This window comes from Castanea sativa, chromosome 2 (assembly GCF_040712315.1).
Source record: "Castanea sativa cultivar Marrone di Chiusa Pesio chromosome 2, ASM4071231v1".
Classification (NCBI taxonomy): Eukaryota; Viridiplantae; Streptophyta; class Magnoliopsida; order Fagales; family Fagaceae; genus Castanea; species Castanea sativa.
This window is the reverse complement of record NC_134014.1, coordinates 47,249,297-47,393,475: the sequence shown is the minus strand read 5'-3', so window position 1 is coordinate 47,393,475 and position 144,179 is coordinate 47,249,297. Positions and strand designations below refer to the sequence as shown.

Here is a 144,179-nt window from a genome sequence, read left to right as displayed (position 1 = left end):
TAGTTAAATATTTGATGAGACTGATGTGAATGCTCTTGTATTTGTTTATTTAGCTTAATTACAATTTTTTAAAATTTTACTTTTTATAGATACTTCATGTGAACTTTTACCTAATATTTTTTTTAAAGCCCAAACAATCACTTAATGACATTTCCTAGTCACTCAAAAATGCTGGTATAAGTATAACAAAACTCATTAAGCTTGATCTAGGTTTTTTTTTGGGTAATTTTTTGGCATGTTTAAGGTATTAAATTTTATTATTATCTTTTTTTCTTCATTATTTTACCCCCTTAATCATCTTTTTTCACTTAGGCATAATAGGTCCCATATTTCGTTACATCAAATTGCCTTTGCTTTATTATAAGATTAAAGAAAGGTCACCAAAGGTAGCAGCATTGGATCCCTTATAAAAGAGCCTTTCTGTTTTGGCTGAATCAGTGTGAACCATAATGCAAAGACTACAAAAAACAAAACATTGGTAAAATGAAACTCTTGTATATGCTTTGATTTAGACGTGAGTGCCACTTGTAAATAAGAGGACCTAAAACAGCTTTTTGTAGTTGGCCCAACTTTCTCATTAAAGTTCAAATCATAAACCCAACAATAAAAGGTTCACCTCTAAACTAGACACGTGTACCTATTAAAATGTATGGAAACTAAAAAATTAAAGTTGTTAATATGGTACTCTAAGCAGTTTCGGATTGATTGTGTGAATGAACTCTTTCGACATCAAAGTTTATGATTAATATATTCAATTATTAACTTTTTTTTTTTTAATCGACAAATAGGCCAAATCATTGGCTTACAATTGATGGGACATTGGCTTTCATAAAGAGATTAGAAATTTTTTTTTTTTTTCATTTTAAAGAGATTAGAATTTTAGACTTTGATATGTACTTAATATATTTATAATTATATATATAATATACAATGACGGAATCATGTAGAGACAAGGGGGTCAAGGTCCTTTTTTTTGTTTTTACCAGTATACAGTAATTTATTATTTTGGAAGTTTTTATTAAAAAATTCATACATGCCCCACCTTACCCCTCTATTTGAAAGTAGTCCTCCCAAATTTAATGTGACCACATTGCTCATATATGAGGTTGATAGCCCCTTCCAATACAAAATGAAAACGAAAATAACTTTTTACTATCAGAACAAAAACAAATCACATAAAAAATCTTTGCTCGGGAAAAAAAATGCAAAAGAAAAATACATTACAATTATATGTTTTGTATGATATCTTTGTGGTTGGCTTATTTGGAACCCAAATTAAAAGTTTGAAGCTTTGAAATTTGGGTTTTATTACTACAATATGGTCTAACTCCATCTAAAGGTTTTTTTTATTTTTTTGGCCTTTTGGCATCAGCCAGATGGCTTTATTACTACTGAGCTTTATTTATGATTAAATATCTTTTACAATACAATAAATTCTTAATTACAATAATTAAATCATCGGTTTAGTGAATATATATATAGATACAAAAGTGGTGTATTCAAGCCTTCAGAACTCCATTATCATTTCACTTTCAAAGAAATTTTGGCAGTCAAACATGACATTGAAAAGTTCCAGTTTCACCTCCTTGGTCACAATTTTCTTGTAGAAATGGATATGTCCTCTTTCCCAAAAATGCTCCAGTTCAAAAGAAAAATGCTCCCCCATCCCCAGTTACTAAGATGGTCAAATTGGTTTTCACAATGGTCCTTCCAAGTCAAATACATCAAAGATACAAATAACATTATCACTGATTACCTTTCTAGAAAGCCTCCAGTCCTCCATACCACAATAATTCCTCCACCCTTATGTGTATACCCAATAACAGAACCATCCTCATCCTTAGGTCCTTCTTCATCCTCTGATCCTTCTACTTCATCCTACAATATGGTCTAACTCCATCTAAAGGATTTTTTTATTTATTTTTTATTTTTTTGGCTTTTTGGCATCAGCCAGATGGCTTTGTTACTACCGAGCATCATTTATGATTAAATATCTTTTACAATACAATAAATTCTTAATTACAATAATTAAATCATCGGTTTAGTGAATATATAATATGATGTTGCTTAAATCTTTTTAAAATTGATGTTGCTTCTTTGTTAGTAAACCAATTTTATTCGTAGGAATTTACAAATCAATGAGGTGTTTTCGTTGTCAATGAGGATATAGACGGATAGTGGTGTTTCTTGGGTTAGATTTTGGTTAAAGCGATTGTTTGATAACATAAAATGTTGAATTTGCATTTATTTAGGTCCGTTTGGTTGGAGGGGTAGAAAAGTAAGAGAATAAAAGATGATGGGAGGGTGGAAAAATAGAATGATGAAAAATATTTTAATTTCTCTCTTTTTTGTTTGGTTGGAAGTGGAAAAGTGGAGGGATGAAAAAAAGTATATTTGTATAAATTCACTCATACACTCTTATTAAAAAATGATGCCCAATTAAAAAAAGAAGTGACAAAAAAAAAACAATCACCCAAATTTATTAGAAAATAAAAATCATGTCTAGAAAAAAAATCACATCTAAAAAAAACTAAAAAATAAAAACAAAAGAAAGTAAAAGAAAAAAAAAGTTTTTGCCATTTACCAAAGGTCATGTACCAACCAAACCAAAGGCAAAGTTTTCGTTATTTACCAAAGGCAACGTATAGAACTAAAAAAAAAGGGGGAAAAAAAAAGAAAAAAAAATTAACTTGCGGGATAAGCCTATATGCAAGTGCACATGGACATTTTTCTTAATTTACTTATCAAACTTTCCCCACTCAGTTTTCTCCTCATTTGGGAGAGAAAACTTTTTGGTGGGCCTGGGAAGAAAACATCTGGACCCCATCATCAATTTTCTCTCTCCCCCTCCCTACCAAACATTCTCTAAAATATTTTCTCTCCTCATTTTTTCTCCTTTTTTTTTTTTTTTTCCTAAAATCCACTCTACTAAACGTAGGTAAAACAAAGAAAGAGGAGAAAAGTTTTTCTTTCAGCATCTTCCTTCTTCTTATTGAGAAAAACATAGTTCTTTATCTTTTTTTATTTTTTTTTATGAAAAAGGAAAAACATATATGGGATTTTCTTATATATCAAAACAATGAATTTTGTCATGATAAAAAATCTCAAATCAATATATCTATCTTTTTGAAAAACTTTTTTTTTGGGGTTTTCCCTTTTAGATTAGGTTTCTTAAAAAAATTTGTTAGTTCAATTATTAAAATTGTTTTTATTATTATTTTTTTAATAAAGTTTTAATTTATGATGTTCATTTTTTATAATTGTGCTTGTAAGAACACGAATTTGGGACGGCCCAGGCCCACAAAAATAGTGGGGTTGGAGTTCCTAAATCTGGCTCAAAACAATAGGGATTTGTATAGAAAGTGAGATGAACAAGTGTGGGTTTTGCCCAAAGACACAAATAGGGTAAAAAAGACTAAAAGCTTCAAGTTTTAATAGATGAAGGGTTCTTTACAATATTGCCTGAGGACAATGTTCTTGGTGGTTATAGATATTGTTCAGTCTTTCTCTCAGTTACAATTCTCTCAGTGATTTCTTCTCTCTAATTCTTGATGGCCCCCTTTGTCTAAGAGCTTCTTTCCTTTATATATTCCATGGTCTCTTGCATCCCAACCCTCCACCTGTAATCTCCTTAAGGCACTTGTCCCTTTAGACTCCTAGTGAAGATGGTGGAAGGAGTTACTGAGCTGTGGATTCACTATTCAGGTCACTCCTCATTAATGCAGCTGAAAAAGCTGTTGCCCACCATTTAATGCAGAGGATCTGATAAGACTTTTGCTAAAAACTTCCTACAAAGTTTCCACTCAACCCCCGAGACATCTTTCAACGCCCCTTATATCTCCCAAGAATGTTCCGTCAATCCCCATCCCATCCTTGGACCACCTCACTCCTCGGACCATGGATGCTCCTTCTAGAGGAACAACTGAAGGTTACAACGATGCTTCCCATCTTCGGTCTTCAGATCCCTACAATAGCCCCCTAAAACCTTGTTATTTCTGCTGAGGTAAAAAGTAAGGTTTTAGTGATACTCTCATACTCCATTCGTGCCAAGCGCGTTCCCACATGGTAACGTCTTTTCGCCTGCCATCAGCATGCTCCTAACGCTTCGGTATCCACGATCTCACATTTATGGCGTCAGGTGGTTGCTTGTCCCCCCACATTCTACGGTACAATGACAATCCTATGGCCCTGATTTACTTCCATTTATGAGCGGGAATTTTACCGCTCATTTTTCACCTCTATATAAGGAGAGGCTGGAGGGAACTTCCCCCCATTTACTCACTTTGTAATATTTTGTTAAAACAGTAGTCTGAGGAAAGATTCTTCCATTGCAAGTAGGTGTGTCCAAATGTCTTTACACACATACACACACACACACACACACACACACACACACACACATATATATATATATATATATATATATATATATATATATATTTTTTTTTTTTCTGCTTAGGTTTACTCATTACCTTCACCATAAATTGCCATGGGTAGATTCGCTAAGCTAGTTGATACTCCCGAAGGCATGGCTGCCTTTAGGGCCTAATATAGGATCCCTGATGGTGTTGAACTCCAACACTGCGAATTAGGAGAATGGTTAGTAAAAAATAGAGACCTAGAGTCAGTGGTAATTCCGATGATCGCCTTCATTGAAGGTGAGATGGAAATCCCCATGGGTAGGGTCACAAGAGATTTTTCTTATGAACTATAGGTTGACCCCTACCCAAGGTACCCCAACTGTCTTTAGAGTCCTCGAGAGCGTAGACATAATAAACCGAAAAATGGGGACCAACCTCACATGGCATGACGTAAACTGGGTATACAGCTGTCTAAAAGGGGAAATGGGGAAAGGGACCAACTATTACATCAAATGTAGGGTTCTTTAAGTTAGGTTAATTTTATGCATGCCAGAATCAAATATAGGTACGGATGAGGATTTCCTCATCGTCTCAGGAGACTGGCATGATGGATTGCACTGTCCCACCAAGGAGGGGGAACCAGGTAGGGTTCCCATAGACATTAGATGCACCTAGGTTTTTTATTTCTTTACACAAGGAGGAATTTTTATTATAATCTTTCCATAACTAATGTCGTATGTTTTCTGGCAGACCCACATCACACAGCCCCCAGCAAGCACCTCATGAACTTTCCCGACCTAAATAGTATCCTCAGATCTGAGATCTTCCTCCACTTGACTGTCAACTCCGAGCAATTCATGTGATCCTTGGATTCAACCCTATTTCCAAGCGCTTCCAAAGTCCCAAGAACGTAATCAAAGCCAAGGACCCCAGACTAGCTCTGATCGACGTTGCAGTTCCCGACTTCTTAACATCAGGACCTCCCCTAGCTGGAATTCAAGACGCTCAACTTCTAGCCCTGCTCGTAACTAGAATACTCTACTCTAAAGAGCAACCTATACCCTCGAACGAAGAAGTTAAAGAACCAACTCCTGATCCCGTCCAAGAAATAACAGACAAGGACTTCGAGGTCTTTTATAGATAAGATGCTCCTAGTTCCTCATAACTCCCTTTTTGTTCTGCCCAAGTTTGCTCCCATAAAGAAGAAGCAAATATTCTTGAAGGAATGGGTTTCAAGGAGAAAACACCAAGCCTCCTAGCCTTACTCAACACCCATGCTAGGAGTTCTTCCCCAACAGTCCCAGTGACGCCTGTGGTGCCCCAACCACGTACTCTTGCTTCTGGGCGCGCATCCTCTAGGGAGGTGGCAAAGAAGAAAATGAAGAAGGGCTAAGGAGGCAAAGGCCCTGAAGATACTGAGGAAGGAGAAATCACCCACTCCTCCCAGCAACCCCTAGCTGAAGAGGCCTGAACAACTAAGACCCAACAGAAGAAGGGTACCTCCATTGGTACCTCTAAAGGCTCTGAAGGGGAGTAGCCTCCCAAACCTTCCACCTGGAGACCCTCCTTCACAATGAGCTCGGGGAGCCCAGTCATGGACAATGCCAACTTAAGAGACCACTAGAAGGGCAGGTCAAGCCTCGTGGCAAAATGTCTAGAGAAAGCTCTCTGCCTGCCCGAGGACATGCTGGAGCTCAGGTTCTTCCGAAAGCACGAGGTTTTTATTGTCTCTGAAGAGAGACCTTGCTAAGGTATATTACCACTTCCCTCTTTACCTAAGAATAGATAACACATATATAAACACTAATATGCATTAACCTTACAGTTTATACAAGCAGCCTTCGTGGCTGAAGAATGGGTGGACCAGGCTCATAAGGCCGAAGGCCGGGTGAACGTAATTGAGAAGGCCCACACCGAGACTAGCCAGAAGCTTAAAAAGACTCTCGCCCAGTTGACTGAGACAGAGAAGTCTTGGAAAAACGCTAAAGCTGCCCTGTCCAGTTTTGAAAAACAAGCTATAGAATCTCTAGAGGCTTAGAAGAAAGCCGAGAACAAGCTAGTCTTGACCGTGGTGGAACTTAAACAAACCAAAAAACAGCTGGCGTTCAAGGATGTTAAGATGGCTAAGGCCGAGTAGGAGGCCTACAACGCGGGTATGACTAAGACTACCTAGAGTCTAACTGCCCAACTCAGAGACGTTGCTTGGGACTTCTGCCTCGAGGTATGGGGTCAGGCCCTTAATGCAGCTAGGGTAGACATTGAATCAAAACTTAGGGCTCCTGATAAAGTATACTACCTTCCGACCATACGCCTAACCCCTAACTTCCTTTAGCCCCTAGTGGACCCTAGCTCTACCCCTACCTCCTCCTTAGCCCAGCCTGCCTTTACTCCATCTAACACACCAACCACAGAGAAAGTGCCAGAACAGCCAACCCCAGTGACTGTGGTGGATGTAGAATCGGAGGAGGTGGCTGAAGTGGCCCAACTGAAGAGGTAGAAAAAGGATAAGGAACAAGAAAAGAAGGGAGGAAAATAGAAGGAAGCCTCATCATAACTTAGCTCTAGGCTTAGGGATAATCAACCACATGTGTAAATAGGCTTAGGTATAATTGATACCCTTCTCCCCCCCCCCCCCTTTTTTACATGTAATTCAACTCTCTAATTTTAATGAAAACAATTAATCTTTAGTTTATTATCTCTCAATTTTCTATGCTTTCTTTGTTTGATTGTATCTTTTGTCATTTTCGCTTCCTTACAACACTTACAATATTCTAACATTTGATTATCTAAATCAACTTCCCTTGCCTTACTATTTACTTTGGCACAAGGATAAACAAAGTTATTAGACTCACCCTTAAGGCAATGTTTTGGCACTTAACAGAAACTATAAACAACCCTTACCTTAAATTGGACTTGGAATCCCAAAAAGGTTCATCCACATTATGGCTATAACCCGAGGAAGCAAGCAAGCTCCATAACTTCACCCTATACTTGTACAACCTTACTCACAAATTAACTTACCCAAGGTTTATAACCCGAGGGGTCGTACAAGATCGAGGTTCCGCAGTGTAACCCTTAGAAACTTTCCATACAAAGGTTAACTTGCCCAAAGACATCCCATGGATATACTTGCAAATGTTTTAAGTGATGTTCATAGGCATCTCTGCAATTAGGTTATTATGACAAGGGTTTTAGTCATCTTTTGCAAACAGACCAAGCACTAATTTATCCAAGCTACATGGTCTGAGAAACCAGGCGTGACCAAGGTTCTGTTTAGTGCTGAGAGAAAAAAGAAAAACATTAATTTACCTAAGGTACGTGGTCCAAGGAGCCAGGCGTAACCAATGTTCTTTTTAACACTTAGAAAAGTATGAAAACATTAATTTACCGAATGTACATGGTCTGAGGAGCCAAGCGTATCCAAGATTCTGTTTAATACTTTGAAAAGTATGAAAGCGTTAATTTACCCAAGGTATGTGGTCCGAGGAGCCAGGCGTAACCAAGGTTCTGTTTAACACTTAGAAGAGTATGAAAGCATTAATTTACCTAAGGTACGTGGTCCGAGGAGCCAAGTGTAACCAGGGTTCTGTTTAACACTTAGAAAAGTATGAAAGCATTAATTTACCTAAGGTGCATGGTCCGAGGAGCCAGGCATAACCAATATTATATTTAACACTTAGAAAAGTATGAAAGCATTAAATGATTAGCAATTGAGCCACATATACACTAATGCAAAAATAAACCACTATTGAGTGAAAAGAACACCATATCATTAATAATAATAACAATGTAAGTTATTTACATTCCAAGGACGTGGAACCACATTCTCGTCCAAATCTTCCAAATAATAAGCCAAAATCCTTGCTGCTGACGTTATTCGGCACGAGCCTTCCCAATTGGGGCCCAACTTTCCCCAGGAAGGGTTCTTTGTCGTCTCTACCACCTTTCTTAAAACTAAATCTCCTGGTGTTAGTGGCCTCAACTTCACTCCCTTGTCATATCCTTGCTTAAGCCTCTGTTGATAATGTGACATCTTTATAGCAGCCACTTCCCTTCTTTCGTTAACCACGTCCAAGCTGTTCGAGAGTAAGTGGTTATTTTCATCAATTTTGAACTGATAAGTTTTCAGGGTTGCGAAACCCTGTCTCCAGGGGGATTATTGCTTTTGCCCCATAGGTTATTGAAAAAGGTGTCTCTCTAGTTGATCTTCGAGGTGTGGTACGATAAGTCCACAGCACGTGGGGTAATTCATCCACCCACTTTCCCTTTGCATCATCCAATCTTTTCTTCAGTCTAGACAAGATAACCTTATTAGTGGCCTCAGCTTGACTCTGAAGATAAGCAAAAGTAGAATACATGTTTTCGACCCCCAACTCCCCACAATATCTTTGGAAAGCTTTGCTATCAAACTGAAGACCATTGTCCGAAATCAAGGCGTGTGGGACTCCTCATCCCCGATATTAGCTAATGGCTCAGCCTCTACCCACTTAGTAAAGTAGTCTTTCCCAACGAGGAGCCATCTTTAGTTTCCTATAGCTTGGGGAAATGGTCCTACTATGTCTAAGCCCCATTGAGCAAATGGCCAAGAGCTAGAAAGTGGATTCAGGACTCCCCTAGGCTAATGAATATTTGGGGCAAATCTCTAACATTGCTCACATTTCCTCACATAATCCTGAAAAGCCTTCTGCATGCTTGGCCATCAATACCCTTGAGTGAGGGCCATATGAGCCAAAGGCCTCTCTCCTGTATGGCTCCCACATGTCCCCTCATGCAACTCTTCCAAAAAGGGCTCCATTGCTTTAGGATGTACACACAGTAAGTATGGTCATGTATAAGAACATTTGTACAACTTCTGTTCTTCAGATAACCAATAATGGGGAGCCTTCCCCCGTACCTTTTCCGCCTCACCCTTGTCCTTGAGTAACACACCTTATTTTAGAAAAGTCACCAAGGAGTCCATCCAACTCGGCCCAACTTGGATGCTATGTATCTTGGTCAAGGGTTTGTTTGTAAGACTTGAACTAGCCATATCCTCAACCATAACGACCATAGGAAAGTTTGACCCTAAAGAAGTCGCCAGCATAGCCAAAGAATTTGCATGAGAGTTCTGCCCTCTCGGGATCGACCTTAGGATAAAGCTCTTGAAATGGACCTGAGCTAATCTAATTTTAGAGAGATACCCTTGCATTCACTCATCCCGAGTTTCAAACTGCCCATTGACTTGGCCTACCACCAGATGAAAGTCTGAATAAAGTTCTACGACCTCACCTCTAAGGTGTGTAACCATTACCGTCCCAACTAGCAAAGTCTCGTACTCAGCCTTGTTATTAGTAGCCGGGAAACTCAACCGCAATGATTTCTCCATGACCATCTTCTCAGGGGTTATCAACACAATTCCTACCCCTGCTCATTTTCGGTTAGCTGCTCCATCAGTGTACACTTCCTTGGGGGAAATAATAGAGATCGAGGTGGTCATAACACCCACTGTTCCTTCCCCCTTACCTTCCACCCCGTCGATGAACTCTACCACAAAATTTGCTAGTATTTTTCCTTTCGTAGCAGTACGAGACATATACTTGACATCATAAGCACCTAACATGGTTCCCCACTTGGCAATTCTGCCCGTGTAGCCCAACTTTCGTAAGAGGGTTTGCAATGGGAGCTGAGTAAGTACCACCACATTATGTGCCTAGAAATAATGAGGAAGTTTCCTGGTGGTGTGCACAATGGCCAATATCGCCTCTCCAGAGGTAAATAGCGTGTCTCTGATTCTTGCAAGGACTTACTAACACAATACACAGGTTTTTGTACTCCATTCTTGTTCCTGACCAAAACCAGACTAACGGCGTAATCCGTGACTTCCAAGTACGCATAAAACACTTCTTCTTTCTCAGGCCTAGAAAGGATTGGGAGGTGCAATAAATACTGCTTGAGTTCCTCAAAAGCCAACATATACTCCTTGGTCCACTGAAAATCCTTCCACCTATGGAGAAGTTGGAAAAAAGGACGACACCTATTTGCTGACCGAGAAATGAACCTATTGAAAGTTGCTGCCATTCCCATTAACCTTTGTACCTCCTTAGGATTTCAAGGAGGATGCAAGTTATTAATGGCTTTAATCTGATTGGGATTGACCTCAATTCCTCAATGTGTTATCATGTAACCTAGAAACTTTCCCAAACTAACCCTAAAAGAACACTTAGACTTATTTAAGCGTAACCTATGCTCCTTCAACACCGAGAACACCTCCCCTAAATCCGATAAATGCTCTGAAACCTGCTTGCTCTTAATCACCATATCATCAATGTATGTCTTCATGTTTCTTCCCATTTGTGACTCAAATATCCGTGTCACCATTCTTTGATATGTGGATCCAGCATTTTTAAGACCAAAAGGCCTCACAAGATAGTGGTAATTTTTAGTAGGGGCACGAAAAGCAATTTTCTCCTGATTGGACAATGCCAAAGGTATTTGATGATACCCTTGGAACGCATCCAAGAAGCTCATCCGAGGATGTCCAACAGTGGCATCCTCTAGTTGATCAATCCGAGGAACGGGGAAGGGGTCCTTCAGACAAACCTTATTCAGATCCGTGAAGTCCACGCACACACACCACTTTCCATTCTTCTTTTTTACCACCACGGTATTAGCTAACCACTCAGGGTAGAAAATTTCTTTGATTGCCCCTGCTTGTTTAAGTTTGTTCACCTCTACCCTCACTGCTTCAGGGTGCTTCTTTGACGACCGCCGAGGAGGTTGCTTTTACGGGGTTGCCTCTAGATTCATTAGTGACATATAAACTTAGGATCTATCCTGAGTACGTCATAAGTACTCCAGGCAAATACATCAACATTATCTTCTAAAAACTTAACCAGCGTTGCCTTTTCTAATGACGACGATTGGGACCCCGCCTGAAAATATTTTTCAGCGTCCCATCCAATCACCACCCTTTCTAGCTCTTTGGACACTAGCTCAGGTGCCCCGTTCCCAAGTCCCACCTTGGGGCCCTTTAATTACTATGGGATTCGCTCTTTTCCCACCACGATTGGGTCCACAGGATGCTGTGTGATGGCTGAGACCAAACATTGCCTTGCCATTGCCTAGCTACCCACCAGCTCCCCTACTCTTCCTTGTGTAGGATACTTGACTTTCAAGTGCAAAGTTGATGACATTGCATCCATAGCATGAAGCCATGATCTGGCCAAAATAGCAGTGTAAAGGGAATAGGCTTCAACTACAATGATACTGACCTACAACTCCTCGTGCCCTGCTTGCTTGGGTAACCTTATCATCTCACGAGGGACTACCGTTCTCCCATCAAAGCTCACCAAGGGCGAGTCGTTTTTTTCCTGATCCTCGGGCTTTAGATTTAACCCTTCAAACAAGTCAGGGTACATGATTTTTGCCCCGCTCCCCTGGTCAACTAGCATCTGCCTTACATCATACCCACCAATCCTTATAGGGACCACCAATGCATCATCATGTGGCTGGAGCGTTCCCATTTTATCCTCTTCAGAAAAACCTAAGGTAGGGATAGCCACCATCTTCTCTTTCTTAGGAGCCTGATTCTAGTCCTCTGCATCAGGGCCCCCAACCACTGACATAACTTCTGAACAGGCCCCAAGATCATTTCTTGGCCTGGGAAAAATTACATTAATAGTGCCCAATGCTGGTCGAGGAGCTCTATCCTTCTAAAACCCAGCTCCCGAGTGCCCATATTGACTCGTAGGCTGATACAAGAATTGACTGAGTTTCCCAGCCTTCACCAATTGATTCAAGTGATCCCGCAGAGTTCTACAGTCCTCAGTTATATGCCCTTTTATCCTGATGATAGTCGCAATAAAGACTCTGGTTCCTCCTAGATGGATCCCCACCCATCTTATTGGGCCACCTAAAATAGGGCTCACTCTTTATCTTATCCAATATTTGATAAACTGGTTCCTTAAACAGTGAGTTAACCACTTGGGCCTCTATAGATGGCGTCTGATTGGGGAAGTCTCTCCTGGGACTATTATTATTGTATCCTTCTCCCTGAGGATCCCTCTTCTCTGAGAACATCTTAGCTTTCCTCTTTTCCTATATCTGATCCTCCTCCACTTGTTTATACTTATCTATGCGCCCCATAAGCTAGCGCATATTCAGGGTAGACTTCATCATTAATGACTTCCTCAGCTCATGCTCCGTCGAGAGCCCTACCTTGAAGGTTCTCACTGCCACATCCTCAAGTCCCCATCTATCTCGTTGTACGTCTCCTAGTACCTGTCCGAGTAAGTCTTGAGGGTCTCTCCCTCCCTCATCGTCATGGACAGAAAGGAATCTACCGGCTTAAGGGCTCTACTACATGTTATAAGCCTAGGGCCAAACGCTTTTGTCAACTCCTCAAAGGACCTTATTGACCCCTTTTCCAAAGCGTCAAACCAACGCATGGCCACAGGCCCGAGGCTGGAAGGAAAAACCTTGCACATAAGGGTCTCATTTCCAGAATAGATTGCCATCTTCTGAGTGAAATGGCTCACATGCTCCACTGGGTCGGTCCTCCCATTGTACACAGTGAAAATTGGCTATGAGAACCGATGAGGAAGCTTGGCTTTGTTAATTCTTCTAACAAAGGGTGACTTAGAGATCTGCTAAAGTGCCTTGCTCATCACATAACTTCCCATGCCCTGGTGAGATGGCCCCTGCTGGCGCTTATGCCTACTCTTCTCCCTCCTATCCTGACGGGAGGAGGCCAAGAAAGATTCACTGGACGGAGTTCTTGACCTATGGTGATACGAGCAGTCCCTACTCTCCCCTGACCCATCACTTAATAGGGGTGATGAGCTCCTTCTGCCACGTTCCCTACGCCTCAGCTTTTCATGCAGGTGGTCTATCTCACGTTACAACTTTCGCATCTTATGATTATGGGACGGCTGACTCCCTAACCTTGAATGACTACGCCTAGTGCGTTCTGTACGATATGACTCTACCACAACACTAGGACTATGATGCCTATCCCTTCTCTGCTCCAAACAAACAGGTTTCCCCTCTATGAAGCCACATATTCTTCCCTATTATGCTCCGGGTTGGCCATGACTCACCAGAGCAAAGCCCCAACAAAACCTTGTTCCCACAGACGGCGCCAATTGTAAGAACATGAATTTGGGACGGCCCAGACCCACAAAAATAGTGGGGTTGGAGTTCCTAAATCCGATCCAAAACAATAGAGATTTGTGTAGAGAGTGAGATGAATAATGTGGGCTTCGCTCGAGGACACAAATAGGGTAAAAAAGACTAAAAGTCTCAGGTTTTAATAGATGAAGGGTTCTTTACAATATTGCCCGAGGACAATGTTCTTAGTGGTTATAGATATTGTTCACTCTTTCTCCTAGTTACAATTCTCTCTGTGATTTCTTCTCTCTAATTCTTGCTGGCCCCCCTTTGTCTGAGAGCTTCTTTCCTTTATATATTTCATGGCCTCTTACATCCCAACCCTCTATCTGCAATCTTCCCAAATCTCCTTAAGACATCTGTCCCTTTAGACTCCTGGTGAAGATGGTGGAAGGAGTTGCTGAGCTGTAAATCTACTGTTTAGGTCACTTCCTCATTGATGCAGTTGAAAAAGCTATTGCCTACCATTTAATGCAGAGGATCAGGTGAGACTTTTGCTAGAAACTTCCTACAAAGTTTCCATTCAATCCCTGAGACATCTTTCAACACCCCTTATATCTCCCAAGGATGTTTCATCAATCCCCATCCCATCCTCGGGCTACCTCACTCCTCGAACCATGGATGCTCCTTCCAAAGGAACAATTGAAGGTTATAGCGATGCTTCTCATCTTCGGTCATCGGATCCCCACAGTGCTCACTCAACAATTAGAGATTTTATTTGTTAAGCTAACTGGAACTCACTTATTATTATTAATTTTGAAATGCATGAATTATATTTTATTAATATTTTTAAAAATAATAATTATCATTATTTTAATATTTATTTATAATTTTAATAATAATAAAATATCGAATTAATGGATTTTAAAATGAGTGGGGACACAATTTCATAATGGATGGATCTGATATAGTGAAAGCTGTGATATTACACGAAGTAATGAGACAACATGCAAAGTTAGTAGCTGTGGCAAAGGAAAGGGGCCGGACCGCTGTTTTTTTTTTTTTTTTTTTTTAAATCCTCTCCCCCTATATATATTTTAATTTTAATGACCCACTCATATATAAATGATTGTACAACCACTCATTAATTTAAAGGATTAATGTCTAATTTTTCCTTCTAATATTGAACTTATTTTGTCATGTGCAACTCAATTTGTTTTTGCTAAAAAATATTTTTCATTTTGCATTTGGGTTATATATATATATATATTTTTTTTTTTTATAACAAATAACATGTCATTATTTTTTATGGGTTAAAATTGTTTGAAACTGTTCTATTTTCATCATCCATAAAAAGATAGTATTTTATTTAGCTTTTGTCATTTTATTATATTTATCTTATATTGCATTGGAGTATTTGTTAAGCCGTTTAGGCATGTCAAAGTGGCATTTAATATTTAATTAATTTAAAATAATACAAGAAAACAGCATATTTAATTAAAAAATAATATTGAAGACATGTATTAAATATATAAATTATAAATATGTGTTATTTTGTAGATTTAAAATTTATTGATAGACCTAGACCTAGTTGCTTCTTCTCCCATGAAAAATATATTCTAACTCGGTTTCTGCATTATGGAGATTCCTATTTCCTAAAACCCTCAGCCAACAAACCTTGACTGCTTACGATAAAACTATATACGTGTCTTCCTGCTATAAGCCGCAAACCAAAGCAGAATTCAGTACTGCAGGAGCTAGCGTCGGCCGGTACTACTCTTTGTTTGTTTCTTTTTGGTACGTAACAAATGGAGGGAGGGATTTAGATTTAGTGGGCAAATGAGTGAACGGTGCTCCACCACCGAAAATGGAACATATTCTTCTTCTTTAAACGTCGCCGCCATTGCGGCAAAGCTATATCCTACGTGGGCGTGCTTTGAACGCGCTGACTATATATATCATATATATGTATATGTCATTTCACAGTAAAAAGTTAAACTCTAAATACTAAGGAATGAAAGAGAGAAGAAGAATGATGGCCATGCATGTCCGACAAAATTAAAGCCGCCAAGTGGGTCCTACATTAAGTCATTGCCTATGCCTATTTATTGCCAATCAGGCCGCACTACCATGACAATGTTGTAGGACCTACTTAATTTACTTTGAGAGAGAAGTCACTTTCCTTGTCAACAAGTCTCCTCTCCTCTCTTTTTCTTTCTTTTTCCACTTCCAGTGTGAACATTCGTGGATCCTTGAGGAGCACGTATATGGCTCCGTCTGTACCTTTAGATTGTTGGTGATTTAAATGTTTTTAGTTCACAGTTCGGGAATTAAGACGTTTATTGAATTTTTTTTTTTTTTAAATATAAGGGTATCTACGTATTTAGTCTATATCTTTGACACTATATATTAATTTGGTACTTAACTTATTAATTGCGTCAAATTGATCTTTAACATTTTAATGTTATGTCAATTTAGTCCTTACTATTATATCTTAGATAAAAATTAATGATATGCAAAATTCAAACAGTTAAAATAAAAAATTAGTTTATTATCATATCAATGGAAACTAAATTTTTTTATTTTGATTGTTAACTACGTCAACAATTTCCAATAACGAAATAACGGAACAGACCAAATTGACATAACACTGAAAGGTTAATGACCAAATTGACATAATTAAAAAGTGAAGGATCAAATTGAAATATTGTGTATAGAATAGGAATAAAATTCATAATTTACCCTAAATATAATTATGGAGGATGATATTATTTGTTAATAACGTTATGTTTTCATTATTTAATAATTGGAAATGTTAATGAATGCTCTATGGGTATTGGCGTAAATGTACTTTTAGTCCCTACATTTTGGCGTTTTTTCATTTTAGTCCCTACATTTTATTTTTACTACTTTTAGTCCCTAAATCAATTAGCGCGTCTCATTTTAGTCATTTCCATCAGCCAACTAGCGGAAAAGATTGACGTGGCTGACAGAGCGAATAAAAAAATAATATAAAATGCCACATCAGCATCTAATTTTCTTTTTTAAATAATTTATCAATTTTAACTAAATAAAAAAAGAAAAAACAGAATTAAAAACGATAAATTCATAAATTTAGATCTAATTCATCTAAACAAGAACACATTAAACATCAACAAAAGAACTGAAGAACACAATCCCAGAACAAAAAAAAAAATCATACAAACCCATAAATCAAACACAAAAAAAATCAAATCCACATCATATTAAACATGAACAATTAAACATTTGAACAAGAAGACAAACTCAGAAAATTTAAAATCCAAAAAATTAGCATTGGATCCACATCAACACAAAATTAAACAAGAACAAATCCGAAAAATCAAACCTCCACACCACCAAAACATCAAACACAAAACTCAAACCCAGAATTGTTGACCCCCAAACACAAAAACACTAAACTCTAAACCCAAAATTTCTGGCACCAAAGAAAATAGAAGAAAAGAAAGAGTATGATTCACTTATCTTTCCGAGAAACCAACACAAAATCAATTTAAACCAACACAAAACTCAACGATCTGAAACCCACCGATCTGAAACTCAACTCAAACCACCGATCTGAAACCTCCAAACCCACTGATTCGAAACCTCAAAACCCACTGATCTGAAACCTCCAAACCCTCCAAACCCACCGATTAGATAAGCTTGCACCGATCCAGCCATTGGTGAAGTGAAGCATGTGCCACAGGCCAGAACCCATGACCAAAACATCAGGGTAAGTCCGATTATGCTGGAAACCGTGAAGCAAATGGGTCAAATTGGAAACGTAAGGAGCCCAAATGAAATCCAATTTGAAGCCAATCGGGTCAAGAACGATTTGATAATCGGAGTGGCGTTTGAACAAATTAGATTTGACAGACGGGATGCGGTCAAAGTCTTGGCCCAAGACCAACTGAAGCAAAGCAAGAGCGACAAATCGAGCTTAGGAGTCACCGGCGATGACGACCCACGAGCCGTTGAGCAAATCGGAGGTGTCCGGCGGAGAGAGTCGCTGGAAGTCGCAAGACACAACATTTCTAGACGAGGACCACCACCAAGGCCCATCTGAAGAAGAAGAAGAGTTGATGGGGTCGGGAGGTGGTTTGAGGAAGGAGTGTTTTGAGGAAGAGTTTGGACTGGAAGCAAGAAAGGAAGTTCAAGAGTAGGTCAAAAAGTAATTATGTTGTTGGCTTTGTAAGTGTTTTGAGAGTAAATAGTTAATATTTGCTGATGTGTTATTTGTGTTTTTAAATTTGAGTTTGTGTTTGGTTCTGGGATTGTGTTCTTCGGTTCTTGTGTTGATGTTTAATGTGTTCTTGTTCAGATGAATTATATCTAAATTTATGAATTTATTGTTTTTAATTCTGTTTTTTCTTTTTTTATTTAGTTAAAATTAATAAATTATTTAAAAAATAAAATTAGATACTGATGTGGCATCTTATATTTTTTTTTTATTCGCTCCGTCAGCCACGTCAGCCTTTTCCACTAGTTGGCTGACAGAAAGGACTAAAATAGGACACGTTAATTGGTTTAGGGACTAAAAGTGGTAAAAATAAAATGTAGGGACTAAAATGGAAAAACGCCAAAATGTAGAGACTAAAAGTGCATTTACGCCATGAATGCTCTATGGGTATTGATTTCAGAACTATTTTAGAAACATTTTAGGGGTTAATGATAAAACAATTAATTTTTGTTTTTATATTTCCTGTGAAAATTGTGTTAAAAGCTTTCCTAATATGGTTTATTAACAATAGTCCTAATGACACCTGTTAACATGATCCTTTAATAATTGAGACTCAACTCTTACCACCGCACACCTTTGGTGCAATGGTCACTCCATAAGTATAAATGCTTGTGGGGTGTGGGGGCAAGGGCCGGGGTTCAAGTCTCCAGGAGGGAGCTTCACACACATATACACTTAGATTAGGCTAGAGTAGAAATTCTATCTTGTATAAAAAAAAAAAGACTCAACTCTTCTTAGGAAGACTCATTTTTTAGATCGTTTATAATTTCTAAATATTTACCTATCTAATTTACAATGAATATGGTAGGTGGATGAAATGAAAAAGAGAGTCATTATAAGGATTTCAAAATCAATATTTAGCTTGAGTTGATTTTGTAAAATGTGAATAGGTCATTGTACTTGCAAGTTAGATTTGAGCTTATATAAGGGAGTAAAATAAGTTATCTAACAGTACATCAACATGACAAAGCTTGAAAAGATGCTAGTTTTCACATGACACTCGAAAAAGAAGAAGAAAGTGATAGTAAGAACATAAAAGGATACAAGATGTACGTGATAAATCCTAAAAGGGATGAAAAACCACGGCTTGAGCAAGAATGGAATGTTCTTGCTCTGCTCAAATTCTATTATGTTTGAAAAAATGTCAATCTTGTACAATAAGAGTGTTCTTCCTTCCTATCAACTTTCTACTTTCTTTTACAAATATCTACTTAGGTTTTTATCCTAAAAATACAGCTGCATGTTCCTCTTATAATCTGAGGAATATGGCTGAGTACAAAAACAGGTGTCAAGTCATCATTTCTCTATTTTGGACCCTTTCATAGCTGTGATATTATTTGCTGAGTAGAGGATAGAACTTGCGCCAACGTGGCACTGGGACCCGTGGGTAGGTGACTTTGCCACTGCTTGGGAAACCAACTCTGGACATTGAGAAGGACATCAGGAGTGTTGTGAATGGTGCACGTGTCTTTGAAGTGGTACACCATGCATTCAACCAATAAGGGATGTCCTCATAGCTTCTAACCTTAGAAAGTCACTATCTCCCTTTTTGTAAGTGCTTGAGTACCATGTCAGGTGCAAATCTTACTTCCCAAGGCAGTCACGCCTTTGGCACAGACCAAGAATAGGATCTTTTAGCCAACACTTCCTCCTTCTTTACTCAACCATTTCACATGTAAGGTCCGGATCCAACCACATATGCATTCTCTCATGCCTTAGTGGTGTTATGTACAATCATTTTTGTTTAGAAGCTTTCGAACCCAAATCTTATGACTCACCCCCTCTATTCTACTTTTATGCTCACAAATTATCAAAACTTGTCATGTGTCCACCTTATTGATTAACTCTTAATTTTAAGCATTTCTCTAATTTTGCTTACCAAAAAAGAAAAGGGTGGAGCTTGTGTTTGGTGGCCAATGCCACTAGACACGTTGTGATGCGGACACGTGTCCAAGACTAGACACATGTCCGTATCCTAATGTGTCCAATGGCCACTAGCCACTGGACACAAGCCGGATCCACAAAAAAAAAAAAAAAACCATCTCTGCCAGTCAATGCCACTTGGAAGAGGTCGCCGACACTGTCATGGTCATGCCACTATTGCCACTACCCTCACCAACACATTTTGATCGGGCTCTTTGGTTTCATCTAGAAGTGTGATGGAGTCAGTGACGCATCATATAAAAACTTAAATATGGATTTGATATTGGTTTAAGTTGTTTGATAATATGGCAAAGTCGGCGGAGATGGCAGTTTAATTAGCTTGAATTTGAAGAAGACAAGGTGGTGATGGTGCTCGTTGTTGGTGTATCTTGGGAAAGAGGTGGAGTTTTCAATGATGGGATTTAGATCCATGTGGATCTAGTAGTGGTGGCATGGCTATGATTACCGTGGATAGCCTCTTGCTAGTAGTACTAATGGAGGTTGATAGGGGTGGTGAGATGTGTTAATTTTATTGATGATGCACAAAAAATCAGTAGGTTGAATGCTTCGGGCTTCAATGAGCTAGTAATTGCTTGGAATGCCTGAAAAGAAAAAGAGACAAGATCAAAGGAGACTGGGGTGCCAAGAACCCTCTAATGCTTAAGTTAGTTTTTTCTCTAGGACTCAAGAATTTCAACTTTTTAGTAGTAGTGAAAACTTACTATCATTTGATGTGGATGAGTCCTTATATAGTGAGCTTTAGAGTGGTTACTTGTTTAGTAACTTCCCGAATATTTGTGAAAGTTAGAAGGTTCAGACTTAACTTCCACAACTGCTATAGAAGTTAGAATGTTCAATTTTATCTCCTACAATTGCCATTGGAAGTTAAGTACTTAGTAGTGGTGAACAAGGATTCGGTTCATGTTTCAAAATAGTAACACGTGGTCCAAATTACAAGCTTTTGTAGATAAATCCATTTATGGGAATTTCCTAAGTATTAGGGGCTCGTCTAGGCACTTATGTCCATGGATGACCTTCTTATGTCCTTGGGCGACCTTCTTATTTTGGGTTGACCTTTGGCTCTGGATGACTCTTGTGGACGAAATGGAGATGGTTTGATTTTTTAGTTTCCCATTAGTTGCCCCCTTGTCCAAGGGTCGTCCAGAGTACTATTGAATTTACTGTTGACTTTTGATGCGTGCCATTATTTTGTTGGTTAAATATTGTGCCACGTGTCATCGTTGTCTTGGTCAAATTTAACTGTTCTAGATTGTGCCATGTGTCACAATCTCGTTGGTTGACTTGTCGTGTTGATTTAATTTCTCTAGGAAAAGGCCAAGTGGTATCTTCTGGTTGGTTGCACTGTTCCAGATGCTAAATCTCGCTGCCTATAAATAGTAGAATTCCTCTCCTACCCCTTTCACATTTCCTAAATTTTTTCCTTTGACATTTGTCGTCCAGCGCCTTCATCTAGGAGTCTTCCTGCGTCTTTAGGCCTCCTTCGTCTAGATCCAGGTATTCTCTTCAGCCTCGTCTTTAGGTTTTCCTTCACTAGTTTCTTCGAGATGTCCTCGTCTAGCAATAGTGTTGATGAGGAGATAGAGGAATACCATGACAATACTAGTGATAGTGGTTCTAATAGTGATGATAGTAGTAGGAGTAGCAACACTAGTAGTGGAGGGAACACCAAGGACAAGCAATACACGTCTGGTGTTCTTGGGGTTCCTTTAGAGGTTTTTTAGGAACAGCTTAGGACGAGGGTAGCTTCTGGGTTACAAGCTGGCACCTCGACTAGTGTTCCTCTGTCCATTGCTTTAGACGAAGTAGAGACCGTGTATAGTTGTGTTGTAGGTGTCCATTCCAAGATGGATGAAAAAAGACTTGCTTCCCTTATGAGTTGGTATCAAATTCCACACGACCTTAACCCTAGGTTAGCCATCCAAAAGGAATGGTATTAAGACCCTCATCTTGGAATAAGTGTTTATGAAGCTTACCTTCTAGGGGGACTTAGGTTACCTCTCAATGTCTTCGCTAGGGAGTTACTTACTAGGTTAGGTTTAGCAGTATGTCAATTTAATCCCAATGCATGGAGGCTGGTCGTCTCTATGCAAGTCTTGTGGAGGGAAGTGTTTGAAGGGGATCGTCCTCTCACTATGGATGAGTTCCTCTATTGCTACAAGCCCTCAGAGATTAGTCAATCCCTTGGTTTTTACTAGTTCACAGTCAGGGGCAAAGATTGTAGATTAATAAAGTCCCTTTTAACATCTGATAGAAACTAGAAGGCAAAGTTTTTCTTCGTCTCTAGTTTTTGGGCTAGAAATCTTGTTGAGGTTGGTAGAGATCCATTCGCCCCTTATATTGGAGAGATAGGGAACTTTCATCCAGAAGGTATGTGTTTTTTTTTTTTTCTATTCAATATTTTTTCTTTCTTTATAATCGTCTAACTCCTCCCTCTTTTTTATAGACCATCTTTGAACAGATTCCATCTTAAACATGTCCAGAGAGCTCGTCTATAAGCTGACAGGAGTTTCCATTCACTAGTCACCCTTCATCATCTTTCGACTTAGGGACTTGGTCCTGAACCATCTCTTGAAGCTTTGGCCCACAAACTTACTATTCATAGACGTAAGTTTTTTTTTTTTTAAGAAATCATTTGAATATTATCTTTTAATTAATTCTAACATTTTTCTTTTCAGGGATGGCAACCATGAAAGAAAATAAAGGCAAATGGGTGGTGGTGAATGAGGAAACCTTACTAGAAACGGAGTCTCAACCTTATCAATCTGTTGGGGATAAAAGAAAGAATTTATCTAAGACGATTGACTTGGAAAATCTTCCAAGTCGTCGAAAGGACAAAAAGGCGAAGTATAGGTCGTCCAAACTTGGGGTCGTCAAGCCAAGTCTTACTGTCCTTCCTACCTCTCAACCGCTATCCATCCAAATTCATAATGTGAACTCGTCTGAACCTGTTGGAGTTACTCCGTCTATGACTACTGCACCTGCCCCGTCTCAGCCTCCTCAAAGAGTTCCCATGAACCTTGTTGAAAATGAGGATTTGGCTTGGGAAAGATTTAAGATGGCTGTGACTGAGGAGGACGTGGCTGCGTGCTATGAAATGTCCTTGAAAGAGTTTGAGCATTCTGTTGTTCATGATCTTTTCAAGGTATGTAATTTCACTTTTACCTCGTCTTGTCATTTTACATTCTTTTCTCATCTAACAGAATTTTTAACCACTTGTGTAGGCAATGTCAAAGTTAATTGCAACGTCCAGGTAGGCCATAGAGATGGACAAGGAGAGGATCAAGATTGAGACTAGGATCTAGAAGGTTAAAGACGACTGTAGGGGTTGGGTTGAGGTGGCAGGCAAGGCAAAAGACGAGGTCAAAGAATTGAAAAACCTCGTCGAGGAGCTTAAGGCTGATATCATCGAAAAGGATACCCGTCTTGACCATTTTCAAAAAAGGAATGACGAGCTGAGCATCCTTCTTGAGAATGCCAAAAAGGACGATGTTGAGGAGTTCAGAGCTTCCATCCAATTTACTAACCTTCTGGCCATGAACTATGCTACTGGCTTTGAAGATTTTCGTATGGACGCTATAGAACGCTTCCCTAAAGTTGACTTCAGCTCTATCATACTTTAGATTGGTGCTGCAAGCTCTCTCCTCCAGATGAGTTCTAAAGATGTTAACATTGAGGACGATGCTATCACCCAGCCTACCCAAGATGAGCCTAAAGCTGGAGATAACCCCCCACAATAAAAATGTGAAACTTTATCATCTTAGTTTCTTTCTCTCTTTTTTGGTTTTTTTTAGGTATGAGGTCCATTGTTTTGGACCATTTGAATTTATCAAAGTACATTTTACTCGTCTATAACCTTTAGGACGAGCTTCCAAACATTTGCCTTTTTAGGTTTTACTTTATTAAGGGTTTTTGGACGGTGATCGTCTACTCTTTTCTACGCTTTTTCTGAATGAATGTTTATTTCCATCACTTTTTATTTACTATTGAACATGTTATCATATGGACGAATTTTCTTTATCTACAACACCCATATTACACTGGTTTTAAGTGTGGTTCGTCCACTCATGAAGGCATTTAGCTCGTCCATGCTAAAATAACTTCCTCATGTTCAACATTTTCATAATTCTTTAATTTGTACAAGTATAACTCGTCTTACGAATGGACTTGCCTTTACCAGCTTTATTCATCCAGAGATTTGATAGCTGGTTCTATTTTTCGTCCATAGGCTGGACGATTTACACTCATTTTTAGGCAAGACGTTTCCAGCTTTTACTCGTCCAACGATTTGGATTGTTTTGGCTGGTTATATTTATCCATAGATTTTTTAACATTCTTATGTGCAAGCATTTTCTCGTCCATTGGTTGGACGGATATGCTTTAGGTTTTTCCTCATCCATTGGTCAAACGAGTATACCTTAGCTTATTTCTCTGCTTTATCCTTATTTTAAGTATATAGACGTTACATCCCTACGTCCAGAGATTTTACTCGTCTAGGGCTTTTAGCCTTCTTATGAATTAGTTTTAAAGAGAACTTCAACAACATAAGAATTGGAAATTCACACAAACTTATAAATTGGAAACCCAAACAATACTTACAAAACGTCGTCCACAAGTTTTGGCACATGCTTAGAAACTGGTGCCTTTAGGAAATTAAAGATACGTACAAAACAAACCAAGTCCATGACTTCGTCCATAGTCCATAGACAGTGCATAGTTTAGAAACATACACCTTTAGGGAATTGAAACACAACATATAATGCTAATAACAAACATAAGTAATGAAAAGCAACACATAACTTCGACTTGTCCAGGATAACTATAAAGTCTAGGATGATCTCGTCTAGAGTGATGCTCGTCCAAGCTAATATCCTACTGGTAATATCTTCTTAAATGCTCAACATTCTAGGGGTGTTTTAGCTTTCTCCTGTCCAGGGCTTTTAAGTAATAAGATCCTTGTCTCTTGCAATTAATAACCCTGTAGAGTCCTTCCCAATTAGGTCCAATTTCCTATGGGCTGGGTTTTTGGTTGTTAAAGAGACCATTTTTAGGATGAGGTCCCCAATGTTGAAGCGCTTGGGTTTCACCATTGCATCATATTATCTGGCTATGAGGTTTTTATACCTTGCTGTCCTTTGCTTCGCATCCTTACCTTGTCTACTAGATCAAGGTTGAGACGAAGTTGCTCTTTGTTATCCCATTCTGATACTTTATCACTTGTGGTTAGCCATGTGCACTTCTGCAAGTATCACTACTTCACTCCCATAGGCTAGTTTGAAAGGCGTCTCCATTGTAGGGGTTCTCACAGTCATCCTGTAAGCCCATAGAACACCTGGTAGCTTGTCTAGCCATACTCCCTTTGCCCCCTGAAGCTGAGTCTTGATAATTTTCAACAAGGATTGGTTTGTAACTTCTGCTTGTCCATTTGCTTGTGGGTGGGAGGGTGAGGAATAATGATTCTTGATTCCAAATTGCTCGCAATAGTCTCTGAAATGTGTGTTATCAAACTGTCGTCCATTGTCAGACACTAATACCATAGGTACCTTGACCATGCATACAATGCTTTTCCAAACGAAGTTTTTGACATTCTACTGTGTGATCTTAGCTAAGGGTTCAGCTTCCACCCATTTAGTAAAGTAATCGATCTCTACTACCAAAAACTTCATCTGCCTAGTTCCAAGTGGGAAGGGACCTAGGATATCCAGTCCTCATTGCGCAAAGGGTCATAGGGCCCTCATCGGGGTGAGATACTCTAATGGCTATCTAGGGACGTTGCTGAAGTGTTGACATTGATCACATACCTTGACATAAGCCTTAGCATTTGCTTGAATAGTTGGCCAGTAGTAACCTGCATAGACGACTTTATGGACTAGCGCTCTCGCTCCTGAGTGGTTTCCACATGCTCTTTCATGAACCTCCCTCAACACATAGTTTGACTCGTCCGGAGCTAAGCACCTTAGGTAGGGCTAACAGAAGCCTCTTTTATATAATATCTCGTCTATGAGGATATACTTAGTAGCTTTGACCCTTAACTTTCTAGTCTCGTCTTTGTCCTTTGGAAGTCTTCCATCTTTGAGGTAAACTACTATTGGAGTCATCCAATTTTTTTCTCCTTCAATTTGTTGTACCTCTGGAAGGTCTATGCTTGGCATGTATTGGACTTTGTCATACTCGTCCATAACCCCCTTTGCCAAAGATGCTTTTGCCAAAACATCTGCTTCCATATTTTCCTCCCTTGGGACTTAAACAAAACTGGCTTCCTTAAATTTTTTGACAAGCCGCTTCACCTTGCTAAGATACTTCTTCACCTGGTCTTCCTTAGCTTCACACATTCCATTCACTTGATTTATGATCAATCAGGGGATTTTAGTACAACTCCAATTCCTCCTGCATGTAATATGACAAACCATCACATAGAAGGCCCATTTATGAGCTTTATTGATCTCATCTAACTCACCTTGGTTGGGAGTGAACTCTGTAATGAAATCTACCAATACTTGAGCTTTTATAGCGCTTCTTGGTTGGTGTCTGACATCAAACTCATTAAGTTCTATGGCCCATTGGATTAGTCGTCTTGCGGCTTCCAACTTGTTCATCGCCTTCTTAAGTGGATGATCTGTCAAGACATTGATGACATGAACCTGAAAATAATGTCGTAGCTTCCTAGAAGCTATGACCAAAGGAAAAGCTAGTTTTTCCATTATGGGATATTGTCCTTCCGCTCCTCTCAGCGCTCGGCTTGTATAATAAACTGGCTTCTGTATCTTCCCTTCTTCTCTAATTAATGCTAAGCTCATTGTATGTGGAGATATTGCCAAACAAAAATATAATTCTTCACCTGGTATAGTCGGGCTCAACAGAAGAGCTGTTGTGAGTAGGGCTGTCCAACCCACCTAGCCACCTGCCCAACCCGCCTAAGCCCGACTCGCCGCCACCCGATTCGACGTCTCTGGTGGTCAAACGTGGGTCCAAACTTTCTAACCCGACCCCACGCGGATCGGTTGCCGGCTTTACGTTTCAAAACCCGTAACACCCGACCTGAATCGAAACAATCATCCTCTTCGGCAAATATTACGAATTTTGGACCAAATTCGGTGAGATCCTTCGAGAACCGGTGACGTTCTGGTGTTCCTCAACTTCGATCTGACCATCCTTGGTCTTCCTTTGCTCAGATCCAGTGTTCCTCAACTCTGATCCGGCCACCTTTGGTCTTCCTTCGCTTAGATTTGCTTAAATCTAGCGGTATTGGGTTTGATCTGACTTAGATCTACACAAATCTGGCTATTCTTAGTTAAATTGGGCTCTGATCTGCTCAAATCCGGCGATAATTCGTTAGATCTGGTGGCCTTCAACTCAAATTGATGAAGATATATCTTCTCTTTCGCTCGTCGTCGCTCATTATCGGACTCAACCGACCCGACCGTTCGCTCCCCTGAGCCCAGCCGACTCAACCCGTGGTGGTCGGCGGTCAGTTGCAGGTCCGTTTTTGTTCCACCCGACGTCAGCAGGTCGGGTCTAGGTTGGGTCCAAAATTGACCCGACTCGACTCGTGGACAACCTTAGTTGTGAGGTAGGCCTTGAGGTCTTGGAAGGCCTTTTGACACTCATCCGTCCATTCGAACGCCTTCTTGATGACCTTAAAAAAATGGTAAACATTTGTCAGTCGCTTTTGATACGAATTTGTTAAGGGCGACAACTCGTCCAATGAGAGATTGGACTTCTTTGATATTCCTTGATGGTTCCATATTCAGTATCGCTTGAACTTTATCAGGATTTGCTTCAATTCTCCTATGTGAAACCATGAACCCAAGAAATTTTCCTTACGAAACTCCACAAGCACATATGGTTAACCAGCCTTTGATAAGTTGCCCCCACATTCTTCAAACCGAAGGGCATCACCTTGTAGCAAAACAAACCTTGACTGATAATGAAGGATGTCTTTTTTTGGTCCACTTCATCCATCCTTATTTGATTATAGCTTGAGAAAGCGTCCATGAAACTTAGCAATTTATGACCCATAGTTGATTCCACTAGCTGATCAATTCATGGCAATGGATAGCTATCTTTGGGGCAAGTTTTGTTCAAATCGGTGAAGTTCACGCACATCCTCCATTTGCCATTAGCCTTCTTGACCATCACCACATTAGCCAACTAGTCCGGGTAATAAACTTCCTTGATAAATTTTGTCGTGGTCAACTCCTGAACTTCTTCTTAATGGCATTATCTCATTTAGGAGCAAAAACTCTTTTCTTTTGATGTACGGGCTTGGAAGAAGGATATACGTTTAGACAATGGGTAATGACACTTGGGTCAATACCTAGCATGTCCTCATGACTCCATGAGAACACATCAATGCTCTTCTTTAAGAATTGGACAAGTTCTTGTTTCGTCTTCTTCTTCATGCTTGCTCCAACCCTTGTATACTTATCAGGGTTATTCTTGTCTAGAGGAATGTCTTCCAACACTTTAGTGGGCTCTGCAGTAACTCTTCTCTCCTCTATATTCATCGTTTGCGCATGCTCGTCAATAGCCAACATGGCTAGGTAGCAATCTCTAGCGGTTAATTGATCTCCTTGCACTTGCCCTACTCCATAATCCATTGGGAATTTGACAGATAGGTGGTAGGTGGATATCACTACCTTCCAGCTATTTAAAGTTGGTCTTCCAATGATAGCGTTGTATGAAGACGAATAGTCTACAACAAGGAAATTTACTTCCTTGGTTATCTGTTGTGGATATGCTCCTACCACCACAGGTAATGTAATAGTGCCCACGGGTTGCACTTTCATCCATCCAAATCCTACCAATGGCGAATTTACCGAACGGAGTTGATCTCGTCCAAGCCTCATTTGTTGGAAGGCAAGGCAATACAAAATGTCCACCGAACTCTCATTGTCTACCAACACCCCTCTAGTTGTATAATGAACAATGAGCAAAGTGATGACGATCACATTATCATGTGGGTGGTGAACTCTTTCAGCATCCTCGTCCGTGAATGTAATGGCTTGCTCATCTGCCCCCTCGTCCTTGGGGGTTGTCCAGAGAGTTGGACATTTTTTAACACCTTTAGGTCTGTCTTCCTTGACTTGGAAGATTGCCCTGTTGATGTTCCTCCTATAATAACTATTATTTCTCCAAGTGGGGGCCGCGACGACTCTTCTACTTTTCCCTTCAACTTCTCGTCCTTGTGATCTCGTCCAAGAAAGTTTCTCAATTTTCCTTACTTGATGAGATTCTCTATCTGCTGCTTCAAGTCAAAACACTTGTCTGTGTCATGCTTGTGATCTTTGTGGAAGTGGCAATACTTATTCCTATTACGCTTGTCGGGATCTCCCTTCAGTTTTTTCGGCCACTTCAAGGATGGGTCGTCCTTGATTTGCATAAGTACTTGATCGAGCAGAACATTCAAAGGCGTATAATGCTACTTTCGTCCTGAGGACGAACTTGCCTTCTTGTTATCTCTGTTCTTTTTTGCTCTTGTTTGAGCCTTCTTTGGGCAAGGGCCTTGTTCCGGATGACGTTGGAACTCTGCTTCCATTTGTTCTGCCTTCTTCCTTTTTTTGGCAATGATCACGTCTTCTGCAGTCATAAAGCTTTAGGCTAAATGGACAAGTTTAGCCATGGTCTGTGGTTCTTGTTCATAAAGTTTGTGTATGAATAAATCTGCACTAACTCCATTGTAGAAGGCTGCTAACAACAACTTGTTGTCCATCTTGTCCATCGTCAAGGCTTCCTTGTTGAAACGAGTAATGAAGGACCACAAACTTTCATTATCTCCTTGCTTTATGGTCAACAGGTTGGACAAGGAGCATTTATGCCTTTGTCCTCCGATAAAGTTGTTGACGAACAACTTACTCAACTCCTCAAAAGAACCAACAATATTCGAAAGTATTTTGCTAAACTACACTCGTGCTGGCTCCTTAAGGGTGGTTGGGAAGGCCCTACACATTATCTCATCAGGAACTCCTTGAAGGTGCATTGTGATCTTCAAAGTTGCAATATGGTCACACGGATCATGCGTTCCATCATAAGAGTCCAAAGAGGGCATCTTGAACTTGGAAGGCAAGGGATGACTGTTGATGGAAGCTATGAAGGGGGAATCAGTTCGATGAACCAAGTCTTCTACATGATTCGCTCTTCTCATACTCTCCTTCATCTCGTCTATGGCCTTCCTCTTTTGATCCATCACCCTTTCCAAGTGTGGCACCCTTCGTGAAGTGGTACCCCTTGAGTGGCTCTCATACTCAGCATTTTCTCCTTCCCTAACTCCTTGACTTTGGGCTTGTCCTTCCACGCATGTTTCATGACGTTGTCTTAAATTAATCTCCCTAGTCAACTCCTGATTCTGACGGGTTAACTCCGCCATAGCGGCTACCATGGACTGCATTTGTTGGATGGAAGGCGGTTGCATGATAGGTGTCGATTGACGATCACGGTTAGGATGACTAAAAGCGTTTCCACTCTCCTGATGACCTGGACTAGTGGCTATTGACCTTGTACGGACCATACAGCCTTTTGTCCAAGAAAGATAATTTGTAACGTACAAATTGAACTCCTTCCCACAAATGGTGCCAACTGATGATGCATGGAAAATCAGTAGGCTGAATGCTCCGAGCTTTAATAGGCTAGTAATTGCTTGGAATGCTTGAAAAGAAAAAGACACAAGATCAAAGGAGACCAGGATGAACTGGCCAAGAACCCTCCGATGCTTAATTTAGTTTTTTTCTCTGGAACTCAAGAATTCCAACTTTTTAGGAGTAGTGAAAACTTACTTTCATTTGATGTTGATGAGTCCTTATATAATGAGTTTTGGAGTGGTTACTTGTTTAGTAACTTTCCCTATATTTGTGGAAGTTAAGAGGTTCAAACTTAACTTCCACAACTGTTATAAAAGTTAGAATGTTTAATCTTATCTCCTAAAACTGCCATTGGAAGTTAAGTAATTAGTAGCGGTGAACAAGGATTCGATTCATGTTTCAAAATAGTTATACGTGGTCCAAATTACAAGCTTTTGTAGATAAATCCATTTCTGGGAATTTCCTAAGTATTAGGGGGTCGTCCGGGTGCTTATGTCCATAGACGACCTTCTTATGTCCATAGATGACCTTCTTATTTTGTGCTGACCTTTGGCTCTGGACGACTCTTGTGGACGAATTGGAGATGGTTTAATTTTTTAGTTCCCATCATTTATTATTATTATTATTATTATTTTGCCTTTTATTTTGTGGGAGTGAGATAAAAAAGAAACTATAAGTAGGAATTAATTAAATAGATGGACAGATGACAAATTTGGTTTGTGGAGTATAAAGTGGCAAGAGAATGAGATAAAGGATTTGATCTCGCAAGATTTCTACTAGTGATCCTAATTCAACTCAACCATCAATCGAATGATTCAAATTTGATTTCCTTTTAAATTCTTATTTACTTTTTTATTAGTCACCGAAATAAACATGAAAAACAACTAGCATAGACCAAAAGATAAATTATTCAAGAAGTTTATATATAAATTTAACCAAAAAAGAGAATAAATTTTTATCTAAACTTGTTGATTTTTCGTAGTTAAAGAATTTGAAATACCATGGAATCCTTGACGACCTCTTTTAGTTCCTTTTTATGTTAAAGTTATATGGTGAGGATGATTAGTGAAGGAAGAAGACTTACCAAATGGCTTTTACTCTGCCAAGTGGAATTTCGAGGGGGATACTAGTGTTAATCTCTGATTTAAAGTTTAAAGTTTTAAAGTTGTAGACTATCCTCTCAAAGTACTTAATTATAGCACTTTCGCTTAGCCTTTATCGACGAATAAGTAAAGTTGAGGTGGTGGAGTTTTTCTTTCGCCTTTGGGCCTGTTTTGAACTTTTGTGGGCCCTAAACCTATTACTCCTAATTACAGTGGGGCCGACAAAACAAAAAGAACTTTAACGCAAACTATTTGACTTGTTTGTCGTTTTTTAGTTGATATTAACTTTGATATGAAGTGGTTGGTACTTAGAACTTGCTAATTAAAACGTAGTTCATGCTTTCATAGGATTATGAGTGTGTATTTGACTATTTTCCTTTTCACCCTTTCTTGTTTTGCAATTGCACTAGCGTCCAAGAGCACCTATCATTCAGGAAAAGAAAGATACTCTCCCTCTCTCTCAGATGAAAAGGCTTTGATAGAGTTGACTGACATGATTTTACGATGTAATGATATTAATGAAATGCCACGATACTTATCTGGATTTTCACAAACAAAATTTGAAGTACTCAATATATATAATTTCAGATTTGAGTATGCAATCAATCTTTTTTAGATGTCACTTATTTCTTGGAAAAGTTTTTTCCAATCAATTTTAAATAGAAGAACAAAAAACTTGGTTATAATTTTAGCTTTATTTTTTACAAACTTTTGTGTACTGTCATCAGATATTTGTGGGCCACGCATACCATCCTTTGCACATAAAGGGGTGTTCAGGAATTTTGCAAAGGATACCTTGGTTGTTAAAATTGAAAAACTAAGATTGGTTAGAGCTAGTAGAGTACTAGTATTAGAGGCTGTAAAAATCTCCGGTTACTATTTTAAAAACCAAGACATTAAATTAGAGCTTCAACCAACCCATATATGGGTTTGTAAAAATTGTTAGCATCAATGAACTATAAGGTTGTGAATATACAACTCTATAAATTGTAAACAAAAATATTGATATTTCTTTCATATTTTAAAGAGAAACATCATTTTTTATATCATTTGATTGTGTAATTTATATTATTTTAATAAGTTGTATATAAAAATAAAAATATTAGGTAAGTTATAATATAAACTAGTAAAATAGATAAAATATGTTTTGAGGTTGTAAAATAAGAATTTCTTAACAAACCCGAATCTTAATGCCCAAAGCGAATACTACCAAATGAATCTCTCAATTAGCAAACGTTAGCTCTATTATGGTTCTAGTGCTTAGTGCTTGCTGCTTGCATAAAGCAAGTCCACAGTATACAACAGGATCTATCAGAGGAGCAACTCTGGAATTGCATGGGCTATAGCTCTCTCTAGCTGGTCGTGAGAGTTGAGAGAGCGAAAAAGCGAGAATCACAAAAAGCAAAGACAAAAGCATGATTAGTAACTTGAATTAGAAGCTTCAAAGAGATAAAGGCAATCTTCTGACTTGTGTCGAGCATGTCATGCATGTATCTTTTATTATACATTCCCATTATACCAAATACCCCATACATGACACATCCACCCCATGCACACACGCAAAGATAAAAAGCCAACAATGATGACCACTAAAAGCTCCTCACCCATTCCACACTTTGAAGAGAAACAAAGCACTCTGAGCTCCGTTTCTCAACTTTCTAAACACTTTAGCGATGAGAGTTCCAGCCAATTCCCCACAAACCAATAACCAATCTCCGAACCCAAAACCGGTTCTTTCCAACAACACCAGCAGAAATATCGGTTTCCACAGCCCTACGAACACTCCAAATAGCCTGTGCTACGAACCCACCTCGGTTCTTGACCTTCGCCGGAGCCCGAGCCCCGTCAAGGAAAAGCCGGCCTCCACGACCGAAATTCCGGGTCGTCTCGACGTTCTGTCTCGGCCAGAAGACCCGCTCGACTGGGACGAACAAGTGCTGCATAATCTGGACTGGGATTCAATCATAAGGGACATTGATTTACTACATCATGAAGACCCAGTTCCTTCTTTGAGGACTATTCTCCAATCCAATCCTTGTGATCCTCATCAGGTTGTTCAATTGCCAGAGCTTCCTCACCCTCAGCCCTTCGATCCCACTCAGTTTGTGCACACTGATTTCATCTGTGACGTCAATTACTCCACTCAAAACCTGGCTGATCTCCACAACTCCAACCCCTTTGATTTGACCCACGAGTTTCATCATACAAGCCTCAACGGTTTCGAGTCAGTAGAGGAGCTTCTTCGAGCTGTGGACTGCTTTGACTCGAACCAGTTACAACTCGCCCAGGGAATATTGGAGCGGCTCAATCAACGCCATCGAGCTCCAGTGGGAAAACCGCTCCAACGAGCTGCCTTTTACTTCAGAGAAGCTTTCCAGAGCCTACTCACCAACGGTACAAACCGAACAACTCGACTCTCTTCCTGGTCAGAAATTGTCCAGACAATCAAAACCTACAAGGCCTTCTCTGGAATCTCACCGATCCCTTTGTTCTCTCACTTCACTACCAACCAAGCCCTCCTTGAAGCTTTTCAAGGCTCCACTTTCCTCCACGTTGTCGACTTCGACATCGGACTTGGTGGCCAATACGCTTCCTTCATGAAAGAGATCTCCGAAAGGGCTGAGTCTTGCAAAGCCACTAACAATAATATTCCATCAGTGTTTCTTCGAATCACTGCTATCGTGCCCGAAGAATACGCCCTCGAGAGCAGACTGATCAAAGAAAACCTCTCACAGTTCGCCCAAGAACTCAAAATCAGACTCCAGGTTGATCTTATTCACTTACGTACCTTCGAATCGCTATCTTTCAAAGCTATAAAATTCATGAATGGAGAGAAGACCGCTTTTCTTTTGTCACCAACTATCTTTCGCCGTCTTGGTTCCACCAACAACATAGCCGCTTTTCTCAGCGATCTCAGGACTGTCTCTCCAAACGTCGTGGTTCTCGTGGACAACGAAGGCTGGACAGAGAGCGGGTCAGCGTCGTTTCGGCGCAACTTTGTGAACAGCCTTGAGTTCTACGCCTTGATGCTTGAGTCTCTTGATGCTTCCGTTGGAGGCGGTGGCGTTGGCGGCGACTGGGTGAGGAAAATTGAGATGGTGTTGCTGAGGCCGAGGATTTTGGCGGCGGTGGAGGCGGCGGGGAGGAGAGTCGCTCCGTGGAAGGACGTGTTCTATGGGGCGGGAATGAAGCCTGTACAGTTGAGTCAGTTTGCAGACTTTCAAGCTGAGTGTTTGTTGGGGAAAGTACAGGTTAGGGGCTTCCAAGTCGGAAAGCGGCATGCCGAGTTGGTGCTTTGCTGGCGTGATAGGCCGATGGTCGCCACATCAGCTTGGAAGTGTTAATAGCGTAATAAATAATTTTATTATTATCTCATGAATCGGTTATATGCATTTTATTTTATATAATGTGAAATGCATATACTGATCCATGAAATAAAATACCTTATCGATAGTGATGATCATGGTGGTTTCTCAAGTTATTTACCGGTGTATGTATATGTAATGTCTTTCTTGTGCAAGAGGAACATTATATGCCCGGTTGTAATTTTTTTTTTCCTTTGTTAGTAAAAGGGCTTTTTTAAGGGGGTTAGGATGGAGAATTATAAGTTTAGATATAGGGGGATTGGAATGTAACCTGTATTTAGCCCTGACCATTTTGTTTCTTTCTATGGTAGTTTCCTTTAAAGTGTTGTTAGAGAGGAAGAAGAGCTAAATGCTGGCTACTGTCTGCCTCTTTGTTTTATATATTGTCCTTACAGATAAGGCCTTCGTTTGTTGCCAGATTAACATGTTTGGGAAATTATATGTATCAATTTGCCCATCCATACTTGGAACTTTTTTTTGTCCATTTCTTTCTTCTTTCTTCTTTTTTTCTTTATTCCTTTTCGTTTTCTTTTTTCCTTCTGTGTTTCTTTTTTTTTTTTTAGGGATCTTTTTCTTTCTCCCCCTTTTCTTTTAGTATTATAAGACCCTCTTCTCTTGAAATGGGTCATTTTCATGATTCAAATTCAATATCACAATCTAAAAATATATATCTAGTATTATGTCAGTTATAATTTTAAATGATTAACAAGTTGGAAATAAAATCTTAATCGTGAAATTAAGAGAATTTGCTCCCCTTTTTTAAGCACGGAAATAATTTTGATTACTTAGACTTGAAATGAATCGTTAATGTTTCACATGTTACTATTTTTAGGTATGCACATGTATCATATGTTTTGAATTACTACCTTTTTTATGCTTTAAATGAATCCTTGTGAGTGAATTTCCCCCAAAAATGAGCATGAATTCCTGTAGTGAATTATTCCTTAAGAATGGAGGTTCTCGCAGAATTTAGGTTGAACTCAACCAATATGCCTAGATACTCTTGTTTTTTAATGTATGCTATTTGTGCAATCAGAAGTATTGGAACGAAAATTCAACTACTTTATTTATTTATTTATTTTTATCTAATGTTAAAGCTTAAATTTGTTGCATCGGTTATTAGTTGACACACAATCATAGCTAGCTGTCAAAGTAAACAAAAGACTGTTCTATCAAAAACGAATTCGATGGCAGTTTTACATGCATACTACCATGGAAATATTGATCCAAGTTCAAAGTATAATAGAAGTGTGATCTCAGTTAAACAGGTTTGGGCTTAGAATTCTTTGATCATGGTAAGGAATCAGCAATGGTATTAACAAAAAAGTAGTAGAGATGGGATTCATGATTGATTGGATCGGATTAGGTTCATTCCAATCAAACAAGAGCCAAAATGCGTCATTTCTTTCTCTGGCATCCGCAATAACAAGTTCACAACTACTGCCTGCCATGTCTTAGACGGGCATGACAGGCACAGCATATACTCTTTTTGCCTTTTGGGTTAGTGCAGGCAGCATATTGATATATTTCCTCCACATACTATACAGTCTATACTTTATTCTTTCAGTTCAAGAGGCCTGGTTTTTATTATAAAAATAAGGCTCTCTTTTTGAATGGCTTTTCCAGGGGTTCCTTACACCCAAATGGGCCAATGATGGACCTAAGAGAGAAAAGCCCAAAACATCTTTTTTTCTTGGGCTTAAGAACTTGACCCGACGCCCTGACGCTCACATACATTTTTTACGAAAGTATACGTGCCTCACAAAATGATACTAACATTTTCACACCATATTCCTTCCTTATTTTTTTTGAGTTGCGATGAGTTACAGTATAAATTAAAAAGTTTTATGTACACTAAAATTTTATAATATTTTTATAACACCAACTGATTAGTTTTTTATGTAGGCCAAGATCAAACTATAGATTTCTAATTCGAAGATAATAGAGTTTACTAATTGAGTTAATTAAAAATTATCATTTGTTTTTAATTATGATGAGTATGCTATAATTTTATTTCATTTTGACACATAGCAGTATGACACCTTCGCTTTTGCAAAAACATTGTGAGATTTATTGTGTTCGAATAAAAAAAAGTTAATTTTTCTATCTTATTGGCAATTTATAAAGCTATTGAGAAGTATTATTTTTAAAAGTCACGTGACTTATTATTTGAAGATAATTTGGGGTGGTTCTCCTATTCTTTACACCTACCCCTCTCTCACTTTGGGGTTGGTTTTTTTTTTTTTTTTTTTTTCCCACCCCTTTGTTCTAGCTTATATATCCATGGATACCCATCTTGCGGAATTAATGTGTTTTTTTTAAATATAATTTATTAAAAATTTATTTTGAATATGGTTAAATTAAAACTATAAAACATTAAAAAAATTATAAATTACAAAACTCTCTCAAAACATAACAATACAACAATTCAATTATTAAGAAATACAGAAACAATTCAAATATAACAATACAACAATTAAAAAATAGAAAAAATTTCAATCTTAAAACATAAAAAAATAAATTTAATAATGCAATATCAAATAATATCATAAATTTATACTTTGATGGCTAAAAATACCAATATATGTCTTATAAAAAAACCTATAAAAATATATTTTTAATTTTTCAAATATATACGAGACTGATATGGGGGAAAATGTTAATCCTCATTTAAGCCCCATTTGTTATACAGGTCAAGTAAAAACCGTCCATTAAGTGCGGGTATCCGCAGGCGTGTTTAAATTGCCGGAGCTAAACTATTTTGTCTTTATTTCTTACTAACTTGTAACATCATGCATATGCATGGATATACTTAAAGATATACAATAAGAGCATCCGTAGAAAATGTTGAAAAAAAAATGTCATTTTGCCACACCAAAAGCATACTTTATTATTTTACCACATCATTTTATAACATCTCATTTATCAGATGTTTTATTCTTCAATTCTATACATTAAAATAATGTTTACATGACATTAAAATAATATATTAAATTCCTCCCCCATCATCATCATCAACAACACCAACAACGACAACTACAACAACAACCAGAAAAATTGTTGCGGCCACAATCACCAGAGGAAAAAAAAAAAAAAAACACAACCACCAAAATCAACCCACAACCGCCGCCGAATCCACCGATTTGCCCATCACCAGCCGATTTGCCATCACCACCACTGATTCGCCCATCACCAGCTGACCCACCCACCACCACTGATCCGCCCATCACCATCTCAACCCACCCACCGCCATAACCCACAACCCGAACCCACCTACCACCGATTTGCCCATCTGAACCCACCCATTACCCAACCACCCATCAAACTATAGCCAAAAAAAGTGAACGGAAAAAAGAAAAAAGGAAAAAAAAAGAACCTGAAGCAAAATAGAGAAGACAGATGGTCAGTGGCGTCAAGTGGTGGTCTTTGGTGAGATCAGCAGCGTCGAGTGGTGGCCTTTGGTGATCGGTGTGCTGTGGAAGACGAATAGAGAAGACAAAGATGAAAAGACGAAGAGAGATATCTATGATGAGGAGAGAGAAAACGGAATAAAATAACAATATATATTTTGTCATGGCTTGTCCGTGGCAAATTGGAAGGATACTATAGCATGTTGCAAAAATTTGTCACATTTAGCACATTTGATAAAAGGGGTTTTTTGGTGTTTGGTGTACCAAATATTTGGCATTTGGCACATTTGCTGTGGATGCTCTAAGATGTATAATATAATTCATATATATAATTTAAATACTATTGATAGTCATTTTTATATTTTATTAATTCTTTTAAAAAATTTATAAGGATATTATTAGGTATAAAATGTAAATTGTCCATACTTTTAAAAAAAAAATTATTGTGAAACACTTTTTTTTTTAGGATTCATTTATTTTAGATTTTTTGATTTTTGTACTTAATAATTCACTTGAATAAATATTTATAATGTGATCATACATTTGATTCTAAAATTAAAAAATAAAATATTTTAATAACAAATAATTTAGGACACATTAATTCTATAGCTTGAAATTTTAATTTTAATTTCTCTGTATTTCAGCTATTATTATATAATAATATATATAGAATATATAGATGGGCGCCTGACAACACCGTTTCTTTTTTAGATTCTCACGTCTGTTTTTATTTTTGTTTTTTTCTATCAGACGAACAGAGTAATAATAATATACCTCATTGAAAATTTAGAGAGTATATGGAAATGGCTCTTCTCGGATCCCACATTCCAAGCGAGGTAAGAATCATCTTCTCCCTCTCTTTCAATGCCTGTTCGTTTTTCACTCTCTCTTTAGCTAGGGTTTCGTACTGTACCTCTCTCTATTTTATAGTCGTAGTGGAATAATGCGATTGTGTTGGCGATTGATAACCATATAATTCTTCATAGATCAAATATCATCATGAAATTATGAATCAGAGTGTGGATTTATTTGTAATAACTGGAACTAGAGGCATGATTTCATTGGAGGCAATGATTACCATAATTCGAAACTTGGCAAATTTTTCAATGTTGTGGTGGACAAATCTTAAAAAAATAGGAATGAAAATGTTTAGGGACTAGAATAAATTTTTTTTTTTTTTGGGAATTTTAGTGTCTTTGTAAGAGTTAGTGAGTTTTTGATGCATGAAGAATTAATTCCTAGCAGATCAATATTGTTGAAAGTGGCTAACTGAAATTTTATTCAAAAGACGGAATAATGATAAATGTCTGTAGAATTAATGAAACAATAGCTATGAGATGCGAAGGCGGATGAAATTGCTGTTAAAAAATGACAGGAGAGTGGAAGTAAATTAGGTTTGCAGAAAGTACGAGCTGATTGAGAGTTTTAGATATTTGATTTAGGAAGGAGCATCTGATCTAAAAACAAGCAAGATAACTATTATGAGATGATTGTTCAGACTTTTGCATAATATCATCTCGATGTCAATCCAAAGCCGAAGTGTGAGATGTTTTTATTTACTTTCAATTGTATTGATTGTGAGTTAGATAAATGAGGACTGATTTAGGGTCTTTGTGGGTGACGTGGTGTGTTTGAGGGAGAATAGAAGAACTTTTTAGGGTCTGAATTGAAAATTTTTTTTATGGGAGTTCAAGAATGTGTTGTTGAAGTTTTTTTCATTTGGGTTTGCATACCAGATGGGGTAGTTCTGAATTTTTAGATATTTCTAGATTTCATTTAAGTTTTGCAAGGGCTTTGCTCTACATAGCTTTCTTTGTACTCTAGTTCCATTTTTGTTTATTATTTTTATAAGTAAATTAATAATTTTTAAGTGAACTAATTACTTAGTTGCTATCATTATTGTATCATGCAGTTTTGGAACTCCTTTGATTTCCCTAACAGGTACATGCTTAAACTGATTTTCAAAATATCTGATGCAGGTGGGGCTGCAGTTGCTTCTTTGTCCTCTTGGTTCTAACATTGTACTTCGAACAGCATGGTGCGCATTAATTAATGTTTGTTTTGACCATATATTTTTAACGCCTTTTTCAAAGCTGTTTGCTCAATTATTTTCATTTTTAGAAGTGTATAATATTGGCAAACAATAACAATTAACGATTCTTGTCAAGGTAAGCCATGACTTCAAATATGTACTTGCAGATTTTTAATTCCTATAGACCATTTTTCATCATATAGGCTCCGATCTTGATCTTTGATGTTTAGTTACTCATATGTGCTTCATCCATTACAAACTAAAATAAAAATACTTATATTTGGTGTGTAATATAATATTTAGCTTTCTGCTTGTGCAGCTGTTCTATTGGGATTGGTTTACCTGTGTACTCTACATTCAAGGCAATTGAGACGAAAGATCAAAATGAGCAACAAAGGATGCTTTTGTATTGGGCAGGTCGCAACTTTTTCCTCCCTTTTTTTTCTTCTTTTCTCAAAATTTTGATAATTTTTCATCCTTATTTGTAAAATTTTAAAATTGTGTTTGTTTTGCACTTCGTTGCAAAAAACTTGGTTATTTTTGTGTCGTATTTTATCATCCTGGCTCTCTAGTAGGCCATCTTATTAATTTTTAGTGAACCTTAAAGCCCAAGAATGTTTCTACTTTATTTGCTGTGTCAGTAGAACCAAAGGCATTCAAAGGTCTGGGAAAGCCTAAGTTGCATTATAGTCTGGTTGACTCTAATTTGTGATGATGTGGACGGTGCCCTGTTTTCATTTTAAACCCTATAGAACACCCTCTTTTTACCTTTTTCTGTTTTGCAAGGCAAGAGTAGTAGAATGAATTTGTGGGGGAGTGACAAATTACGTTGGTTTAATGCTTTGTTTGGTTGGAGGAGTGGAAAATTAATGGGAGAATGGAAAATTGGGAGGATAGAAAAGTTTTGGTCTACCCTCATGTGTGTTTGGTTGGAGGGGTGGAAAAGTGGGAGGGTGGAAAACTCTTTTGTTTGGTTGGAGAGAAAAGTGGGAGGATGAAAAATGTAGTTTATATGAATTGATTATTATGTGAAGAGATGGGAAAGTGAAGAGTAAGTGAGAGCAATAAAGGTGAGGATATTTGTGTAATTTATTACCTACATCATCTTTTCTCCTTAGTTTTCCTCCCAAATTGAAAGGACAAAATTATGTGGGTCCGGAGGGATTATTTTTCACACCATTTTCTCTCTCTTGTTTTCTCTTCTGAACCAAACAAGAGAAAATTTTATTTTCCACCTTATTTTCCTCTCATTCTTTTCCATCCTCCTTGTTTTCACCCCAACCAAACGGGGCCTAATGGAAGTGGTACGTTTGATACTTAGTCTTTTACCAAGAGGTTCAGGGTGCTCCTATTTCCATTTTTCCATGGAAGGGTATTTGGAAAGTGAAGGTTCCTAAAATGGTTGCCTTCTTTATGTGGACAGTAGCTTCACGTTGGATACTTACATTGGATAATCTCATGATAAGGTGTTTGCCTTTAGTGAATTGGTGTTGTATGTGCCGTTGTAATGGGGAATCCATGGACCACCTCCTTCTTCATTGTGTGTTGGCACATGCTTTGTGGGTGTGTATGTTTGAGATTTTTGGGATTCAATGGGTCATGCCAGGCTCTGTTGCGAGTTTATTATCTTGTTGGAGAAATTGGCTTGGGAAATATAGATTAGATATTTGGAATTTGGTTACCAGTTGTTTGATGTGGATTGTTTGGAATCTTTGGATGGAGCAGAATCATTGCTTATTCGAGGATACTGAAAAACCATTGGATTTAAAATATTTTTGCCAGTGAACTCTTTTTGATTGGTCGCATTGTTGGGTTCCTTGGATTGTTCTTCCAGCATAGAGTTCCTTGTTTCTCTTAGAATAGCCTCTTGATCTCTTTGTCTTTTTGCTCTCTTTGTTCCTATGTGTTCATCATCATGAACTCATTGTTTTTTATTATTTTTATCAATAAACTACTCTTATTACCTATAAAAAAAGGAGAGTAGTAGAATCAATTTGGTAAAGGGCTGGTGTAAAACTGTGTCACACTTCATGAAGATGAGTCTGAAAATCTACATACGTGACCTCTAATAGGATTGAAAGGACGGAAGAAAGTGTTTGGTAGCGATCTCCATGCTGTGTATCTCAAAGTTGTAGAATGCGTATGGAGGTTGATCCAAAATTTTGGTGACAAGAATAGAAATGGAAGAGTGAACCATGGAGTCATTTTGGCGTAGCTAGTTCTTGTGGTCTATTCTTTAACTGATGGTGATGATGGGGCACAAAACAATAGCCTTCCCTTATCAATAACCACCTTTTATCAATAGCCTTCCCTTTTTATGCTGTTGATTAGGTCACTAATCTTGGGTGACTTAACCATAGGTTTTATCTTTGCTGATATGAGACAAGCTTTAAGTTACCTGGATGACATTATTTTTTCATGGCTTTTGAAATTCTGAAGGTACATGTCCTTTAATCTTTAGAGAATGCAACTAGTCTGATCCTGTTCATTACTCTTGGGTGACAATTATATGTTTTAAATTTGCCGATAGGGGACAAGTTTAAGTTACCTGGATGATATTATCTTTCGTGCTTGCTGAAAATTTTGAAGTAAATGACTTCTAGCCTCTAGCATGTAACTGATCGATCCCATTCATGTCTGGTTTGATTGCTTGCAGCTTATGGATCTTTCAGCATTGTGGAAGTCTTTTCTGACAAGCTGCTTTCCTGGTATATTCTAAACCCATTTATGTGATTCTAAACCATAATTTCTGGTCACATGAGACTGTTTTTATTTATAAGTTTATATTGGACCTTTTTTGCCCTTGAGAGAGATGTCATATGAAATTTCTAGGCATTGCTTGGTATGGTTGATGATGGTAGACACTTCACGTATTATGTTTACATTCCTCTTAGGTTTAACAGTTTTTTTTAAATTAAGTCTTATGTTCAAGCAGATTCTTTCTTTCTCTTTTGATTTTATAATGTATTTTGATGATTCAATTGGTTATATTATGAGCAACATCAGTGACCTATGTCAATCAAAAACTTTTTGATGAGTTAAAATATATTTGACTCTTGTAAGCATAGTCAAAACAAGCTATTACTTTGGGGACAATTTTATCTTCAGAATGCCATGTGCTGTGCTTCGATTATGTGTTTATACAAGTTGTGTGTATTTTGAAATCTGTATAGCAAACAGCAAGCGCTCAAACATATGTCAAACTCTGATTCCTTGAATTGTACCTCTTTACTTGCATGAAGAGAGCACAATTGATTGGGGTTCACACCTCATGAAATGGAGGTCACTAGCCTGAATCTCCCTTTCTCTCTCTCCTTGCTGCCAAAACTTATTTAACATATTCAAGCAGTTGAGCTGACCCTCACTTTGGATAATCTTATGCTCCATGGTCGCCCCCTGGAAAATCATTGTTGTATGTGCTGTTGTAATGAGGAATCTGTGGATCACCTTCTTATTTTTTGTCCGTTAGCTCATTCTAGGTGGATGCATATGCTTTAGCTGTTTGGGATTGATTTATTGGGTCATGCCAGGTTCGGTTGCAGACTTACTTTGTTGTTGGCACCATTGGCTTGGGAAATATAATTCTGATATTTGGAATTTGGTACTAGGCTGTTTGAGGTGGACTATTTGGACTAAATGTAATTGGCGTTCTTTTGAAGATATTGAGAAATTAATGGCTCAATTGTTAGATTTGTGCCAGCGGACTCTCTTTGATTGGTCTCGGTGTTGGGGTCTTTTGGATTGTTCTACTATTATTTTTTTTCTTGTCTCTTAGAATAGGATTTTGAATCCTTTCTTTCTTTTTGTTGCTATGTTGTTCTTTGTTCACTACCGTGAATTTTGTGTATCTTTTATTCTTTTCTATTAATAATATTACTTTCTTACCTATCAAAAAAGAAAAGAGAAAACTTGTCAGAAAAAGTAATAGCAGAAAATGTGGTTTCAAACACTATCAGCTTTAGTAATTCACGTGATTCATTTGCACAAGGCGGTGAATAACAGATATGACTACTAGTATGAATTTCTTGAGAGACCAATGAGCTATAGCTCAAGTGGCACTTCCTCGGTTCCTCCTTCCATAATAATGGGATGGAGGCTGAGGTTGTACGTTCAAGATTCATTGGGTGCATGTATAACTTACCAATAATAATTAAAAAAAAGAATCCTGAAAGATACACACATTGTCATGAAGTATGAACCAATCCACGTGAACTTGATTGATTTACTCATTCTGTTTTAATTATATGCAGGTGTCCTTTGTACTACCACATGAAGTTTGCATTTCTTGTTTGGCTTCAACTTCCTTCTGCTGATGTGAGTTTAAGCTTATGCTTCTCTTTTGAATATATGGCAACAAGCCAACAAGTACTGGGACAAAAATTGTTATATTCTGCTTCCAACAACTTTTGGTTCCTCTAGACTGCAACATAATTTAGACGTAGGGTGAACTCATTGTTTCATGACTGTTTGCTTTTCACCAGGGGGCCAAGCAAATATACGTGAATTACCTGCGTCCATTCTTTCAGAGACATCAAGCTAGAGTTGATCACATCATGGGTTTTGCATATGGTGAAATGGTAAATTATCTAATTGCTGGTATGTTTTTCCTTAGATAAGCTGTGTGAATGCATCAATCAAGGTATTTGTGTCCTTTCTGTGAATTGTAACATGGGGTAAAGATCAGGTACCATAAATATGCTTTTCTACTTTTTTGGGACAAATTTGAGAAGAAATTGTGATCCCCGATTCCCAACACCTTTAATGGGTTGAACACAAGCCCTCTATCATTGAAAGGCTAGGAAGACCAGTAGCTACTAAGGCTGGTAATACTTATTTTTTTTGGCCGAAGGAAAATAAGGCTGGTAATACTTGATTATGCTGAAACCCTAATATTTTGAGATAACTGATGTGCTTTTACTCGTTCTATATTTCCCCTAGTTAAAAGGGCCTTAAAAGTAATTGGCTTTAGGTTGAATCTGAGAGAACAGTGTGCATGCCTTCTTCTATGTATGAAATGCAGATTTTAAGCCTGTTATTAAATTTGCAGGTTAAACTAATAAGTGCACATCAAGCAGAGATTCAGTTTGTCAGGAACACGCTTGCAAAGATTATGGGATCAGGTGAGGATTGTAGTGGCTTGTAGTGCTTTTGGTCTTTTGCTTAGTCCACCAAATTATTCTCTTTCAGACATTAACTGTTTTACTTGTTCTGGACCAGTAGATCAAATGTTCAGGGGTTCTGTGACACCGGGTCAGCCACAACAGCACAGTGCAATTGAGGGCCCATTAAGGACAGCCTCCGATACTGGCTCAGATCGTGATGATTGATTGATACGTCCCTGTAAATATGCATAATTCTGAATTCTTTTTTCCCCATTTTCAAGGTAGTTTTGTACTTAACAGGAAGAAGAAGAAGAAGAAGAAGAAGAAGATAAGGCCTATAGTAAGTCAAGCTTATAGCTGGTATCACACATTCACAGATTTAGACATCACGATTGTGCTAAAGTTTCTTGCAAGATTTCAGACAATTCGGTTGTTTCTTTTACAGGAAATAGCTGGGGAAAATGATAGGCTTGTATTGCACCTTTAGTGTACATGTGGCTCTTGAAAATTTGTATCAATGCGTGTTTGCCTGAAGTATCACATTTTGTTTTTTGTGATCTGTAGTGAGAGTATTTTGATGATTCCTTCCAATTGATAGTCTATGAACGTGGCTTCCAGTGGGTCATACTCATATACTATACTCCCCCTACCCCCAACCCCAACCCAAAAATAAATTAGGGCAAAAAGGATGGACATTTTTCAAGCAATGGATTTCTCATCATCTTAGTAATTCGTACATCTAACGTCAATTGTCTTAGCTATTAGCCCACTGGTATAGCGTTTGCTCTGTGAGGAAATTTGAGGGTTTTCCTCAGAGCACGAGTACCAAACTCGTGCTTTTGCTATCTTAAAGCGTCAACTCACAGCGTAAGTACCTCAACCACCAGAAATCAAGGATGCTAGTTTTTAAGTCTACATGCCATGTTTAACACAAGTACTTAAACTTTTAAAGAGCTGAATTGCTAAGAAATGAGGTATTGATAATTATGAACTATGCAAATAGAGCAAAGGTTTGCAAGCGTCAATTAAACTGAAAACCTAATATCCATTGCGATTTCATTCAATACATAAACGGTTAAGTATTCTCCTATATGATTTTTTTTTCTTCAGTTGATCAATACAGCAATACCGATGGACTCAGGAATGTCCCAACTCAGTAAAGATATCATAAAAAGTTACAGTTACAAAGGGTTAAGGCTATAAAATTAGTAAGGAAAATAAATGTTTCATGATCCATTAGGGCCAATACCATTACTTCCTGGAGTTGAATTAATTTCTGACTGCAATGTTATCTGTCGTATCGTAGGAGTGTTTCAATTTAAATTGTTGCCGTCACCACGAGATTGAATAACTGATGTGGCAACGTTCTGTTCCAGGTTAGCAACTACTTCTGGTCCGCATATTCGTGTCAACTCTTCCTGTTATAGCAGCCAAAAATGAGCAAAACTTTTCAATCAGACTGATCAGAACTTCAGTAGAGAATTGATTGCAATGCTTTTGACATATCTGGCTTATCAAATGACAATTGGGAATAAAATATTTTCTATTTCTTTAAAATTTTGGAAAATATGGAATGAAATTAAGCAAAAAAGTGTTCGGAATATAATGATCACTAAATTGAAAGGGCAACATGGAGTAGATGCAAGGGTTTAAATTAACCTTAATGGAACTATTTTCAGATGTAAGCTTTTCACATTCCTCGGAAAGCCTCCGGACCTCATCCTTGAGATTGAGATTCTCGTTGTTCAAAGTTTCCACTCTTGCTTGTAGGTCTTCACACTCTGCCTGGTTGGGACATGGAACACAAAATTAAATTTATTGAAAAAACTAAACAAGAAGTTCAGCATTCTGACAAAATGGATAATAAATGCTCACCATCCAGACCCCAAGAACATGTTAAAACTTCTCAGCAAGCAATGTAAGTTCAAGATATTCTCTCTTAAGTACGAATTTTAATACTTTAAAGGGCCATACAGTCCCAATCATGCAAATGTTCCCTCTTCCTCATTATCAATCTTTAACTTCAAAAAGAGATGGTAACAACATGCAGTTAATTGCTTGGAAGTTATAAAACCTTTTCGTCACAACTTAAGATGGTTAAAAAGTTGAAATAAGGCAAGAATTGGCGATTAGAGAGCATGACTGAGCTAGTGGGGCATAATGATTAAACAGGCAAACAGTTGGTCCTGACAGGTAGCACAAAGTATATTTGTACCTGTTTGCGTAATCTTGACCTCCTAGCAGACTCCCTATTAGATTGCTTTCTCTTCTGCCTCTTCAGCTCACGTTCATCCTGTCAAAATCAAGAGTTAGAATTCAAAAAAAGGAATTTACAAAAAGCTTAATGGGTAACATAAAAGTAAAAACTATGGAATTAGCGGATACACAAGTCCATAATGGCTTAAAAATTTACAGCCTCTCCATGCAAGCATATTAAGTGATAAATTAAGGCCAACATAAAATGGGATACTAAAAGTCTGAAACTAATGGAGAGTCACATATGTGCACAAGTGCACCTGTTTTGTGGGCAATGACACAAAAGCGGAAATATGATAAAGAATTTCATTGTTAGATAATTTGCTAAGAATTGCATTGGGAAACAGGCACAAACTCCTAATATTTGTTTTTGAGTAAGGTTTTTGTTTTTTGAGAGAGAGAGAGAGAGAGAGAGAGAGAGAGAGAACTACAAGGCTTATACCTGTACCCACTGATCAGGCATTACACCTTCACGACCCATCATTGCTGGAGAAACATGTGCCGATGCAGATGGATTTCCTCTCACTTTTGCAGCTCCAGCACCAGCAGGTGATGCATTCCATAAGTCCATTCCAATATTCAGATTAGTTGCAGGCACTGAGACTACAGGATTCCCAGGCACAGAAGCTTGAATAATGGCCCCAGGAGTGTTAGTATGTGCATTAGCTCCTGAGGAAGTTTTAGTGAGTACAAAATTATTACAGAAAAAGTGACATAGGCAGGAAACATTTAGGTTGAAGATTTAAAAAAAAAAAAAAACCATATATATATATATATACCATCTGCAAGCATCTGGTCAAAGCTTCCCTTCTTGCTTGCTGTAAAATCCTACAGAATTGGGCATGTGTGTAAAAAAAAAAGTCATATCAACAGGCCAGATTGAAACAGATATGGGAAACTCCAACACATAGGCATGCAAAAACCAGCTAAATGATAAGTAAGAAAGTGCATGTATTAATATTAAGATAATGTACCTGTTGGTTATTATTCTCATCGCTTGCATCTGAAGAACCATCTGTACCGCTGTCAGCACTAATAATCACGGAGAGAGAGAGAAGAAAGGGAGGGGGGGTGGGAGAAGATCTCTAATCAGCATAAAGCAGTGATAGCACACATTTATGTAAATCCAATGTTAAGGAAACCAAGACAAAAGAAGATCAAACTACACTTTAGGTTGCTGCACCTCTGTGAAGCGCCATCATTTCCTGAACCTGAAGTTGCCTTCGCAGACTCTCCACCCTTGCCGGAATTTCCAGACATTCCCTTGGGTTTTTTAGCTGAAGCCCGGTCCTTTCCATCAGGCCCTTTACCTTCCAACTCTGCATTTGTCTGCACTGGGTTTGGGGTCTACAGAAGAAATGGTAAAAAGAAATTTAGATGATCAAATTTAAAACCTTCTCAGTATTTAACAGCAGCAGGGAGTATCACATGTGTGGGAGCATGCATTTGTATTGTATAAAAAATTAGTATAAGGAAACCTAGCCTAGAAAGAAAGTATGAACACTATAATTACCGTGGTCATATTAGGATGAGCATAGACACCCCCTGCAGGATATAAAGCTGGGTATGGAACTGGGGTCCCATATGGTGGCATCAAAGGGTGCTGATAAATAGCCAACAGAAAAGCAAATAAGAACCTTCTATTATATAGAGAATGTATGCTTCTAGTCTTCTACATATCCAAAAAAGGGGAGATATTCACCTGGCTTCCCCACAAATAAGGGTGGGGGGTTGGAGAAGCAACAGTTGAGGCAAAAAATGGAGGTGCAGTAGCTCCAGCACCATAATAAGCCTAAACAATAAGCTCATCTATAAGCCACTAACACTAATTATCTGTATAATCTAAACAAAACAATAAAAAATCTATAACAGCACAAAGCAATCAAAAACATTAAATATATTTTCATCAAGAACCTGCATAGAGGTCGACCAATCAGCATAAGGTGTTGTCGGTATCTCCTGTAAATCAATTGAGAATGCTTTAAAACCAATAAAGAAAAAAAACCAAACAAAGAGAAAGAAAACAAAAGAAAGGAGGAGGGAGAGGAGGATGAAGGGGATACCTGAGTTGAAGAAGTAGGTTTGGAAGGCTTAGGAGGTGTGCCCTCTTCCCCTGTCCCCATCAAGATTTTTTCAGAAAATCCCCTTTAGTTCCACAGTTTATGACCAGATCACTTGCACCCTTAGCAATATATTGAAAGCTCCTGAAATCAACATATTGAATAACCATGTCACATTCTAAGATCTTAAGATGATAAATTTACTTACTATTGATACTGTTTCAATTAGATAAAAGCAAATTTTTTTATTCTCAATCAAATGCAAAGTTGTTAAGCCAATGCATCCTCCATACTCCAAAAATGAATTAGACTAGCCTCCACAATGAACAAGGTCATTGAGCTCATATAAATGGAAAGGTAGCACAGGTCACAGGGAAGACTAAAACTCAGTATCTCAAATAACTTTGTGACAGAGCATGCATTCAACAAGCACCCAACACCTATCAAAAAAAAAAAACACACACACACACAACAAAATTCTAGTTGACTTAAATGGCTGTAATTCTTTTTTCTTCTTCTCTTAAGTTCGCATTTCTTCTCTTCCCCCTTTGTCCTTCTAATAAGTAATTAAAATAATGACCTATATCTTTAATAATTGAACTTGATGCCTCCTAGGCATGAGGATTATCCGGTAACTGGTTCTGGCGGGTAGGGCCAGTTGCCCATAGGAGTTTGATTAACAGTGAGAATTGTTGTACAGTATGCTCTGCGACGTGCAACTAATCTTAAGTAAAGTTCTCCTATGTTATCAAAAAAAAAAAATTTGAACCTGATCATAATTTTTTTCACACGACTTTTGATATAAGCACAAATCTTATGGCATTTTACTTGTACGAAAAGTTATATGAGGGAACTTTTTTTTTTTTTTTTTTGTGTTTGTAAGAAAATTTTATTGAAAAGAAAAGGGATGAAGCACATGAGGGAACATTTGATTCAAGGAAGATAGCTACCATAAGAACCTTAAGAACTTAATAATGGCTTGCCTTAAAATAATTGAAACAAAGCTAACAAAGCCTTAAATGGAAGCTACTCATGGTTGGTCCTATTTTGTCATTCAGCTCTATAAAGCCACAGCCTCTTCCGAGTCATAGACCATCGTTCATCTGCTTGCCACCAGGACTCACATTGTTTATAGCCATCAACATTTTCTTCAAACATCTCATAATTTATACCTTATCTATAATCACACAGAGCATAATGTACCGTCAAGTAAGTGTTTCATATGGACTGTAATCTTCCTGTCCTTGGGGCAGTTTTCATTACCATATTATGCTCTTAGTAGCCCATAAAACTAGTTGATAATGTCCAACCAATCCTTATAAGCTTGGATTCAACTTATGCCAGGATTGGAATAAACCAAAAACAGTTTTCAGTTGAATGGTGAACTAATCCTTCCACTGAGTTCTGACTCTTACTCATTGCATCAGTAATTTGCTTCAGTTGATGATCTACATATCCGAGCATCATTTAATTTTTAGCCTCACATCAATATTGTCAAGTCAACAATATACGCTTCTCTTATGGGTAATTCTTGGCCTTCAATTCAACTAAAATAGCAATCCCATATATACTCACTCCTCTATTAGTCTAAGACAAGCAACCTTGAGCACTTTCATAGATTAAGCTAAACATGTCCATAAATTTTCTTAATCATCCAAAAATAAAAACTTTAATTCACAAGGGCAACCTATAAGTACCGTCAAATTTATTCATAATTACACACATCTCCAAGAGAAGATAAGAAAATCTATCTAACTATTTTGTTAAACAAATAAATTCAGGTTGAAAAGGTACAACCACCCATAACTCTAAACTTAATCTAATCTTACTAGAGAAACGAAGATTACCATAACTAGGAACAACAACAAACTGAAATCAGTGGTTTGAAACCATTAATAAGAAATTAGAGATCCCGACCGAGCTTAATTCCGAGACACATATATAATAATAGTAAGTATATGTATGGAATTAAGAAGATTAGACACAAATAATAATAATAATACGTACCAACAACACGTGTAATTAGACGGAGAGAGAAGGAGACAGAGAAAGAGAGAGAGACTAACCTGCTTTGATGGCGTTTTGGAGAGAGTGAGGTGGATGTCCAAGTGGAATACAGACCCTTCTTTTATTTACAGTATATGTTTTTTTTTTTTTTTTTTTTAAACAAAAAACAAAAACAACAAAAAAGGCTGAGAATTTTAGGTTTAAGAATCTGAGGAACCAATCTATGCTACCCAGAATATACGTACACGGGCTTCCACTTCCAGAGTCCCAGAAAACCTCTTTTTTTTTTTCTTTTTTTTTTTGGTTGTGTTTCAGTGCTTCCTTTGTCTCTCCCTCTCTCTAGTTTGAGTTTCCACTACCTCTGAAGCTGTTTTTGTTGTTGTAGTACGACGTGGTTGTTGTTGTTGTTGTTGTTGTTGTTATTGTGTTTGTGGGTGTTGTCTAAAACCGTACAATTAGGAGTGGATCCAGTGTGGCGGTGTCCTATAGGAAGAGAAAGAGTTGGTTTAGGGTTTGGGAGAGAGAGAAAGAGAGAGAACCTGAGAGAGAGAGTGCAAAGAGGGGTGGTTCCAGCTGTCCAAGTCTTAGTGGATTGGATTTGTGACGAAGCGGCAACCAACGATGACTCACTCACTTACTAAGGGATAATCTTAAATAATAGTAATTTTTCACTCAGCATTGTCGGAAATGGAAATTGCAAAATGTGTGGACCCACTCTGTCTCTTTCTCAATTTTCTCTCCCTACGGTTCTGCTCCTCTGCGGTTCCTTCCAATTTTTCATTAAAACCCTGTTAGATTGCGCCACGTAACGTTTTTAATGTTAAATGGATAAAGATACTCTCTGTCTTGTCCGATGGGACCTATTCTCTCCATCAGATGGCTGGATTCAAGAAAAAAAGTGAGATATACATGGACCATTATACATATACCCCCTTATCTCTTCTTTTATTTTGGGTGATAAGTTTTGCTTTCCAGCCAATAAATAAAGTCCAGAAGTTTTGACCTTTGACTTTTCAGTATTTGAAATAAATTGAAATTTTGTTTTTTACCCCTCTTTTTTAACTTTTTTTTTTTTGGCTTTGTATAGTTGATTTTAAATTAGACTTAATAAATATTATATTTGGTGCAACAATAACAATGCAAAAAAAAAGAAGAAGATAAGGCATAAGCTTAAGAATATACTATTCTCAATTTTTTATTAGTTACAATATGGTGTAAATTACGTCCAAATCTGATTATATGCAAAAATGAGGTCAATCAAGGTATATCAATCAAATATAATTGAAATATAGTAAGGATTAAACTTTGACAAAGACTTTATAACTAAGGCTGCGTTTGGTTGGGTGTAAAATATTTTCCGGGTGTAAAACAATTTCAGCTGAAAATATTTTCGGGAAAGGAAAATATTTTTAGGTGTTTGGTGGCATTTTAAAAAATACTTTGGAAAATATTTTCAGGTGTTTGGTTGTGATCTTGAAAATATTATAGAAAATACATTTTTTATTTGATGCTCACATTTTCTCAGCTTCCAAACAAATATGTAACATCATTTCTCAGTAGAATCACAAAAGAAACAAAACCCAAAAAAAAAAATCATAAAATCCGAGAGAGAAGCGGCGCGATCGCAAAGGCTGGGGTGCGACGGCGCGATCGCGAAGGCTGGGGTGCGTCGGCGCGATCGCGAAGGCTGGGGTGCGCTATCGCGATCAGTGCTGGGGTGCGCAATCGGTGCTGGGGTGCGACTGTGCAAGATTGCAGTGCCAAGGTGCAACGGCGCGATCTGGGTTATGACGTGATCTCGCGGTGGGTCATGGCGCGATCTCGCGCCGTTGGTGGGCTGGTCTTTGGTGCGACGATCGGGGGCGACCAGTGCTGGGGTGCGACCGGTGCTGGTGTGTGAAGGAGAATGCGAGAAACGGTGGAGGAAACTCACCATGGGAGAGTGGCGGCGCTCGTCGGACGGTGGGTGAAGCTCGGACTGGCTTGAGGCAGGGAGTGGAGCTTGACTGGAGTGACTCAATGCGAGAAGCCGAGAGGGAAAATGAGGACTGAAATCAATTGAAGGTAAAATACAAATGGAAAATCATTTCCGGGTGGGAGGCAGTATTTTACAGTCAACTGTTGCACATTTTTCGTTTGACCAAAATTTCAGCACCTGCCAAACACCCGCAAACGTGTAAAACAATTTCCTGAAAGCGTTTACCGTCGAAACAAATGCAGCCTAAGGGAAGAGAAAAGAGTGAGGCAAAAGAAATGGAAAAGAAAATGCCTCCCTCTTGCATGTTTGGAAGGAGTGAGAGAAAGAGAAAGAAAATAAAAATATATATTTGCGCTCCGTTTGTTTCTTTGTAAAATGTTTTCAAATGTAATTGAAAATATTTATAGTCAAAAATACTTTCAAGTGTGTTTACTGTGACCTAAAATTTCCAAGCTCAAACCACCATATCGACACTAAATCCAACCAAATTCACACCCTTAACGACCATATTGATGCAACCCTGACCGATCAATGTCCTTAGCCATCGAATCCAAGCCTTAAATTCTAGATCAATGCCCAGTCATCGGATCAACACTGCCAATCACTAGATCGCAACCCCTAACCACCAAATTGCCGCCTTCAACCACCAAATCGCTCATCTCAGTCACGAATCACCAACGTGATTCTAAGCCTCCTTACCACCATTAAATGCAAACCATCGTTGATAATCATCTCAGTGAGTTTTAGATGGATACAAGCTTGTGTAGCAAGTTTTAGATGGGTTAGGGAGTGATGTTGTGCAACCCACAAACTTGTAAAATATGTTACAAAGGGTTTTCAATGGAAATCATTTTTAGAGTTGACCAAATATTATAGAGAAACAAACACCTAAATATGTTGAAAATATTTTTCGAAAAACATTTTACAACAAAACAAACATATTGTTAATATTATTTTTTTAGTTTGGTTTGCAATGGGAAGAAAAATGAAAGGAATATGTTTTTTTTACTGAAATTCCCCCAATAAAGTAAAGAATTTTTGTAAAAAGCTATGGACAAAATTGTAATTTTATGTCATTAGTGGTGGGCCAGGAAACTTGCACTTTTTTATGCTTGACTTTCTCTCCATTTCCCCCATTTGGGCAGATGAGAAATGCGGGTCTAGATGGATTGGTCTTCCCTCAATTTTATCTTCTATTCTCTCTTCTAATAGTTTAATACCGACCAAACTAGAAAAAATGTCAAGTCACCAATATTTCCTTTTTGTTCTCTTCTCTTTCCTCCTTTCCAAACAAAGCCATCTCTCTCTCTCTCTCTCTTTGAATTCTTTTTTTTGAGAAACAAATACACACACAAGGGAGAGGGATGAGATTCTATCTTCTAACACAAAAAACACCACAAACTCTGCTCAAAATTGTCTAATTAAATTCTTATATTAAGTTTTTGTCATCAAATTATACAATTATTTATGTAAAAATGAGTCCAAATCTTCAACTACTTGCTCTACTAGAAGGCATAAATTTAGCATTTAATAAATTAGATGGACATGTGACATGTTCTAATTTGTGGAGTATACAGTGGAGTAGGAAGAGTAAGACTAAAGATTTGATCTCTGTAAAAATTGGGTCTTGATATCTATACTCCTTTTTTGGAAAGTGTGTTGATATATATACAAGTCTAATGAACAATAAGAGATAAAGAAAAATCTATAATAATATATTAATTTCAAGAATGACTTTTTTAAAATAACAATCAAGAATTGGACATAAATTATGATTTTGAATGGAATAAAATGGTAAAAAAGATGCACCTGATCAATTCTAATTAATCTTTTAATAAGAATTCATAAATGATTCCTGTGTGTACCCAAAATGTGGTTATTGGGCTTAAACTCTATTTGGACTTACAATTTATTTATTTTGTGGGTTTTTGGATTTTCTACCGCAGGTGGTCCTATGTTCGGCAACCCAAATACCCTTGTTCCTTGTTCTCAGAATTATTTTCCCTATTTTCTCCAGAATGATCACCCTCTTTCCTCAGTATTTTCTCTTAAATTGCCAACCCCATTCTCAAATTCCCATCTCTTATTTATAGCCTAAGGTTAGTGGAAGGGTTATGATTGTTTTCATGGTGAGTGAAAGGAAAGGTCCAATGCTATTACCCTCAAGTGGGTGTTTAGCTGGGAGTGGGAGGTGGTGAGAGTGGCATTGGAATTGGTTCCACCGCTGGATGGACTGCATGACAGCGATACTCCCTAGGCTTTACTGAGCTTACGGGGACTCATCTCCTCGAGAAATTGCATTCCTCGAACAAGCAGGATCTTACCTTCGCGGTTTATATCATAACTAGCTTCATAGCGTTTTTTGGATTTGAGTTGGGTGCCAAGGACCACCAGGACCATGTTCTTGGACCCGATAGAGTATGTGTTCGCACATGATATTTTAGGACTAAGGCCCAACGAGTTTTGGGCCTTGTACACGTGGCATTATTATGATGGGTTTCGTGGGTATTGGGCCTACAGAGGAATAACGTCCCGTACCAATATTTTGATAATAAGATTTTGTCCTGGAAATTATATTGATATCCATGCTTAATGGACTAAAAATTGAGCAAATCTAAGTCGTGCATCTTACAACTCATTGATTATTTGATTTATAAGTTAACTGATTTTTGTTTTAATTAAAATAAAAAATGTTGAATAATTTCTTTTTACTACTGCATACTTTTGGTGTGATAGTCACTCCACAAGGGCCGGAACGGGGTTTAAGTCTCTAAGAGGGAGTTTCACATATAAAATTTCTATTTTATATAATTTTTTTTTCTTTCTTTATTTCTTCTTCTTCATTTTTTTTTTAAAGTACAAAAATTAAAATATCGATCAAATCAATCCAGATTTTTTTTCTTGCATAGAAAAATGATAAGGGTAAAACTAACATGACGGTATGGCCGGTATGATTACAATAAGGTGACGGTTAATATGACTCAAAGAGGACGGATGGGTGGTAGACGAACAAGAAGAATTCATGCGTCGCTCTCCAGGCTACCTCAAACCACGCTATGTTCTTAGGGCTGACGTGGCCCTGAGTGTAATTCACGCAAACATAAATACGAAGAATTCTTGCGCTACACGTTAGCCTTAATCAGAGGAATTTCATAAGGAAAGGAATTCTTGAAGGTATGAGAATGGAAAGAGTTTCAATCATAAAAGGAAAGAGCTTGATAATCAAGGGATGGAAGTTGACTCTACACCCCTATAAATACATCCAAAACCCCCATGACTCGAGGTACGCACATTTGACTCAACTCTAGCACTTTAGGGTTGAAAAGAAATTCTAACTTGACCTTCGGAGGGTTTTTGGTCGGCACCACACCGGTGCTCTCTTTTAGGTCTCTTTGTTTTCTTTTTGCAGGTTTGATTCGAGTTGAAGAGTGCTTGCAATTTATTGGTGATATTTTCGACATCATCAAAAAATATTAATCGAAATAAGTACAAAACTTAGCTGAGGATCTATATCAAATTAATAAGTCATTTTCAGAAGCCCATTTAGCTGATAAATGTGGAGTCACCATGTTTCTATCTCTATTGACCCAATTCCAGATGTAATTCTTTGTAGCCGAGGTATATAATTTGTTGTGCGACAGTGCTACGCCCACGGTTTTAACCTTTCCGCTTACTCCTCCTTTTTATGTGACGATGGCGCCGGAAAAGTATAGAGTATAAATTAAGCTATAAACATAAAAGTGAATGACGGTGGAAAAGTAAGAAAGAAAAAAGAGGAAAGTGGCTAAAACCCATTCCTCCAAACTCGAATTACGCCCACGGTATCATACTCTTTCTTAACAAAATTCTTATCAGTAACATGCCAAATTACCCTTTAATTTACTAGGTGGACCTGAGATTTTGCTTTGTAAAGATTGACACAACCATAAATATATAATAATAATGCACCCGTGGGCCATGACAAGAATTCAACCAATTAAAGCAGATCGAAATCCAACCCTGTCAATCCGTCTGAAGTTGACAAAAAGGAAACCAAGCCCATCAAATTCTGCAAAAAATTAATTGAATATAGTTTTAGCTAAAGAAATTAGATGTGGAATCAATGTCAAGTTGAAGATCTAGAAGGATGCCTTGTTATAATATAAAAACTTTGGGTTTGGTAATTTTTAAAATAAAATATATGGAGTGTAAAATTAGTAACATGAGAAGTGTCAAATTGAAAATCTTTGGAGATGCTGATTCAAAAACAGAATGAAAATCTAGAGAGAGATACCTTATAATATAAAAACTTTGGGTTTGGTAATTTCGAAACAGAATACATGGAAGGTAAATTTAGTAACATGAGAAATAAAGATGGAGTTGCAAAACTTGATGGTAAAGAAATACCAAAGATTGGGTACTTATGATATCTTGGATCGATAATTCATAATAAGGATAATGAGATCAAATAGAATATAAATTATAGAATAAGAGTAAGATGGATAAAGTGGATAAGCCTATTTGGCGCATTGTGTGATCCTATAGTTCCTACTAAGTTAAAAGAAAAAAATTTACAAAACTGTTATAAGACAAATCACTCTGTATGGTATTGAATACCAAGCTAATAAGAAACATATTCATAAAATGAACATAATTGAAATGAATAATATTAAGATGGATAAGTAGAAACACAAGAAATATATGGCATAAAATGAAAAAATTTAATTAAAGATATGCATAATTGACATTGATAAAAAGATGAAAGAAAGATCATTTGAAATTGTTTAGTCATGTGCAAATGAGCAATAAATGCACAGTGAGTAAGATTGATTTGATTATAGTAAAGGGAGTGAAAAAAAGAAAAATAAAACCTAAAATAACATTAGCTGAAGTAATAAAAATGAGCATATTTATTTAAAAAGTGATAGAAAGTATAATTTATATGTCTGTGTGAACAATTTCAAATAGTCTTATGAGTATCTATAGACTACAATCAAATACTATAGTTTTCGGTCTAATGTTTTATGGGAAAAAAATAGGTCAACCAAAACTCGACTCGCCGTTGTAACATGTCAAGTCAACTCAAAGAGTCAAACAAATCATGTAAGAGTAGACATGGCAATACAGGTCAGAATTTGCTGACCCGACTTGAAAAATACTTGACCCGAACCCATTTTTTTTTACCCGAAGTAAAAACGGGTTGACCCGTGACCCAACCCAATTTTTTTGCGGGTCAATCCGACCCGACCTGGATAACCCGTGACCCAACCCATTAAAAAAAATTTGCTAAAAAAATATTTAAATTACATGATGCTAGGTGCATATAGCACAAAGTATCAAAACTAATAGTCCATATATTATAGATATGAAGTTATAAACAAGTAAAACAGTTATCAAGACATGAGAGAATGACTATTTGAGCTTTTTTTTTTTTTTTGCTTAGACTATTTGAGCTCCATCACAACCAATAAGAGCTAAGCTTCACAAATCATGGACATGACATGGGAGAATGAGTTATGAGACAAGACAACTATTTAAAAAAAAATCTAATTCAATACTAGCTATAGTCCATTGTTCAAAGCCAAAGGCACATACAATGCACAAACCTGAAAGTTGAAATATGACAAATTTGAGTTACAATTTGCAAGTACGAATATTTGTAGTGCTGAATCTGCTACCAATAGTGAGTAGATTGAGATTGAGGTGTAATTCTTATAAAATATTTACTTATTCTTTTTTACTTAATGTGTTATGTTTATTTTAAAATATTTTTTTGTTTAGTGTATCTTTCTAAGTAATCTAACTTTAATATTATTTTAAATGCAATAGGAACATGTACACTTAAGAAAACCAATAATTTGCTACTTTGTTGGCTTACTTGTTTTGTTTGTTTTAAGATCTATCTCTTTTTGAAGATGTAAACTTGTAATTATATGCATTTTGACAATGAACTATTAACATTGAAGATTTTTTTCATCATGAAGTTATGACTATATATAATTTTTGTCATGCTCAAAACTATCAGAATTGGAAGGATATTAACAAGTGGCATTAATTGATTTGCTTAATTGATTTTATTCATTCTCTCTAAAAAAGTTGTCATTGATTTATTTTTGTAATTGAAAAAAAAAATTTATTTGAAAAATATGGGTCAACTCGTCCCAACCCGACTTGACCTGCAACCCGATTGACCCGCAACCCGATTGACCCGTTTAAAAATGACCCATTTTGACTGTGACCCATTTGACCCGCAAACCTGATTGACCCGACCTGAACTCGACCTGACCCGACCCGCCCGTTTTGCATGTCTATGTAAGAGGCTTTTAAATTCTCCATTTCTTTTGAAGAAATATGTAAATATTGAATTGTTTTATACTATCTCAGTATCTACTTTCTAATTCTCTTTTGTTGTGGATACTTAGGTGTGAAAACTTGTGCTCTCTATCTAAATAGAAATTGGACCTTTACTGATTGAAGGAAAGAATACAAAAATGATACATACAAGCTCTGCTTCTTTATATACACAATCTAAGAGCATTCGCATCAGTTTGACTATAATTTCCTGTCTATTTTACACTAAAAACCTACTTTTTCTATTTTACATATCTACTTCTCAAAATCCTCCACATCAGTCCATCTATTCTACAGTCTATTTTATTTAAATAATCAATTTTCTCAATTTTTTTTATTATTTCTCTCGACTACCTATACACGCTCTCTCTCTCTCTCTCTCTCTACCCATTTTTTTTCTGATTTGTTGTTCTCTCTCTATAACCATCTCTATACCCATTTCTGAACACAGATCAACTCTTCCTCTCGGTCTAATCCACACCCTCTTAGTCAGATCTCCATAGACAGCTTCACCGCCATCTCAAACCCCTCACTTGCAAGACCCATACTCACTCCTCAAACAAGACCCAATCTCCACTCCCTCTCGGTCAAGCACCGATCAAGCAAGACCCACGAGCTCCAATCAAACAAGACCCACAAGTTCCAATCAGCACCTATCAAGCAAGACCCATAAGCACCGATCTGTCTCTCCGTTAGTTTGTCCGTGTGGGTTTGTTTGTGTGTGGGTGTGTTTGTGTATCTCTGTGTTGATTTGTCTGTGTGGATGTATTTGTGTGTGGGTGTGTTTGTGTGCATTTGAGGAAAAAAAAGATGAGGAGAGGAGAAGTCACTGAGTTCGTTGTGCACGGACAAGAGAGAGAAAAAAAAGGTGCGAACGTGAAATTAATAAAATAATAAGATACATGTGGGGGGTAGAAACTCCTGAATAAACATTTGGGTTTTGGGCCTGATTGGCTGGTACCAGTTTACTTTTGATCATGACCTCTAGGCCCACAAGTCAGTCTGCACTGTAAAGGTCTAAAGAGTTGTCCGATGAGGAATATCTCCTCAGACAGGCCCGACGATGACCCTAGGACTTGCTAAACGGGTTAAAGGCAGAATTCTGAAAAAACTGATGGGTAAGAGGGTGGTCCAAGCACCTTCTAGAAGCAAGGATGTGAGAGAAATATCTAAGGAAAAGGCTGCTACCTCCACATTAAAGACCCTGCATCTACCTCCCTGGCCGCATTAATGGGGAAGTGACCTATGAACAGTAGGATTCAGCCTCTTTACTATTATTGGAAGATTTCAAGAAGGTGGTGGATGGGACAAGTATCCAAGGGGAAGATGTATATGACACGTGGATGAACCAGTGAAGGAGAAGTATATAAGGAAACGAGAGAGGAAAGAGAAGGGGGATCTACACTTTCTGCTGAGAGAAAACAGGAACCAAGAGTTGTAAACTTTGGCATAGAAAGAGTGTATATGTATACAAATCGTCCTCAACTTACGTCTGAGGAGGTTTCTTTGTTGTATTCGTTCACCATTTGCATAGATTGTGGCACTCTAGTCTGCTAATCAAATTTTCAACATCCCGAACCTATATTTCAAATCCATACTTTACAAATCTTATTGCATAAGGCTCATTGGGCCTGAGCCCAACACTTATTTTTGGGTACGGGTACAATTGTGCACTTACAATACACATCTACAGTAGCCGTGTATATATGCATGGTTACTGTAGCAAATGTGTAAATATACACAATTTTAGAAAGACTGATATGGAAGATTTTTTGTGCAAAATGTGTAAAATTGGTTGGTTTTTGCATTTTACAAAGTTTTATCTATACTATTATTTAAGGGGCTTCTCCTATTTGAATTCCATATTTTTTAGTTCAAAAATGCCCCTACACCCCTATGTTTAAGTAGAGACAAAACTAAAGGACAATTCTGTAAAAATGAAACTCAAACTCCCACTAAAACATTGCCTAAAAAATAGGACTATTCTTCTATTAATTTTTAAATTTATTTATTCACTTATAAATTAAATTTTCAAAATAAAAATTATATATATATATAAAATAAAAAATACAGTTTTTTTTTTCTACAAAATAAGACCACTTAAAAAAAAAAAAAAAAAAAACTAATCCATGCGCAAAGCATAATGAGGCTAGTATCCATTGATGTGGATGCTCTAAGCTAGCTAAGAAAACTGAAAACTAACTCCTAAAAAGGTGGGAAAATTAGTTATAACAAAAATACAACTCTTCTGTACACGTGTCAAGCCCTTAATCGACTTTCTAACTTCTTAACATACTTGGAATCATTTCCTGAACTGAGTGGATGACTTGATCATAGTAAGGCATTAATTCAATCAAAACCATTAGATTTTCCTTTGCCAAATCAGAGTCTTCAACAACTGTTTGATCAATGCCTCTTCCTACCTTGTCATCTTGAACTCTGCTCTGATGCTGTGAGCTTACACAATGCACTTCACCCCGATGCAGAGAACCACTCTGCTTTGTACTTTTAACATTAGGATTTATAAAAGTCATGATTATACCTATTGGTTATCTTTTCTTTGTGCCAAGTGGTTATGCTCCTCTTGTGCCAATAGTTTTGACCTCTGAAGCAGGTTAGTATGGCCTTGCCTTTGTCGTCGACCATGCATGACGCATCCATAGCTAGTGAGGTTTGCATCCTTTGTCTTCGTAGCCTTTACTACTTCTGCTGAATCACTCTCCGCAAGAACATATTGAATGCCAATCTCAAATGCAAAGCGTAGTGCTTTAACCATCACTTTCAAATCAATCTCGTTAGCCAAATGTATAGGTTATTCTCGCCTACAAATCACTCACTCCTATAAGCTCTTTCTGGTCATCTCGTATGAGAGCTCCAATCTCAGCCACTTTCCTATATTTGCTTAGATGCTTGTATACGTTCATCTTGTACAGACCCTGATCAGATGGTGTAAGGCTTAGATCTTTTTGGGCTTTGTATTCATCTCAGTAAAGTAAGGCTTCTCTTACTAAATGCTGATTGTCCATGTTCTCCCTATTGGAATAATAGTTGAAGATAATGATCATAATTCAAGTAAGTCTTAACAAGCTACAATTGTAGCTTGTTAATGATCCATATATGGGATCCTGCCAATCCCAGCAAAAACTAAAATTTGTTTTTATTTTATAATCATTTTAAGTGTTCTATATAAATTTCGATGATTGTTGGCATGAATATATATTGTGAACATAAGAGATTTGAACTTTGATCATCCTAAAACTTTAATTTCATGTATTAGTTGGTGAAATAATATGTGTATGTTTCTCCCTTTATATCTAACTGATTATCTAATTAGGCTGGCCTATTGGACATTTTCAATTGGGCTTTAGTGTGTAGCTTGGAGTGGGATCAAAAGGAACCAATAAGACACTAGCTCCAATGGGCCTTAGGCTTTTCTATCTACTCTTGACAAGTCCAAAGTTACCGTTAATTATATTTAATACCACTATATAAATATAATTGCACTCTAGGCCTTATGAATAAATTATATATCATAAGACTTTATTATACATGCAACCTTTTCATAAAATATTCGTAGTAATACAAAGTCATGAATATAGACTGTCACTTTTAAGATTACTACATCTTAATCCTTGAGTACCCGGTTTAATCCTTTAAGTTATTCATCATATATTTATGAAATCTAATTTCATAAATATATACTTTAGTATCTCCTTGGTTAGGCCTAACGGTCTGAATAACCAAACCTATTAAATTTATCTCAAGTGAATATTTTATATCTCCATTAAGAGATTATGAATTCTATCTTGAGAATATATATTCCATCAACACTAAATGTGGCTGCTCAACATACTGAGATTTTGATCATGACTTTAGATCTCGCTCCTGATATATCAAAGCAATCTACATTTTATGATCAAGTCTATTATCCTCTCAAGATTAAGAGTTCGTGTAAATAAAAGTCGTGAAATTTATTATTTACTTGACAGTCGTTAGGAGAATAATAAATCTCATAGTGGTCTAGTTCAATATATTTTAACTCTTAAAACATATCGACATACCAACTAGAAGTCTCCACTTCCATGACCAAGACAAATCTTCTTAGTTGATATGTTATAGTTTTCGCAGATGAAATACCCAATTTCATCACCGACTACGAACTATAATTCTAAGTTTACAAAGAACTTGTGATTTATATCTTCTGTGACTTTTCACATAAATCACATACAATGCATCTTATGGACTATATGATAATGTCCAAATATTCATGTTACCATTATTTTAACTAATAATAAAACAACTTTATTAATCATAACATTAAGTCATACATAGTATCATACAATAGGATTTCAGGACACACATCCTAACAGAAACAACTGAAAAAGTTGTCTAAGTCTATTGAAAAATGTATCATAGAATTTTGGAATAGGCTCATAGTCATTATCACAATTTATCATGTAAGAATTTTTGGGATAAACTATTGAAGAGATAAAAGAAAACTTTGGTTTACAAGTTTTTCTCGCAAGTGGGAAAAATATGATATTTATCTCTTCAATAAGAAAGATTTGAAATTGAATAAAATAAAATAAGTTTACTCTCTCTAAACCTTACTCTAGAGTCTAGACTATAGCCATACCAACACAAATCAAGTAATGGAAAGAAACTATTTTTAAATTTATTAAATACTTCAACCATAAGTAAGGCGTGAAAGTCAAATTAAACTACTATGCATCTATAGTTATGATTTTATCATTGTTAAAAAAGTTAGGGTTTGTTTGGAATCCGCTTATTTTACTTAAACTGAAATTTTTTTCTTGAAAGTACGGTAGATAAAGGTAAAAGTTAGCTAAAATTGTATAATGAGGCTCATAAATAGTACCAAAAAGTACAGTGAGACCCATAAATAGTAACAAAAATAAGCTGGATAGTAAAATAAGCTAGTTTTTAATTTGGAGTCAAACGCACCCTCAATAACAATTTCATTAGTGGACTCAGGGCCAGCCCTTCCCTTAGGCGAGTTAGGCAATCGTCTAAGGCCCCAAGTGGAAGGGAGGCCCCAAATTTTTAGAAAATTAGAGGGAGTAGGGAAAAAGAAATTTTAATTTCAGATGAATTACAACAATCTGGCATATTCTTTTAACTAAAAAACAAAAATTTTGGTAAATCAAACATTATTATCCTCTAGATAAACCAAAAATCAATCGGATAAACTATAAATCCGGTCTAAGATATTACCTACAAAATAATCACAAATCACAACAAATAAAACAACTCAAATGAGTCAAATCCCTAAAAATTTTACCTTTCTCTCTAATCTCTACTCTCCGCCTCTCTCTATCTCTCATTCTCTTTCTCTCCCATGTTCTCATCTATTGCTCAAGCGCATCTGCAGATCTGCTCAACTGCTCCACCTAGACCACCTCTCTCATTCTTTCTCTGAATCGGTTTCTCCGCAGCCGGCCTCTGTCTCTCATTTATTTCTTTATTCTTTCTCAGGTTCAGCGCCAGCCGTTCACGTTCACGTTTAGCAGGTATAAATTAACACTTAGGCTGTTAAGCATTTGACTTGTAAATTGTAATAGCTAAAAGATTGGGCCCTGGACCCTGGTTTTTATTGTTTATCACATTTGCCGTTTTGGGCCTTCATTTTTTTTTTTTCATAAAGCCTGCGTCTTTAGACTTGTTATGCTTGTGCTGCTTGGGCATTTGACTTGTTATGCTTGTGCTATTTAAAAAAAAAAATTTAATCTTGTATTTTTATATATATATTTTAGTTAGTGATATTATATTGAATAAGTTTTTATTTATGCAGGTTGAGATTGCTAAAAATTTGTTATTGTTCGGTGAAATTACACCAATACTTTTTTATATAAATTAGGTTCTATTTCTCATTTGCTCTACACTTGCAAGTTATTTTTTATTTTAATCTTTATAAATATATTGTTTGATTAGAAATGTCTACTAGAAAATATGCGATATAAAAAACTTAAGAAAATAAAAAAAGAAGAAAAATTAATTGAGTCTCAAAAAGATTAATGGATAAATTTGTTATTAGTAATAAACAAAATATAACACAAAATTTTAACACGAAATATATTATAATATAAAATATTAAATAAACATTAATTTAATTAATATATAAGTATAAAAAATGCCTCATTTTTAGTTTTCGCCTTAGGCTCCAAAGTGCCTAGAGCCGGCCCTGAGTGGACTTAGGCAATGCTCTTTATCAATGCTAATATTTAACATTAATTAAGGTCCAATTTGGGGGGTTTAGATGGGGGGAACTGGGGAATAATTTGCAGGGTTTTGTTCATTGATGGTGGCTGTGGTGATTCGACCTCAAACAAACATGCAAGAGATGTACTGAAACGAGTAAAGGAGTTATTCCCTTGGATTTAAGCCTATCTACATGGGCATGAATCACCAATCATGTTCTTATTCAGTGGGTTAAAAAAGAGGGTGAAGAACTGTAAAGAGGAGTTGCTATCTCTACGATAATACATCTGCAAGTTATTCTGCACATGGAATTTCCTCTTGAAAGTATTAAGCTGCCTTATTTATTGTTTGTTTTTGCAATTACCCCAGGCTCCTCTGCCACGAGCTAAGGCAAACCAGACCAAGCGATTAAATTAATTGTTTGCTTTTAATCACAACTTACCTGAGGCTGAGGTTTTTGTCATCAGGCCTCACAAGTGATTCTAGTCTTAAAGCAGAATACAAGCCTCCAAATCCACTGCCTAGTATTTATAGAGGCCCTTGGCTTCTGTAAGCAACAAAATTGTTACTAATGTTAGAACATCCAACCCAAAAGCTTAAGGTTAGGTGGAGAGGCCCAAACCAAATGTGGCACTCTCTCACAACACCCCTTCTTTTGACACAATCACTGAGTTTAAGATATTTCTTCATCATTTCTACAGTGTAAGAAAACGCTACACAAAAAAAATTTGATGCAAGGTAAAGCATAATCGACTTCAAATTGAGCACAAGAAAGCTATGATGCACCAACACAGACACGGACACGGGGATTCGGCAATTTTTGAAAAATAAGGATACGACATGGCGTGGACACGGTAATCAAATAATTAATTAAAATATTTATTTAGGCATATTTTTTATTATTTTTAGACATAAAATACATTTATGTCTAAAATTTAAATTATGTAAGAACTACACAAAAAAAAAATCACGAAATTCATAATAAACATTATAATTTATAAGGCAAAACAAAAGGCTGAGTAAAGAAACAAAAAAAATTTAAAAAAAAATCACAATAAAAAGTATAACACAGTGACTTATACGTGGGATTAAAAAAAAAACCCCAAAACGTGTTATAATTTATAACATATAATTTATAACACAAAACGCGTTTGTAACCCATTCAGATTCACCCATAATATCTGAAAGAAAGAAAGAAAAAACAGAGAGAGAGAAGAGAAGAGGTCGGGCTTGTTGTCCACGCTGGGAGAGAGAGATCGGAAGGGACAGGGGTGGCGTCAACGTCTATGGAGCTCGCCGATCGGCCCGATTTAGCTCCGACGAGGGACAGATGGCAGCAACAGCGGGCAGAGGTCAAAGGGAGGGTGGGTTGAGAACTTGAGATGTGGGTTTTAACTTTCAGTCTAATGACTTCTCAGACTCTAAGCTTGCTTTGTTGTTTTAGGGTATATCACAAAATCAATGGTATTGGTAAGTCCATCTGCCAAAATCTGTGATTTTCTTCTTCTTCTTTTTTCCCTTTTCTTTTTCATTGCTGGCATGTCGGACGTGTTAGAACCGTGTCGAAGATGCAAAAAAAAAAAAGAAAAAAGATAAAAAAGACACTGCTTGGACACCGGAGTCCCGCAAGTCGTACTGATTCCAGTGTCCGACACGTTGCCAAAAATGGCATGTTGGTGCAACCTAGCGAGAAAGTCATCCAACATTGATGACAAAGTAATTTAAGAATGCATTACTATATAAATGTATAGAAAGTTATTGAACTCTAGCTCAAATGACCCTTCCTTTATTTGTAAGAACAAGGTGGAGGGTGATGTTATAAGTTCAAAACCCGCCAGGTGCTTGCATAATTAGAAATTTAGAAGTAAATGTATATGAATTTGAAGAATGGTGATTACTAAATTCACCACCTTAGTTAATTGCATCAAAGGAAGGAAGACACATATTACATGCCATGAGCTTGGTTGTGGATAACTTGAACAGTTTTCTCGACTGTCAACGTGTAGAGACAAAAGAAAGAGAGCATACGAATAGGATTGGAGTATATATAAGAACTGCATAGCTGAAGTAATTAACGAAATCTGTGCTAATAGGGGAATAATTTGTGCCTGTAATCATGGATTTTATCTCTAACCCAAGAAGAGCTATCAATAGAGAAAGAGAGGAGCCAGTGATTGATTATATGACTGTTTGGGTTCCACGCTACCAGTGCCAGCACACTGCAACGGTCGACCGAAGTGTATGTGTCAATTATTATTGTTTGAGTACTTTGAAGCTTCGGTCGTACTGTTGAAGTCTACAGACTATGCCAACATTTTGAAAAAATATATGATGCCCCTGTCCTATGGAGAGCACCACATCTTTGTGAGAGGTTTGCTCTATAGGACGGGCACGCCACATGTATATGAGAGGCGTGCTTTATAGAATGAGTACATGTGATATCGTCTACAAACAATAAAAGAAAAATGGCAAACATCATGCTACTACAAATTTAATTAAAAATACCTTCTAGACTTTGCTACTAGTGCTCTTTGCTTGCCATAAAAAAATAAACGGCGGTGTTTATTTCACACCTAATTAGTGATTGTTGCACACAATAGTATACACATATTTTATGTGCAACAACTGGTGTGTAATAGTATTTTCTCAAAAGTTAATGCTTAAATTATTTTGCTATCATAGAAGATAAATAGTTTTGAAGACTTTTCCTATAAAAGCAACTTAGAAGTTGTTTGGAAGAGTAGTTTAAGTTATGTTGATTGAGTATCTTTGATATATGTGTGGGTAAAAACGTGTGTAGAAATATGTGTAATATTGATTAAAATATGTAATTATGTGTTTAAATACACTTGCCAAACACCCTTTAGTGATTGTCTCAAACTCTCACCTGAATTGATGAGAAATGAGAACGTTGTGTTTATTTCACACTTGAATGTTGCACACAACATTATACACATTTTGTGTGCAACAACCAGTGTAATAATATTTTAAAAAAATGAATGCTTGAATTATTTTGCTATTATAGAAGATAAATAGTTTGTAAAGACTTTCCTATAAAAGCAACTTAGTGGTTGTCTCACACTCTTGCCTGAAATGATGAGAAAGTGATGCAGTACAATTTTTACAAGTCACAATTGGCCGCCTCAAAGTCCAACTATTGATGTTTTGCTTCTAGTGCAGTGAAAGCCATCTTAAAAATAAAAAAGTCAAGACTTTTTGGGTAAAAAATTGTTTCTTTAAGATAATTCTGAAGATATTATAATTTGATTAATTTCTTTATACATAATTTTTTTTAATAATTACAAATTGACAATTTTTAATATTACTAATAATAATATCTAATTCATAAAATAAAATAAAATAAAATTCGAAATATCTAAAATTCAATTCCCAAACAAAGACTACTAATTTTAAAAATTGTGATTTGAACTCTTAATTTGCTTTTTAACTTTTGATAAGTAAAGTTTAAAATCGAGATTTAATTATTTTAAACTCATATAATATTCAGGTAAAATTAAAAACAGTGATTAAACTTTAAAAATGGTGACTTGTGAGTTGAGAATTGTGTAAAATGAAGTAGATAGGTTTGCGCAGAGAGAGAGAGAGAGAGAGAGAGAGAAAGAAGGGTAGCCCACGAAGGAAACCAAAGCAAAGCTCACACTTCTCGTTGGTCCAAAAAATGGGAGATACAAACAGCAACAACGGTAACAATACTAATAACAACAACAAAAAGCCGGAGTGGCTTCAACAATACGATCTGTTGGGTAAGATCGGAGAGGGCACCTATGGTCTCGTATTCTTGGCCAGGATCAAGTCCTCGACCAATCGTGGAAAGTCCATCGCCATCAAGAAATTCAAGCAATCCAAAGACGGCGATGGCGTCTCTCCCACCGCCATCCGCGAAATCATGGTCAAAACTCTTTACTCTTTTTTGAAAATTGTGATTCTGAGAATGAAGATTTTATTAAATTTTGAACTTTTTTTTTTTTTGAATTTGTGATGGTGTAGTTGCTACGAGAAATTTCACATGAGAACGTGGTGAAGCTTGTGAATGTTCATATCAATCACGTCGACATGTCGCTCTATCTCGCTTTCGACTACGCAGAACACGACCTCTATGTATGTGAGCCCCCCAATTTTTTGAAAAGTTCATAGATTTTCAATCATTAGGGATTTTGAATTTTAGTATTGTTTAATTTTTGGGGAATTCTATTTGCCACAACAAATTGCTGTGATAAGCTGTGATTCAAGACCTTTTCTCTGGCTGTTTTATTCCAGGAAGCACGGATACTTCATTTAGGGTGCTATACCGCCCGTTTCATGTTATAATTTTTCAAAAATTGCTTGTGTCTGTGTTGTTGTACTCGTAACCGTACCGTTTTGGTGTCCTTGGTTCCTAGGTTTTATTTGAATTTTTGTTTAATACATATAAATTTGCTATATGGGAATTTAGAGAAATTTATCCTGATATTATCGATATTTAGTGACATTATATATTTATATTGATATTTGCACTCCTGAATCTGATGCAACTTTGTTTTGGCGAACAATTGCTTTTTATAGGATTACTTGATTGTCGTCGTTTTCAAGAGCTAGTTACATGTCCTAGATGATAAATTTTAGTCACAGCATATGCTAGTCTCAGGATATTTAGGCAGAAAAGCAGTATACAATGCAACCATTGTTAGCTTTATCTATATAATGGCATTATTTGTGATCGCTGCATGACAGGAAATTATTAGACATCACAGGGACAAGGTTAACCATTCCATCAGTTCGTACACAGTTAAATCATTTCTCTGGCAACTGCTCAATGGACTAAACTATCTTCACAGGTAAGGGTTATATCTGCAATGCCAATGTTTATTTCCTTTGTGACTTCATCATTGTCGATGGACGTATGATGTTGGAATTCTTTTGCAGTAATTGGATCATACATCGAGATCTAAAGCCTTCAAATATCTTGGTAATGTTTTCACCACTTTATCCCTCAGTTATATATGAATACCTTTTATGCCTAGAGTCACTATTTTCATACACAATTATGCTTGTATACATTTTCTGCTGAATTTACTTAGATCTTCCATGAACAGGTTATGGGTGAAGGAGACGAGCAAGGAGTTGTAAAAATTGCTGATTTTGGACTTGCAAGAATATACCAAGCTCCCTTGAAGTCATTAGCTGATAATGGGGTAGGAGGCATCTTTTGTGTTATTGGGTGCTACCTTGTTTGTAGTTTCATGTAATGTTCTCGTATTTATTTAGGCAGACCTTGGATATGCACTAAGTAGACATGTAGAAAACTTATGAGGCTATGAAATCAGAAAGCTCAATATTAGATAAGTGATGCTTGTATTCCTCAGTCCATGAAAATACGGGGTTCAGAGGAATGAAATTTTGATGCCCAATCAGAAAAGAATTTTTTGAGAAAAAGGGGTTGGGGGGTGGGGATGATGAGGAGCCTCAAGAATTTGGGCTGCCCTTACTCAAGAATTTTCCTCTTGAATCCATAGAAATGTTGAGGAGCGTCTCTGGATGGCTCTGTACTTACTATTCATGAATTGATCTTTCAACACATAGAGGATCAAGAGTGGTTTTAAGTATATCCAAACAAAATCTGAACAAATTTGTTGAGCCATCAAACATTGCAAAGACAAGGTTAAACAAACTTGGCTTAGCCTTCATGCTATATCTTGTTAGCATCAGCCATATCTATTTTCTGTGATGGTCACCATCAAGAACTTGGCCCTTGCAGCCTAATGCATTATAAAAAGCCACCTTTGGGGGGTATTAGTTAACTTGGATTAACAAAAATTCATAGGAACAAGCTACATCTATCATATTCCCTAATAGGCACATCCTCTCTCTCTCTGAATCCAAATTGCATGGAGCTTTCGAATTTTGAATTGTGGAAATTTAACTTGGAACTTTGTATAAGAATTTGCCGCCTGCCAATCAAACGCCATATTGTTCCACTGAGCTTCCTCATGTATGAGGCTAGTGAGCCTTCTTGGTGCAACCATCATATTCTGATTTTCATTTGAGAACTTTGTTTGTAAGTTATTTTCTGCTTGTGCTTTGTTCTCAAGCCAAAAATGCCGGATCCAATTGGTGCTCATAGGAAATTTCAGCTTCCTAGAAACTCAAATTTCCTCGTATCACTTTTTCAATTTTGCTCTGCCACTGTTTCTCAGCTTCTTGCCAATTGCTCTACTTGATTAATGATCAAGGGTCCGGAAGAGGGAGATAGTATCACTTGTCTTTGGTCTTACCTTGGTACTCAAAGGCGAGCTGGGCACTTGCCTACGCGCCCGGGTGAGGCGAGGCGAGGCGCTACTAAGGCTCCAAGGCAATGTGCCTTTAGATCCTAGGCAAGCAAGAGGACCGCCTTAAGTCATGAAAAAGACGCTAAGGCGAGAGCCTCAAATTTTTTTTTTTTTTTTGTTTTTATTTTTATTTAAAAAAAAAAATTGTAGATGCTTGTTGTGAAACCTATTGTTAGAATAATTAACAGAGCCTAAACCATGTTAAGCTTATTTTGAAATCAATTCATAGACCTAATTTCTTCATGCAACACATTTCAAAAACAGTTTATTATATTATTTCAATACATTAGGTACATGAGATTTAAGTTCTATGTATAATAACTATATTTGAAATTTTCCACCTCACTTTTATTGGGCTGGCACCTTTTTACTGCCTCATGTCTCTGGTGATACAAGGCCTTGACGCCTTAAGGTCGCCTTTTGCCTTTGACTACTTTTGGTCTTACTGCATTTGCAAAAATTCTGATCCGCAAAATGTGGTTGTTTCTTCAGCAGATAAACACATTTACATAAACAAAATTCTTAATTTTTAAAAATTAGCATTTGCCGAAGAAAGTGAGGATGGATCAGAATTCCAGGAAAGTGAGAATAGATAGGAGTGCTTTATTAGATGTTTAAAATCTTGGAGTTTCCAACTAAGGTGCTATCCTTTAAAAAATAAAAATTAAATAAACAGTCTCTTCTTGAAAAGAGTATTTCTAAATTTATAATCCTTTCAAAGTGTGTGCTTTGTGATAATATTTGTAGCAGTCTATAATATGTGCACCTATGGTGAAAACTAAAGTAAAGTTATGCCTATGTATTGATCTTATGGATATCAAAAATTGTTCTATGATTCTGGCCGATGCGTAAATGATATCTCCTTGCCTACTTTTGTCTCAGTATGTCAATTGGTGATATGCTCAATACTTGGATTTTGATGTCTTTGTCATATACTGGGTTCTTGAGCTGCCTTGTTTAAACCTGTGTAATCATTTCACTAGTGATGTGATATCTTGGAAACCTGGATATGAAAGGCTTGACCCCCATCCTCAAAGTTCCTTTAAGCTGCTTACTTAAAAAATTATTAACTTGTGCTAATAAGATACATTGGTTTCCATTATTACTTGTAGGTCGTGGTAACTATTTGGTATCGTGCACCTGAGTTGCTCCTTGGGGCGAAGCACTATACAAGTGCTGTTGGTATCCTTGACACCAAATTCTGCATAAAATAACTCCATGCATTTGAATGCACAGACAAAGTTGCCAATAGATTTGCTTTGGGGGTACTGCTTCATGCAACATTGTTTTGTGATCTTTGTCTCAAATTAAGTTTTGCTAGAATGATAGTTGTTGAATTTTGACCACATATTTGCACATGCAACATCGTTAAATCTATGCTTCTGTTGCACCAATGTTGATTGCATGGAATAGTAGGATATGTTATGTTATTCTCTACCTTGAACTGGAAGGGATCTTTACTTCACCAAGTTATTAAGATTGACAGGAAGAAATTCTAACAGTAACAGAACTGTAGAGCTAATATGTCATGGATGAAGTGAATGTTGAAATTGTGCACCAGTGATTAAGAATGTTGTACATCCTTCTTTTTCTGATAAGTAAGAATGCTGTACATCCTTAAAATTGCAACTAGATATGTGGGCTGTTGGATGCATTTTTGCTGAGCTTTTGACTTTGAAGCCACTTTTTCAAGGTGCAGAAGTCAAGGCCACACCAAATCCTTTTCAGGTAGAATGTTGTTTGTGGCTTTATATGGTTTCAAAGTTTAGCTTCCTTGACTGTCTTTCCATTTTTAGGATGTAGTTTTCTAAACTGTACTACTTATAGACATTTTGTGATCCCTATAATTTAGTTTTCCACTTCTGCAGCTTGATCAACTTGACAAGATATTCAAGGTCTTAGGTAATTTTTCTGCCTACTTTCATGTTGAGGCCTTTTTTCTCCTTCTATGTTGCAAATCTATATTATAGCTCATTGTTGTTGCAAAGGCCATCCCACTCTAGAAAAGTGGCCAACTCTTGCAAGTCTTCCACATTGGCAACAAGATATGCAGCATATACAAGGGCACAAGTAGTAAGTTTTTCCCCCCCTTATCTTATCCAATGAAGTATTATAAAATAGGCAATAAAGGAACTTATGTGCATATGCCAGTTGTCCTTGAACCAAATGACATCTCCTTCCTCTCTAAGGAAGGGGTGAAGTTTGAAGTTATGGATCTAAGTTGGTGGAAGTTTTGTATCTACCTACAACGACAACAACAACAACAACCAAGCCATAATCCCAAAAATTTGGAGTCGGCTATAGATCCTTAACAGATTAAGTAGTTGGCAATGTATTCTTTTCTGCCGTTTCATTCTGTCCAAAGTCATACTCCATTATCTCCTTAGTTGACATATCCTTTTGACTACTTCTACTAATGTTATTTTGAGTCTTCCTCTACATTTTTTCATTCTCTTAACTTGAATCGACTTACTCTTTCTCACTAGTGCATGAAGCACTCTCCTTTATACATGATCAAACCATCTCAAGCAACATTTAAGACACTCCCTCCTTTGCAGGGAATAATTATTTTTTTTGTTTGTTTGTTAGGTTTACTGCTTTTATCTTTAATATTTCTAATTTTTATTCTTTTACAGTGACAATACTGGACTTAATACTGTCGTTCATCTCCCTCCAAAAAGTGCTGCATATGACCTCCTATCTAAGATGCTTGAGTAAGTGGCACCTTGTAGCTATCTATTTACTTATTACCATGACTTCTATTTTGGTCCTTGAAATTTGGTCATATTTTCATTTAAATCCTTTAAGTTTGAAAAGTTTCAGTCAAGTCCTTTAGCTCAAGTTAGTTTGTTGATGTCACTATAAGCATTGACTGAGGGAATTGCATGATACCAAATTATCTGTGGCACATGCTACATCAATGATCTGACATCGAAGTATGCCGCATCAGCTGCATATAAAACAATCATCAATTCTTATAATCTTTTTAACATTTCATTAGAAGAAGGAAAGAAAGAAATCAAAGCAAAGCAAAGCATAGCAAACAAAACTACAGACACCCACCTCCATCTGCCATAGTTGCCATCACCAGACTCCACTAGACCCTCTACTGCTGATTTGGCACCACCCGCATGAGGTTCCAATTCCTCTGTCAGCATGGATCACCCTTCTGCCTCCATCTCAAAACTAAATATAACACCTGAATAGGCTGAACTCTTCTCTATCCTTCCCTAAACTTGCCACAGTATTTCATAATGAGATGGAGGAAGCCTCAATGACCTCTAAAGGCACTGCTACTTCAAGGACATACAGTACAGGGAATAAATTGCAGTCATGCCATTCGTAGCAGATTTTTTTTTCTTTAAATTTTAAATCGGACAGTCAGCTTGTTGCTGTGAAGTACTTTAATTGTAAGGGGCAGCATAAAAGATTATCTTGCTCAATTTGTCTTAAGCGAAAAGCCTGTTATAATTTGTTGCGGTTCCAAGTTTTAATTTCACTCTATACTGTATTTCTTGCTGTAATCAATGTAGTTCTGATTACAGGTGATTTGTTTTAAAGTAGAAATCATGTTAATTAATCGCCACACTGTTCTTGTGTGTCTTTATATGCAGATATGATCCTCGAAAGCGTATAACTGCTGCACAAGCTCTGGAGCACGAGTATGACTTCCTCTCTCTCTCTCTCTCTCTTTATGTGTGTGTGTGTGTATATATATATTTAATTATTTACTTTTTACAATGGGGCCCCATCACCCACCCCAAACTTTTTTTTTGGGGAGGGGGGGTTGATTTATCTCATTGTTTCATTGAAGCTGGATCCAGCATGATTTCTGTTCTATATTCATCTCTTGGTGATATGTGAATTCTGAATGGAACCTAATAAGATTCTTCTGCTGCCTCTTTTCTTTATTTTTTGCTAACTCTTATCTTCTTGGTGATTTCTGAATTTTGAAGGCAACCTGATATTTTTTTTTTTTTTGGGTGCCCAAAAACCCTCTAACCCCGATAGATTTTCTACAGTGATAGTACCCCAGAAAACAATCATCAAGCATATCAGACCTAAATTTACCTTACTACCCAATTCTTTACTTATGGGGAGATCGTTTTGTTTGGAATTGATGGTGGAAAGACACTAACCTGACTGGTCATCTTCTCATTTATTGCTTCCATGGCATGTGTTACATGGGAAGTTCTGGAAACCCCTAGTTATGTAGTGGCTTTTAGATTTTGGTAATTCAGTGATCTTGAGTACTGCTCATGTATTCTGTAAATTTACTTGGCTCTCAAGAAATTTATAGTCATACGGGTTTTACTTTTCCTCATCCTCACACTAGATGTGATTATATTATATTATATCATGACAGCAGCCTTCTCTTATCTTTATTGCTTTCCGGAGTTAGAATCCTTTATTGCAGAATTATGTATATGCAATTTTGCACGGTTTTTTTTTATGGCACTTATGTTTGATTGGACTCTTAATTTCAAGTGAGATCTTGAGTTTTTGTACCTGCACTTGCCACTCTCTGAGCTCATCTATTGCGTCTTTTTGTAGGCCTCATCTTTTAGTACATTAAAGCCCATAAATATTGTTATCCTTTTTTTAATATGTAATATAAATTTATCTAACCAATTTCCCTTGGAATCATATCTTCACATTTTGTTAAATTGAATTCTTGCTTGGGTAAAGTAGTCTGGTCTTTGCAAAATGCATCCCCCCCTATTAAAAGTTTGGGTCAATATTGTCAAGGTATGCTATATGGGATTTTTTTGAGGGGAAGAGGGGGGGGGGGGGGGTGTTGGGTGGTTGACATTTATGTGAATCAAGTTATGTTGGGTTGAAAAGATGTATATGTTAGTGTTGTTAAAAGCGCTCTTAAGCTCGAAGCCCCAAGGCTCCCCGGGCTTTTGACTCAAAAGTTAGGCTCATTCAAAGAAGCGCGCTTTAGGCGCACTTTTTTGCACTCTTTCAAAAAGCTCAAAGCGTGCTTTTTGTCGCTTTTTTATATTTTTCAAAAAAATAAATCAAAACTGAAATAAAACTTTAGAATCTTGACATTATTGATATAAACCATTGATTTAACATGTTTTTAGTGTAACTTATCAAAAAAAGATATTTTGAATGTAACTTGTCCTAAAAGGCTAAAATCCAACCCACAACCTCCTAGTTCTTCCCTATTTTTATTTTTATTTTTATTTTTTCTTGATTTTTCTCCTTGAAACAGTAACCCACCTAGCTTCTTCTTCTTTTTCTATTTTTTCCCTTTTGGATATCTGCTTGGTACCAATTACCATGTTGCTATGTCCTCATATTCTTAGCTCATTCATGGAAGAAAAAAAAAGTACGATATAACATATTTGTGGTAATTGTTTAGTTATTTTAGTGGTTGATGTTGAACATAGCAGACTAATTCCTATAGAGTTACAAGTGATTAAATTATTAACTAATATTACTAATTAGTCATAGGGCATCATGGATATTGGGGATTTAAGAAAGGATATTACATGGAAGTACTCATATCTAGCTTATCCAAAAAAATAAAATGACTTGATTTGCAATTTTTGTGTTAAAATTGCAAAAGTAGGGCTTATGTTATATGAATTATATAAAAAAAATTATTTCAATTTCTATGATAATTTGATCATTTGATTGTTGCATTTCTCATTAATAATTATTTTTAAATTTATTAAATTATTTTTTTTAAATGTGCGCTTCACTTCAATCAGGCGCACGCCCGCGCTTTGCGCTTAAGTGCGCCCCTTGCTTTTACCAACGCTGGTATATGTTCATAAATGTACTAATTTTGATTCAAAGGCTTTCATTTTATCATCATATACCAACTACTTTCAGATGCATCCCTTATTTCCCCCCACCAAAAAAAAAAAAAAACCAGATATATCCTGCCACCTCCTCCTTTTTGTAAATAAAAATAGCATCTTTCTTCTGGTATATTTCAGAGTTTGACACCAGAGATTGGTGTTGGTGCTGGCCTTTGTACCCAATATTATGACCGGTGATTTGGGGCATAATCCTAATATTTGTTGAACATTGAATCAACTGAACTTTACTAAATGCCTAAAAGTTCTTGGGTACTTTTTAAACCTTAGAGATTTAGGTATGTTTTATTTTAAACCTTAAATTTTCAAAAAATTTCATTTATACCTCAAAAAGATTTTTAAAACATCTCATTTAAACCTTATAATTTTATATTGTCTTATTTAAACCTTAAGAGTTTCAAATGAAGGGAAGGGAATATGTTTTGAACAAACAGAGGTTAAGGTGGGGGGGTAAGTTTCATCAATGGCGTTAATAGAAAAAATATGCTAGAAGGTTTAAATGAAACGTTTTTGGAAACTTTGAGGTTTAAAGGAAACATTTTTAAATTATTAAGGTTTAAAAGAAACATACCTAAAACTTTAAGGTTTAAAAAGTAATTTACCCAAATTTTTTTGAGGAAAGCTATATAATTGATAGCATTCCTGTTACTTTAGCTTATATACCTTGAGCTGTCCTCTTCTATGTTCTTATATGGCAGAGTAGCAGAGTTATAACTAGTCATTATTTACTGGACACCACTTTCTAAGCGTCCTTTGTGGTTTGCTTTTCAGGTATTTTCGAAATGATCCTCTCCCAGGACGGAAGTAAGGGTCCTTTCTTTTTTCTTTTCTTTTTTTTCTTTTTCTTTTTTTCAATTCTTTTCCTTTTGGTCTTTTCCCAAATACTGTAGTGGAGAATTTTATTTTCCAATGCTTCAAATAATAATAATAATAATAATTAAAAAAAAAACCAACAAAAACAAATACTTCCAGTAGATGTAATGTGAAGCATATAGCAGACCTGTGTTTCCTTCATTTTGACGAACAGAAGACATCAATTTCAGTGCCCTGGTATCCCCAAATGCAGACAAAGCTGTGAACTATCCTACTCGACCAGTGGACAGAACTACAGATTTTGAAGGGACAACTAGTCTACAACCTTCACAACCGGTATACTTGTGCATGTGTTTTTGTCTCTTATGTTTATGCTTTGGATGATGTGTGTGCGCTTATTCTCTGATTCATTGGACTAGGTATCATCTGGAAATGCTGTTTCTGGAAGCATTCCTGGTGCCCATGGAGGGACATTGAGATCTGGCCCTAGGCAGATGCCAGTAGGTGGCATGCAAAGGATGCAACCTCAGGCCATGCAAGCTTATAATAATCTAGCATCTCAGCCAGGGATGGGTAGTGGAATGAATCCTGGTGGCATTCCAATGCAGCGGGGTCTTCCTAACCAGGGCCATCAACAGCAACAGGTTTATTGCATTGAGTACTAGTTGTTTTGTTGTGGAAGTACTGGTTCCTATTTCTGATGCCCCATATCTTAAGCAGGTGAGAAGAAAGGACACTGGAATGGGGATGACTGGATACCCTCCACAGCAGAAATCAAGGCGCTGAGGTACTTCAACTCTGAATTCCCTTTGTTGAATTTGCCCACAATACTTTAGTATTATACTGAGTCACTATTTCACGAGATGTTTACTGTTTAGGTGCAGTTTGACTCACTCTTTTCTTAAATGAAAAATAGGGAACGTATATATAGTATGGTTAATGATGCTGTCTCTGCAAAAATATGACCCCAAGCTCAGGAAAAAGAGTATCTCATGGACAGTCTTTGAATCCTCTCTCACGTGGGGCCCACATGCCATGAGAGGTCTCATGAGATACCCTCTCCAAGCCCTGTCCCTTTCTTTCCTTCCATGGCCTTTTATCAAAGTGCATTAGTATAAAAATAAATAAATAAAATTTAAAAATGTTAGGGGAGATAAATGCTCTCCTATGCTGTCAAGTACACACTTGTTGCCAATTATTTCTTTTCTTAATGACATGCGCATGCGCGCGCGCACGCGCCACACACACACACACACACACACACACATATAGATGACTATGTTTTTTAGTGACAGCTAGGGGGAAGAATTCTGGGTATCAGAGAATGATCTTGATTTGAATATTATGTCTCAAAATTATTGAACTGTATGAATCTACTAAAGCATGCTTGTCAATTGTCACTATGTCATACTTACCCAAAAATAAAAAGGCTCAGCACTTTCTATATCAGAACATCAAATTCTCTGTTCTTTTATCATTTGTCCTATGAATCATAACTTATTTACCTGTCAAATAGACCCCACCCCCCCCCCCCCTCCCCCTCCCCCTTTCCCAAAATTTTACAATGCATTTAGCTGGAATTTCACATATAATATGGTTAGGTTATGGAGGCATATGGGGAGTGAAAGATATATTTGGTTCATCATGCTTGAACTCATCCGCTACTTGTCAGAATGTAAAGTTGAGATGCTTTGCCACCATTACTTGGAAACCTTATCCTTCATTTCACGTCGTCAGAACTTAAAGATCAAGGATCACAGAGTTTATCTATTCTCTGTCAGATGCCTTTCTGCTCTAACCTCGATTTTGTTACTGCAAGTGCTGATGGTATCATGGGAGGTAAAAGAAGCACCAACTGCACACTAGCCGGATGGCATGCATGTCGCTGTGTACACTAAATGTAAACTAAATTACTACACATGTTAGTTGTGTACACTAAATGTGACTAAATCACTATAAATGTTTGTTGTATTTCTGCCAATGAGCAAGCTTAAATACAATAGCACTCTTGTTTGTATTGCTGCTATTAAGCTTGCTTAAGACTATACATAGATTTAGGATATTTTTTTCTATACATAGATTTAGGATATTTTTTTTCTTTTTTCTTTTTTTTTTTCCTGTTGAGAAGGGAGGGGGGGGGTGGGGGGTGCTGGTTTTGATAGGCGGGGGAATGAAATTTGTTAGCTGGAGAAGGGAGTTGTCTATTTCATGAGACCTCGTTAAGGACAAAATTTAGCTACAAAATTAGTTCTAGCTGAATTTTGACAAATTCATCATTGCAGAATTTCCTCCATGCTTGCAAAATTTTAAGAAAATTAAAGACTAATAGCTATGTCATCAATAAATTTTTTAAATTACAAGTTTTTGTAATTTAAAATTATGTACAAAATATAAGCCTATAGATCACATAGTAAATAATATCCAATTGACATAAAATTTAAGATTTGTATTAAGAGCGTAAAGAACATGTAATTTAATGATTAGATTTTTAAAATATGTTGTAATATTTATTTTATAGAGTTTATAGCATTAAGCTACAACTAATTTTGTAGCTAAATTTTGTTTATCTATTAATTCATCTTTGATAACTATGCATCCCTTAATGAGGAATACTTAATCCTATGATGAATATTCAGCAAAATAGGAAAATAATCCCATGAATAAAAGTGTGGTTTTTCCCAATGCATCATTACTTCTTCTTTTTTTTTTATGGGACAATGCATCATTACTTTAAGGGAACGTTTGATTTGCTATGATATTATATTAAGACGTAATATTATAATATTATGTTATTGTAATTTTAATACAAGAATATAACATTAAATTATTTAGGAAGGTAATGAAATTAAGATGATGTGATATATTTTGCAATTTTAAATTATGATAATATTAGAAAAATAAAATAAAATAAATAAAAAATCTTAATCTCACGTTATCGTAATGTGCATCACATTAAGGGCATATCACAACAAATCAAACGCCTTTTAAAAGCCAAGATTTTGTGGAGTGCTCTACTCTTACCGTACATAAAAGAGGATAATGGCTGGTCTAGGTCTAGATGGTTTCATTGGCATTCTATAAGAAGAAATTAGGACATAGAACATAGAAATTTCATTTCAAATTGAAAATTTCTCATTTGCAATTCAGGAATTAATTTCATTTGAGATCTAATATTCAAATGGTCAAAGGCACTGGTTTTTGCTAAAACACGATTTTATTAAGAAAGAGCAAGAATTCCCCCGTCCAAGGCTCACACAGAGGATGAAGATCTTAATTAATACAGCAAAACGGGATTTTGAGAGGACAGCAAACTTGGTTAAGGCATGAGCAACCATGTTTTCTTCCCTTCTCACACAACAAAAACAAGAAACAAAACCTGAGCTAAGTACTTTAAGAGTCATTACAAGAATTGTAGAATTTCCAAGGATATTTGGAGCCTTCGTTGTTCAAGGCATCAAAGCATAAGTATGCATCTCCTACTCTATCCTGCTGATAGTGTTCCAGCTTTGCCAGTTGTATTGCCCAGAAAATAGCTTCTGCTTTGGCTACGGCAGGTACCCTATCTAGAGTTTCTTTGGTCCAAGCCTTCAATATCTCGCCTTTTTCATCTACGGCCGCCACTGCTAAGGCTGCATAATCTATTGAAATTGCTGCATCTACGTTCAATTTGAATGTCTCAATAGGTGCTTTGGTCCATACTGTAAGATCCTTACTAACATGATCTTTTTGAGTTTGCTAAGCTATTGCGTGTTCAATGATCCTGAAGGGGATAAAAATAGGAGACGGGTATTCTTATAAAACTTGAAGGGACGGAGATCATGAAGACGGATCGACACCGTAGGTGACTCGATTGTGACGGTTAAATTGGCTGAGTATCCGTCATGTACGAATTAATTGAAGATTCCAAGTTGTGTCATTTGATATGCCTTAAATCAACTTTTGCTTTATCCCCACGCAAACGTGCACACTTGGACTTCTTGCGATACACGTTTGAGAAGACTCCTATATGGAAAGGAACTTGAGAAGGAAGTTGTATCCTAAAAGAAAGGTAATTCCACTCAATATAAATACCCCAGAAACCCTAAATATGAAGGTACGCACAATATTCTTAACTCTGGCACTCTAGGGTTAAAGGAACAAGATTCTAACTTGACCTTCGGAGGGTTTTTGGCCGGCGCCACACCGGTGCTCTCTCTCTAGGTCCATTATTTTCTTTTTGCAGGTGTTGCTTCGGCTTGAGGGGTGCTTGCAACTCACTAGTGATTTTTTCGGCATCATCAGATCCTATGTCTCAATGCTTGGATAGGAGCTAGAAAGTTCACCTTAGCCCCTTTATGCTCCACCTGATTTCTGAGATTCCAGATAGCTTTTATGGTGAAAGATAATTGCATTGAGATATGATCTTGGAATGACTTTCATGACAACCCTTGGTTTCTTACACAATCTGGAGGTTGTAAGATCAATTTTGCTCTCTCTGCGTTGTTGCCAATGTTGATGTTATCAGAGTGTAGGTCTAACTTACTACCAAAGTAACCAAACCAGATAGCTCAACCACATATTTGAAAAACAAGGGGACACTTATTTCAAATTCCTACTGAAAGAAAAGGAAACTATACACACCCAAGAAAATAGCCAGATGCTCAAAGAGCTTTAGACACCCTTAATAGCAACAATAATAATAATAATAAATCCAAAAGTATGACAATGTTATATGTGATCTAATTAGAGCTTTTAGATGAAGTCTACCTACTATCTCTCTTCTTTCTTTCTTTTTTTCTTTTTGTTTTTTAATTTTTGGGATAATATGAGCTTTTAGAGGGGGTTTACGAGTGTCTGAGTGTGAGAATTAGTTGATGTTGCTCTAGTTGGTTGAGTTTCGTGTTTGTGTGGCAATCAAATAAGACTCATAAGATGGTGAGTTCCAAATAAATAAATAAGAGGGCGAGTTGACACGCGTTTCTATATTTGGGTTCACTAACACACATTTTAGGCCCAAAAGGCTGAACCAAAAGGGCACTTGGTCTCTTGCAGCAACCTGGGTTTGTGCTCATGAGCACTATTTTAAAAAATCGGACTAACCATTTCAATTGGAAACTGAACCCTAAACCAAGTCAAAAAATAGAGAAAAACAGGTAAAAACCAAAAATCAGACCCAGTTTTTAAAACAATGCTCACAGCTAGGGCTATCCATGGGTTGAGCCGGGTCAGGTTTGTGCCTAACCCAAACTCGACTCGACAGCATTGGGTGGGGAAAATTTTAACCGAATCGGCCAAATCAAGTCGTATTGGTTTCGGGTGTGTATCAATCGGTTTTGGGTTTGAAGAATTTTGGCTGAAATCTAGCTGGATCTCAGTAGATCTGGCCAAATCTTGTGAGATCTAGCTAATATTTGTTTGAATCTATCAAGATTTGGCCGAGATCTCACTGGATTTGTCGAGATTGGCTGAGATTTCCTTCTATTGGCAGAGTTAGAGTTGGGCTTACCAAATTTTTGGCCAAAACTCGCTATTTTTGACAAGGAGAGAACAAGTCTTCAGGCAGGTTAGGTTCGTCAATTTCTCAGATAGCCAAATTGTCGCTCAAAACGACAACATCGGGTCCTAGTGCCGGCAACCTACAGCCGACCAAACCACTGGTTGGATCAGGTGGGTCTTTGGGTCTAGGTGGGTGGTGGATAGCCCTACTCACAGCCTCACGAGTGATTAGAAATATTGTTCATGACCCCAAAAAACAAAAAAAACAAAAAAACAAAATTTTGTTTTAAAATGCTCAAAAAACAGTGTAGTTTGAATAAACTAAAATTAGGCCATGGAAGTAACAGAATTTAACGGAAGAACTACATTTAAAATGATTTCAAACACTTGGGACTAAAATAAAATAAAATAATAACAACAATAATAAAAACCCCAAGGACCAAAATCAAAACGGGCCCTTAACATAAAGGGTATAAAGTATAATCTACATTTTAATATATAAAAAGCAAAAACTTCCGGTAGATGTAATGTTTTTTTTTTTTTTTTGAGGAAAAAAACCATGCTTGAACTTTTTATTAATGAACTACAAAATCAGTCGAAACAAAAGTATCAAGATTTGATGGAACATACTCCATCCAGACTAACAATGAAAAAGAAAGTCTTACTCTCTAAGCTAAAGCATATGCAACCGCATTTCTTGCCGAACAGTGTGAAAGAAAGGGAAACTCCTAGAGGAGCTAGCATGGACCAAAGTATCTTTTACTACGTGACCAAATGAGGAGGAAAATAAAGTACGAGTATTTAGAGCCTTGATTATTGTTTCTGAATCTCCTTCAAAGTGTGGCTGATGTATAACAATTTCAGTGGCAAAAACTACAACTCGCCTTGCCGCTAACATTTCCAACGACTCACAGTTGCATGTTTCCCCACCTTTTCGGCCAAAGCAGCTATGACCTGTCCTGATGAATCGCGCACCACAACACCAATCCCTGCCTCCTCGCTCTCATTAAACATCACTCCATCAAAGTTTATTTTATACTCACCTGGTTTTGGAGGCATCCATCTTCGTCTTCGTCTCGGTTTTATCGGTTTTCTGCTGCAAGAATAGTCTCGGCTCTGCTTGAAAATCTGCAGAAAGTTGCAAGGCGTATCTCTGATCATCCCCAGCGGAACTGTGTGCTCTTGGAGTCTGGTCTTGTTTCGGTGAAGCCATACATGCCATGCTGTTGTAGCGATCAGCTCAATCACTTGAGGATGCGACATTAGGCGGCCAACCAGATCCAGGAAATCCCCATGGGCCGCTTCAAACTGGTTAACCCAATTGAAATCTGTGCACCAGAAGAGCCTGATCGCCTCACAGCTCCATAATGCATGCAGTGTTTCTTCTTCACACCGTCCACACCGATGGCCCACCGAATCCGACACGATTTTCCTTTTGAGCAAATTTACTTTTGTTGGCAAGCAATTTGTACAAACCCTCCACAGCAAATTTACTCTTGTTGCTACCGAGTTTGATACCGAAGCCTCAGTCACATTAGCTTCCTCACAGATGGCCTTGTATCCTGACTTCACCGTGTACACACCTTCCCTTTCAAGTGTCCGGTACATAAAATCAGCTTGGGGTGATACACAGAGAGGAATGGACCTAATCTGCTGTGCTTCCAAGGGAATGAAGCATGATTCAAGCAGTTGGTCATTCCACCAACATGCATCAGAGTCCACCAAATCTGCCACTCTAGCCTCACTGTCCAGAACCGAGGGAATGGGGGTGACCGTGCTTCTTGAACTTCTAGGCAACCAGCAATCCTTAAAAATCCGAATAGTTTTTCCATCACCCACCCTCCATTTTGCACCCGACAGAATGACTTTTCGCGCCTTCAAAATGCTTTTCCAAGCAAATGAACCGAATGAATGTTTGGCCTCAAAAATAGTACCATTGGGAAAGTATTTGGACTTAAAACCGCGACTCTTAGTTTTATAGCTTAGTTTTATAGCATAAATAGAAATAATATAAAAGTAATATATATATTAGAAATGGAAACAGGATAAAATAGTGAGTTTTTATCATGAACAAGTCTCCACACTTTTTTGGCCGGCATTGCCTCATTGAACTTCACTAAATCTTTAAAACCCAACCCTCCTTCCTTCTTTGGTTTACAATGCGTCTCCCAATTTTTCCAATGGATCTTTCTACGCTCTCCTCGTTGTTCCCACCAGAATTTTCGGATTAACATCTCAATGTCCCAACAAAGTCCCAAAGGTAGTTTGAAGCACCCCATCGCAAATGTGGGTATGGCTTGCACAACTGCCTTCAGACGCACTTCTTTTCCCGCTTGAGAAAGGAGTTTTCTTTCCACCCTTTCAATTTTCTCCACACTCCATCTTTTATGTAATTCAAACTTGCCCTTCTATTCTTTCCTACCATCGTTGGTAGCCCTAAATATTTTTCATATTGTTTTATCTCCGGAACACCAAGGTCTTTTATTGAATTTTTTGTAGTCTCACTCACAGATTTGCTAAAAAAGAGGGTTGTCTTGTCAGTATTAATTTGTTGACCCGAAGCTTTTTCATACACCTTCAAAATATTTTGGATGGTTTTTATCTCCTTAACTTTTGCTCTACAAAATAAGAGGCTATCATTTGCAAACAAGTGAGAAATTTTTGGTCCTCCCCTACAAAGAGAATAACCCTACATATTTCCTTCATTTACAGCATGTTGTATCAACCCATTTAGCCCTTCCGAACACAATAGAAAAAGGTAAGGGGATAGAGGATCCCCTTGCCTCAAACCTCTTGTTGGTACAATATGACCCCTTGGTTTCCCATTTACAAAATAGAAAACGAAATAAAGCTAACACACTCATAAATCCACCCAATCCATTTTTCATGAAACCCCATTTTTCCATAATTTTTACCAAGAACATCCACTCCACCCTATCGTAAGCCTTACTCATATCTAATTTCATAGTCATGAAACCCAAATTTCCTGTTTTTTTTTTAGTTTTCATATGATGTAAAGTTTTAAAGGCCACTAATATATTATTTGAGATGGCTTTGTCAGTTTGAAAGGCACTTTGAAACTCAGAAATAATTTGTGGCAAAAAAAAAAAAATTTAACCTATTTGCTAGCACCTTTGAAATAATTTTATATAAAACATTACAAAGGGTTATAGGTCGAAAATCGGAAACTTTCTCAGGACTTTTAACTTTAGGAATGAAAGTAATGTAGGTATGGTTCAAACCTATGGAAATTTTCTTGGTGTTCAAACAATCCAACACTGCATCTGTAACGTCTACACCAATGCTTTGCCAATAGTGTTGGTAAAAGATTGGTGGCATTCCATTAGGTCCTAGAGCATTCAGTGGAGCCATCTGCTGTAATGCCAGTTCAACTTCATCACTTGTAAAGTCACCAATGAGCCCATTGTTCATATCCTCCGTTACAACTCGACCGGTATGTTGTATAACATCCTCCACCTCACTTGGATTTAATGAAGTAAACAAATCCCGATAGTAGTTCTCTAATAAGCCGGCCACACTATCATCTCCCTCGCACATGACACCATTTGAATCTTTTAAACCCATGATACGATTCCTCCTAAATCTTTGCGAGGCTTTGTTGTGAAAGTACCTTGAGTTTTTATCACCTAATTTCACCCAATGGACTTTTGACCACTGCTGCCACATTTTTTCTTCCTTCACCAACAACTCCTCTAAGCCATTTTTCAACCTTACCAACTTAGCGGCATCACTTCCCCTTAAGGCCGCCCCTTCTACCTCCTTCATTCTCTGCTTAATCTCAGCTATCTCCCATGTTATACTGCTAAAACACCTTTTACTCCACCATTTTAATTTTTCTTGGCACCTTCCCACTTATCCTACCACCCTATTCATCAGTGAACCCCATTCCCCTTCCCCCCACGCCAATGCCACTGTGTCATGACACCCCTCATCTTCCAACCACATCTATTCAAACCGCCAAGGTTTATTTATCCTCCTCGGTATGCCATCGATATCAATTATTAGAGCCTTATGATCCGACGAACCACAATCTAGGATTTGAACCTTGGTAGTCAGATATCTATCAAGCCAATTAACTATTCATACTGCCCTATCCAGCCTCTCCCAAATAGAATCACCATTAGCTAGACTTTTGAACCACGTGAATTTACTCCCCACAAAGCCCAGATCCATAAGACCACCTTCATCCAACACATCGCAAAAATATTTCATCTAATTGTACGGTTTAAGTCTCCCACCCAATTTTTCATTTGATTTTGTGATCTCGTTAAAGTCCCCTACACACAACCATGGTGCCGAAAATCTGCCCACCAAACTTCTCACAAGGTTCCATGAATCCATCATTCTGTGTATCGCCAGCTCACCATAAAATCTTGGAAACCTCCACTCGTCCTCCCTTCCTTTGTTTATTAGTACATCAATGTGGTTTAATGAAGAAGACTCCACATCTAGCTCAACACCCCTTTTCCAAAAAAGGCCTAAACCACCACCCAAATTGACCTTTGACACACCAAAATAATTACCCATCTGCAATCTATCCCTAATTTCACCTAGCCTAGCTTTAGTCAGCCATGTTTCGGTTAAAAACACAACTGAGGGATCTTGTGCTCGAACCATATTCCCAAGCTCTTGAACTGTCAGCCGATTCCCAAGCCCTCGATAGTTCTAACACAAAATACTCATTGTGGCTGGCGAGGCTAGGAACCAGCCTCCACCATTTCATTTTTTTCAACTTCACTTTTCGAAACAATCTGCTTTTTCTTTGGTAACGCTGAATGATTTTCTTCCTCAAACAAAAACCATTTCTGCCCCTACCCCAACATCCTTTGCAGGGAGTGCTTCCACCTTGTCCTTTTTCCTTGACCAGGAAGCAGTTTTGTATGTGCTGGACTGGAAATGGGACTCTGCCACACCATTACCTCCCTTTGGATTTCCTCTTTTTTTTTTTTTTTTTTGCCTCCTCATAGCAATCCTGTTTGAGTTCAACCTCTCCCTTATTTTTTGCTCCAGTCAGCCATGTTCCGCTTAAAAACACAACTGAGGGATCTTGTGCTCGGGCCATGTTTCCAAGCTCTTGAACTGTCTATCGGTTCCCAAAGACCCCGACAGTTCTAACACAAAATACTCATTGTGACTGGTGGGGCTAGGAACCAGCCTCCACCATTTCATTTTTTTTCAACTTCACTCTTCGAAACCATCTGCTTTTTCTTTGGTAACGCTGAATGATTTTCTTCCTCAGACAATAACATTTTCTGCCCCACCCCAACATCCTTCGCAGGGAGTGCTTCCACCTTGTCCTTCTTTTTCCTTGACCAGGTAGCAGTTTTGTATGTGCGTGGACTAGGAATGGGACTCTGCCACATCATTACCTCCCTTTGGATTTCCTTTTTTTTTTTTTTTTTTGCCTCCTCATAGCAATCCTGTTTGAGTTCAACCTCTCCCTTATTTTTTGTTTGAGGTATCATGATAGAGCCAGAGTCCATCTGCTTGACATTGGTCACGTGCTGATCATATTTCTTCAACTCAGTGTCAATCTCTTCAATGAGCCTTCTAAACAATTCATTTGGGCAAGCACGTGATATTCCTTTGTCAAGATACATCCCCCCTTCATTGGTTTCATCGTCAAATTTGTCGTTGCCTCCAATGATTACCTTCCTTGAATCATCCTTCAGCTCATCTATTTTTGGATTAAGTTTAATGCCTTGATTTCCTCCCAAATCTTCCTCCATAATACCCGCAATTATATCACGTTGGTCTGCCGTTTTTCCCCTTGCAACGTCCTCAAAATTTATGGTAGCATTAATGTCACCTCAACCTTCCTCGGTTTCCATATTGAGAGTTGTCTCCGTCGCTGAGCTGTTTTCGCCGACCACCATACCTCCATTACTCCTTTCCATTCTCGGCAAGTCCTCCTCCTGCAGACCAGACTTATAAAGGAACCCAGGAACAAAGATGACCTCTTCATTCGATGGCCTATATGGGGGTGCTTTTAGCGATACGTTGAATTTTGTGTCTTCAGCTTTGAGTGTTCCTCTACTCTTAATCCACAATGGGCAGTCCTTATCACTGTGGATCAACCGGCCACACCAGAAGCAAAAATTTGGCAGTCGTTCATACTTGAACGATACCCATGATTTCTCCCCATTGTCAAGAGTTATCACCCTTCCTCTACACAGTGGTAGAGAAATATCCACCTTAACTCGTACCTGAATGAAGCTACCCCCTTCCTCCGATTCAGCCCCAATAGAACGAACCACCTCTCCAATGCTTTCACAAATCTTTTTAGCCACCTCCGTGCGCATAAAGTGGATAGGAATGTTATGAACTTGAACCCAAAACATCCTGTATCGAATGTTAAAGAGTTTAAGTGAATCCCCCTATTGTATTTTCGCACCACCACCAGATGTTTGTTGAAACTCCATGGTTGATTTAACAGGATTCGATTTTACATCCCGTTCATCGTTGAACACAAACAGAACGTTGTGATCATTCAGGTTCCGAATCTTGAATCCATCACTACACCTCCATACTTGTTTGAAAGTTCTCCCCACGGCTTCCATATTCAATGCTCGAGTGGTTAAGAACTTTGCCGCAATGATAAACTCATTTTTCTTAGGAATTTTTGGTAGTACGAAGCCCATATTTTCCTTTTCAGACAGTGACAATTTTTTCCATGAACTGTAGAAATCCTCCATTACCACAGACAAATGTTTCCCTTAACCCCGCGAAAAAAACCCCACAAGCTCTATAAGCACACTTAGCACTTAAGAGGACAATCACACCTACAAGAGGGACAAAGTTCTACAGCCTAGGAGAAGATGGGGATGCCTTCTTTCTTAGTGACAGAGAAACCTGAATGTGGTAATGCAGTTATCAAGCCGGTAGATGTAATGTTGAAGCATATACAACCAGTAATTATTAATTAGGGAGATTATGGATTTGTCCAAAAACATATTCATAAAAAGATATTGAGGATATTAGATTAACGGAACTTGAAAATTATACCCAACCCATCTTAATTTACTAATAACCAAATAAAATAATTAGATACAACGATGCAGACTAATGTATCCCAAGTCCCATGTTCCCAACTAGAAAAGAGTATCGATCTGCAGTGCAAGTAGTATAAAGTTATTCATTCCTATTGATTAATGCACAGATTGAAATAAATACTAAAAATTTAAAATGATGTATAACGCTCCCCTTACAATTATGAATTAAAATCGTTAAGAGCCTTTGAGCTCATCAAAAAGATCAAAGGATCAGAAAGAGAGGAGATCGAACTCAGGTTATTCAAACTTGCGACTCATTCCCAAAACCACTTGACCTTGTGTCCATCAGAATGTGTGACCACCTCTACAAATATTTTCGTGCAAGGGCACGAACTTTTGTATCAAATTGTGATGATGTAATACGAGAACCAGGCAAGTATAGGGGATTAAGAAGAATCTGCAAATTCCCAGACACCATATTAGCCAATAAACAATTTCTTTCATAACAGAGCAATAGGATAAAGTTGCTGAAAATGAGATGCAATCACAAATGTTCTTTTCTAATAGAAAGCACCCATTATGTATTCCCATGGGTCTCTCTCTCATAGCCAGTACAAGAATCATTTCCAAATCTTCATTTGCTGCCAAAGACCACACGGCCCAACATCTGCCTACAAATGGCTACTTTTTTAGATGAATGAGCAATAATCATTATTAAGCACAGAGCTGAAGTACAGCAGTTTAACAACATAATGGCAGCATTGCTAAAGCAGCCGCTACAAACAAACAGACACCAATACAGCAACAAAAGGAACAAAAATACCTTAAAACTACCAGATACGAATAAAAATAATCTAAAATACAAATCAACCATTAAAATCCACCTGAGATATCCCCTATTTAGCACACAAGACTTTATTCAGCTGAGTTTTCTTTATCTTTCTGCAGAATCCCATTCTAGCATTTACATCCCATATAATGGACAGAATTATGCCTTCTTCAGACTTGATGTGCCCATTGTAATCCTTGCATTCCTTTGAAGCTAGGTGTGGTAAACCTTGGCTGTCAAAGCCGATTTATAACATTGGCTTTGAAACTTCTCTTTTTAGTGCTCATTTGGTACAACTTATTTTTCCACCTTTTGAAAAGGGGTTGTTTGAAAAAGCTGCACCTAGAAAATAGTGCAACTCAAAAAGTTGTACTTTAAAGAAGTGCATTTTGAAACCATGGTCCTTAGCACCCCAATCAATTGCATCCTCCTCCAAAAGATAGGCCCATTGATTGAACAGAGCTATAGGATCTTCTTCTATAGTCTTTGGGTAAAAGGACATTGGAAAAATAGGTGATCCCTGCCAATCTGCTGCACTGGAAAGATGCAGCCCACCGGAAAGCTGTTTCCAAGGATTAAAGGGAAGAGGGAGCTGAGGAATTTGATTTCCTCGGTTAATTATGATGGTAGATGGTCTTCTTTGACTGCAATACTGGGATTGGAGTAGGGAGTTAACAGTTTTTAAGAAGTTGAAAATGGTGTCATGGAATGTTCGAGGATTGAATGATTCACGGAAACGTTTGGTAGTTAGAAATTTACTACGAGAGTGGAATTGTGATGTAGTTTGCCTTCAAGAAACTAAGCTTGCTGGTATGGATAGACAGTTGGTTTGCAGCTTGTGGAGTTGTCCTTATGTAAATTGGGTGGCTTTGGATGCGGATTAGACAGCTGGTGGGGTTTTGATGATGTGGGATAGGAGGGTTTTAGAAAAGTTGGAGGTAATGGTGGGTTACTTTTCCGTATCGATTCGGTGGCACGGTGTGGGGGATGGTTTTATTTGGGCTTGTTTTGGGTTTTATGGTCCGAATGATAATAACTTAAGACGGCAGATGTGGGATGAGCTGATTGGAATTCAACAACTTTGGGATGTTCCATGGTGTTACATAGGGGACTTCAATATCATTCGCTTCCCAAGTGAACGGTTGGGGGATCGCGCCTAACTTCGGCTATGGAGAATTTTTCTGAGTTCATTGAGGAGCTTAATTTGATAGATTTTTCGTTCGAAGGAGGGAGTTATACTTGGTCTCGTGGTTCAGATCAGTCTTCGATGTCTAGGATAGACAAGGCACTGGTTTCTCATGATTGGGAGGACCACTATCCGGATGTGATCCAGTGGGTTTTACCTCGTCCTATTTCAAACCACTTTCCCATATTAGTGGAGGTAGGGAGGATATTGAAAGGGAAGAGTCCTTTTAGGTTTGAGAACATGTGATTAAAGACAGATGGATTCATAGATAGGTTTCATTCTTGGTGGAACCGATACTCTTTCTCAGGTACTCCCAGTTTTGTGCTTGCCAAGAAGCTGAAGGCTCTGAAAGGAGACATTATTCAATGGACCGTAGTGAGTTTGGAAATGTAGGTCGTCAGAAGAAAGAATTGTTGGAGGCCTTGAAATTATTAAATGCTAAGGAAGGGGAGTATGGCCTTTCTGAAATAGAGATAGGTGAGAGGGTTGTAATGAGATCTCAAATACAGAACCTTCTTTCTTTGGAAGAAGTTTCGTGGAGACAGAAATCAAAGATGCTTTGCATTAAGAAAGGAGACAACAATACCAAATTCTTCCATAAGGTGGCTAATTCCCGGAGAAGGTATAACCATATTAGTATGCTGGAGGTGGATGGAGTTATTTATGAGGATGAATTAGAGATGGTGGACCAAGTAGTACAGTTTTATAAAAACTTGTACAAGGAGACAGAGAAGTGGAGGCCTTTGTGGAAGGTTTGGAGTTTGATCAGATTGAGGGGCTCGAGAGGGAATGGCTTGAACAGAGATTTGAAAATGAGGAGATTCTTCGAGTTGTCAAAGAGTTGGAAGGAGATAAAGCTCCAAGTCTTAATGGTTTTTCTATGGCCTTCTATCATCATTGTTGGGGAGTTATGGAAAGAGATGTTTTAACTGTGTTTGAAGAGTTTTATCACCACAATAAATTTGAAAAATGTCTTAATGCAACTTTCATAGCCCTAATCCCTAAGAAGAATGGTGTCTCTAATATCTGAGATTTCAGACCTATTAGCTTGGTGGGGAGTGTATACAAGATCTTGGCTAAGGTTTTGGCAAATTGTTTGAAAGAGGTTTTAGATCAGCTGATATTTGAGTCTTAGAATAGTTTTGTGGGTAGTAGATAGATACTTGATTTAGTTTTATTGCTAATGAGTGTGTTGATAGTAGGGTGAAGAGTAAGATTCCAGGGGGTTATTTGTAAGCTGGACATTGAGAAAGCCTATGATCATGTGAATTGGAAGGCTCTTCTAGATTTGTTAAAGAGAATGGGATTTGGGGTGAGGTGGTGTAGGTGGATCTGTACATGTATATCTACAGTCCAATTCTCTGTCTTAGTTAATGGGTCTCCAGCTGACTTTTTTGGGAGTTCGAGGGGATTGAGACAAGGGGACTGCTATTTCCTATGTTGTTTCTGGTTATGATGGAAGTTTTTAGTAAGATGATGAAAAGAGTTGAAGGTGCTAGTTTACTTCGAGGTTTCAGGGCTGATGGTAGACGGGGTGGAGGAGTAGATTCTACATGTTTGGATGCTCCTTCTTTGTTTCCAAGCTATGACAGGTTTAAAGGTTAATGCTTTGAAGAGTGAGATGGTTCCCGTTGGGAAGGTTCCTAATAGTCTTGGCAGAGATTTTGGGTTGCCGGATTAGGTCTTTGCCTATATGACCTATCTTGGTATGCCATTAGGGTTGTCCCACAAGTCCCCTACTATTTGGAATCCTATCTTTGAGAAAATTGAGCGTAAGTTGGCTGAGTGGAAGAAGATGTATTTGTCAAGAGGTGGAAGACTAACATTACTTAAGAGTACGTTATCTAGTCTTCCGACTTACTCTTTATCTCTTTTTACTATCCCTACACATGTGGCCAATAAAATTGAGAGGCTGCAAATGGATTTTTTGTGGGGGGATTCCAAGACACATTTGGTGGGATGGGATAAGATGTGTACACCTCTGAAAAATGGTAGGTTAGGAGTAAGGAAATTAACTACTTTTAATATAGCCTTACTAGGGAAATGATTATGGCGGTTTGGGGTTGAGGAGCAAAGGCTTTGGAGAAAGGTTGTAACTCTAAAATTAGGGGAAGAATGGGGGGATGGACCTCCAAGCTAGATAGAGGGGTACATAGGTGTAATTTGTGGAGAAGCATCCAAATGGGTTGGGAGGTTTTTAGTAGAAATAGTTGGTTTGACTTAGGGGTGGGGGATAGAGTGAAGCTTTGGACAGATTGATGCTGTGGAGATTCTCCACTTCAATTGACCTTTCCGCTTGTGTATAGGATTGCCTCCAATAAAGGGGCATCAGTGACCTCTTCTCTTAAACGGTTGGTGATAGGAGAACAGAGAAGTTGGGATGTTCGTTTCATTCACAGATCAAATGATTGGAAAATGGGTGTTGTGGATGAATTTTTTCGTACTTTGGGTTCGAATTTACCTCCAACTGAGAATGGAGATCGTATGCGATGGAAGTTGACGAAGAATAGGGATTTTGATATCCGATCGTTTTATAATAAGTTAAGAGGTCCCTTGCCCATTATCTTTCCTTGGAAAGGTGTTTGGAAGGTTAAGGCCCCTCGGCGTGTTTCTTTTTTTGTGTGGACTGCTGTATGGGATAAGATTCTTACAAGTGACAATTTTAGGAGTAGAGGGATCGACTTTGTTGACTGGTGCATTATGTGTCGATGTAATGGGGAGACGGTGGATCATTTGTTACTGCATTGTGGTAAGGCTTACCAGTTGTGGAGTTTGGTGTTTAGATCTTTTGGGATTTCATGGATCTTGCCAAGATCGGTTGCAGATACTCTCTTTGGTTGGTGGAATTGACCTGGAAAAGCATTCGTCTAGCATTTGGAATTTAGCTCCGCTGTGCTTAATGTGGAGTACTTGGAGGGAGCAAAATTGGAGGACGTTTAAGGACATGGAAAGTTTCGATGACCAGCTATTGGCTTTTTTCAGTGGCTTCCTTTTTTACTGGCCTAGGGCTTGGGGATTCACCTTTAGTGATTCTCTCCCTATGTTCCTTAGCTCTCTCTTTTGCTTCTATTTTTTATCTTCTTTTCTGTAATTTTTATCTTTGCCTTATGACTTTCTGCATGAGGTAGTGTTCTTGAATATACATCTTTATTACTTATTATAAAAAATAAAAATAAAAAACTGGCTACTTATTACAGACAAATCTATAAACGTCCTGGGCATGATATTGACAGATATAATTCTAACAGACATAATTCCAGATATAATGATAGAGCACAAGGTTTCCAAAATGAATATCGTAGGGATTTAGGAAGAAGGTATAACATACCCTAGGTTTCACCACCATGATTAGTCTAAATCCTAGGCTTCGCTAACTAGAGGCTTACTATAAATATCACTGAGCCATTGAAAAATTCCAGCAAAAATTTCATAAATAGTTTTTTTTTTTCTTTTTGATAAGAAAATTATTATTATTATTCAGACTTGAATCTATTCAATTCAGGCTATTGCATAATCAAGGGAATGCAACAAGTCTTAAGGAGGAAGATGAATGTATACATGAACTAACAGCTATTCTTACAGCAAAGAAGCTTTCTTACAAAAAGCTCAAAATAAATGGCTCAATTTGGGAGACCAAAATAATAAATACTTTCACCCTTTGATCAAGGCTAGGCAGGCCCGGAATTCTAACTAATGCTTGCTTGATGATGAGGGGAACAGAAAAGAGAATCCTGCAGATATAAAAGACCTGATTTTCAAAACTTATCAAGATTTTCTTGGTCAGCCAAACTCAATAGATGAGGCTGAAATGATAGGAAATGTATATTGTTTATTTTCTGATCAAAGAATACCAAGATCTCACTGGAGCAGGATGTATCAGAAGTGGAAGTCAGAAATGCTTTCAAGAATTATCAAGATTTTCTTGCTCAGCCAAACTCAATAGATGAGGTTGAAATGATAGGAAATGTATATTGTTTATTTTCTGATCAAAGAATACCAAGATCTTACTGGAGCAGGATGTATCAGAAGTGGAAGTCAGAAATGCTATGTTCTCTTGGGAATGATAAAGCTCCTGGCCAAGATGGATTCACTGCATACTTCTTCAAGAGATCCGGGTCTACAATTGGTCAGGAGGTTGTCAAAGCTATTCAATCTTTCTTTCAAACTGGAAGGCTTCTTGGGAAGGTAAACTCTACAATCATCACTCTGGAACCTAAACTGGAAAATCTATCTAAAGTGACTGATTATAGACCTATAGCTTGCTGCAATGTTTTTTATAAAAATCTTGGAAATGAGGTTGAGGGAGTGTCTTGGCAATCTTATCAGTCCAAATCAGACAGCCTTCTTGAATGAAAGATCCATTTCAAAAAATATTCTACTTGCTCATGAGCTGGTTGAAGGGTATCATAGGAATAAAGAAAAAGAAAGATGTGCCAATAAAGTTGATTTGAAGAAAGCATATGGAAAAATTAACTGGAGTTTCATTCTAATGTGCTTACTTTCCGTTGGTTGTCCTCCTAGATTTGTTAATTGGGTTGGGTCAAAACCTGCATTACTACCCCTAAATACTCTATAGCTTTGAATGGAAATTTGGTTGGCTATTTTGGTGGAGGAAAAGGGATCAGACAAGGGGACCCACTTTCCCCCTATCTATTAGTCTTGGTTATGGAAGCCTTCAACAAGATAGTTCAAGCCAAAGTGGAAGCATCCAAGATCTTCAAATATCATCCTACTTGTTCAGGGCAGAAATTAACCCATCTATGTTTCGTTGATGACCTTCTCTTGTTTGCTTCTGCTGATCTACCTTCTATAATTATTTTCCAAGAAGCACTACAGGACTTCAAACGGTTTTCTGGTCTTTCAGTGAATCAAAGCAAGAGTGGAATTTATTGCTCAGCTGTTTCTCCAACTTTAAATCAACAGATTCTCACATCTATGCAATTCAGACCTGGTACTCACCCAATAAAATATTCGGGAATGCCTCTTATTTCGGGTAAATTAACTTTACCAGATCGTAATCCTCTAATAGAAAGACAAACCAGTAGATTAAATTCCTGGACAAGCAGAAAATTATCTTTTTCTGGAACATTATTGTCGCTGCAATCAGTGATGTATAGTATCCAGAGCTACAGGTCTAGCATCTTTATACTTCCAAAGAAGGTTATCAAAGCCATTGAACAGAGATTCAAAATCTTCTTATGGAAAGGGGTAGAGGAAAACAAGGGCAACGTTAAGGTACCTTGGGATCAACTTTGTTTTCCAAAGAGGGAAGGGAGCCTTAAAAAAATTGAAGACTGGAATAAGGAAGCAGTAATGATACATATCTGGTCCCTTTTTGCTCACGCAGGTTCACTTTGGGTGGCTTGGGTCTATGATAATCTTCTTAAGTCCAAGTGCTTTTGGTCTGTAAAATGTCCTTAGGATAGCACTTGGGGCCTTGGGGGTGGAGGAATTTGCTCAAGATTAGGAATGAAGCTATAGCCTTTCTAAAATTAAAGGTAGGAGATGGGCATACATTTTTCTTTGGCAAGATAACTGGCACCCTGCTGGTATTCTCTGTCAAACATTTGGGCATAGAATAATCTATGATGCAGCAAGCTCTTTTGATGCTAAAATGGATAATGTTTTGAGGAATGGAGAATGGTATTGGCCCCCTGCTAGGTCAGAAGATCTTGTAACAATTCAAAGTCGACTGTGCTTGGTTCATATTAAAATGAGCGATCAGCTTACTGGTCTGCTTCAGTTAGGGGTAAATTTGTGTGTGCTGCTACCTGGAATCAGATCAGAAGCAGAAGTGCAGAAGTGGATTGGTGGAAACTATTATGGTTTCCTAAAGCCATCCCTAAACATAGCTTCATTACTCTTAAAAATAGGTTGACAACTAGATTGAGATTACTACAATGGGGGTGGAATGGAGATGGTAGTTGTGTCTTTTGCATGAATGGAGTTGAGAGGGGGTATCAACTGTTTTTTGGGTGCTCTTTCACTGGTAGAGTCTGGAAGCACATCATGGGACTTTGTTAAGTGTCAAATTTTCCTAGTAATTGGGATGATATTGTCTCTTTGGGGGAAAATTAATCTAAAAGGGAAAGATTTTAGAGCCATTCTCTGTAAAGTTTCATGGTGAGCTAGGGTCTACCATATCTGGTTACAAAGAAACAATATGGTTTACAATGGAGATGTCATCTCAGAGGAGAGTTTAATAAAGAGGATAGGCTGGGATGTCAAGAACAGGCTTGGGAAGATTGCTAATTCAGGAAACTCTCTTTTTCTTACAGTGTTGAGGACCAATTGGGGCTTCTGCTACTAAGTGTCTGAGTTTGGCATTGGTCCATTAGTTGTTGCCAATAGATTAGCCCTTTCATTGTTGAAATTTGCTTTCTGCTGTAACTTTGGCTAATTGTGTAGTTCTCTTTTAGAACTTAGTTTGAGGGGTTAATTAAGTGTTTGTGTTTAGTACATCAAAGCTGATGCTTTGCTGATTTGTACTTAATATCTTCTTAATGGAATTACTGACTTGTCAAAAAAAAAAGTGTGGTTATAAATTGATTTTAGAAACAACTTATTAATGTTCATAAATAAAATATAGACTACTAAGACTCTAGGAAATCAAATAAAATACTAATAATATATAGAGAGACTACTAAGACTAAACCCTAACTCTAATTCACTTGGGCCAAAGCCCAATTATTAGATTAGGCAAATACCCTTAACCCTATGAAATTATATAAAATACTAAAACCTAATTACCTTACTAGACTTTTAAACTTAAATAAAACTATCTCCGTACTCCCTGCATCACATAAATACTATAAGAGAATGATGAAATGTCAGAATCTATTAGAAAAACTCTGATTGGCATTGATCGGTCTATAGTCATGAAGCATGCATAAGGCCCAACATTATTTAATTTGGCGCCTGCTATATACTTCAAAGAAGGGAATTGACCATCAAAATGATAGCAATCAACATAATCATAGGTATTTGCGGTAGGTTTTCTAATGGTTTGAACAGCATTCAGCCAAGGTACCACCTGTTTGCCTCTTCAGAACAAGGAGTTGAATTAAAAATTATCAATAGCAGTAGATAAAAGAAACAAAATGCAAGCATACTATGTGCACAAGTTGGAAAAGAGGAAAGATAAGGAATGCAGGTTAAGGTCTTTGCAAGAGAGACAACAACCAAATCATCGCATTTGCAATTTTTCAGTAGAAGCTGCACTTGTTAATTTCACTTAAGTGAGTCCACGATTTTTTATGTCTTAAGATGCTCTTTTTGGTTCTGAGCAATTTTAGGCTTCATAATCTTCACAAAACCAATGACTCTGATATTAGGACCAACATTGGCACCTTATTGACAAATACCATAATAAGCACATATTTTCCTACTAGATGTGGCTCTTTCATGAAAGTGTAGAAAGTGGCTACTGATCAAAATTTCACTATTGATTCTACATTCAGTAAATACAGAATGTACACCAGGAAGTGACTATATCCCATTTGGCAGTACATCTCTAACATCCTAAAGCCTCAGGATAAAGTTTTTTTTTTTATAAGTAGCCTCATGAAAGTCATAGAATCTTAACAGAATAAACTCATAACATGGGAAAGGACAAGAATAACTGCTCAGCCTGATGATCATCATTGTCAAGGAGATTCAGTCTACCAAAAAGAACATGTCATATGCTAAAGAACTAGTATGCAAGAAAAATAATTTACTAGAAAAGTTGAAAGTTATAATTTACCTTTATATAAAGCTCATGAACCTCTTGGAAAAAGCTCTTGATTCCATCATCATTACGAGAGTCATGAAGCAGCATCAATCGCGTATGTAAGCTTGGTTAAAGAAAATAGTAAATTCTCACTGGTATACCAACAGAAAAAAAAAATTTATAAGCAATAATTTTATTAAAGACTAGAAAGGAATCAAGTACACAGGAAGTATACTAGATGTACATCATACTAAACATTGTCAAAAGTACAGTGATCAATAAACTCTAATAAGTTTGAGAATGAGAAACTTCCTGGTGCTGACACCCATTCAAACAGAGTTCTTAAAAAGTGCAATTTCAGATCTAGAATTGTCCTCTCACATGTCAAAGCCTTTTGCATTTCATTCCTTCCTTATACACCATAATAAGCAGTGAGGGATAGCCTTCCATATAGCACTATTCCGCTGTCGCCCAAATCAACCCTGCCAACAAGCTAGTAAATCAACAACTCTTCCAAGCTCACCTACAAAACCCCAAAAAGCAAAAACCAAATTCCACAATTCTCTTGCAACAGGGCATTGCAACATCAACACCATCTCCACATTCCCTTTACACATACAACACTAGCTCACCGATACAATGTTTTGCTTCCTCAAGTTATCTGCAGTTAAAATCTTCCCCAATGAAGCAACCCAAAGAAAGAATGCTACTTTTGTTAGGACTCTAGGCTTCCAAATGCTTTTCCAAGGGAAATTCCCAATTCTGGTAGGTGTTAAAGCTCTATAATAGGATCTAACTTCGAATCCCAACAAAACTTAACCTCACCCTGCCCTCACACTTTGGTAGAAAACAGTACATCCAAGAATGACGAAAGGCCTGTATCTCTGAGGTTTTGTGGATTCCAGAAGGGGGTACTGTTAGAGTTTGGAATTTAACGTTTTATAGAGCGTTTGAAGATTGGGAGTTGGCTGCTTCGTTTTCTCTTCTCCGGCTTATCCAATCCCGCATTCCTCAGGGGAGTAGGAGAGATTCCCTTTACTGGCGGCTTAAAGGGGATGGTATGTTTGACACTCGGTCTTACTACCTCGCGATCCGAGGTGCTTCGAATTCTTGGCTTCCTTGGAAGGGGGTTTGGAAACCGAAGATCCCCAAGCGCGTGGCTTTCTTTCTGTGGTCTGCTGCTCATGGTCGGATCCTCACCTTGGACAACCTTATGCTTAAGGGTCGGCCCTTGGTTAATAGGTGTTGCTTGTGCTGCAAGGATGGGGAGTCGGTTAACCATCTTCTTTTGCATTGTCCTGTTACCCATTCTCTTTGGTCTTGTATGCTTTAGACCTTTGGGATTCTTTGGGTTATGCCAGGGTCGGTGGCGGAGTTGATTCCTTGTTGGCATCAGTGGCATGGAAAGGATAAGTCGGACATATGGAATTTGGTTCCAGGGTGCTTAATGTGGAGTGTGTGGTTGGAACGAAATCGTCGTTCCTTTGAAGACAAAGAGAAGACCTTGGTTGAGTTGAATCTTTTGTGCCAGCGTAGTCTCTTAGAGTGGTCTCGTTGTTGGGGGCTTTCTAATTGCTCGTCTCTCGCTGAGTTTTTGCCCTCCCTTAACTTTTATTCCTAGTAGTTTTTTCTTATTGTTCATCATCATGAACTCCTTGTATGACGTTATTTTCTTTATTTATAAAAGCTTCCAGATTACTTATCAAAAAAAAAAGAATGACGAAAGTGACTCCAATTCCCAATCCAACACAGCTCATGTGAAATTTAACTCCCAATGAACAGATTCATTATGGAGATGCAATTGATCCATTACTAGAACCTCCCCATCCCTTGCAATACAATACAACTCTGGATATGATTCATTAAAGCTGAGTGCACCATGCCAAACATCGAACCAAAATTTTATTGTAGTACCATCAGCAACCTCAAATTTAATGAAGCAAGAAAATTTTATCCACCCTCTCTGAATATACTTCCATAAGCTAAACCCATACGGCCCATTAATAGACTCGGTACACCCCCCTCCCCCCCCCCCCCACTGAACCATACATTTGGTTCAGAAACCAGGTATACTACAAGAATAAATAAAAGACATTTCACCGTCTCAGTTTTGAAGCATGCTAAAAGAATACCACAGTGACTACAGTTATGAAGACATTGGGTATTATTACCATCCCATCAAATGTGCTTCTCATATGTGTGATACAACTATTCCACTAGGGCCATGTCATTGTTTAGATTTTAAATAACTAACTTTTAAACATAAAAGTTTACAGGATCCAAACAATGGTGACCATCTCACCAATGCATAATGCCAGTATCAGATGTAAAGAAAATTTTAAATTTAACTTTCTCTCATGATAAAAATAGAAACACAGATTTTATGCCATCTATAAAGCATCCACAAGTAGAGAGGATATGACCAGCTGTAACATAAACTGACACCACCAAATCATTAAATCTGTCTATTGCTTTCAAAAACCTGCATAAGAATGTAAGGAAGGAGATTGTTAGGAGGTACATTGATGACAAAAATAGGTGCAACACAAGAAAAATAGAGTAAAAGCATAGTTGTTACTCTGGAAAACATTGACAAATTTATATCATGAGGAACAGAACTCACATAGCACTAGTAGTCCATGCAAGGTCCTGAACAATATCCAAAGCGGCATGTAATATGAACTGATGCAGCTGTGCCACATCTTCTCTCTATTACCAAGAAATACAACACCAACAACAAATAGCTTTAAATGGGCCATAATGTACAACTCATATAGTAAGCTCCAATAAAAATTTAAAAAAATAATAATAATAAATAAAAACCAAAAGCGAATCAAATGAATCATGATGATTAGACAATGCATCAAATAAGATAACAAAACTCAATCATGAGTCAACATAATAAGCAAGCTTTCATCATACAAAATGTGATACTGATCAATTGATGCAGGATAGGTTCAAAAAGTGATTGGAAGGGGAGATAGAACAGAGGGAAGAAAAAAAAAATGAAGATAGCCATAGGAATCACCACCTAGGGTTTTCTTGGAATTAACACCAAATAGGAACCTATGTTGCTAGGAATCAATGCCCAGCAATGGGAAAATTCCAATATAAAATTTCATTCCTCAATATTTGGTCTTCTATTTTTATTAAAGCCATTTTAAATAGGATTTAAGGAGTGCATCAATAAGGAAATTAATAAAACCATAATCAAAACATAATCCTCAATTAGAATAAAGTTAAATCAATGGAAATTCAAAATTCAAATTAGCACTAATTTTGGTGTCCGCACCACCGATGCTTTTAGCATTATATTATTTTGCCTTTCCTTTTCTTTTTTCTTTTTTTTTAATATGTAATGGTATTTTATTAAGGGAAAAGACTATTTGGTGCACACCAATGGACACAAAATAGCCTAAAGAATTACCAAAACAAAAAAATAAGCACAAAAGTCAAGTGATCCTTTGAAATCTAAAAGGCAATTGCTATTTGTAAGACCTCATGCACGAGACCAATCAAACAAAGTTATAATCACCAATTATTCCAACTGAGTCATCGACCTTTCCACATTCTCAAAAGTGCGGCTATTTCACTCCCTCCACAATATCAACATCAAACAGAAAACGGACAAGGTTCCATATATCCTACGAGTGCTTCCCAAACAAATTCCTCCACCAGAACAAGAAATCTCAGATTCCACATCCAGGTGAAATATCAAAAAACAAATTCAAAGCCAAATAAAAACATTTTTGTCGGGCAACAGCTAGCCTTGAAAACAAGGATTACTTCAGTAGAACTTGCATGACTATAAAATAGAAAACATAAAAGTCACAGGCAAATGCATCCCCCAATTTTTAACTCTAAATTATAGACATTTCCATAACAAAGAAAAATAACTAAAAAGCATGGACAGGGGAACGACACAGCGACCCGAGCAATTTCTGAAAAATTATAGCATGAAACCGCCCAGTACAAAACCAATGTGACACAGTTACGGCACCCTAAATGAAGTGTCAATGCTTCCTAGGAAAATAATAATAATATAGTCATTCACAAGACGAAGGAATTTACAGCTTGTACAAAAGGAAGAAAGAAAGTGTAAATACAAAGAAGAATAAAGAATGTTATACTTTAGTAGCTGATCCAACTTCAGCTTCATATATAGGGATGTCATTCCTGCTCACAATGATAAAACAAGCCGTGGTTGCCATTAAAACCCTGCAAAGTGTAAAAAGAACCTTAATAATAAATTTTTGTGTTGATGAGTTGGTATTTGCAATATTAAATTCAACAAGATTTATGGTTTTATCAAATTTTCAATTTGAATTGGAAATTTTCCCAGTGAATTTCTAAACTGATCCAATTGTAGTTATGCGAAGATAAAAATCCATGGAATTTACAGTTTGTTTGGTATGAGTATATTAGGGAGGATGGAAAATGGGAGAAAGAAAAAGAGGAGATAGATTATCAATTTGATCTGTTTGGTAGGAAAGAAAATGAGAGGGGAAGATAGAGAGCGTACCGGTGCCGGAAAGCACTGAGGGAGCTTCAGATGTGTCACCGTTAGAGGAAGCACTGAGCGAAAAGTAAAAGAATTCGGTAGTAAAACTAACTAAAAATACCTAGAAATGGAAAGAAAGGAGAGAAAAAGAGACGTTACTCGGTAGGCATTTTATATATTTATTTATTTTCTTTTTTATCTTTAAATAATAAATATTTAAAGCCTATTATTTATTTTCTTTTTTATCTTTAAATAATAAATATTTAAAGCCTAAATTGTCAATAGAATTTTCTCTAAACTAGTTTGGAAAGAAACTCTTCATACTTCTTATATATCTATTTTTTGTGTAAATTTTAAAATTTAATCGTTGAATTTCATGTTTCTTATATTCTTAACATACATATCAAATTTCGTTCAAATCGAATGTTATCTACTACTATTCAATTTATGAATTTATTTTTTATACATAAAATTAGATCACAAAAAACTTAAAATTTTAATATTTGTTTAATGACATAATAATTGATTTTTAATTTTTTTGAAATTTTGCAAGCATGAAAAATATAATATAATAAGAACATGCAATCTAACGATTAGATTTTCAAAATTCACACTCAATAAAAAAATATATAAGAAATTTGAATGGTTTATCTCCAAACTAGTTTGGAGAGAAACTTTGTTCCTAGTTTGCAAATTATGTTTGAATTTTATACATAAATTTTTAATTTTTAAAATTAGAATTTTACTCCCTAAAATTATATTCTGTTTGCATCAGCTGCCCATCCATTCATATTTTCTATTAAATGAAACATAAACTTGCTTCACGTGTTTAGTTCATCTAATAAAATGATATCACGCCATTTTTATCATGTTATGTCATTTATAATTATTTAATTTTTTTTAGGCTACAAAAATTATGTGACATCATTTTATTGGATAAATAAACATACGTGGCAAGTTTATGTAACATTTAATGAAAAATATGGACAAAGGGGCTTCTGATGCAAACGGAATTTAACTTTAGGGTGTAAAATTGAAACACCCCAAGTTTTAAGAGGTAAAATCCAAATTCTTAATTCTAAGGTGTAAAAGCTAAACACCCTCAAATTTTAGGAGCGTAGTTTGCAATTTTTTAGCCTTATTTAAAAATAAAAAATGTAAGTTGAGAATGCAAAAAAAATGATAATTAAGTTGAGAGAGAGAGAGATCCCATTAATTAAATTTTCAAGAGTCCCCATTAAAAATTAAAAAAAAAAATTTGTTAAAGAGTTTTGTAACAAAACTAATTGATATTTTTTGGTATTTTCAATTGAGACAAGTAGAGTTCAAATCCCTTCCCAAAATAATTTAAATAAATAACCCTTAAATTTTGTAAAATGTATTTTACTTTATAGGAATTTGTGAAATGCAATAATAAAGATACTCATTTACAAAATTTATATTTAACTCACTTTTCTATTTAAATTTTATAAGTATATTGAAGAAAAAAAAAAGATATGTAGATATTATTTATGTGGGGTGTCCGAGAAGAATAAGTAGTGGGACGTCCTGTACCAACTCATTTGTAAAGCGCATTTGATCCAAGAAGTTGGTCTGCCCAAGAAGAAAATGGGGAAGGTGCATAGTATCTTATGAGCCCCCGAATGGGAGAAATAGCATTCCTGGAGAGGATCAACACGGTGGGAGGAAGCTTCCTAAAAGGATATAACTTTCGCCTCTGCGTTGAATACTCTGTAACAATCTTATTAGCTACATTAATGAATGAGTGACCCCTGAACAGTGTCGTCATAGCTAGCAACCCCTTCTACCACCTTCAGTAGAGCCTTGATGGGACAAGTATCCAAGGAAGAGTTTTGGAGCGTACAAGTGGAGGGCTAGGATGCCAAGAAGGAGGATATATAAGAGGAAAGAAGCTCTACAGTTAAGGGGGGATTTTTTTGAGAGAAATATAATGAGAAACAGAAGAGTGAATAATGTATTACTTGATGAAACCAGAGTAAGACTTATATAAGATCTTCCTCGGAGGTGACTGAGGAGCACTTTTTTCCAACGCTTGATTCATTCTTCCTTATCCATGAACCACTTCGCTAGCCCTAAGCTTAGGTAGCAACTCCATTGTAAATACCTTCCCACTTCTACACACAAACAATTCTATTGTTCAGGGCTGGGGTTGAAGTGCAAGGCACTACTAATCTAAGTGGGCTTGAGCTTCCAAATCCAGCTCTTACAATTTATATATATATGAAATGGGTTCAAGTTACACCTGGTGTAACTTGGCAAAAGTTACACCATTTGTAGACCGTAGATTTGTAATTGATCTAATGGTTAAAAAAATAGCATTAAATGCTAATTGACTTACACCTCATTCACTTAATTAATAGCAATTTTATTTCTCTCTCCTTATTTATTATTTAAAACCTTTTACATATATTCCTTTTTTTGCCAATGATTTTACAAATATATTTGCAATACTTTTTTTTTGGTTGAGTTCATACTACTCTTTATTTTTTATTCTTTTAAGCCGGTCATACTCTTATAGTCTTATTAATTGTGAATATATATCATGTCTCCTTAAAAATAAATAAATGGCTAAGTGTTGTTTAATGAGATTTTAAATTATAAGTTTCTCAAATAATAATTAACACATATACTTTTTTTTGTTGAATGACTTTACAATCATATTTGCAATTCTCTCTTCTTCTTTTTTGGGTGTGCCTGAGTTAGTAATGCTCATGTCATTTTCTTTTCAACTTTAAGCCGGTAATACTCTATTAATTGTGAATATTTTCTCTACCTTCTTAAAATAAATAAATAAATAAATTATTGGGTAATATAATTATAAACACATATCAACGAAGAAATCTTTTTATTAATTAATTTTGGCTTTTCAAAACTCAAACGGAGGAAACATTGGCCGTGTCTACCATGCATAACTTTTAAAAATTAAACAAGTTTAGCCACCTTGATTAGCCACCAAGTTTTTATCTAACCTCATAAAAGTAAACCCATTAGAATATTATCATAGGATTTTTCTTGAGGATGACAAACTTAAGAAACAAGTTTGGAAGAAGAAATTAAAATCATTGAAGGCCCACAAATGGCAATTAATGGTCATCATATTTGTTCTCACTTGTTTGTATACCATTTGTGTGATAAGACTATAAAAGTATGACAAAGAAGAAAAAAAAAAGGGTAGTACGAACTAAAAAAAAAAAAAAAAAGTATTGCAAATATATTTGTAAAGTCATTGGCAAAAAAAGGAATGTATGTAAAAGGTTTTAAATAATAAATAAGGAGAGAGAAACAAAATTGCTATTAATTAAGTGAATGAGGTATAAGTCAATTAGCATTTAATGCTATTTTTTTAACCATTTGATCAATTACAAATCTACGGTTTACAAATGGTGTAACTCTTGCCAAGTTACATCCAGTGTAACTTGAACCCATCTCTCTCTCTCTCTCTCTCTCTCTCTCTATATATATATATATATATATATATATATATTGAAAGCCAAGACTTAGAAGATATTTAATTAGATTCCAAAATTGAAGTCTAATTTTGTGTTATGTGCTAAATCATTTTTTTTTTTGGTGCAAGTATTTTCATTCATTACAACAATCGAAAATTTTGTTAGTTTTATATTACATGTGACACCACTTTCAATAAGAATTATTATTTTTTAAAGTATAATAATTCTATAGCATATTGAACTTTTAGTTTAAAGTTATTTATTTATTTTAAGACAACTAGACAACTCATTTTTTTTAAATAAATAAAATAAATAAATAACCCTATCATTTGAAGGAGAAAATATTATTTTGAATCTGAATTGAGTAAGATAATTAAAGATTCTTTCTAACACTTTAATTAAAAAACTTAAATCATAATTATAACTAACATAATTGATAACTTAGGGAAAACTAAACTTTAAGAATATAATTTGAAAGGAAAAACTGAACTCTTTTTTTTTTTTTTAAATGCCCTCACCAAGAACAAAAATATAATGATAAAAACCATAATGTATAAGACTGACTCTAAAACATAACACAAATACCAAAGTCATAAAGTAGACATAATAAATGAAAACCAAAATAATACTACAACAAATGCTAAACTATGGTTGTCCAAAAAAAATGTTAATTTTCAAAAACAAGAAACAGAAACAAAATAATATGAAATAATAACACTAATACACTTAAATTTTTTTTTTTATTTACAAAAACCTATTATTAATTCAAATAACTACCCTTTTCCTTTCCACTTTTTAATTCACTGTTGCCTTCCCCCTTTGACCTGTGGGTTTAGGTGGATTCCTGCGAACACTCTGGATTGGAAATTCCTTTTGAAACATGCCTCTTTTTTCAGTTCAATGGAGAGCCTTCAAAAAGTATATTATATTCTAGAAGTTAATTTTTCATATATTATTTAAAAAATGCACATATGAAAAATGTATTGCACCACAATAACAAAAATTAAGTTAACAAGAAGGAAAATAATACATACTAGCAATATGCCCGTGCAATGCACGGCTTAATCAAAACTTATATGTAAATAATTTTTTTATTAATATACTTAAAATAGATAATAAAAATAAATGAATATTTTACTTTTAAATTACATAATGAATGCATGTTTTGTGAAACTAAGGTATCATAAAATGCATATATATATATATATATATATATATATATATATATATATATATATATAATTGAATGGAAGATCGTGGAGGTACCTAAAAAATATATATATATATGTATATATGTATGTATATATAAAATGATTTTCAATAATACATTGAATTTTAAGGCTCAATTAATCACACACACACACACACACACACACACACACACACACATATATATATATATATATATTTATACAAGATAGAATTCTACTCTAGCCTAATCTAAGTGTATATGTGTATGAAGCTCCTTCCTGAAGACTTGAATTTAATAATTAAAAACTATCCGAAACAATAATTGAAATCATGTTTAAGTGAAACCTCGATTCAATAATTAAGAACAATCTAAATTATTAAACATTTAAATAATTGAAGTAGAGAGAGACTCACATGATAATTTAATTTTTGTCTTGTAAAGCATGAAAGAAGGCATTGAAATTCGAGTAAGTTTGACCCTATCAAGTTTAAGTTTAAACTTAAAATTTAAGTCTTGTGCATTGCATGCTACATGTGTGTGTATATGTATGAAAAATTATCTAAATTTAATATTTATTGTAGAAAAGAGTTGGGGTAGTCTTACCCCTCTCTAGCTAATTCTTATTATAATTCATTTATGTAGCGTGTGAATATGTTTGAAAAATGATCTGAATTTAACATATATTGTAAACAAGAGGTGGTGTAATCTTACCTTTATCTAACTAATTCTTATTATAATTCCTTCGTGTAGCGTGTGACTATGCATGAAAAATGATATGAATTTAATATAAATTGTAGAAAAGAGGCGTTGTAGTCTTATTCTTGTCTAACTAATTTTTGTTATAGTCCATTTGTTTTGCAGGGAGGTAGAAAACCCCTCTTTATATATATATATATATATATATATATATATATATATATATATATATATATATATAAAGTCAACGTTAATAATATGCATAAAAAATGATATGAATTTAACATATATTGTAGAAAAGATGTGGTGTAATCTTACCTTTAACTAGCTAATTTTTATTATAATTCCTTCGTGTAGCGTGTGAATATGCATGAAAAATGATCTGAATTTAATATAAATTGTAGAAAAGAGGTGGTGTAGTTTTATCCTTGTCTAACTAATTTTTGTTATAGTCCATTTGTTTTGCAGGGAGGTCGAAAACCCCTCTTATATATATATATAAAGTCAGCATTAATATATAATAGCTAAAATATTAATATTTGGAAGTGATACTCATATGGATTAGTATTTCAATTGTGGGGTTTGGTAGTTAGAAGTTAGCGCATAGTAGTTAATAATTAGAAAATTATTTTGCAATTTTTTTAAACCAATCCCTTTAAAAAAGTTTTTGAAGAGTTTAAATCACGTTAATAAATTATCTCTCTATTTAATTTTTTTTAATCATGTTAAAAAATAGTTACTAATAAAAGTATTATTAGTAAACATTTCTTAGCTTTATCTATTTAGCTCTATTGCCAAATTTATATAAACTCTTTTATTTTTATCTTTTTCGAAGAATATAACACAACTAAAAACCTAGAAACAATAATTTGCATTCAATATAAAGAATATAATCAAAATTATTCATAATTTAAAATTAAGAAATTAACACATATTATAAATTAAGATATAAATTTAGAAAAACAACAAAGAATAAACCTGTTTGTTTTCTTTATCACTTTGAGAGCATTTTTTTTACATGTAGTAATATAATTTAAATTAAAAAAAGAATCAGATGAAGAGTTTGAATTGTAATCAAATTTAAAAATTTTATCAACTTATAAATTATAATAATAAAAGGATTAGATGAAGAGTTTGGATTGTAATCAAATTCAGATTTTTATCAATTTGGAAATTATAAAAGAAGAAGATAAGTACAAAAAAAATTACATTAATTTTTTTAAAATTCTAAAAAAATTTATGCAATTTTGTGCAGCCACTTGGTGCAACTATTGCTTCTATACCCAATTTTTATTATATAGTATAAAATTTTTTCTTAAAAAAAACATCTACAAACATTACAATTTGTATTTTCTAGTAAGTAATATTCTTACAATGCTTTTTTAAGAGCTAACAAAATATAGTAATGATTGTATTTAGATTATGTGGAAATTATAAAATGAATATAATTGCATATTTTAAAATGTACCTATTTATATATATAGGGTTCCAAGCTAACATAAGTTAAATGAGTTTTTATCAAAGAAAGTTAATTGAGTCAATTCAGCTTAATTATTATTTTGGCATATCAACCTACAATTAATTGCCCCCTCAAAAAAAAAAAAAAAAAAAAACCCTACAATTAATTGGCACATTTTTTTATTTGTGTACAAAAATAGTCAATTGTTTCAACACGATCTCGTTTTAGATTGAATACTAACCCGTACAAATCCAAGTGGTATTTTCATAACACGTCAAACATGACCACCTCTAAACAGATTGATTTTTTTTTTTTTTTTGAGAATCAACTCTATATAAACAGAGATTCATTTTGCAATTTTTGTGGTGGTTGACAACTATTTTTGGTTTATGGGAGATGCATTTCGCATTTTTGATTTTCCAAAGTAAAAATGAGAATCCTAAAATATGAGATGCATATTCATTTTCATTTTAAATAAATGTTTTGGATCCATTGGCCACAAATCCTACATTCCTACCCACCATCCCAAAACATACCAGCTTAAATACTGGTTTGTTTCAATATACACCAACTATTTTGCCCTTTTTCAGTTGATATAAATTTACTTAACTGTTTGTTTTCCAAAAAAAAAAAAAAAAAAAAAAATTACTCAACCGTTTCTAATAATTTTTCTTACTTTCTTAGTATGTAATGAATAATTGAAAGAATAAAACATTTATGTAGGTGTAAGGACCTAAAAACTCATAAACCCGCTAAGTATCCCACTGCTGGTTCCTTGACCAAATGTCCAAATACAATATATTTGGTAGAGAGGGTCCAACAACAAAAGTCCCTCTTCCATATCTTCCAGCTCCTATTTATATCATTCGTTCCTATTATCTCAGTCTTACACATTGCCATCTATCAAGCTTTTCTCCCCGACACCTATCTGTCGGTAACAGAACAAAGCTCTAACTCTGCGTTCCACACTGTTCAGGTCATATCTACATTAATGCAACGGACAAAGCTGGTATTTTCTAATTAATGCGGCCAGAAAGGTTGGTGCCAGACATTTAATGCAATCTTCTAGGTTATCCTGTCACATTCAGATATTTGCAATATGTCCCTTATGTCACCAGTGCCAATACCACCTCATCTTCGGGTATTATCAGGTAAAATTTCCTTATTCCTTTATTTCCTCTTGCTTGCTACGTGTCGGCCTTCCCTTCCTCGGGTCCTCGGGTTCCTGGGTCCTCGGCACCTCACAGTAGGTATGTTTTATAGTTTGTTTTGTTTGTTTCAATATTAACATTTGATGAAAAACAAATTTTTTTTTAAAAAATTATCTCATTTTTCTATAATTGATAGCAACTTTAAAATGAGTTGAAAAACTATATTTTTAACTTCTCCTATTTAGAATCTCAAAAAAAAAAAAAACTCCTATTTAGTTTGGCATGAGATAAAGTTGTTAACCATAAAATTTTAGTAAAAATAAACTTTATCTCATGTCAAACTAAATAAGGAAAGTTAAGAAATAATTTTTTTTTTTTACCTTTTCCTCATTTCTTGATACTACTAAATACAGTAAAATGTGGAATACTATCTTCACATAAGGTTTTTTATCAAAAGAAACACAATGTTTATCTCGATACTATCAGCTTTGAATAATTTTGTTTGGAAATTATATTATATGAGCATGTTTTTCATATAATAATGACTTATATGAAATTATTTTGAGTTCATGAATAATATATACTCTATGAATATATATTGTACAGTAATGGTAATCCCAAAATGGTGAAATTAGAATATTTATTTATTCTAATCAAATTGAAACGACATACATCTATAGTACAATTAGCCTCATCGTAATGATTTTTTTTTGTTGGTCTAGTGCACGTGAGATTAGGAATTAAGGAAAACGAAAATTAAAAAAAAAAACAGAAAAATCAAATAAAAGAAACTGATGATGCTTTATAAAGTAAAAAAAAAAAAAAAACATTTGAACGTGGTCTTGAGAGAAATATCAAAGTGGACTAAGAAATTTTTTTTTTTTTGGATAAGTTTGTTTGTCCTATTTTGTAAGTATTTTATGTGGAGTTAGATATATTTTTATCAGATTATCTTGAAGTTTTGTCCTTATTATATGTAGGATTTAAGAGTATTTCTGAACTAAAAAAAATCAAATCCGAAGAGGGGAATCATTTTATAGATAATATAGATATTTATGATTTTGAAGAAGTTAATAAAAATATATATCAACTTTGCCATTCTGCAATCAAGGGTTAATAAAAATAAATATATATAGTGCAGTGAGGCTTTTTTTAAAAGAAAAAAAAAATTCTGGATAAGTCTTTTTTAGAAACAAAGTAATTGTTAAATACACACTTAATTACATTTTTTCACCAAACTCGAATACATTACTTAATCCAAAGTAATAAATAAGTTTGTTTTGAAGACTTTAATTAGTATGAGTATCCTATTTTGTAGGCATTTTAAGTGGAGTTGGAGATATATTTTTACCAAATTGTTACAAGTTTTGCCCTGGTTAAACGTAACGTTTAGGAATATTTCTAAACTACATAAAAGTTCAGTCCAAAGAGGAAATCATGTTATAGATAGATAGATAACTCAATCTTTCTAAAAAAAATAAAGATAGATAACTCCATTGGTTAGTGCCTTTGAGTGTTTTTGTGAGACATATAAGGTTCAAAATGCTCATTTCTCTGTAAAATAAATGTCTATAACATTTTCACAATAAACCCTAAGTGACATATTGTTACTAGTTATTACCTATAGGCAAAAAAATAATTTTAATGGAGAGTTTAAATTAGAACTAATAACAACTTACCATCTAAGATTTATTATAAAAATATTATAAACGTAACATTTCTTATCCCCGTAATTATCTTTGTTTTTTTTTTTGGGCGCAATTTGTAGGTTTGGATCCTCAAGAAAAGGGAATTGAGATAAAATGCAATAGGATATAAATTGCAACCAATGCAATTACCCACTTTCATCTCACAAATCTTCTCACTTTCTTAAATTTATCTTCTTTACTTTTTTAAATATTTTTTATTTAATAATTAATATGGAAAATTGTTTATTTATTTATTTTTAACTCTCAATCTCACCGATCCATTACAATTACATATCCTTTTTTTGATGAATATTACAATAGCATATCCTAAGCATTGCACCTCAAAAGTCAATCCATAAGGAGATGATCATGGGCTTGAGAGCCATTATATGGTTTACAGTTATTCACTAGCGAATGAAAGAAAACCTGAAAGCTGGAAACAGCTCATCTCTTCCACCATTCGCGGGAAACAAAGCTCAAGTATGAGCCCAGATCTGTTACAAAAATTATAACTGCCAGCCCACCTTACCTTTTCTTTGCTGTCCCTATCATTTCCCCGCTAAAATTGTCAATCACTCTTTCGGCTTTTCTAAAACGAGACTATTTCTCTACTACTTGTACGGTCAGTACATAAGAAAAAAAATAAAATCCAAATGGAAAGTCTTCAACGACGTCGTTAGATTCTGTCCTCTCAGATATTTCACGGTGCTGAAGAACCAGTCCTACTTGGAAATTTCCCAAACTTAGATTATTCCAGAGTTTCAACAAGAAATCTCACATCTAAAAACCTCAACAAACCCTAAAAATTCACAGAGAATTAAGGAAACCATTTTTCCAAATCCATAATTGGATTTTTTTGATCTTTTGTTTGTTGTCTGAATTGTGTCTGACCCTCATTACAGGAATTTCCATAATTTTTTGATGGGGAAAGGAGGTGGCTGTGTTCCGAGCAAGAAGAAAGTCCCTTCCACGCTCGATGATCAGCTCGTCGCTAGGGACGCGCCGATCCCGGTCGAGGAAGACGGCGCCAAGGCCGAGACAAACGCCTCCGCGGAAACCGCCGCGCCGCCTCCAGCTGCGAAGCTGAAAATCTTCATTGTGTTTTACTCGATGTACGGTCACGTGGAGGGGCTGGCGAGGAGGATGAAGAAGGGCGTGGACGGAGTTGATGGGTTGGAGGGGGTGCTGTACAGGGTGCCGGAGACGCTGTCAGGTGAGGTGTTGGACCAGATGAAGGCGCCGCCGAAGGCGGAGGGGATCCCTGAGATCACGGCGGCGGAGCTTGCTACGGCGGATGGGCTTTTGTTCGGGTTTCCGACGAGGTACGGTAGTATGGCGGCGCAAATGAAGGCGTTTTTCGACACGACTGGGCAGCTCTGGAATGAGCAGAAGCTTGCGGGCAAGCCGGCCGGGTTCTTCGTCAGTACCGGCACCCAAGGAGGCGGTCAAGAAACCACTGCGTAAGCTTTTGCTTCATCAAAATTTTGAATGATCATTATATATTTGTGCCTTTTATCTGTTTGAAGAATTGCCTCTGTGGTGTATGTCATTCAAAGATAGCTAAATTTATGCGGAGTTTAGACTTCAGAATAGAATAGAATAGAAGAGAATGGAAAAGTAATGAAATATTTATGTCTCTCTTGGAATCGAAAGGAGTTAAATGAAAAAGAATCATTTGCTTTTATATATCATAAAAGTAGGGTAAAAAAAAAAAATTATGGGGATTTCGATAAAAAAAAATTTAAAACGTATTTTATTTCTTTCAATTCCTTTCAATTTTGTGGGAACTAAAAAAAATAGGACGAAATTTCCTATCAGAATTCCAATTTCCAAAGAGATTGAAAATAATATTCTCTGAAAGTTTTTTTTCTTTCCATTATATTCCCCGAGTTTCGCTCTCCGATTTGGAGACCATGATAATAATTGTATAACTCATAATGGGATTGGATGAAATCTTTGTGTAATGTGTTGTTAATGTGATCTTAGTGCTTCTAGTATTAATGAATGATTACTTTCTAGTGTGATCTAGTGCTTCTAGTATTAATCACTGCTATCTAGTGTGATCTTAGTGTTTCTAGTATTAATAACTACTTTCTACCTTAAAAGATTTTGGGGGAAAAAAAGAGAGAATGTATCTCTCTCATAGTTTCAAGAATGGGATTTACCGATTAAAAAAAAAAGTTTCTATTATGGGATTTGGTGGATGATATTAGAGTTGGAGAATGATGAAGATTGGCTTAGAATTAACTTTGTTGATATGCTCGGGATACGTGAAGTTATTTGTGATGAATTTTGGGTTAGCCTTTTGTTGTATTGAAAATGAGAATTGAAAATCTGTCAATGTGGATTAACATATTAATGGTTATTGCTCCTAGAAACTCTTCAGAAAGGTTTTGGGTAACTTATAGATGCAGGAAAGTATGAAGTGCTTGTTCCATCAGAAGTGTGATTATGTAGTTTGCATGATTTGCTTCATTTAGTGGAATTATGATATATGTATGGTAAAGAGACGTGGGAGCATGATTGATAGCACTCAGAAAATGGATGTTTCTTATTATGTTAAAATCTTGAGGCCTACCTTCATAGTTGTTCTTTAAAGGCACTGTGGTTGTCATTGAGAAGGAGATATATTGAACAAAGGGGCAGTTACATGATTATTTTGTGTATAGTTAGGGTCACTAACATTGGTTATTCTTCTATAGAGAAACATCAACTGGTTTTATTTTGCTTACCAAAAAAAAAAAAAAAAAAAAAAAAAATCAACTGGTTTTATTCTTGTGCTTATATTTTTGAGTTCACCTTCTGTTGCCCTAACGACATATACGTTTCGGTGAAGCTTGGTTTGAAATCTGTGGAGGATACTGTACAACATATAATAATAAAGGGCCTACATGCATCTTTAAGGATGCCTTCTGTTCTATGGAACTAATTCCACTGTTTTTATCCGGCTGTAGAAATGCTAGTGTGCTGCAAACTTGATATATAGCCACGATTGCACATGATATATATGTATTCCACAATGGCACTAATTCCTCTGTTTTTGTCCAATAATGTTCTGTAAAAGAATAACTTGAGGTCAGACATAGATCTCTTGGTATCTTCAAAACTCCTACTATTCCTTTCCTTCCAAATGTACCACATCAAGCAATGAGGAAAAAGGATAACCATCCAAACATGACCATTCCGATGATGACCAAACCGACCTTGCCAGCAAGCTAAAAGTTCAACAACAGATTTTGGCATCACCTAATAAACACCAAACAAACCCAAAACCATGGACCACAAGTCTGAAGCAATAGGACAATGTAGCAATGGGTGATCAACAGATTCGCCATTACATTTGTACATAAAACGCCAATATGTAATCCATACATTTTTCTTCCTTAAATTTTCAATTGTTAAAATTTTACCCAAAGCTGCAGTCCTTACAAAGAAGGCCACTCTGCTGCTACACAACCTGGTCAGTTATGTAAGAAACCAAACTGCCGCTAGACACTGTAGATGCTGAGCTTTGGTCAGTGGTTTTCCATCAGTGTGGCTAATCGATGTTGTTGGTGAGCAAAAAAAAAAAAAAGATGGGGGAGGGGGACTTTTTACATAATGCCACTGCACAAAAATGGGATTTGATTGCTAGTGGTTATCTTGACGAAATTGGTGGCAAGCTTAGGTAGTGGGTTGTTTTGGTGGCCAATATGAATGGGTAGAGGGGTGGATGATAAGGGTTGGCCAAATGAGGAAAAACGAAGGGAGGTGGCTCAGGGGGAGACAGTTGATGTGGTATTCATTGGTCTTCAAAACCTTTAGCTGACAACTGTGTTGATTTGTTGGTTTTTCAAGCAGCCCTTCCAACATCTTCAAAAATCACCATTGCTGGTTGACTAGGCATGGTTTGGTTGGAGAGTTGAACAGCCCTGGACAGTGGACTCCTACTGTCAAGGTGAATAAGTAATGGTTTTTGCCATCAATTACTATGATTTAAGTATGGATTATACCTATCCAAAAGAAAAGATTTTAGTATGGATTATGGCATTCATCATATGCCTTGAAATGAGTACAACACTATATTTTATATGAGATTTTGAGTTTGAAAAACAGAAACTTAAGAACCTTGAAATTTTTGGGGAGTATTTACTTTTTCTTCCTATCCTAATTTTTTGGTTGAACTGTTGGAAGATGGTGTTACAATTGTTTCGGCAGTGAATGGAAATTGATGCTAATTACTGGTAGTTCCATATATGAAAGTTAGATATAAATCAAAGTTCCTTTTAGCTGTGCTTTCTCTTATTTGTACACTTAGCTGCAGCTCTATCAATGCCACTTAGATTCAGACCACTAAATCTTGAGGATTTGAGGTGGAATTCTCTCCATTATGGTTTGTTTTTTATTTTGGTTTTTGCTTCTCAGAGTATTTCTGTAGAGAGAAAATGAAAGATTGTTTCTCTGTGTTGATAAAATGCATCTGTGCATTGGAATTCTAGCTTATATTTTTATTGAATATGCTCTCCTCAGTTTTGATGATTGTTATAGACTAGCAGAAATAGTTTGATTGGATTATGTATAGGAGTGCACCCCTACCAAAGAAAAAAGAGTTGGTATTTCTTTGGAACGAGTGGCACAAAAGGTTGTATTAGTTTCAATTAGTTGAAAGGATACATTTAAATAATTTTCATTCTGCTATTGGCTGCAGTTGGACAGCAATCACTCAGTTAGCGCACCATGGAATGCTATTTGTTCCTATAGGGTACACCTTTGGAGCTGGTATGTTCAAGATGGACTCCATTCGAGGGGGTACTCCATATGGTGCTGGAGTTTTTGCTGGTGATGGCTCAAGACAACCAACTGAAACAGAGCTGGCGCTTGCAGAGCATCAGGGCAAGTATATGGCTTCGGTAGTCAAGAGGCTCAGCGAAGGATGATGATCACATACTTCAGTTCTTGTGTATACATTAATTCCAGTTTATCAAATCATATGCGTTCAATTTGTGATTGGTCTTTGGACTTCTGCTTATTGCAGTCAGTTTTTTCTTCTATTTGTTCTCTCTCACTACCCCCTTTCTTCTTTCTGTCAGTTTTACTCTTAAAAAAACTGTACATGGTTTGAAATTCTTCCATTCAATTCATCAAATAATAATGCCAAATTGTCAATGTATGGTCACGTTTACATTTTTTTTTGTGTGTGTGTGTGAAATGTAATTTGAAATTAGGAGCTTATTTAATAAAGTTTCACTTTTTACAATTCACTAAATCCAGTTTTGATTCAGGTATCTTGTCTCCGTTATCTCTAGTGAGCTATGAATGAAAAAAGGGTCAATTTGTTGAGAAATTGAACCATGATAGAAGCAGGTAACACGGTGAAGTTGGGATGGCAATATGACATTCACTAGCAAATCAAGAAGTACTCGTGGTACTTATCATGGTTTTCAGTGGTCATGGTTAGAAATTTAAAATAGTCCATGCCTTTTCCGTGTGACATAAGTATATATCTCCTGGTGATTTTGGGGGTCTCTCAGCACTGACAACTCCAACAGGGACATAGGTGCGTAAGAGTTAAGTAATCGATTAAAATTTTTAAACCCTTGAAGGTACTGATCAACAAGCCATTGCTACAATTAGCCTCTCAATCAAACGAACCGGTTAAGTGTTATAGAAAAGATAAATTAGTTGAATTCGAAGCAAAATATTATATACCTCCCCTCCAAGACCCCAAAATGAACCCCTAAATTATGGTGTTCACAATGAACAGGTTAAAATTTAGAAAATGATAAATTAATATTTAAATTCACTACAAGATACCTCTTTTGCATATCGTATAATGGTATTGAATCATCTATTAGTGTGTATCTTCTAATTCAAAGATATGTGAATTTATTTTGAGTTAGTGTGCATTTTAGAGATTTGGTCAGATATTGTTAAGTCTAACAACTTTACTATAGCTAAGAATGGGTTTAAAACACGTGTACAATTTTTTTAAATAGTCTTTTTGTTTTGGCAAAAAATACAAAACTCATCCTCTAAGTTTACTAGAATTCATTTAAGTTCTTTAACTCTATTGTTGTTTATTTCAATCCTTCAAGTTTTAAGTTTATTCAATTAAGGTTTTTCTATCAACTTCCATTAATTTTTTTGAAACAAAATGTTTGGAAAACTTTTACAATTATTAATTGGATTTTTATAATTTAAAATTTTTGAAGAAAAAAAATTACAAAAATTGAACAATTAGCCACAACATTTAACAAAAGTTTATGGAAAAATTTTAATTGAATAAACTCGAAACTTAGAGGATTAAAATAAACCAAAGTTAAGTTAGAGAACTGAAATAAATTTTGGTGAAATATAAAGAGCGAGTTTTACATTTTAGCCAATATAATACATGTTTTATGTTCATCCCTAAAATATATATAAAAAAAGGTTTCATTTTTTTATACTGAAAATTTCAAATGTCACATAATTCGCCATTTTGTCTACTTTTGTTTTGTTTTGTTTTTTTGTTTTGTTTTGTTTTTTTTGGTTTTAGTTTTGTAAATAAGTTTAGTAGAAAACATAATTTACGGATCAAAAAAGAACCTCAACTATATTTTAGGGACAATAAAGATATAACTTAGTGAGAAAAAAAGGGGGAGGTGGGAAGGACAGAAGATCTAATGGTGGTTGCTGAAGAAGAAGAAGAAGAAGAATTCGTTTATTTTGACTACTTATGAATAGGATTTTGAAGTTTTAATTTTTTTAAGGCATGGTTAATATTTTTATCCAATTTACAGTATTTAAAGTAAAATAAGCTTTCTCTAAATTAGTAAAATATTTTTTCTCAATAATTCAATAGTTAAGAAAAATGTATTTGAATTTTGGACATTTAGGTGGCATTTGGGTTTTGCGTTTTAGGCGTTTGCGTCTTTTGTTTTGTTTTGTTTTTTTTCTCCTGGACAGCGCCTTGGCACTGTTCATTGTTTATGAACAGTAATTTTAGGCTTATGAACAATGCCAAGCATGTGAACAGTAACTTATTTATTTATTTATTGTTTTCAATTTTCAGCAAAATAAGTAATATTCAAATGGACCCTTACATTAAAAATGCTAGTTACAAGACTTTTTTAACTTTTTTCTTTCTGGAAGTAAGTATAAAGCAAGTGATGATATGAAAATGAGAAGATGTATATAATATAAGATACCATCCCATTCCAATTTGTTTATCTAATTTGAAAAGTTAAACTTTTTAAGGGAATACTATTTATTGTTTTGTCTACCTTGTAAAAATGTAAAAATTTTCAAAACTACCCTTAAATAAATTTATCAAAAATTAGTTTTGAAAATAAAATAAGAACATAATAAAAATATTAGTAAATTAATAAATTTTATTTTTAGAAGCTGTATAATATTTTAGGGCATTTCAAAATGGACCAGAGCACAAACAACTACTGTTAATTGAAACGAAAATAGTATAGAAGCAAGCAAAACAAACACGTTATGGTGAGGAGAATCTGATTAAAAAATTAACGGAAAGGAAAGGACAAATAAGGAATTTTGCAAATACAACAACATTAACAATTTGTGCCCAACCCGGGTCGGTCCGGGTCGGGTTTGTGCCCAACCCGGAACCGACCCGACGGAATCGGATTTTTATCACCGGAATCTGGGTTTTTCGCCGGATTATGGGTTTTCGCCGGTTGATTCGGGTTTTTAGGGGAGATAAACCGAAACCGACCGCCGGAATCGGCTTCTGGTGGAGAAAATCCGTCGCCGACCGCCGGAATAAGTCGGGTCGGCCGGTTCCAGGTCGGTTCCGGTCGGGTCTCCGGGTGGGTCGGGTCACCGGATATGTGTGGACAGGAATAACAATAATAGTATAAAAGTCTGAAGGGCGACGAATTACCAATAAAAAAAGGTGAACCGTGAAAGCAAGGAATTTCCAAAAAGATAGCAGAGCCAGAGAAGAGAAGAGCATCAGCATCGGCATCGGCATCAGCATCAGCATCGTATTTTTTTAAGCTAACGAATCCAGATTAGAATTAGATACACTAATAGTTTCTTCTTCTATCGCAATATAAAAGCAACGCTCTTTCTACAATCCGAAACTCCTAATTGGTCACGATCACAATCACAGTAAAGAGAGATAGAGAAATGGCAGACACTCTGAGCGCTTTGAGGTCTCTAATGGCTTCTCACTCCCCACCTCTAGATGCTTTGGTTGTTCCGTCCGAAGATTATCACCAGGTTTTCTCTTTCCCTCTTTCTCTTTCAATTTTTCGCAAGCAAACATTTTGCATCTTCTAATTTGGAAATTTAGAATTTGATGGAATATAGAAATTTATTTATTTATTTATTATGTAAAAATCATGATTCCGATCCATTTAGCAGTTCAGAATTTGAATCTTTCATCTTTTATATTACTTCTTTTTATTTTAAATCTTGAATTTGGCATTATTATTTTTTAGCTGCAAACAATTTAATATGAACAGTATTTCCGTGATACTGATTAATAATAATTTTACTATAATTTAATGTTTAATTTGGTTCTTTTTGCAGAGCGAGTATGTATCGGCACGGGACAAAAGGCGTGAATTTGTTTCTGGCTTCACCGGAAGTGCTGGTCAGTTTTGATTTTAAGAAACGATTTTATTCAATTATAAGTGTTTTCTTATTTGAATTTGAATTTTGGAAGTGTTATTAGAATATCTTCCCTCTGTTAAAATGTTGAGAGTTTAGTCCAATCATTCGCTTTTGCTCACAAAGTTTGCATCTTTACATTTGTTATAAATTGCTAATATGCGATTAGATGCAAGTTATGCCTAAAATTCACTATCCATTTATATTTGGCTTTTTGTTCAGGTTTGGCACTTATAACAATGAAGAAAGCACTGCTGTGGACCGATGGACGATACTTTTTGCAGGCAGATAAGGAACTTAGTGATCAATGGAATCTCATGCGAATTGGAGAGGACCCGGCTGTAGATGTCTGGATGGCAGATGTGAGTCACTATGTTTTTTAAATTCCCAATGAATTGGTTTTGAAGGTTAAGGTTATGAACAACGTAAATTTTCCGGAGAGAGCTTTATTGTTTTATATTTATGCAAGTTAAGTCACCTTCTTGGACTGGATCACTCCACCTTGTCTTTCTACTGGAACTTTTGATTCAGATTGTTACAATTTAATCCGACATTTTATTTGAATTTTCTATCATTGTTACTATCATATAGTGTTTTTTTTTCCCTGGGAATTGGCTTTATGAATCTTGTTCTGTGTCTTATATGTTGAGCCAACTTCAATTAGCATGTGATTTCAATATTTATTAAGAATGTCTGTTCATTACTGTTGGCTTTGTTCTGCACTTCATTTTACAATTTGCTATAGAATGATTCCATTTAATTAATTATTAGCTTTATTGGATAATTGTTTTGATGGTGTTACACATACTATAGATTTCATTGTTCTTATGTTGATGTATGCATTGTGTTATATATTAAGTGCATTTTATGCTTTCTTTCTTTTAGAATCTGCCTAAGGAAGCGGCCATTGGTGTTGATCCTTGGTGTGTGTCAATAGACACTGCAAAAAGATGGGAGCATGCTTTTGCCAAAAAACAGCAGAAGCTGGTTCAGACTTCTAAAAATTTGGTGGATGAAGTTTGGAAAAATCAGCCACCACCAGAAATTAATCCTGTAATCATACATCCATTGGAGTTTTCTGGTCGTTCTATTAAAGACAAGTTGAATGATTTGAGAGAAAACCTTATGCGAGAGAAAGCTCGTGGTATAATCATTACAACACTTGATGAGGTGAGTCTTTCTAAGCTTTATATTTTTTTCTGCTCTTATTTTCTTCTTGTTGAGAATTTCATAAAATTTGGGCCTCTGACCTGCATTTAGATGCTTCATCTTTGGTACTTTCATGAAAAACATAAGTATAGTTGCAATTGTGCAGGTTGCTTGGCTGTATAACATTCGTGGGAGTGATGTGTCCTACTGTCCAGTTGTTCATGCATTTGCTATAGTAACATCCAACTTAGCTCTCTTATATGTGGACAAGAGGAAGGTGTCTTCTGAGGTCAGTTATAAAATTCAATTTTTGATATCTTCTTGCACTGTCTCTAGAGAGGTAAACAATGGAGCAAACTCATGATAGTGGCAGTTGATTATTCTCCTGCAACTGATATCAAGTTTAACTAATATTGCATCTGATAATGGCTGTTGAGAGCACCGTCATTCATTTCCAATTGTATTTTTGTACCAAAATTCAATTACAAAGTGTTGACCTAATTAAATTGATGGACTTTTTCTGACAATTGTGTTGTATACAGGTGCTCTCTTATATGGAGGAGAATGGAATTGAAGTTAGGGAGTATGGTGCAGTGAGCTCAGATGTGGCCTTGCTTGCATCTAATCAACTCAACGCTTTGTTTGCCGTTAAAGGAACTCAAGCTGAAGTAACTGGAAATGGTACAAAGGAAATGAAAGATGAGTTTGAACTTATCTGGGCTGATCCTACTTCATGTTGCTATGCTTTGTATTCAAAACTGGATGCTGATAAGGTTCTTCTGCGGCCGTCACCTTTGGCCCTTGCAAAAGCTATTAAGGTAGTATATGCAATTCTTATCCAATGAAGATGGTATATGGTTTGTTCTAGTGGTAATGGCTGAAGGTTTCCAATGACATAAATTAGCTGAGATTGTAGAAATTATTCCTTTTTTTCTTTTGAAATCATTTTAGCCTTTGTTTTGCTTTTTTTGTTTTGTTTTGTTTTTTTGTTTGTTTGTTTTGGGGGAGGGGGACTTGGTGAATTTGTAGTTGCAAAATTCAGGCCTTCAATTTTGTTGTTGTTGTTGGTAATTAGTAATTACATGCACACGGTAGGTCTAGAACTTACGATTGCACCCTCACCACATTGCTTTTACAAGGGGGAGAGGTGGTAATTTTTCTTAAATTATGCATTAATTATGAATTTGAAATAATGCCCCCACTTTTAAACATTGAAGTCAACAGTGGTTACCTCTAGAAGAGCCAACAGATTTTAGATTTAGGGAGGCTTTTGAAGCTACAATATAGGACAAAAGTGAAAATGCCTTCAAGAAAGTTTGAAGTCACCTTACTTCTTGTGTAAGGAGGATGAGTTCTAAGTGTGGCAATTCACCTTTCATAAGAAGTGGTTTAAATTTCTTAGACTATTAATATTGGTGGCAGACATTATTTTCTCTGGGGATGCTGGAAAAATCTGATATGCGTTTCCCAGCCCTCCTAAAGAAAGATATATCCAACACACACACACACACACACACAAACAAACAATGGGCCTTACCCATTGACAGTTACTCAAACTACTATGAAGGCTTCGAGTTGTTTTTTTGTTTTTTTTTTTTCTTTTTTTGGGTGGGGGCATTGAGAGAGAGAGCTGGACCGGGGAATATGCAAATTTTTTCACTTTCTAATTGATAAATAAAAGGATTATTGGCTTGTTTAAAAGACTAAAAGTCATAATCATCTTTAGAAGTAGCTGAGCAATCAAATTATTTTATTGTTTAGTGTTCTTGGATATATTTTTAAAAACATTATTATATTTGTACCTTCTTAATAATATCTTTAGCAAATTTTTTATTTACTTATTGACTGATTGTTATAATATTTTAGAACCCAGTTGAGTTGGAAGGATTAAAAAGGGCTCACGTTCGTGATGGTGCAGCTGTTGTGCAATACCTTTTCTGGTTGGATCATCAGGTATATCGTGAAACCTATGATCTCTGAACTTTGTATTCTTTCTGGACAATATACACATACTCTCTTCTTGTCTAAGGTTTCTCTCTCTCTCTCTCTCTCTCTTTCATAGGTTTTTTATGCAATTTGTTTTCCAACATATGCAACAACTACTAAGGCCTGAAAATGATGCCTAATCTTGTTTTGTGTTTGCAGATGCAGGAGATATATGGTGCTTCTGGTTACTTTTTGGCGGATGTAGAAGCCAGCAAGAAAAAGCATTCGTGAGTTTGTTATCCTCATTGACTTTGGTAGTTCTTGTCATGGATTAAGTCAGTAGTTGAAGTGAGATGTATTATGGACCAGATATAGCCTGATATGTTGTTTTAGTAGAACATGATGCATCATAACTTGTTGGTACCAATATTGCATTTGTGTTTCACACAGTATAATTGCTGATACTGTTACATGAATAAAAACTTCACCTGGTAACAGTAAGTTCTTGGATGATAATGCATGGTAAAAGGACCTTTTGTATACTTACGGCAATAAATTTCGTTGTCATAATTTTACATTATGCTAAGAAACAATGAACATATGTACCAAGGTTGTCCCCATATTTGTTCAGAGGTCTTGGCATATACAAATAATGTACCTAATAATAGAAGAAAAAATTATGGCCCCTTTGACCTGAATTGACTACCGCTTAGTCTTCACATGGTATGGATGGGGTATGAGTGGAGCTTGTGCTTTTGATCCCATTGATCACTTTTTATTTGTCATAACAGGTAGTATAATTTGAAATTATGTGCTATGTGGTATTGGTTCATTTTTGGTTGGAGCAAAGAATGCTGTGAATATATCTGCAGTGACGGGTTTACATGTTGCTTATCCATATTTTGGTATGTTCTTGCAATGAACTATGACAGGGAAACCATAAAGCTAACAGAAGTGACTGCAAGTGATAAGCTGGAGGGTTTTCGAGCTTCAAAAGAGGTAATATCAACTTCATATGGAGATTTTTATTTTTGTATTAATTAGGCAATTGAAGTGTCCATTAAAACATGTCACATGGAATTAAATTTTGGATTATATCCTTTTATGAAGCAGCCAAACCTCTTCTGTGTGATCTGGACTATTCTCTTAAAGAAATGGTTCACGTTGTTGTATTATTTATACCAATTTTCATTATAGTGATATTGGGGTGCAATGAAACTGGTAGTATTTTTCTTGTTGATAGAAGCTCCCCCCCCCCCCCTCCCCCACATCTCTCTCTCTCTACTCTCTTTCTTGTTTCCTCCTTTTACTGTGAATCACAGTCCCTTAAGGCTGTCATGAAAAAGGTTATCATCTAATAAATTATAGTTTTCAAAAGAAAATCTATGTTTCTGACGTGCTTTGTAGAAGCAGCAGCAAATCTATGCTCATCTTCCTCAGTATTTGTTTGGTGCATAAAGCCCATCCTTCCCATCACTCCACCAGCCTCACCAGGGGGCTGGTTCTGTTGTTACTGAATCTTGCATGGCTTATTTCTTCACCCAGGGAAGTTAGAGTTAGGCTTTTCTTCTAGTGTCCTTAAAATATTATGATACCTCATCTTAGTTGGGTTGCCAATGGCTCAAGCAGACATTAGAGATATCCAATGTCAGTAGTTATTTTCTTATTAAATCCCATGATTTATCTTCTATTCTTTGTTAATGAAATGACTGATTCTTAAAAAAAAAATCCCATGATTTGAAAATGGAGAAGATTTTCCTCATTTCATATTATTTTGAAAGCACGATTTTAAGCATGAATTGTTCTTTATAAATTTAGTGAAGAATACTTAAGAAATATAAGGATAGGAGGTAGAGAAGAAAGATCCTGATTTGGTTGCTGAAATATGAACCATCTAATGCTGTTTCATTTGTCTTTCTGTCTGTGTGGTTCAATCATTCAAGTGATAGTGATGTTTATTGTGTTATGATTGCAGCATTTCAGAGGCTTAAGTTTTCCTACTATTTCATCAGTTGGTCCCAATGCAGCAATTATCCACTATGCACCGCGGGCAGAAACATGTGCTGAGCTTGATCCAGACAGAATCTATCTTTTCGATTCAGGAGCACAGGTTTGTCTACTATTGTACATGGTTTACTTGTTAAAAACAAAACTATCATAAATAATTTGAATATTAGCCATAGCTTAATCCAATAAATTACCTATTTTGCATTTTAGTGTACTGAAATAATCTTGATGCTTCTATTTCTTTATTGATAATGTTGATTTCATCTTTGAAGTATGTAGATGGAACAACTGATATAACAAGAACAGTACATTTTGGAAAACCTTCAGAACATGAGAAAGCATGCTATACTGCAGTAAGTGTCTTCCATTGCTCTCTGTGAAGATACTTTTTTTTGAATCTATGTTGACTTTGGTCATTTTTATTTGAAAGTTGACTGCACTTATTCTGTCTTAATATGCTTGGGTCTGCCAAAATCTTGTCCCTGGTTGGACATTTGATTCTGGTGGAGCAAGTTAATAAATTGTGCTTTATGGTGTCCTTTTGTTTGGCCAAGAAACGGGTGCAATGGGATATGGGAACCACTCAAAAAATTGAAATGCTTGGATATATAAAATTATAAATATATTTATATCAAATTTAAAGCAAAATCAGAATCCAAATTAGTTTCTAGTTGTCGTCTAATTTTGTGTCTTATTCAATTTTATCATATAAATTATGTGTTCAATTTTATCATATAGATTATATTAAAGTTGATGCACAATCAAAATCCAAACTAATTTATGATTGTTGTCTAATTTTGTGCCACGTGTCCAATTTAGAGAGAGAGAGAGAGAGATTTTTCTCTCTATTTTTTCTTCATTGCTTCAAATTTCATATTCTTTATTTTATATAGGTGGTTAAAATGCTTTTGTACCCTGCTTTTCTCCTTTGTAATCATGCACACGTGTGTTTGTACATGTAAGATGACCCATATGTTTGATTATTAAGAAGTTGCTTAATTTGTTGCGTTTCATTGCAGGTCCTCAAGGGTCATATTGCTCTAGGAAATGCTCACTTTCCTAATGGAACAAATGGTATTGCAAGTTCCAACCTCCCTCCGACCCCAATATATTTATTTATTTTCATATTTGAATGAGCATCTCTTTTAAGTGTGTTAATGTAGATCTGCCCATTTTGAAAGTAATGTAAATGCTTACATCTGCTTGCCTTTTCAGGTAATGCCCTAGACATTCTTGCTCGAGTTCCTCTGTGGAAGTATGGTCTTGATTATCGACATGGTACTGGTCATGGAATTGGTTCTTACCTAAATGTTCATGAAGGCAAGTGATGAATGACAACACTGGCTGTTTCTATTCCCCACCTAGTTTGTTTTGTAAACTAAAATACTGGTTTTTTTCCACTTTATTGTGCAGGACCCCATTTAATTAGTTTCAGACCACAGGCACGGAATGTTCCACTACAAGAATCCATGACTGTAACAGATGGTTAGTTTTATTGCCATCTAATATGTAAATTACTATTTTTACCAAACACATTTTTCCCCAGCTGTATAATATGCGTATACTTGGGTGACTCTTTTTTAATGTTTGAATAAAATTTTCATTACTTAACAAAAAAAAGAAACAAGAAAGCATTACATTTCTGGGGACAGCCTCGTGGACTGCCCTTTTTTTGTTGTTGATTCATCCAGGGAATCTGGGTAGAGTGGCATACATAGGAGTCCATGCTTATTGCTTAGAAAGATTTTTTATAGTAAACATGAGGGCATGCTGCTTTTATCCTTTTTAGCAACTGGTACGAAAATGTTCAGGCACCTCAATTTTGCTGTATAATTTTATTTTGTTGTAGTTTATTGGGTTCTTTCTCTTGCTGGGCAATCTGCACAGCTGGGGCATGTTTGGTCCAAGGACTTTGGGTTGATAATCCACACTGATGCATTAGGAAAAAAAGCTCCCAAGACTTGCAGTTACAGGGTTTCGATTGATACCCTGGTGGTGCCAGCATCCACTGTTTCCAGTGTCTGTAGTTCAAACCCCACCTCCTCCCTCCTCCACTATTTACCTAGCAAAAAAAAAAAAAAAAAACTAAAACTAAACAAGAAATTTGGCATCTCATGACTTTATGCTGGTTCTGGATTTATTTCCTCCAACTCAGTTCTTATAGTTTTTCTTGAGAATAGAAATGCTTTTGTACTAGACTATTGCAACTTATAACTGTACATTCGATTTGCAATTTTCAGAACCTGGTTACTATGAGGATGGGAATTTTGGTATTAGGCTGGAGAATGTGCTCATAATCAAGGATGCTGGTACAAAATTCAACTTTGGCGATAAGGGTTACTTATCATTTGAGCACATAACATGGGTAAGCTTGTGATAAATACATACATACCAACAACAAAAAATGTGATCCATACATATTTAAAATTGCCCAAATTTTCATGTGTTTGTTGTTAACCTTTTCATTTGTTAATTTCAGTCTCTCTTCTAAAGTAGATATATGTGTCATATTGTTTTGAATTGCAACTGATGAAGAAGCATGCACAAATTGACTTGGTTAACTCAGACATGTCAATTAGACTTTGTTGGTTTCAACTCCCAGCCACACTCTTATCAATTATCATGCTTTCTAAAACGCATTTTCTATTTTATTCTCATTATTAGTTTTTTCCTTATACATGGATTGCTCTGAATGCCAGTTGAGCTGAAGTATGTTTGTGTTGAACACCCATTGTTGTGTAACTCATTCCAAATGTTGATGTTCTATTGACCTGACCCAGTCCTATGCCAAGTTTTTGTTGTTTTCCCTGTAAATAGTTATATACTCCTTCCGTCCCTAATTATTAGTCTTCCATTTTATTTTGGGATGTTCCAAAGTGTAGTCCTCTTTGAAAAGTCAATAAATAAATTTCCTAACTTACTCTCTACTTTATTTAAAAAGTCAATATCTTTCTTTTACCAAAGTTTAAATTAAGGAAAGTTTTGGAAGCTTGTACCATTTTAACTAAAAGAGAATACATTAATCCATGTTCCTTCAAAAAGTTAAATTTTCTAAATATGGGCCAACAATATGGGATGGAGGGAGTATAGTATTTAATATGCATTTTTCTTTCAAATTGTCTTTACTCCCTTTCATTTTTTAGCTCTCAATGTGAAAGGACTGCTGTTGCAGGAGTATAGATCATGATAATATGATTCTCCCTGGGTATTACTCCTACATTTATCTGTAAAAGTCAAGAAGCTAAGGCTAGATCTCAAATTTGTCCTTGAAAATTTTAGAATTATGGTATTTGCACAAGCCATATAGGATCCAAAGGTTTTGAGCAAGTAGAATTTCTCTCAAGCTTTGTACTCCTGTGTAGTCAAGTATTTGATTGGTTTCAAAGTATTAACTGCTTATCTTTCATTTCATACATGAGCTCACAGATTTTGACCATTGTAATCCTTTCTATGCCACCTTAAATTTTTATCTTGGGTTAGATTAAGAGGATCTTCTCTGAAGTTGGAGCAGTTTAATGTGATATTTGCATTGCAACGATTAGTTAGCTAGGCTTTCTAGTATTTGACGATTCATTCTATTTCCAGGCACCATATCAGAGAAAGCTGATTGACTTGAGCCTTTTAATTCCTGAAGAAATAGATTGGCTAAATAGCTACCATTCGAAGTGTAGGGATATCCTTGCCCCCTACTTGAATGAATCTGAGTCGGCATGGCTGAAGAAAGCCACAGAACCTATAAGCATTTGAGGCTATGGAAAAGAGACTGGTGCTCAAGCTTGTGATGTACAAGTTTATTTCAATAATTTGTTCCGTGTCTTTGGACCATATTATTTTTTCTGCTTGAATCAATATGTTAATGATTTTTAGAAGTTTTAATTGAAAAGTTTATGTTTACCCTTTGTTTTTTGGTATGCCAATTGGCCCAATTCCAAGAAGGTAGGATGGAGAGAGTATTTTTTGTTTATGATGCATTATTGTATATTATATATACATGTGGCCAACTCTTACTAGTATGTTGAAGATCAAAAAGTAAATAACATTTGAATAATACAAAAAATTGGTGAATACAATTAAAAAAAATAGAAAACATGTATTCCAATATTAATTTAATAAAAGGTTACTAAGTGATGTAACATTAAGAAAAATTACATCAGGTGTGACTTCATCTTAACCCTATATATCCACGCGTGCACAAGCACACGCGTATACATAAAGTATACATAAAACACACACACACATACACGTATATCAACTATAGGGTGATAAGAAAATATTTATTGGAATTTGTTGTTGAATAATGATTTAAAATAATACATAAAACATGGGCTTATATATTAGATATTAAATAACATTCAATTAAAATGAAATTTAACATTTATGTTAAAAATAAATGTGTGATCTAATAATGTGATTTTCCAAAATATTAATTCAATATTTTTTTCTTAATGATGTCACATTAACAAAGATGACACCTGTTGTAAGTAACTTGATCCAAGTCTCTCTCTCTCTCTAATATGACGGGTCGTTCTCTATATTGTGTCACACTATAATTATTTCTTTATATGATCTTTAGGAAATGGTTTTCCCTCCTTTGTCATCCATTATCTTCCTCACCATTTCTCTATCTTCCCACAAGGGCAAAGTTTGCTCTAGTTCGCCTATAGACACCCCCAAATCCACAATCACTTTCATAATATGCCTAAGCGTCAATTTGTGATTAGATTACATCGCTTACATAAAGGACCATTGGAACTTGGTGAAAAGTGAAATTATTGTTCACCACTCACAAGTTGATAGTCACTTAAGTATGTTGTAAAATTGGGTATGTCTCTAAAGTTTTCCAACTATTACTTAAAGCTCCTCTATAACCACTGTATCATTCATAGTTTGCTTTGAATATAGTGTCTAAGATAGGCACATTGTTGACATTACTATTTAGTATTGAGTTCCACCCACAAATAGAATACTTTGAGAGCACAATAAATATGTACTCCTTCCTCTCACATATAATATCTCACTAATTATATTCGAGATGAAACCCATTATTTACATGAGACGAGAGAATAAACATTATTATATTTCTAAAGTATTCTATAATTTCCCAAATTGATGGCAAGATATTAGCATGTGGATTCACTTCTTGACAAACAATAGAGAATTTCTGCCCTTGTTGGTTTTCAATTCTCTCTCTCCCCACCACCCCTCCCCTCCCCCCAAAAAAAAGAAACCCAAAACAAAACTAATCTTCCATATGATGGTATTTAGAATGAAACATTATGATATATGCACAAGTTTCTTTTCCAATTTTTGTTGACAAACATTGTTCGAACATTGATGATCTTAAAACATTCACATCAGTAAGTGTATAATAGAAAAAATGTCAAATTTACATATTTTTACTCAAAAACTACCCACGTCAGTCTATTTACAACACTTAATGTTTACATTTTTGCTATAGTAAGTCAAAAACCGTGTAATATATACGACTATTGTAGCTTTGTATTTTAAAAAAAAAAAAAATTTTTCTTTCACTTCTCCCATCAGACTCTCTCTCTTCTTTCTCTCTCTCCTCTTCAATCCTAGGAAAATGCTATGTAAATTCATCAAATCCATAAAAATCATCAACTTCATCAAATCTAGATCTCAAACTCATCAAACCCATATACAAATCCATATGAATCATCAAACCCAAAAGAAGAAGAAGCAACAACAAAGTAGCAGCGGCGGAGAGGTGGGAAGTGAGAGTGTATTCTTTTGAGAGAGAGAGAGATGAGAGGTGGAGAAGTGAGAGGCAGGAGAGTATTGTTTTAAATCTTTTGATATTTTAGAGAGAGAGAGAGAGAGTAAATGAAAATAATAATAAAAATATTTAAATAAATGGAATGTGTAAGGACCAAAAATCATGCACAAGCCCAACAATAATAGCGTTTAATAATTCAAGGCCCAAAATAATGAATTTGTAAAGAGGGTATTAACAACAAAGTTTATGGCGTTCTAATTATCCCCCTTTCCCTTTTTCTCTCTTCTCTTATTTATACTCCTTGCCCTTACTATCTCAACCATACACCTCTCATCTAATCAACTCCATTTACTGACATTTGTCCATTCCCTTGTAGTCGGTAATGGAGAAAAATTTTGGCTCTGTGCCTTGTACTGTTCAGGTCATTTTCACATTAATGCAGTGGATAAAGCTGGTACTCCCTATTCAATGCGGCCAGAAAGCTTGGTGCAGAACATTCAATGCAACGTTCATAGTTATCTATCCCAACCCAGATATTTGCAATATACCCCATACATCACCAATCTACCTTTCGTACTTTTCCGGACCATCCCACTTCATTCTCGGGCCCTTGACTTTTATTCTCCTCTATTCCTTACGCTTCCCAGTATGTCTTCGGGTCTTTAGGTCTTCGGGTCCTCGGGTCCTCACAGAATGTATAATAGATAATCTGATGTGGATGTTCTTGAAAATTGATTGCATAAAATAGAAAAAAATAAGTTCTTGTACTAAAATAGACGGAAAATTTTAGACAAGCGGATGCAAATGCTCTTAGGAACATAATATGTTAAAACAATTAATGCATAATGTAGTCACCCAAAAGGGAGTCTTGCATTCCATGGAATCCCACATCACCTAGCGAAGCACATGGGGATGTGGCATGTGCCTTTAAGGAGTGACCTTCCTTTAATATGTAGAGGCATTTTCCCCCACTGCTGTGTGCTTTGGGGGAGAGTAAAACCATGAGGGGTATGAGCCTCAAAGCAGACAATATCTGCACAGTAAGATACGTCATTAAGAGATGCATTCACTAAATAGACACGATATAATTTATAGACTTTCTTGGGTATTAAAAGATGCATGCATCCAAAGCTCCTTCAACCTTATTTTATTAGGACTTGCAGGTTGAGCTCACAGTCTTTGGCCACTTGAGACAATGAATTATAGGAGGAGCCACCCTTGCTCAAAGCCTTTTTAGGCTTTTAGCATTGTATATTTGAGCTCCTTGACTTTAGCCCTCGTTTCCATTCCTTCTTTTTCCCCATGATCTTCCTAACCAGCTTCTCTAGACTCTAGCTCCTCTCTCCCCACAAATCCCTTCCATCGAATAGCCACACCAAGCTCTTCCGTCAACATCGTAGTGTTTATTTTATGTTTCATTTTCAATAAAGTTTAATATATCAAAATTAATTCTTAAAATATTACACACATAATGAGTATTCTACATGAGCCATATAAATAATTTATTACTAAAATTAAAGTTACAGTGTACACGTACATTGCATAAGATATCAACTAGTTTATTTAAGGACAAAATTTAGCTACAAAATTAGTTTTAGCCTCAGGCTACAACCTAACCCCAGTCTACAACTACAAAGGTTAGGCCCTTTTGTAGTTGTACTCTGGTTATGTAATATATTATAAATCCGGTTTAAAAAACTACTATTATTGTCGTGTGTATTCTAATAAGTATTATTGTTTACTCAAAAGAAATTAGGAATGTTTATCCCACATTGGTTGTGTGTGCATATTTTGAAAATCTAACCGTTGAATTGCATGTTCTTTACTCTTTTAATACACATGTTAAATTTTGTGTCAATCAGATATTATTTATTATACGATCTATAAGCTCATATTTAATGCATAATTTTAAACTACAAAAACTTGTAATTTAAACAATTTATTGATGGCATAGCTATTGATCTTTAATTTTCTAGAAATTTTGCAAGCATGAAATTTATAAGAAGAAAATGTAATCCAATGGTGGATTTGTCAAAATTCACCTCCAATAAAAAGATATTGAATAAGGTTGTATTCTTAGGCCACAACCAATTTTGTAGCTAAACTTTGTTCTTTATTTCAACGTTGGATAAAATGTGGTTTTATGCAAATCAGTTGACTTTAATAAGATAAACTGCCCTATTTACTTGAAGTAATTTTTTATTTCACATTTAAGCAAATAAACTAATAATTAAAATGCACTATCAAATGTTAGTGACTAAAATAAAATAAAATAACAAAAATATAGTAATGGATATCCATACATGTTTTTGATTAATAAACAGACTGATAGGTGTATACACACGCATGTTGATTACTGAAACCAGAAGATAATCATGAACATACATAAGTTATTTTATTTATAGGTTTCAATTAATTCAGTTGATAAAATTGTTTGTTATCGAATAAGAGATTTGGGGTTTGATTCCCATCTACACCAAAAAACTAATCAATATTTTAATATGATGATAAAGAGTCATTATTAATAATGAATGCCATAAGTTGAGATTATCTTTAAAAAAAATAAATATTCATTATTCCAAAAGTACAATGTGTTAATACTCATTCTATTTACAAAAAATTATAAAATACTTTGGGAATGTAATAAAAATGTATCCCTCCTCTAACATAAATAATGGGTCCTACTATCAATTTATTTTACAATTGTGTTGCGAATTATAAGACTATTTGTGTGTATTAAGTCACTTGATTTATTAAAAAAGTCATGTAACTAAAACTACATACAAACAATCTCTTTAATTGTTGTTGGAGCAGACTAAATCTAAACAAGTTTGAATAACTTTTTGATATATGTATAGGGACGGATTGTATTACACATTTTGTCTCAATGTCGCAATATAGACCGTAGACATTGGAGTGAGATTAGGTGCACATGCACATGATGCAATTGTAATTAATATTTGAGATTAGAAGTATTAAAAGTTGAAAAAAAAAAAAATGCAATTTTTCAATTTCAACCATTAAATTAAATAAATTTAAAAAAAATTAAAAAACTTGTGAGAGAAAAGTGGGTTAATTGCATAGGTGATGTCAATCCGTACACACTAATGTCTAGAAGTGGTCTAATGTTGTGGCTTCCTGGTACACAGTACACTAGTTGTACAGATCGAATGGTGGTTGCAACTTGCGACGGTAAGTCTTTGCCATTTGCTGTTAAAAATTAGAGTACGAAAGAGATACCTTCTGGAGAATAATAAGGGGCATTCATTTATGGTTAAACAAGGAGCAATTTTTCCTTAAAAAAAAAGATCACTTTTGTACTAAAAATTGTCGATTTAATAGATGATGTTAGTTACATTGTGTTACACACTTACACTATTACGTAAACCGATCTCTGCTTATTTTTGTCGCAATTTTAAACCATATATCACCTCCTAACGGTTAGTCTCAGTCAAACCTTACTTCCAAAGTTCGGCCCACTACAGACTACACTGTAGGTACTAGGTTCTAGGTTCTAGATAGTGGCCGGAATAAAATATACAATTTACACACCACACGACACATATGTTGTCGTATATAACTGAAGCGTTTTTTTTTTTTTTTTTTTTTTTTCCCTTTGTCAACGTGGAAACCAAAGCTGTTTCTCAAAGAGTGAGGGAGTAGTTGATACATTATTTCTAACAATAATTTTCAGTTTTTAAATAATATTATACGTATTTTTAATTTTTTACACACATTTTCACTTAAACGTATTTTTAAAAAGACCTTTTAAATTTAAAAACTATTGTTTAAATACACGTACCAGGTAAGCCCTAAGAGTTTAGTTAACTTAAATTGAAGTTTCTGCACTTTTGAGTAACTTTATAATATGGTGTCACATAAGAGAATTTGAAGTCTCACATTTTATATTTCATATTTTCAATATATATATATATATATATATATTTTTTTTTTTTGTTGAGAAACAAACAAATACATGCAAATGATAGAATACGTTATATTACACACAATATACTTTCTTAAGTAATGTAAGACAATTATTCATTTTTTATTTTTTATATTTATTTGAGAAACAAACACATTCACACACACACACACACACAATTATAATAAATGTATATTAATAAGTATAATTCACTCTCCATTATAATATTAGTAGATCATTTCTTTAATTAATAGAATGCATAATTCTATAATAAATTTCTATTATAACAACCATAATTATTAAATTTCATAATTAGAAAAAAAATATGAAAGGGATAAAAATCATATTATGTTAAACTTTACTGTGCATTATTGCACAAGTTATTGACTAGTGTCTTCATGTACCTGCAGACATACATAGTTTTACACACATTATGGATGAACACAATGCATATGCATTTTATATTACAATTGAAGACCATATATATATATATATATATATATATGTGTGTGTGTGTGTATGTATAAAATAAAATATCACTCATGTGAATATTAAGTAGTAATTAAATGTTAGATTATCCGTAAAAGTTTAGAAAATCTATTATATTGTACCTATTTATTAGGTTATTTTAATCTAAAAAGTTGCTTTGTAATTTTTTTATAGCTAGAATTTCACTTTTAATTTTCATATTATAATTTTAGAAATTAGATAAACCTCAAGTACAACTTATATTGATTTTTTTTAACTCATAAATATTATATTTTTGAAATGGTAACTCATAAATATTTAAACTATTACAATTTTAAACCATATTGTTATCCATTTTGAGTGTTTATTTAAAACTTAGAGTTTAATTTAAAAAAATCTGTGTGTTCCAGTAATTAGCTCAACTAGTAATTGACCCGTGCAAAGTACAATATTATATTAGATGTTTGATACAAAGTTAATAAACCTACCTTACAATATAATTTAATTTTAATTTTTTTTTAAAAATCAAATCTCAATCATTAATGAAAAATCCATCAAAATTCAAAGTATAAAAAACTCAAAATATGACTCAAAACACTTTCTTGTTGACCCAAATTTCAAACAAAGTCTACTAAGCACATTTAGTTCAATTTCACTAATTTTGAAGAATTTTCAAATATAATTTACATATTTAAAGGCATTGTGGCGAGCAAAAAGTAAGTCAGGATTATGTCAGTTATAAACTTACTACTTTTACTCACACAATTAATTTTTAAGAGGTGGGATGCTCAATCAAACTTAAATGACCTTAACAAGATGAAAAGTTTAAAGTGGATGTGTTTGAATTAATTCTATGTAAGTTAATGATCTCAGAATAAGAAACAACCTTGAGAAGCTTATATTGAGTTCCTTGGGTTTAGTCTAAGATAGCGATTACAAATGGTTTTCAAGTCTCAAAAAGGTTGGGTTTAGTCTAAGGGTTTATATTAGGGCTGTCCACGGGTCGGTCCGGGTCGGGTTTGTGCCCAACCCGCAACCGACCCGATCAGATCGGGTGGAGAATTTTCAGACCCGTCGCCGACCGCGAACAGCCACCGGTCGGGTCGGATCGGGCAGCGGACGGGTGGCGGTCGGCTTTGATTTCGACTGAAATACACAGATCAAACACTAAAGTTTGATTCCTGAAGAACAAAATCAACAGATTTACAACCCAAAGAGCAGATCTACAAACCCAAACAACAGATCCACAAATCCAAAGAACAAAAACCCAAAAAACATCTACAAATCCAAAGAACAAATTACAAAACCCAGAGAACAGATCCACAAATCCACAGCAAAACGAACCTAAGAGATGAAACAAGCTGGGACGTTGTGGACGAAGAGCGGAGGTCAACGACGAAGAGCGGAGGTCGACGACGAAGAGCGGAGGTCGACGACGAAGAGCGCTGATCGACGATGGAGAGGCATTGGTCGGCGATGGAGAGGAATAGATCGAAGACGAGTCATATCGGCGAAGGGTAGCAGAGATCGTGAGAGGAAGAGCTGAGTCTAAGAGTGAGAACTGAAGATTTCAGACCTTTAAACATGGATATGGCGGTCGGGTCGGGTGGCTCGGGTATTGGAGGAAGAGACCCGCACTCGAACCACCGGAATCGGTTTTGTAAAGTGAGGACCCGCCGCCGACCGCCGGAGTAGTCGGATCGGGCGGCGGACGGTTCGGGTCCGGTCGGTTTGGTCGGATGGGTCGGTCTTGCGGGTTGTCTGGACAGCCCTAGTTTATATAATTAGCTAAGATGTATCTGAGCCATACATTTGAAAGGTTAGGGTCAGATTTTTATGATACTTATTCCATCAAGACCTTACTAAAAGGCTTCCACATTGGGGTATGAGTTGGGTTGACACCGTTCATAAGCCATTTCCTCATTAATGCGGCAACTAAGTGGTTGCAGAGTATTAAATGCGGAGTTGATGGATGCTTTATCCATTCTCTTTCCTTTCTTCCCAGCTCGGCGACAAAATTTTCTCTTTGCCCTCAGTTTGCACCCGACAACCTTTAGCCTTGGTTCTCGGTTTCTCAAGGGCATGCTGGCATCCTCGGAGTCCTCGGGCGTTGTAGTCTTTCTGCACTTGCATAAGGTCGCTCGTATTTTCCCGAGGACATTTTGCTAGTGCTTTCCGAGGTTCATACTCCTGGCATTGTCCTTAATCCATTTGTCTGTATTTTCAGCTCCTCGTCCCCCCATAGGCACATTTTTTTAAAAACCTTTTCAACTTTTGAGATCCAAAAAAATGATAATTTATAGTTTGGTCACTGAATGTAAAAATAATGATTAATCAGTTGCTACAAAATTATTTTCCAAAAGATACATTGATATTTCTTCATTCCAAACAACCATACACACATCTTAATTTATGTCATGTGACTTAAAGAATTGATTTCATATTTTGGTGTTTCTTTCTCCTGAAAACACACCATCTAATAGGATTTTAAAAATAAATAAAAATTTCATCTATCGATTTTAACAAATAGATTGTATACATGTAATAAAGTGGCTATTAATATTCTATTGAGTAGATATAATTAAAACAACTTTATCATCCTCACCTAAATCAATCCCTATGCGAATTATGTATGATTCCAAAAGCACTTAAAAAATTATTGCTAGCATGCATACGGGATACCACAAAACTACTTATTCATTTGGCATATAATTCAATATAAAATTATGGTATTGCAAATAATTGTATTGATACATCTTGAGAGAGAGAGAGAGATGCATTTCATGTTGTACGTGTACTTGAGGAATTGCTCATTGGAAGACGTATGAATGCATGATAGTTAGGAAGAGGACTATTTTTGTGATTTTTATAGATCATTAGGTAGATCCAGAAATGAAAAGACATATCCATACATCTAAACATCAGTTTAAGAATGACTAAAAGCCTCCTAAAGTTCCCAAATTACAATTAATTGAACAATAAAAAACAAAGCAACTTAATTAAAAAAAATTGGAATTCAAAAAGGCATAAGAACATGAGAGTAGAAACCAAATCCATAAATTTTGTTGATATATTTTATAATTGGTTTATAATGCATTTTTTTTTTTTTTTACACAAGATAGAATTTCTACTCTAGTCTAATCTAAGTGTATGTGGGGTCATGAATTTTGAGATTTGGCCGAAAGCATGTGGTTTTGGCCGAGAAGCATGGGTGGTCCGAGTCCGAGGAGTGCTATCTCCTCGGAAAAAGCTACACGCAAATCTGGTATAGATCCTAATGATCAAGGATGACCTTCCAGGAAGTTCTAATGATAGCAACGAGCATCATGAACGTACAAGAAGGATAAGGACTCAAAATATCTAAGGAAAAGCTGCTACCACCGCATTAATGAGGAAGTGACCTCTGAACAGTATTATGACAGCCTTACAGCCACCCTAGAAGACTTTTAGAGGGGGCTGATGGGACAAGTATCAACATAAACCATCAATTGTTCACATGTAGTCCACGTGTAGGGTAAAAATGAAGGGAGAGATGTAATATAAATAAGAGTAGAGATCCTAGAGAAGGGAGAGGATGGAAAAAGGAGAAGAGAAAACACTATAGCAATCTCAACAACTCCTGTAACCATTGTCATCCAATATATACTAGAACAGAGCTCTTCGGACTGTGCCGAGGACAAATTTTCTTGCACAAACTGGGTACAATTCTTTTTGGCTCATCATCCGAAACCATATTAACTGTTATCCACGCACTAAAGCCTAGCTCTTTGACTCACTCTCTAGAAATTTATTGTACTGGGTTCACTGGGCCAAGATCCTCACATTTTTGGGTTTGGTCGAAAATCGTGTCCCTACAGTGTATATGTGTGTGAAGCTCTCTCCTGGAGACTTGAACCCCGACCCTTACCCCCCACACCCCACAAGCACTTATACCTGTGGAGTGACCACTACACTAAGGGTGTGCGGTGGTATAATTGGTTTATAATGCTAATTATTCATACTTCAAAACTACACTAAATTTGGGATAAATAAAATAACAAAGTTTAGCTACAAAATTGGTTGTAATCTAAGGTTACAACATTACTCAATATCTTTTTATTGGAGATGAATTTTGACAAATCCACTTTTAAATTACATCTTCTTCTTATATTCTCTATGCTTGCAAAATTTATAGAAAATTAAAGATTAATAGCTATGTCATCAATAACTTGTTTAAATTGTAAGTTTTTGTAGTTTAAAATTATGCATAAAATATAAGCTTAGAGATCATATAGTAAAAAATATTTGATTGACACAAAATTTGACATGTATATTATGAGCGTGAAGAACATGCAGTTCAACGGTTATATTTTCAAAATATGTAATAATATTTATTTTATTATTACATATTTTGTAACCTTAGACTCGGATAAATTTTGTAGCTAAATTTTGTCCTAAAAAAAAAAAAAAACTACAATAAATTTTCCTGATCAAAAATAGGAAATTGGAAGAAATTAATTGGTTTAAATGGGATGAAATTAATGTATTACTAAAATTTTATCACAATTATGACGTAAAATTTAATATTATTGGAATTTTCATTATCATATAATCAGGAAATTGTAGAGAGGAAAAATTTCGGACCTATCACAAGCTGACACATCATACTACCAAGTCCACAAAATATAGCCAATTACAAGGCGCCACGTACTGCTGCTAGGTTTTGCCATCACTATTCGAATTCCAATAGAAATTTGCCAAGTGTCATTGAAATAAAGGCATGAAACTGCATCAGCATGTGTAAGCGATGACACAAGCAGCCCTGCACGTGTAAGCGATGACATAAGCAGACCAATCAAGCTGTGACAAGTGTCACCAATCAGACTCCGCCACGTGTCGCTCACCCACCCCTAAACTCCTATAAATAGAAGCATTCCTAAGACATTCA

General features: G+C 36.0%; 7 protein-coding genes across 9 annotated transcripts; 5 read left to right on the top strand and 2 right to left on the bottom strand.

The window, feature by feature from the left end:
* Positions 1-32,918: 32,918 nt before the first annotated feature.
* LOC142626272 (scarecrow-like protein 15) lies at positions 32,919-35,156 on the top strand. The gene has a single exon (XM_075800075.1). The coding sequence runs from the start codon at positions 33,004-33,006 to the stop codon at positions 34,672-34,674; it is 1,671 nt and encodes a 556-aa protein (XP_075656190.1). The 5' UTR covers positions 32,919-33,003; the 3' UTR covers positions 34,675-35,156.
* A 3,641-nt stretch (positions 35,157-38,797) lies between these two features.
* On the top strand, positions 38,798-45,798 carry LOC142623359 (HVA22-like protein k). 3 transcript variants are annotated; one of them, XR_012842127.1, is made up of 9 exons: positions 38,811-38,941; positions 40,085-40,143; positions 40,457-40,554; positions 42,794-42,845; positions 44,388-44,451; positions 44,619-44,714; positions 45,185-45,257; positions 45,355-45,579; positions 45,685-45,798. XR_012842127.1 is itself a non-coding variant. In XM_075796756.1 (8 exons), the coding sequence occupies exons 1-8, from the start codon at positions 38,903-38,905 to the stop codon at positions 45,462-45,464; spliced, it is 591 nt and encodes a 196-aa protein (XP_075652871.1). In that variant the 5' UTR covers positions 38,798-38,902; the 3' UTR covers positions 45,465-45,798. The 3 variants fall into 3 exon arrangements, 2 of the variants coding, with proteins under 2 accessions (XP_075652871.1, XP_075652870.1); XM_075796756.1 differs by having other exon boundaries at positions 38,798-38,941; positions 45,355-45,798; XM_075796755.1 differs by having other exon boundaries at positions 45,358-45,798.
* Positions 45,799-46,264: 466 nt separating this feature from the next.
* On the bottom strand, positions 46,265-52,133 carry LOC142625808 (G-box-binding factor 1). Its single transcript, XM_075799531.1, has 12 exons — positions 51,622-52,133; positions 49,559-49,699; positions 49,410-49,454; positions 49,198-49,287; positions 49,009-49,098; positions 48,679-48,842; positions 48,470-48,527; positions 48,275-48,323; positions 47,938-48,164; positions 47,455-47,532; positions 46,899-47,024; positions 46,265-46,657 (listed from the first exon to the last, which is right to left on the bottom strand). The coding sequence occupies exons 2-12, from the start codon at positions 49,616-49,618 to the stop codon at positions 46,553-46,555; spliced, it is 1,092 nt and encodes a 363-aa protein (XP_075655646.1). The 5' UTR covers positions 49,619-49,699; positions 51,622-52,133; the 3' UTR covers positions 46,265-46,552.
* A 17,501-nt stretch (positions 52,134-69,634) lies between these two features.
* LOC142624573 (cyclin-dependent kinase E-1) lies at positions 69,635-81,082 on the top strand. Its single transcript, XM_075798184.1, has 16 exons — positions 69,635-69,999; positions 70,098-70,208; positions 70,821-70,924; positions 71,013-71,055; positions 71,183-71,281; positions 73,528-73,597; positions 74,049-74,143; positions 74,284-74,317; positions 74,404-74,488; positions 75,052-75,129; positions 76,030-76,077; positions 79,024-79,056; positions 79,296-79,401; positions 79,485-79,709; positions 79,786-79,852; positions 80,667-81,082. Exons 1-15 carry the CDS (start codon positions 69,769-69,771, stop codon positions 79,849-79,851), a joined length of 1,428 nt encoding a protein of 475 aa, XP_075654299.1. The 5' UTR covers positions 69,635-69,768; the 3' UTR covers position 79,852; positions 80,667-81,082.
* Positions 81,083-91,560: 10,478 nt separating this feature from the next.
* Positions 91,561-105,930, bottom strand: LOC142623690 (uncharacterized). The gene is made up of 6 exons (XM_075797135.1): positions 105,802-105,930; positions 105,410-105,497; positions 103,903-103,988; positions 103,701-103,761; positions 101,313-101,399; positions 91,561-92,010 (listed from the first exon to the last, which is right to left on the bottom strand). Exons 2-6 carry the CDS (start codon positions 105,488-105,490, stop codon positions 91,918-91,920), a joined length of 408 nt encoding a protein of 135 aa, XP_075653250.1. The 5' UTR covers positions 105,491-105,497; positions 105,802-105,930; the 3' UTR covers positions 91,561-91,917.
* A 9,890-nt stretch (positions 105,931-115,820) lies between these two features.
* Positions 115,821-120,581, top strand: LOC142625960 (putative NAD(P)H dehydrogenase (quinone) FQR1-like 2). Its single transcript, XM_075799719.1, has 2 exons — positions 115,821-116,896; positions 120,124-120,581. The coding sequence occupies exons 1-2, from the start codon at positions 116,358-116,360 to the stop codon at positions 120,350-120,352; spliced, it is 768 nt and encodes a 255-aa protein (XP_075655834.1). The 5' UTR covers positions 115,821-116,357; the 3' UTR covers positions 120,353-120,581.
* Positions 120,582-123,301: 2,720 nt separating this feature from the next.
* On the top strand, positions 123,302-133,018 carry LOC142624685 (aminopeptidase P1). The gene is made up of 16 exons (XM_075798371.1): positions 123,302-123,644; positions 123,957-124,020; positions 124,260-124,399; positions 124,923-125,207; positions 125,353-125,475; positions 125,729-126,004; positions 127,053-127,139; positions 127,332-127,399; positions 128,045-128,111; positions 129,088-129,222; positions 129,392-129,472; positions 130,139-130,193; positions 130,335-130,439; positions 130,533-130,604; positions 131,360-131,484; positions 132,705-133,018. The coding sequence occupies exons 1-16, from the start codon at positions 123,552-123,554 to the stop codon at positions 132,864-132,866; spliced, it is 1,938 nt and encodes a 645-aa protein (XP_075654486.1). The 5' UTR covers positions 123,302-123,551; the 3' UTR covers positions 132,867-133,018.
* Positions 133,019-144,179: the final 11,161 nt, after the last annotated feature.

Coding starts and splice junctions, on each gene's coding strand:
- LOC142623690 (XM_075797135.1), bottom strand. CDS start 105,490: ATGGCAACCACGGCTTGTTTTATCATTGTGAGCAGGAATGACATCCCT. Junction 103,989..105,409: donor AAGTTGGATCAGCTACTAAA/GTATAACATTCT, acceptor TCTTGGTAATAG/AGAGAAGATGTGGCACAGCT. Junction 103,762..103,902: donor GCATGGACTACTAGTGCTAT/GTGAGTTCTGTT, acceptor ATTCTTATGCAG/GTTTTTGAAAGCAATAGACA.
- LOC142625960 (XM_075799719.1), top strand. CDS start 116,358: ATGGGGAAAGGAGGTGGCTGTGTTCCGAGCAAGAAGAAAGTCCCTTCC. Junction 116,897..120,123: donor GGCGGTCAAGAAACCACTGC/GTAAGCTTTTGC, acceptor TATTGGCTGCAG/TTGGACAGCAATCACTCAGT.
- LOC142623359 (XM_075796756.1), top strand. CDS start 38,903: ATGGAAATGGCTCTTCTCGGATCCCACATTCCAAGCGAG. Junction 42,846..44,387: donor TCTGACAAGCTGCTTTCCTG/GTATATTCTAAA, acceptor AATTATATGCAG/GTGTCCTTTGTACTACCACA. Junction 44,715..45,184: donor GTTTTGCATATGGTGAAATG/GTAAATTATCTA, acceptor TTAAATTTGCAG/GTTAAACTAATAAGTGCACA.
- LOC142625808 (XM_075799531.1), bottom strand. CDS start 49,618: ATGGGGACAGGGGAAGAGGGCACACCTCCTAAGCCTTCCAAACCTACT. Junction 48,843..49,008: donor CTCATCCTAATATGACCACG/GTAATTATAGTG, acceptor TTTCTTCTGTAG/ACCCCAAACCCAGTGCAGAC. Junction 46,658..46,898: donor CTGAAAATAGTTCCATTAAG/GTTAATTTAAAC, acceptor CTGCTATAACAG/GAAGAGTTGACACGAATATG.
- LOC142624685 (XM_075798371.1), top strand. CDS start 123,552: ATGGCAGACACTCTGAGCGCTTTGAGGTCTCTAATGGCTTCTCACTCC. Junction 129,223..129,391: donor TTTTCGATTCAGGAGCACAG/GTTTGTCTACTA, acceptor TCATCTTTGAAG/TATGTAGATGGAACAACTGA. Junction 130,605..131,359: donor ATCCATGACTGTAACAGATG/GTTAGTTTTATT, acceptor TGCAATTTTCAG/AACCTGGTTACTATGAGGAT.
- LOC142624573 (XM_075798184.1), top strand. CDS start 69,769: ATGGGAGATACAAACAGCAACAACGGTAACAATACTAATAACAACAAC. Junction 74,144..74,283: donor CCACACCAAATCCTTTTCAG/GTAGAATGTTGT, acceptor CCACTTCTGCAG/CTTGATCAACTTGACAAGAT. Junction 75,130..76,029: donor CTCCTATCTAAGATGCTTGA/GTAAGTGGCACC, acceptor CTTTATATGCAG/ATATGATCCTCGAAAGCGTA.
- LOC142626272 (XM_075800075.1), top strand. CDS start 33,004: ATGAGAGTTCCAGCCAATTCCCCACAAACCAATAACCAATCTCCGAAC.